Source organism: Natator depressus, chromosome 10, assembly GCF_965152275.1.
Source record: "Natator depressus isolate rNatDep1 chromosome 10, rNatDep2.hap1, whole genome shotgun sequence".
NCBI classification, from domain to species: Eukaryota; Metazoa; Chordata; order Testudines; family Cheloniidae; genus Natator; species Natator depressus.
In genome coordinates this window covers 9,312,290-9,434,185 of record NC_134243.1, presented here as the reverse complement: position 1 = coordinate 9,434,185, position 121,896 = coordinate 9,312,290, and the positions used below count along the sequence as shown (strand labels likewise).

Sequence of the window (121,896 nt, the reverse complement as noted above, 5' to 3'; positions counted from 1 at the left end):
GTATAGCGCAGTCCTGTCGAGTCACTCCCAGTGACTGCCCTTGGGGCCAAGGCTGGATGGCTCTGAAGCCTTAGCAGGGAAAATACTAACATTCCTGATCATGGAAATTAAAGGTTGCAAGACTGTAGGGTTGTAACAGGTTGTAAAAACAAACAAGCACTTTTTCCCTGTCTGTAGGCTGGGGTCTTTTCCAGATACTGAAACAGCTACATGCTGACACAAGTGGTGCTTACATTAGAGGCCTGAAACCCGCTAATCAGATTTCGGCAGTGAATTAATAAGTGTGCGTACATGTTACTGGGTTTGCCAACCCTCCACCCTGGGTATCAGAAAAGCACAGTGCAGGGGCACAGCCACAGCTTGTTTTAGGCACAGAGGGGTTGATTCAACCCCCAGTGAAATCAAGGGCCGGGGGTGGGGGGGTGTCTTTCCATTTCACTAGGAGTTGGATCAGGCCCTGAAAAACAGAACAGAAAAAAAAACAGGCAACTTTGAGCACAAGGTCCGAAAGCTGGGCTTGTGGCTCACTTCCCTTCCCCCGCCCCCCATCATTTTTGACACTGCTTCCTTCCAGTGTGCTGGAGCCAAAGGGTAAAACCAGAGGAGCCCGGCCCCCTCCCTGAGGACGGCAGTGCTGCTTTCGAACCAGGTTCTACTCTTTCCTGGCTCCCAGTTGAGAATGCTGCTCCTTTGGAGCCATCTTTCGGTAATGTTTAGGGTCAAATTTGTATTTTTTAAATGATTAACAACTTCCTGAAGCCAGCATGATTGTCTCCAACTCACACCTGCTGTTCAGACATGGCGCAAAGGTTTCAACATTGTTTCTGGGTGCTGGCACCTGTGATTATCCCCAAGTAATCCCACTTGAAGGACTGAGCCCCGGGCCCCTTCTGATAAGGGGAGTCAGTGGCTTGGTGGTGCTCTGTTGAACAGGCAGAAGAGTGTTACCAAGACTTTGCCGTGTCCTCAGGAAGAAAGAGGAGCTGAAAAATTGTATTCAGCATTAAGGGAGAGAATGATCAAATGGGGTGGGGGGGGGGAGTTGTTTATCTAGAGCTGATTTTGATTTTCTTCTTTCAAATATCAGCAGGATGCTGAGCCCAGCCTCATTATGCAAATAGAAGCAATTAGAGCTCACCCAGGCTCTTGCCATGTGATGTAGTTTATGGTGCTCTCAGAAATTCTTCCTGCTACATGAGAAGAATAACAACGGGGCTTGTGTTGCTATGTTCTGTCTCTCTCTCTGACTCAGACTAGGGTGGATGTTGCCATTTGGGAAAGTAAACAATTTTTTATTTTATTTTTGTTACAGAAAGAAATTCTCAGATCTCCGAAAGTCTCTTTAATCTCCATCCCCTGGGATCATCCTTTTAACGGGCTTTGGGTAACACAACAGTCCAAGGAAAGCAGTGCTCTGGGGAGACAACAACCTTGCATGGAACTAGGGCCATGTCTACGCAATGGGCGCAGCAATGGTACGGTATGCCACCAGAGCCCCTAGCGAAGACGCTGCCTACAGCAACGGAAGGGGTATTTCTGTCACTGCACGTAATCCACCTCCCTCAGTAGCTAGGTCGAAGGAGCATTCTTCTGCCAACGCAGCTGTGTATACACCAGGAGCTAGCCCTGAGCGACGCAGCTATGTCAATCTAAATGTTAAGTTTAGACCAGGGCTCAATTCCCCCTCGTTCTGGTACTGGAGAGGGGTGAAAATTTTTACAGTGAAACAGAAAAGGGCACCACAAACAACTCAGAAACAGACCAATTTTCAGAAAAATACATCGCTGAGCTATGGCATTTTTCAGAGTGCAAGCAGATTTGCACCGAAAATGTGCCAAAATGGGTGGGTGTTGCATAAAAGAGGAAACAACCATTTTGTCTTTGAAATGATGTGAAACTAATTGAATTTGGGTAAGAAACAGAAATTCACATGAAATGCCACAAAAAGAAAAAGATTAATTTCGCACCTGCTGGAGAGTCCTATTTAGGCCTTGTCTACACACAAAAGCTGCACCGGTTTAAAAACCGGTTTAGCTAAACAGGTGCAAACCCTTGTGAGGACACTCTGATTTGGGTGGTGTTTATCACATTAAGAATATTGACACATGGGGTTTGCACCAGTTTAACTCAAACAATTTAAAAACACACCTCTACTTAAACTGGTGCAACTCTGCATTTAGAGGAGGCCTCAGCTGTTTGATCATGGAATGCCAATAAAGGCACATAATGTCCTCCTCTAAAGACCACTTCACTCTTCCATCGGCCCCTAAGAAACCAAGAATTTTACACATTGGGCTAGATTCTGATCTCAGTTATGATGGGGCGTAAATCCAGAGCAACTTCACTGACCTCTTTGGCTTTCTCCTCGTTCACACCAGTGCGACAGATCAGAATTAGACTCATTATCTTGTTCTCTTTTTCTGTGGATTTCTCTCTCTCACACATACAAAAGAAAGAAAAAGAAAAAAGAAAAAGGCAGGCTTGCAGTACTGTTGGTACAGAAAGTATGTCATGCATGTTAATGATGCTTTTTTAATTTTGATCTCTCTCCTGAGTCCCCTTTCAATGCAACTGGAGGTTAGTGAGTTAGCTAGGATCTGCCATACCAAGCAAACTTTGCAGCCTGTAAGAAGAGGTCGGGGGGTTCTTTACTTTGCCTTTGAGGGTAATTAACTATGTGCATTCACTGGGTATAGAGTCAACACATAAGATCTACAGTCGACAAATCTGCGTCGAGGTGGAAAGTTCTCATGCATTTCACTCAAGCCCAAGACATTTAGGGGAAAGTATGCTGAGATTCTTTGAGAGATGAAGCAAGTAAGGTAATATCTTTCTCAAACCCCCTCTTCTGGCCTTCAAACAACTCCCCAACATCACCACGCTCATTATCAGAAGCAAGCTCCCCACAGACCAGGACACCACAGAAAGCACCACCAGACCCTGCCAGAACAGATGCAAAACCTACACACATATCTCCACTGCTATAGTTATTCATATTCCCCACAGCACGCCTTTCAAGATCCATGGGATCCACGCCATCCAAGATCCACGCCTATCACAACATGTGGTGTACCTCATCCAGTGTACTAAATGCCCCAATAACAGCTACTTGGGTGAAAAAAACACCGCGAGTGACATAAATTATGCTGGCATAAGCGGTCGTGTGCACAGCGCTAGGTCGGCGGGAGAAGGAACAGGCCCTATTGACTCTAGAGGTCAGAACTCACTACTCACATTTAAAAAATCAACTTTCTGTCCACAGTTGAATCCTCCTTTGTTTTAAAGGGAGGGCGTCAGCTTATAAAAATGGTGGAAAATATGTTTCCTTCTCTGCATTAATAACAGATGTGTATGATTAAGACTGAAATAATTTTTTTACGTCTGATTTACTTTGAATCACTCCTGGTGTCCGTCCACCCTGAATGATATGCAAACAGCAATGAAAGACACTAGTTTTAGTTTCTGGTCCTCAAGTACTACGCAAAACTGCAGTGTTTGATCTGTAATCCCAACAGAGGGGGGAAGTTAAATCAAGGCAGATGCTTCTTTTCATTTCCCCCTCCCCTTAAATTCCACAAACACATTCCTATTAGTACCAGGTCTTATAAAAATGTTACACAGAAGCTACATCTTGCCAGTATCCCATTAACAGAAAGAGATCACAGGCTTTAGGACCCTGAAGGCTGTAGAGGAGTTCTGCTCAACCAGTAGGTCATGACCTGGAAATGGGGTTGCACCCCACCAACTGAGAGCAGCAAAACCCCTGTGTCTCTAAGACCCAGCATGAGCCTTTCATGAAAACAGCTGATTCATATTCAGTTAAGTCCTTGTGAGAGACAGACCATTTGGCAGCCAAAGGCTGGGAAGATGCTGTCCTTCAGTAACAGAGCTGAGCGAATAATTCATAGTGAATCAATTATTCACTATGAATTTAGCCTCTCTCTGTTAGTGAACTGTCCATGAGCTGGTTACAATTATCCCATATTTATTTGTTACTCAGAATCATTAGCTAAATAATTCAGACAAATCATTCTTGATTTATAGATCATTAAGGAGATGCTTATGGAAAGCACTCGATACCTGAAATTAAAAAAATAAAGCTGTTTGGTTAGCTTGGATTGGATATACAGTATTGTTATAATTATTATTTAACATTTATATTGTGGTAACACCTATAGACCACAGTCAGGTTGGATCCCATTGTGCTAGTGTAACAATCTGTAATAAATGAGACGGGTTTTTGTTATCTGATTGGCTGACTGTAACACTCAGAATAATCACATTTCTGGTGCAAACATTCCTGATCACACATTCACCCTCCATGAATATTCTTTAATATCTCCTTAAAATTGTCTGCTTCCTGCAAACATTCCTGCCGCTAAATTCGTTCACTGGAAGATTTGCAGAAAGGAACGTGAAAGGGATGAGAGCTCAAGCAAAGCAAATTCAAGTTTTGCTTTGACGGAATATTCACGTAGTTGTTAAAATAAGGTGTTCACCCTGCTCTCTCTAATAACTCACAAAAACACACACAAAAGCTAAATAGAATTCATTCACATTGGAGTCATCTGTTGCTACTAAATCCAATGGGCTAGATTCTGTTTCTACAGTCAAAATAAGGGGCAAAAATATAAACTTGTCTGCATAATGAATTTAAGAAGTTTTGAACAGTTATTTCAAATGGAAGACGCACATTCTTGCTTGACACATAGAACCAATTCACAAATAAAAAGGGTGCGATTGTATATTTGATTACCTGTTACCTGGAGAACTGACATAAATTTGGACTAGTACGAGATAGAATATTGTGGCTGTGGTCCCTTTAAGGATGGGGTTGCTGAACCAGCTCATATTTACAAGAAACTGGAGGCTTTGCTCCGCCCACTCCCACAGCAGAAAAGCCCTTTGTAATAACAAGGGAGCTCTTATTTTGTTTGTGTTTGGCCATAGCAGTTAAGGAGCCCCCGACAGTTCAGTATCCTTTGTAATTTAAGAGGGAAAATATTACTAACTGAGAAGACTTAAAACAAAACCTGGTTTTTAAACATTCAGTGTTGCTGATTCATAATTTTATCACCAATCTCACCAAATTTGGTGCTTTTCTTAAAGCTCCAGCTCCTGGAGTTAGGTGATTATGTGAAAATATCAGCTTTTAATAATTAATAAAAAAAAGTTAGTTTCTAGCCCACCTGGATGCAGAGAAAAGCTTGGAAACATGGCTGCTAAAAGCTCAAAAACTACAAGGCAAATAAAAATAATCTAAAATTTATTATTATTTTCTAAAAATCTCATAACCTTTAAGACAATCTCATGCTTTTGGACCTGACTCATGATTATTGAATGCTTGGGGTTGGCAAAGCTACATCTTCTGACTACAGCAGACTCCTCCTGCAGAGTGAAACTGGAGCCCTTGTAATATCCAGACATGGGAAGCAACTTTACCCAAACTGGTGCCAGCTGAAGCTAGGTACTGCCTGCTATAAGTTTAGAAAGCTGCTGAGCTGGAGCATAAACCGTCCCCGCATGGAGAGTGCGCCTGGTTTTCAGTTGTGTATAATTTTTCTTCACCCTCCTGAACGCTGAATAAATAAACGGTCTCATTTTTATGTGCTGTTGTGATCTACAGCGATTGCTGAACACTGTAATGTGCGGGCTGGTAGGTATGAGCAACACTGCCCTCTACTGAATGGACTCAGAACTGCTCAATTGTGTGGCATTGTTCCTATACTCCTAACCATTAGTAAATATTCTCTTTTAGCCCAAGTGATAGGGGATTGCTTTGTTTTGTTTTGAGTTGAGGTTTGGCATTCTATCCTTGCTACTTTTGAGAGGCCACCGTGCGCAGCAAATTAACAGCCGAGGTGTCCAAGGGTTTTTTCTGATACCATCTGCTGCCCCACAAGACAAGGTGGCACTATTGTTATGAAGTGCTGGTGCAACAACTGTTATCCTGATCAATCTGGGGGTTGAGCCACAGATCTCCTGAACTAAAAGCAGGAACCTGTACAGCTTGAGCTAAAGAACTAAGGCCCCGATCAACCTAACTCCCATTGCCGTCAGTAGAAATTTGAGGCCTAAATACCTTTGAGGATGTGGGCCGAAGCCCCGAACTGGGAGCTGTCACAGACTCATACCCTCCAGGGGCAGAGGGCACATAATATACGCTGAAATGGCATTTCTGAAAGACTGCAGTGACTTTAAGCAGACTGGTTCTTAAATGAGCAGAGTGCTACAGGCTATTGTGGGTTAATATTCACGTAGGATAAACTAAATAGGGAGAAAATAAGAAAAGAATAAGAAATCTTCAAGACTATTTCCTGACAGATGTTGCATTGCACAAAAGGAACATTTCCCCCTCCCCCCCGTATTGATATCCTGAATAATAATAAGCTCTTGTTCAAAATACAGTACGTTCTTTTCCTCCATTTGTCAGTCACACTTAAAAAGTCACAGGGACAATTCTACCAGGAGCATAGTAACATGGCAAACGAGGTCACTAATAGGGTCCAGTTACTAGTGCAGCAAAAGAGGCAACAGCTATTCGCTGTGTAGGGTACCAGAGAAACCTGATCCAAAACCTGATCCAAAACCTTCTAAAGCCAAAGGGTGTTTTCTCCATTGATTTTAATGGGCTTTGTATTGAGCTGTAAATAGACGTGAAGTTTCTGGATGGGGGAAATTTGTGGAGTTTTTGTGTGTGTATTTCAGGGGGGCGGGGTGCAGCTGAGCCTGTGAGCTTGGATTGTGGTACAAAATGTTAATATATATTAAACATGAGTATTGATCCAGGTGGTAACTCTCATCAAGGCTTGTGTGGGGAGTGAGATATCCCAGCTCACGTATCTTGGAGCCTGCAGACTCACGCATGCAGCTGCAAACCCTGCAGGGCCATTTCTTAATTTTCCAGTGCAGCTGAATAATGTTTAAGTGCAGTCTAGTGGCTGGAGCTGGGACTTCACGGCTCTCTGCCACAGATTGCTCTCTCTCTTCTGGCCTGCTGTAGGATCGGGTATGAATCCCAACCTCAAAGGGAGATGGTACGGTGTAAGCTCTAGCTCCTTGGCCGAAAGATGCTATACAAGTGCAAAATAATCATTGTTAAGTGAAACAAAGCTAGATTCAGTGCATGAAATAACAGTACCTTCCCCTTCTATAGCACCTTCCATGAGAGGGTCTCAGAGCTCTATAAAAACACCAGTGAACAAAGGTTCACAACAACGCAATGAGGCAGGTAAGTGTTAACTCCATTTTACAGCTGGGGAAACTGAGGCACAGAGAGGCTAAGTGACTTGCTCAGTCTTATGCCACAAATTAGGATCAGAACCCAGGCGTCCTGACTCCCAATCCTGGACGGTATTAAGCATCCTCTGCTCCTGCTGAGTTCAGTGAGAGAGGAGGGCTCTTTTTATGAGCAACTCAGAAGGAAGAAAGAGTCTTCCTAAGTTTTCATCCAAAAGCCAAGGGCATTTCTTTGTGCCCTCAGCATTGGCCCCTCTGAGTGAGCTGACTTGCTAATGGGGCACTTGTGGGCCTTACAAACCTCTAATGAGTAAAAGCCACTGAATAGTTTCCTGGGGTTGGTCTACACTGGGAGCAAGTCAGGAGCAAGATTTTCTATATTCATCTAGGACAGATCCAGCAGCAACCAACAGTCGTGATCTCAGTGTAATGGTTCACCTCTAAAAGCGCAGCACCCAGTCTTTCATTGTCGGCATTGGCCATGAGCTCACCCAGGATAGGACTCGAACCCAGGGTGACTTTGTGAGAGTCTGGGTGCTACAGACTCCTAGAGATGGGTCCACAATACAAAAATCCAGATGCAGATCTGGCTTTCTAACTTCCCCAATGTTTGGGGGTGAAAGGACTGATCTGTTATGAAGCTCGGGGCCACTTGCAAGATCAGGCTCCATCAGATTCCTACCGCTCTTCCCACCATGTGTACAGGGTACCCACATCTGCAGTTTAGGACTAGGCCCATCTCTTCTGCTCCTTGCACAAACTGGCCTCCCCTGCCACAGCAGTTTGCACCCACAAGCTGTTTCATCTAGCTACAAGAGCTGAAGTAAATGCTAATTTTCATGTCTAATTATGCAGTGCTGGAAGAATCAATACAACTAGCCCCCCTCCATGCCATTGCAATTAGAAGCTGCACATTCTCCCATGAAACAGGCTTTAAAAGAATGTTGAGTGTCAGCACTTACCGGCTAATAAATAAGGAAGGAATGTGACATTCTTGGCCTGCAGGATTTGCCAGTGTCCCCTTTATAGATGTAATAAGAACTCCGCAGACACACACACATGCACCCTACCCCAAACCAGGCCCACATATTATGAAGGCAGGGTCCAGCCAGGAGTTTCTTTCTTGCATGTATTTATCCTCTTAAGGCACAAACAGAGAATTATGGACCTGTGAGGTAGAGACACTGGGGGCTGCGTGGAGACCACGTGTATACTGGTGTCTCAGCTTAAATACAACAGGTCTTTCTGTGAGGCTGGATTACCTAAAGCTAATTGGTTTGTCTGTTTCTGCTGCCTGTACCAGATTCCTCAGGAAACTAAGTTCCCACCCCATTTAATAGCCAGGGTTACTGGAAACTCCAGGGCCTTGACAGGATGGCTCGCTCCCTCTCATTCTTTGAGTTCTACACCTACAGGTGAAGGAAGTCCATGTGGTTTTCACTCTGCTCCTTTCCACATCCAGCTTTGGCATTAGTTGGCCCAATTTCCACTGACATGAAAGGGAGTTGCCTCTGCTTATTGCCAGAGCTTTCATTCCTACGAACCCCTATTGACACCATAAGCCTCCTCCTGCATGCGCCAGGTTTCAAAACCAATAGTTCCCCTCTCTTCCTGCCCCAAGGGGCTCTGTGCAAAAACTCAGACAGAGTGGGGGAGGTGGCATTTAAGGAGCCGTAACTCCTGGGCCCTGCACTGATGCAGGCACTCAGGAGGGCTCGGATGAAACTTCCAGAGAAAAGGACAAACAAAAAGAACATTGTATATGAAATAGGCATTGAAACTGCAATTCAACTTACGTCCAAAAAATAACAGCTGGGACTTCTCGAAACAAGGGGAAAAAAGGAAAAAGACAAGTGTGGTTAAGTTTGGGCCTCCCTTCTCTGATCACAGTTGTTGACTCTTTTCTGGGAGTAGCAAAGGGGTGGAGATTAAAAATCAGCCAGACCTAAAACCAGCCAGAACTATTTCCACATGCCAATAAAATATGGTACGTGAAGGACTTTCTGGAACTGTTTGGGGCCTCATGCTGCATTTAAAACAAAACAGAAGGGTTCGGAAACTCACCCAAGCAGAGGCTGAAGTTTGGAATGAACCATGGTGGCTACGCACGGCCTTTCTTCTCCTCCAAGAGGTATTGGAGAGGTGGGGAAGGCATTCCTACGTTGTGTGGCACTCCCAGACCTGACTCAAATGCGACTCCTAACCAAGTAACTGTGCAGCATAGATTACAGCCTGCTTAGTGTGTGGCTCAGTTTGCTTTGTGGCCTCAATCTTGGGGAGATGGGCCACAATCAGTCCTGAGCCGCAAATTCATCTCACTTGTGTCTCTGACAGGCTCAGAGCCTAGAAGCACTTGAGAGAGGAGGGGAAACCACCAAAGAGTTAAAAAGGTTTGTTGCATCTGTGAAGCCAAACATTCCAGCTGGTCTTGCCAGGATGTATCTTTGGCTTTATTGTTCCCTCCCAGGAACGGGCCTTTTGCTCATTCAACTGTGTTTATTTCACAAAAACAAACTGAAGAGCAGGTGGGTTTATTTCTGAGCCAGGCTGGAGCTTGGTGGTGGAACTTGGCAGGGCTGTGAAGGAGACAGTTGCTGCGACAGCCTGGCCTGGTTTGAAACGTGGTGGGTTATTGAGTCTGTTCAGCATCAGATGTCTAGATGTGGCTCCCCCTGCTCTCTCCCTTTTAGTCACCGTCGAAGAGCTCAGGTCAGAGAACTGAGCAAAAAGGCTTTAAAAGATACACAGTGGGCCCAATTCAACCCTGCTCCCTTTGAAGGCAAGGGGAGGTTTGCTACTGATGTCAATGGGATCAGCCTCAGGCCCTCTCTTTGCAGTGAAGAGTGGCTGCTCAAAGGCTGGGAAAGGCTTTTGCTCTAGGAAGTGCCTAAGACAAACAGATCAGAATGCTTTGCATTTTCAATTGGCATGACTGGGTCTTCAAGCTCTTCCTGGCACTGGCCCCTTCTCCATTGCAGACCTGGTCTTGTGGTCTTGGGCTGGGACTCTGATCTGGGTTCAACTTCCCGCGTCACAGACTCCATGTGTGACCTCGAGCAAGTCACTTTATCTCTCTCTACCTCAGATCCTCGACCTGTAAAATGAGGATATAACGCTACCCTTTGGCCGTCCAATCAGTTTATATTGTAAGCTCCCTGGGGCAGGGATTGTCTCTAACTGTGTGATTTTAGAGTGCCTAGAGAATGGGGCCCTAAGCTACAGGAATATAAATAACAAGGCAGCCTTGCACAGTGACAACGCTTCTCCATCATGATGGGTCCTGCTTGGATGGCAAAAGTCTGCAGATCTGGACCCTACCAAGCATGCTGTATAGGTGAGATAACAAGGTCTGATTCACAGAGACAGACGTTTCTCTGGGGACTGTGGGCCTTCCAGGCCACTGAAGCACATGGTACGGCTTGTATGAAATTATTAAAGGTGACAAAGGGTGGTGAAATTCCCTCCTTCTGCCACCTGGATCCTCACACCTCCAGGCACTCATTGCTGCTTCCAAAGGAACAGATAAGTGCATCCATCAAAGAGTGGAGGGCTCACACTGGGAACAGCTTGACACAGAGGAAGCCGGGTCTAGTGGTTATAGCACAGGATGGGGAATCAGGAGGTTTGCGTTCTATTTCCTGCTCTTCTGCAGTTAAGCTCCTTGACTGCATTGTTAAGCAAGTTGCTTAACTGTTCTGTGCCTCGGTTTCCCTGGGAGGGATTCTCCCTTCTCTGCTCCAGCCCATGTATGCCGCTGTGCAAGGGTGCACTTACTCAGTCTATGTAGCACCAGGAGCCTAACCAGCCCAGAATCCAAGGACACACAGGTGGTTCAAAGCCACCCTCTGGCTTCACTCTAAAACTGCCAGGCCCTGCTATTATTGTTAACTCGCCAGGAGCCCAAGGGCTGCAGCCAGTTTGAATATAAGGGAGCAGAATGGTACCACCCTCATCTATAAAAAAAGAGGTCTTGCCTGCAGCCACTAGCTACAGCTGCAGCCCTGGGAACAGCAGCGGGAAACTTTGGGCCAAAAAGGCCCGGCTCGGATAAAACCTTTAGCTCTTCATTGCATCAGCACAGAAAGGCCGCTGGCTGACTCAGCCCATTACCCAAGTTACCGTGCCCAGCTGCAAGTTATCACATGGGCACTGGAAAGGCAGGTAGAGTAATGGGAACCTGTGTTATCTAGAAAAGGAGTACTTGTGGCACCTTAGAGACTAACCGATTTATTTGAGCATAAGTTTTCGCATCCGATGAAGTGAGCTGTAGCTCACGAAAGCTTATGCTCAAATAAATCGGTTAGTCTCTAAGGTGCCACAAGTCCTCCTTTTCTTTTTGCGAATACAGACTAACACGGCTGTTACTCTGAAACCTGTGTTATCTAGTGCGTTCTGCTAAGGCCCTGGAATCAGAAAGGGCCTCGAGTCACCGGGACCTCAGGCAAGTCATTTAACTTCCTCGTTACTTAGTCAACCCACCTGTAAAATTAGGAAAAAGCAAGGACCTGGCTGGAAAAGGAAACAGATGCTGCCCCTGAGCTGAGCTGCTATAAACTGCCGAAAAGAAAACTAAGGCATCTTCCCCATATCCCCAGAGCAATAAATCTCAGGACACATAAACCAGAGGGATTTTTCGTTAGAGTCCACGTACACACCACACCCTGCGCTTAGCCCTGCCCACTTCACTGTGGTGCGCACATACTGCTGAATTCAGAGAGTTGGTGCGGTGCAAAGCTCTGGGATGTCCCTCTAATGCCTGTGAACGCTGGGCTTTTCAGCACATCTTCAGGAGAAAGAGGATACCCGTTTAACATTAACCATGATCACGCTCATTTCCTTATGAGATCGACACTGGATGCTCAGCATCTGTTAAGTGTCTCACCACCTGTGACACTCAGCTAACACTAATTGTTGCTTTAATAGAGCTTGTAATGGAATGCCCCCTGCCCAGCGGCTGGTGATCTGAGCCTTGGGAAGTGACCGCGCTGTTGCGGGGAAGGAGGGAGTCTCCATGCACTGGCTTTGGGGGACTTAATCCAGATGCTTCTCTGGTCTACACTCATACCACTGCTGTCTCCAGGAGCTAGTTGCCACCTCTCTCTATTGTGCTGGCATTTCATCTCCCCCCCTTCCCTCCCACACATGTATAAACACCTCCATACCTTATACCTTCTACTCCAGCTTTGTCACGTAACAATTAAATGATACATAAGCAAATTCCCTCAGCTTGGAAACGAGCCGTTTGCCGTAACTCCCTTGAAGTCATCAGGGATTAATTTGGATCAATAAATCCAGCCTCATGAGTTTCCCAGGCAACAACCACACTTTAGCCTTCAATTTGAGACTCTCCACACATTTTAGAAACCCTCCCAAGAGCCCAGCTACACAGGTATTGATTATTTTGTACGACTGTAGCACTTTAGAGGCCCCAGCTGAGCTCAGGGCCCCTTTGTGTGAGGCACTGTATAAACATATAGCAATAGCGGGTCCCTGCCCCAAAGAGCTTGCAGTCTAAAGAGATGAGACAGACAATGGGTAGGCAAAAGGAAGTATCAGTATCACCATTTTACAACTGGGAAACAGGCACAGAGAGATTAAGAAATGTGCCCAAGGCCACACAGGAAAATGGTGACAGAGCTGGGAAATGAACCCATATATCCTGAGTCCCAGTCCACTAATACTCACAACACCCTCTTTCCTCTCATTTTAGCATAATTATCCCCACTTTACAGTGGGCAAACAGGCACAGCAAGGTTAACTGACTTGCCGATGGTCTGACAGCCGGACAGTGGCACATCTGGGAACAGCACTTAGCACTCCTGACTCCCTCTTGTACTCTAACAATTAGGTCTTACACTTCTTATGTCTGGACCCCTTGTGTGTGTCCTGGGCATGTTACTACAGGTCTAAAGAACCACAGGCTGCAGCTTAAACAGGTGAGCTGCAGCTAAGCTGTCCTCTGGACCCGCCACGAGGAGCCCTGCTGAGATTGTCTCAGCTGGAAGTTGCTTCTTGCATGTCTTACAGAGTGTAAAGTTATAGTGGATTGTGACAAGGATTGTGCAGTAAGCCATGCTTTGAACAGCCACAATGCGCTGATCGGCCATTAGAACAATGGGCAGTGACTTGCTTTAGGCTAACCGATACTCCAGTTGCATAAGCATTTTCGGAACAGTAGTTTAAAGGGATGCAGTTCAAATGGCAGTACTGAGTCACTGCCATCCCGTTATCTTGACTCAACCAATTATGGCTTTAATCATTCCAAGAATGTCTTCAACTTTGTTCCATTCATTAACATTGTGAAAGAAAAATCTAGCACCAGCCTCCCCTCTGTTCTATTAGTCACTGCTGGAGCGATAGTTTTATCCTCTGCAGCTCCGACCCTCTGGAGCAGCCTTCTGTTTCTCCATCTCAATGATCTTCACGTTTCATCAGAAAACAAGAAAATTAAAATGCTCCCCCCTTGCCTCTACTTTTATTCTCGCTGCCATTATTTCTATTCTATTCAGGTTCTTATACTGCGCTGATCATCATAGTATCTGAGTGCCTTCCAGTAGTGCATTAAGCAACGTGACTAACAGCTGTCATGTGTCTGTTCTCTCCACCTCTCCCCAGAGAGAGAACTGTATGCAGTGGAGAGTTTTGTTTTGAAATTTATTATAATATAGACACGTTAGTTAGAGAAGCCAAGGTCAAAGGATGCATCTGGCATTTGGAGTGGACAGTGGGGAGGTCTGTGATGGTCCTTAGTTCCTGGGGGAGTTAATTCACCAGTCTTGGGCTGACTCCCAAGAACGTTCTGTCTCCTGCACAGACGAGCTTCACCCTTATTGTGCCAGAGGAGCAGAACTGTCAACCACAGCCTTTATCCCAGAGCTTCAGCTGATCTTTTAGATACCCTGAGCCCAGGCCACAGAGCACTTAGATAAGGACTGAGACACTCAAACTTGATTCGCTCTTCTATGAGAAGCCAGCGTAGGGAGCGGAGGACAGATGTGATGTGTTTGTGGTGGCCTGGGTTGTTGAGAAGATGCGCTTTAGCATTTTCGAAGTGTTGAAGATTTAATGCCCAGGTATATTGCATTGCTGTAGTCCAGCTGAGAGGTGAGAATAATTGAGGCGGGGGCATTGTTTGCTGGGACGGAATAGTGTCTCCTAGGTAACTGGAGATGGTAGAAAGCATTACTCACAGATGTTGCAATGTGAAAACAGCATCAGTTAGGAATCTACACTATGGATCAAGTGTGGATGTGTACCTTCAGACAAAGAAGACCCACGCTGTGGCAAAAACTCGTCAAAAAGCTTTCTTCTGCCCACCAGCATCATCTCTGTCTTGCTCAGGTTAAGCTTCAACCAGCTGTTCTTCATCCACGATATCATCCAAGCACTGGGCCAACTTGACTTAGTGGGGTGTTTGTGAAGGATAGGCAGAGCTGTGCATCGTCTGCATATTATTGGCACTTAACTCCATGTCGTCTAACCAGGAAGGATGTTAGATGGCATGTAATGGAAACTACGGTATGGCGGGTACAGCGAGTTTTCAACTGCACAAAAAGAGCCCTCAGTGAAGCAAATAGACTTTGCCTCATAGTGTCTCACCCTGCCACGGCCAGGGCGTTCCCGTGGTGCCTGGCCAAACAGTTCCAGATTACTGATCTTTTTCCCTTTCAAGAAAAACAACTTAAGAAATCCCATTAAAAAAAAATGTTAAAGGAAAGTTAAAGTTGCACAATTAAGTACTTAAGGGATGCAAATTAAACTCTGCTCTCTTGTGCATACACTTCTTCAGTTACATGATCACATGCTCTTTCTCACATAAGGCAATATACCATTTTTTTCTCCTGCTTTGAAAGATGCAGCTTGTAAGACGGAGAGGAATAAAGCAGGCTTCTGCAGGAGTCCCTGGCCTCATTTATGATGCATTTCTGTGAGAGACTTTCATAGTCTCTATTTGTCTGGTATACACAGAGTGATACAAATTAAGAGATGGTGCTTACACATGTATCTAAAGTTGCAGCAAGAACTGTATTATCCTATTTTATTTTTTAAAGTGGTATGTGATTATGTAATTAAAGGCTGCATCTTAATGCCAAGAAAAGGTTGCACGTGTAACTTTCTCCGGCATACCCTGACTTTTGAGTACTTAATTGTGCAACTTTAATGTTCTCTTCGGGTTTTTGATAGAATTGCAAACAGTGCTGGATTCATGGAATTAATTCCATCACTGGGGTCCGGTGCCTCTAGCGCCATCGTTGCAGTTTATACGGTCACTAATAGAGCTCCCCTGAATTAATTAGATTACTGCAGTCTCTGTATGAATCACTGTAATGGGAGGGAAGCTGAATTTGGCCACCAACTTCTGCTGGCCTTTATTATACACATCCCTCACCCTAAGGCACATGCCACTAGCACATGGCAATATCTGGAATCCTAGGACCTGCTGTTCAGGAAAAGGGACACATGTATCTATCTACCTACAGTAATAACCCCTGGTGTGACAGCATGCCATAGAAACCCTCACAGACAGGCTCCTCTGTGAACATCTGGGGAAAGCAGAGAACTCAGAGCAATAACAAAACCCTAGAAAAAACAATGAGCAGCACCTTCTGATTATAACAACCTAGTGTCCTAAGTAAAGCTGGCTGGCCAACATATGCACACAGCCTGCTGAAGCTGAGTCAGACTCACACATAACAGATCTCAGGCCAAGGGTTAGGCGATTGGGAGATTGATACTGGAAAGAGCAAGAAAATCACGTTTAAATCTCAACAGGAACAGTTGTCCTTCCAAGGAAAACTGACCTACAAAAATCAGAGATTTTTACTCCAAAGCACCTAAGTCACTTTTGAAAACAGGACTTAAGCTGTGAAGTCACTTGGGCCCTTTTAAAAATGTTACCCAAGATCGTAAAAGAACAAAGTCCTGGGTGGATAGCCAAGATTCTGTGATATTTTGGAAAGAGCAGTAGGGGCTTAAACTAGTCCCCTGGGCCATAATTTCTGCTCCTGCTGTTTGCTAGTTGGTTGCTGCCCTCCACCCCAGGGGTGGCTGCATTTCAGTGGTGTGCTATATGTATTATGACAGGCTTTGGGAGTCTTCAGGATGGAAGGTTCCAGATACACGTAAGCTATGGTTACAAATATTGCTAGATTTGTAGGTGTGGTTATAACATGTTGTCAATGAAATGTAGGGCTGGCATTGAGATTTAGGGTATGAAGGTTCAGGATCAGAGTTTTGGTTTTAGGGAGACGTCAAGAGCCCAGCAGCCCGTGATGAGCAGGCATCTGGTTTGCCAGGGAGATAAAGTGACCTTTTCTATGTCTGCTATAGTGGCTATTCAGCAGCGACAGGTCCAAATGCCTTCCAAAGTAAAACCCCAAGAACACAGGCACAAAGAGCAGTTCCCTGTTGTTTGGGTGAGATGCCCGAGATACCGTCTAATTCCTGAGGCCCCATCTGTGCATGCTACACCTGTCCATGCTACGTAGACTCTGCTGTGGAGAAAACTCATGCCTTTCTGTGCGAAAGCAGGGCCGAAATTGGCCTTCCTGCCTGGCTACTGCAGGGAATGGAAACCACAGCAGTGTTTTACGACGGCATTAAACTCAAATGTTCCCAGCGTCTCAGGTAGTGGAGGTCCTGCCTGGCCCAGTGCCACAGAGGCCAGCGCTGTCAGGGAGGCTATTTCAGCCTGAAGGGCAATTTACCAGAAATGATACAAAGGGAGAATATACCGCAGAGCTATTAACATTCCTTCCAGTGGAGATCCTGAGGCTTTGGTTTGTAAAGAGGCAATATTTAGCCTTTCCTTCTCTCTTTCCTATAAAATTGAAAAGCCTTCAGCTATATTCTCCCTGGCCAGGAGGTTGGTTTCATTTAGACTCTCCCCCATGTCCGGGGGCTATGGTGCTGGTGTGTGGGATGAATAAAGATGGATTTTTAGGCTCATTCTATCCTAAAATTACCCCTAAAATTTTTAGCCTTATTCTTTCCTAAACTGGCCCAGCTTCCCCACCCTGAATTGGCTGACCAGGATAAACTTCCATTTCCAGTGCATAATTCTTGCCCCGGCACCATTAGGGTTGGCAGTTCATAGCCCTGGCATCTCTGGGCTCAAGGCCAGCAGCGCAGAGGTAAGGGTGGCAATACATCCTCCCATGCCACCCTTACTTCTGTGCTGCTGTTGGCAGTGGCTCCGCCTTTAGAGCTGGGCACCTGGCCTGCAACCGCCACTCTCCAGCTAAACAGCTGGAGCCCTGGCACCTTTTTCATTACAAGTTAAGCACTGCCTATTCCGATCCATATAAGCTAGGCAATCTCTCCTACGATGTTTCCTATTTAAAGGTGGCACAGTCAGTGTCTAGCTAATTAGGTTCTAGCTAGACTCCAGGGTGGTTATGCCAGGCCTTATTCCTTATAAAAAGAGGTCACAGTGACCATTTACATTAATATGGTATTCTTATGGCTATCCTAGGGGTACCTGAAGCTAAAGAATGGCCCTTTGGCAGTGAAGACTGATCCTTCATTCACACTGTATACATGAAGCTAAAAACAAAACATACTGTGCTTATGTCACAGATGCCATTTGAAGCTCTTTGCTTCCAAGTATTATTTCCATTTTACAGATGCGCCAACAGAGGTGACTTACCTAAGATCACCAAGCTGGTCATGGGCAGAGCTCAGAAGAAAACCCAGATCTCCTGCCACCCAGCCTTGTGCCTTACCCCTAGGCCACATTACAGGGGCCTTAACTGATCCGTGGTGAATGGTGGTCCTTGGTTTTCTTATGGCTACGCCCAGCCGATGAAATGACTTCAGTTACCAGAGCAAAGGTCTCTCTCTTCAGCTGAGTGGAAGCAGAGATGGCTCCAGGGTGGCGTGCACGCATGCTGCATGCCCCATGCTGAAGGGTAGGCCTGAGCAAGTGTGTGGTGTGATGGAAGATCAGGCTGCAGCATCACAAACGCCAGGACATTATGGCACCTGCCACTTCTGAATGTGTATTTTGAAAATATCTGCCATGACGTGCAAGGTCACGTCTTTGCCCCTGAGCCCTGCATCACCTCCCATTTGCTGCGACCTGCTGCCTGTGGCTACACAGCACATCATGTAGCAGCAGAGGCGAGAAAGTGACCTCGACACTTATGGACATAATGGGCCAAGTCTATCCCTGCTGTAACTCTGACAACTCCTGTACGTTCCAGCACAGAATCTCCCATCCCCTAATTGAGGAACAGGGACCCGCAAGAGGCCCAGACACAAAGCTGGAGCTATGCCAGAGGCCAAGCCATCTCCCTCTTCAAATACCATCCTTATTCATTGAAACACAGTGTCAGACATTTAGCCAGTTTACAGTACTTCAAAACAGTCCCCTGATTTCCAATTCACGGATTGCCAGCACTACATACCCTAGGATACCTGGCACCACACAGCTCACTTTAAAACCCTCAAAAAAAAAAAAAAAAATTTTTTTTTTGGTTAAAAAAAAAAAAAAAAGAGGGCCATAAAATCTCTTATATTTATACTTCAAAACAGCTTATTTGTGTAACTGCCAAAAAAAATTGGTACAATGACTAATTAGTGAGCTCCTGCTTCGTACCCTGTAAACAAATGTATTTGTAACCAATTTGCAAGCACTTTGCATAAGGAGCCCAGAACACTCGTGCCTGTTTGATGCATTTTGACATTAATTTGATAACAGTGGCTTAACAAGGAATCCAGGCTCCCTGGCTATAAATATGCCGCTTTTCCGTTTCCTTTTATCTGCACAGTGAAATAATGTTTTTCCCCCTGCTGCAATAACAACCATCCAGCCCTTTCATGAATGCCCTTTATGTCCTTTAGCATTTTCAAGGTATTTGTTCTGCAGACAGCAAAAGGGTTTTTTTATATATTTTAATTCTTATATATTTAGGGGAAAGTAGTGCTGGTTCTGTGATAATGGGGTTTCTGGGAAGTGCTGCTGAGAGCCTTGTTTGTCCAAAGGGAAATACGTCTCCATCCATTAATAAGTTCTGTGCTTGCGCGATCAATCTCATCTTCCTATCCCGCATCTTCAGGGCATTGGCCTGCCTTCCTCGTTTCAGGCTTTACCCGGAAAGCAAACAAAACAGGAACTGGAGGCCACTGGAACAAGAAAACCAGCATGAAACAGGGTATGGAATGATAATTGTCAGAGCACTTTGCACCTGGCCTTTTGATCTCAGGTCACTAGTGTCCCTGGAGGCTAGGGATTGAGTCCATCCAATGGATGAATAGGAAGAGCCAAAAGGATATGGCATGAAGATAGCCAAGTACAGCACTGCAGGCAGATAGTCAAAATCTCCAGTAGGATCTTCATTTTTCAGCCAAAGGTGGGGAGTGGATGTGTGGTAGGAGATCGGGGGTGGGGGAGCATGGGACTACTGAGAGCAAGGTTGCTGTCCTTCTAATTCTACTACTAAAACCCTTTTCACGCTTTGGCCATTGCTTGTGCCAACCACGACAACCACCTTCTCCTGCTCCTCTCTGGCCTCCCCCCATTCATCCCATTTCATCCTCTTCCAACCTACCTAAACTGCAGTTGTTGAAACAGTCTCCCATTCCTGATGCTGGGAGCACATCACTCTCCTCTTCAGAGCCCTTCACAGGCTTCCCCTCTCCCTCAGTATCCAAGTCAGGCTCTGCAGGGCTCTGTGTTGTCTACATCTCTGCATCCAATTCTTCCTACTTCCTCCCAGCCAGCTCCTCCCATGTCTCCTGCCCACCTGAGCCCTTTGCATTCTTTTCCAATGCTATTCTTTGTACTATCTTCATGCTGCCTGTGTAACAGCATGAAGATAGTACAAAGAATAGCATTGGAAAAGAATAACAGAGTTCACACAACCTGTGTGAACTCTATGTTAATCTGCATAAAACCACCATAGCACCTAAAGATCCTAACCAATATCTCCTCTTCAGATGCTAACACATATGCATAGTAGGACACAGTCCCTGCCTCAAAGAACTTACAATCTAAATAGACAAGACAGACAAAGAGTGGCAAAAAAGGCAGCATCATTGTTGATAAATGCAAAGTAATGCACATTGGAAAACATAATCCCAACTATACATATAAAATGATGGGATCTAAATTAGCTGTTACTACTCAAGAGAGAAATCTTGAAGTCATTGTGGATAGTTCTCTGAAAACATCCACGCAATGTGCAGCAGTCATCAAAAAAGCAAACAGAATGTTGGGCATAATGAAGAAAGGGATAGAGAATATGATAGAAAATATCATATTGCCTCTATAGAAGTCCATGGTATGCCCACTTCTTGAATACTGCGTGCAGATGTGATCGCCCCATCTCAAAAAAAGATATATTGGACTTGGAAAAGGTTCAGAAAAGGGCAACTAAAATGATTAGGGGTATAGAACAGCTGCCATATGAGGAGAGATTAATAAGACTGGGACTTTTCAGCTTGGAAAGAGACAACTAAGGGGAGATATGATAAAATCATGACTGGTGCGGAGAAAGTAAATAAGGAAGTGTAGCGGGGTGGGTGGTCACCCGCTCCGGCCCTGAGGGGCTTAAAACAGCCCAGGAGAGGGCTGTGCCTGGGGGCAAGTAGCTCCCAGGCTGATTGGGGAAGTAGGCACAGCTGGGGCCACGCCCCAAACAGACCACAGCTGGCCCTTATCAAAGGGCTGTGAGCCAGATGCTCAGACAGAGTCTCCTCTAGCCATGGAGCGAGACGGGCCTGGCTGCTGGGGAGCGTACCGGGGTGGAGCAGGGCTGGGGGAAGGCCAGAGGAGCTCCGGCCTGGAAACCCCACAGGCTGGAGGCCTAGAGTAAGGCCAAATAGGTACTGGGGTTGCAGGGGGCAGCCAAACGTAGGCAGAGGCAGCAGGTCCAAACCCCCCTTGCCTGTGATGAGTGGTCCTTACACTGAAGTCGGCCCCAGGAAATGGGGGCTAGGTGATGACTGGCAGTGGCCATAGACTGAGGAGAGGTGGGCGTAGAGGATTGGGGGATACCCTGGGGAGGGGAGACCCAGATATTTGGGGGTACTGCCAGGGGGCAGCACCCTGGGTAAACGGGGCACCAGGGTCTGGAAGGGACACGGGGGCAAGCAGGACACAGGCCTGCAGAGGGTGCTCCGGAGGCTGGAAAATGAGTTAATTCCCAGACGACCAGCAGGAGGCGCCGCAGGGGTGAGGCGCCACACCACTACAGGAAGTGTTATTTACTCCTCCTTCTCATAACATAAGAACTAGGGGCCACCAAATGAAATTAGTAGACAGCAGGTTTAAAACAAACAGAAGGAAGTATTTTTTCACACAATGCAGTCAACCTGTAGAACTCCTTGCCAGAGGATGTTGAAAGCCAAGACTATAACAGGGTTCAAAAAAGAACTAGATAAATGCATGGAGGATAGGTCCACCAGTGGCTATTAGCCAGGATGGGCAGGGATGGTGTCCCTAGCCTCTGTTTGCCAGAAGCTGGGAATGGGCGACAGGGGACGGATCACTTGATGATTACCTGCTCTGTTCATTCCCTCTGGGGCACCTAGCATCGGGCACTGTCGGAAGACAGGATACTGGGCTAGATGGACCTTTGGTCTGACCCCGTATGGCCGTTATGTTATGTTCATTAGCCCCATTTTACAGATGCAGAACTGAGGCAGACAGAGATTGACAAATGCACAAGTGTTTGGCTAACCCGTTCGTAAAAACCTCCAATGCCACAACCTCCCCAGGTAATCTGTTCTGGCGCTCAACTATCCTGAGAGCTAGAATTCTTTTTCCTAATATCTAATCTAAAACTCCCTTGCTGCAAACTAAGCCGATTGTTTCTTATCCTGCCCTCAGTGGACACGGAGAACAATTGATCACTGTCCTCTTTATAACAACCTTTTACATATTTGAAGACTTACGTCCCCCTGAGCCTTCTCTTCAGTAGACTAAACGTGCTCAATATTTTTTCAGCCTTTCCTCCTAGATCATGGTTTAACTCATTCAGTTTGGGATCCACTCTGACTTCCAGATCCTTGTCTGCAGTACTGCTGCCCAGCCAGTTATTCCCCAGTTTGTTTGTACATTTGATTTTTTTCCATCTTTATTGAGTTTCATCTTGATGATTTCAGACCAATTCTCTAATTTATTAAGAGGAGGTTCCTCGTTTAAACATCTTGGGTCAAATTCAGCCCTGGTGTAACTCCACTGATTGCACTGACCTCCATCTATGGCAGGGAGTCCCAAAACTTTTACCTGCACCAGCCCATTTAAATGAAGTATTTCCTGCGGGGACTCCAGCTAGCACGGAGTATGCCATTTAGAAGAGCCAAATTGCACCCTCCGCACTGTGTGACCTCATACATATGGTGCATGCGAGGTCATACTGTGCGGAGGACCCCATGTTGTAGAGCAAAATGGCATCCTCCCTGCATTGTGACCTCACACACATTGTACATGCAAGGTCGTGGTGTGCGGAGCAAAATGGTGTCCTCCGCACACTAAGGATTGCCATGACCCCATGTGCTGGTGGTGTGACCTCATTTGGGATTGTGAGCCCCAGTTTGGGAACCATTGAACTATCAAATATGGGCGCTCTTAGCCAAAGAATCCTGTCTTAGAAATTCACTGTCTTTGAGGGTCCACCAGAGCCCATGTCTTCCAGTCTTCAAGCCAAGATGCAAGACATTTGTTTCAGTAGTTCTAAATTCTAGTTTTGTTGCCTCCTTAATTTTCTGTTTGAAAACCTGTTTTGAATCTGCCATGGTGGGTAACCAGGGCTACACAAATTGAAACAACAGGAAGGTAACACACCCAGTCTACAGGACCCATTCCCTGCATCAATGCAAGCCCCACAGCCTCACTGCACTCTTGAGAGAGCAGGTCTGTTTCTCAGAGTGCATGACAACACGAGAAGCCAATTCAACAGTATGGAGACAGGGAGATGATCTCACGGAAGACAGGGATGGAAGAGATTTAGTTCATCTCCTCCATCTTCTCACCCATGAGGGATTGTTCCCTACCTTGCACAGCCATTGATAAGAAGCTGAGTTTCTTTGTGCATAGTCCAGGCTGCTTTCATTGCCAGGTGATTTCTTTTCGATACTTAGATTCATTATCTTGTCCGCAGATGACTTTCTGAATGTTCAGGTCTCCTTCCAAACAAAGCTCTGTCAGTAAATATTTGTGCAGGCCCATTCCTTGCGCCTGACACCCTGACTTTCCCTTGGCCTGAGAATGCTGGCCCTAATCTATCATCTTGCTAGGGACAGTGCCTATTTCTGAGCCAACCAATGGTCCCAGTCCAGTGAGACCGAACAAACAAGACAGACCTCCACATCTGGAAATGTTTACACTTCACACAAAGGAGTGATTACAAAGAAAAGTGGAGGGGTGGGGGAGGAGCATGCGGACAGGCTGCTGTTAATCTGAATGGGCAGAGGCACATCAGCCTCAGATTATTTAAAAAAAAAATAATAATAATTAAGGTGAGCCCCTGCCTGGCAGGCACAACAACTTTTCCTGTCTGGAAATTTTATGAAAGAGGCACAACCATCTTCTCCCACTCTACCCTACAGCTTGCAACATACCAACCTGTCCTCCTGCTACTTCATTTGGAGAGCGATGAGAGATCTTGGAGGCTTCACTCCGAGTAGCTGTACCTAGAGACTCACACATTCCTTCTCTATCATTCGCAAAGGGAGCTTTCTTTGACACGCTTCTTAGGGCGGATAGGTGGGCAGTGAACCAGTTACAGGATGATCTTTACCTAGTGCTGGAATCTAGTGCAGAGTTCACCTTTCACCCGGCCTTCACTTGGCATCAGACTCAAGGGGTGAATCGGTAGCCTTCCGGAATATTATTCCGTGTCCTAAACAGCTGGATGATTGATGAGGGCTGTTATACAACTACCACGTTCCCCTCTTCTCCAAAAGTAGCTGCAGAGCCTCTTTATCTCCCTTGCCCAAGTTACGGGACGGCTAAGAAACTTAGTAGCACAGAAGTGACTGGATAGAGTGGAAAGATAGTCAAAGGTTAGAACAGTTCAGCTCCCAGGTGGGCCTCTCTCATACTAGGCAAGTCCCTTAATTTCTGTGCATGTTTCTCTATCTGGAAAATGGGAATACCACCCCATCTTGGTAACAGGTTACAGAGTAGCAGCCGTGTTAGTCTATAGCCACAAAAAGAAAAGGAGGACTTGTGGCACCTTAGAGACTAACAAATTTATTTGAGCATAAGCTTTCATGAGCTACAGCTCACTTCATCGGATGGCATCAGCGGAAAATACAGGGGGGAGATTTATATACACAGAGAACATGAAACAATGGGTGTTACCATACACACTGTAAGGAGAGTGATCAGGTAAGGTGAGCTATTATCAGCAGGAGAGCGGGGGGGGGGGGGGAATCTTTTGTAGTGATAATCAAGGTGGGCCATTTCCAGCCAGCAGTTGACAAGAACGTCGGGGGGGGGGGGGGGAGGAATAGCTTATGCTCAAATAAATTTGTTAGTCTCTAAGGTGCCACAAGTACTCCTTTTCTTTTTGCCATCTTGGTAAAGCACTCCTAGATAGTCTGCTGAAAGGCACTATTACCAGTAAAAGATTTGAAGGCTAGTTGTCTCTAGGCATATGTTTCCTTTACATTCCATCCTAGTGGGACTCCCCCCTCATCTGCCAATACATCTGATGCTAGAGTTGCAGGCTAAAACGTTTGTCATTTTTCCCCAATTCCTCCTCTCAGATTATTAATGCTGAAACAATGCAGCAAACCTCAGCAATAACATTTGGCATTCTATAATAGACTCAGACAGCACATTCCTTCCTCAGCCTCCTCCTCTCTTATCTCTTTCCTCTCCCCTAAAAGCACATTTAGATAACAGTTATTGGAATGATAAAACAAAACCATAACTTAAGCATTTGTGAGTGAAATGTAGAGGAGGCTCCTCACGGGTTGCACCTTAGGTCAAACCTGCCAAAGCAGCAAAGGAAAAGATATGCTCTAGTTCAAGCAAGTTATTTTGGGGAAGTTCTATGGCCGGTGTTATGCAGGAGGTCAGACTAAATTATCACATGTTCCTTTTGTCCTTAGATTCTATGAAAAAGGTCACTGAAACCATGAGCCATTTTCAGGAGACTTGCCTGTGTCACTCCCTAGTGCTATTCCACCAGATGCAAGATGCTCAATATTCTATGAGCTTGTTTACACACAAATTTACATCGGTTTAGTTAAACTGGTGAAATACCAGTTTTAAACAAGTGTCCACACTGGGTTATGTTTCAGTTTAGCTTGCCCCGGAACATTTAAATTCAAGTAAGCCAGATACACTTCTGCTCCCAGCTGGGCCTCTCTCATGCTAGCAAGTCACTTAATTTCAATGATTTAAGCATGTGCAAACATGTAGCTACATCATTTTCAAATTTAAAAATCACACCTTTAGTGAAACAGGCACAACTCTGATTGTGGACCAGGCCTCAGACATCTGCTCTAGCAAACTGCATAGCCGTAGGTCATTAATGGAGAAACAATGATGGAAGCTGTAGTACAGAGAGGATGCAAGAATTTTTACCACCATGGTTAGAGCCTATTTGTTCTACTGTAGACAGAGGCTGCCGCCACTCCAGCTGTTACTATGTATGAGGAGGACTTGGTACAGAACTCCAAAAATACCCCTCCATCAGCCTTAGACAGTTGATGGCACAAACATACACCATCAACAACCTACACAGGCTCCTCATGAAACCAGACATCAGGATTCTATCTGAGGTGGCAAAGAGGTTATGGACCCATAGGTGCTGATCCAGGTTAATCCTCATCCAGTTGGGAGGTCACAGAAAAAGGTTTGATTAGTCGCAATTCAGACAGTTGATTATTTTTAATGCTTTCACCATTTCATTGTATTTCCTGGTTTTATTTACTAAATTTTAGATTCCCTTCTCTCTCACTCCGTTACTGCAATGATCTCAGGTCAAATGAGTCTCTGAAATAAAGATGGCGTAATTTCACTCAGCTACACAAATTGACTCCTAATACCCCCTGGGTCACATTTTGCTGCAGTCAGATTAGTCAGCTCCTTCCTGTACTGGTGAGGATGCTTGCTGGGGCACTACATTAATAAGCAGATCTTTTCAAAGAGGTTCTCCCCTCCAGCTATGGTAACAAGCACATAGGTCTCTGAAAGTTCACATTATTTAGCTTGGCTAAGGCATGGGGACTAGCTGGCTGCAATGCATTACTTAATCTACCTTGAGAACCTGGGCTCAAATTTAGGGTGGCAAAGTTCATATGTAAGTTACAGTCTCAGCCTGGTGCCAGACAGACACAAGGGGGAGGATTTTCAAGACCGGGCATGTGATGTCACCATTGTTCTCCCTGCAATAGTGCACACATCAGTTAGCAGTTACAGGTTTAACTGGTCATTTTGTGCACAAAGTTACCGTGATTAGGTGCATTTTTGCATAGGTAATTCTGAAAATCCAGGCTTGTGCCATAAGACTAAAGGTCTGGGAGTCAGGAGCTCTGGTTCTACTCCAGACTCTGCCATAGACTGAGTGAACTTGGGCAAGTCATTTCACCTCTGTATGCCTCCGTTTACTCATCTGTAAACTGGAGAGTAGTCCCTACCTCAGGCAGCATTGTGAGGCTTAGTTCATTTAGTCAAGTGCTTTGTGATCCAGGGAGGAAAGGTGCTATATAAATACAAGCCAACATCAGTCTCCATTAAATACATAACTGAGCCCCTAACTGCAAACAGTAGGCGTGTTCCAAGTCAAAACTGAAGTGGGTTAGCACAGCTGTGTCCGAACGCTTAGAACATTCCTACCCACAACATGCTTGGCTGTAGCTAGTACCAAGGTGGTCCTAAACATAACCATATAGCTTCTGTTAACTTTAAACACAGTGTGCTTCTTAGCAACACATTTCTTTCCCCGCTCTCATTGTTGTTGAAGACAATAAGGCAGGAGGCAATGAACTGGACCTGTTTTAAAATCAGTTTCACTCTTTATTTGAAATCTTTTACATGCCACAAATGCACATGAAAAATTGCACATTGATAATGTGGTTCACTATTATGAACAAAGAGCGAGCTGTAAATACAAGTGTAAAACCAGTGCACAGATGGAGCTGTTAAAACTGAGTTTGTCAGTCATTTGCAAACCGGCTGCTTGGGTTCCTGGTGTCACTTAGCACATCACAGGCTAAATCTTGATTTTGGGAGCGGCTGCCTCCTCTAGCTTTCATGTTATTGGTGTAACATACGTCTTCACTCTCATTGTAATACAATTCTCTTACAGCAAGCTGAAACAACGGTTTCGGTAACAGTTACACCAAAAAAGTGGGTGTTACTTAGAGACCAACTGTTCCTTACATGTCCCTTTTTTTTTTTTAATTTAACATTATGACAACAAAGTTTCACCCTCTGTTTATATAGGAGTGAATACAGGAGATTCAACAGAACAGGGACTTTACACTGACATTTTTCAAATAAAATTCTGACCAAAACAACATTTCCCTAGCAGCCTTGGGCAGAGTTGCAGCTTCCACTTCAAAGGACAAACTTCAAAAACAAATCCGACGTCCTAATGGTTTTGTGCTACATTACTTAATTGTCATACAGCTAATTAGCAATGCCCGATTTCACATTCTCAGTACGGAGAAGTTGTTCACATAAGAGGGGCTACTTACAAAAATAAATAAAACAAGGCACCAAGCATCCAGACTCGGATGACAGTAACATAAAACGCTACACTTGAGCATTTACAAAGCTAAAATAAAAAACATTTAGTAATTAAACCTAAATTGATTGGCCTTCTTTCAGATCTAGGAGTTTTGAATTTCCATGAGGGGTGGGGTGGGGGGGATGTACACATGTATGTATGTGTGTGTGTGTATATATATATATATATATATAGATTATATATAGATATATAGATAGTTCTCGTACATTGTAGATCTTTTACAATTCTAATTATTTCCCTATCACCAAGTAAGATCAGGATCAATAGATGGTACAAACTGACCCCTCTCCCCAAGTGTCAGGGGGAAATAAAAGACCGAGGGAGAAGGAGAAGTGAGTGTCAGAGGTCAATGCCACTGAAAACAATAGATATTGATGTCTCCATTCATTTCAAAACAGCAGAAAGGTCAATGTCTCCCTTGCTTCATGTTTTATGGCTGAGATCCTGCTGCTAACAGCAACCATGTTAATAGCCAGGCCTCATCCATCCTTTTATCATTATTTCTAACCAGGTTAGCCATTTTGAAAATTCAAAGGAAGCTGGAAAGCAGCCGCCGAGGGAGGGAGAAGAGGGGAGCTGCCCTGGAAATTAATGGAAGAGATGTTTTTCATTAGTGACTGCATCTCCCCCTACCTGGGCTCTGCTTCATTCTGGTTTGTCCCTCGCTGCCCCCGAAAAAATGAAAAAGGCCTGAGGCAACGTCCCTTCACTATTAATCATTATTCCCTCTACAACATCCCAATCGGTTTCTATGGAAATGATTCTCCTGCTAGAGAGCCCTGGCTGCCTATGCATGTAATCGAACAGGGAGGCAGCCTACAGACCCTGCAACGGAGAGAGATTTTCCTCTGCAATAGCCAAGTCATGTAAACGTTGCTCCTTTTACAGACTTATTCTCCTCCAGGTAAGAGTGAAAGGCTTTGGCTGTACATGGCATCAGCCAGGATCAGCGCTGGATTTAGTCTCCCATGAGCAGATCAGACAAACTACCGCATGACCTGGAGTATTAATTTTTTGGTAAATTAAGTATCGGGATTTTGTTTCTGAAGTGAGGAGACCCCACTGCAAAAGGTGAAAGGCTGGACCTACAAGGTGCTGAGCACCCGCAATTCTCACTGGGATAAACAAGAGTTGAGGGCTCTTGCCAAGCCCTATAATAGCATTCATCTGCAAGACTTTCATCCCTTCCTCTCAATACGAGGAGAGCAATGGAGAATTCTTTTAGCCCATAGTCACTGGCAGTCACGGGGCAGCCCGTTGCCAGCAGCAGGATAAGTCCAGTAACAGACAGTTACAGAAGATGACCGCCAACGGGAGTGTTAGTAGTATATGGTTCATGTGGTCTTTCAAGGGGAATGGATATGTTCAACAGCAGTTTCCATTGTTGGGAAGCTCCCCAATGCCCTTTTTATTCTGTGTTTTTAACTCTGTCACCTGAGACAATCAGGATATTGATACTGGGATTGCAGCTGGCTGCACCAGGGATCTGCTCCACATTGGGCCACATAAGCAAACTCAAGACAGCTGCTATAATTCATCCCATTTCCCCCCTCCTCAGTTGTTTGTCCTCCAAGACAGACAACACTTTAGAGCTTTACAATAGCCTAGTGTGAGCTGGGAGCCAGATGGGGGACTTGAGGCACAGAGAGGTTGAACAACTTGCCCAAGGTCACACAATGAGCAAGTGGCAGAGAGGAAACTGAAAACCAGCTCCCAGTCTGATTCTCCAGCCAACAGATCAAGCTGTCTCAATTCTCTTTAATCTCTTTCCTTACCGCTGATGTGCCATGCTGCACGGTGACAGGTTAACATCACTCCCTGCACTCGGGAAACCTGATGATGTGACGTATTGTTGCTGTACCGTGGGTGGGTGGGAGGGTTTTAAACAAGGTGCCAAAAGAGAGCCCAAACTGAGCTTTGCCAAAAGGCAGAGGAAGAGACCCTAACAGGATTACATCCTCTTTAAGGTGCCTTTTTTCGACTCAGGTGATATTTGGTCCAGTCAGCTTCTCCTTACCAAAAAATAAAGCCACTTTAAAAAAAGCCTAGAACCCACCAGGCAGCAGGAATGGAAAGCCACTTTGTTAAACAGGTTTTGGCATCAATGATCCTGTGACTGTAACTCTTAATTTAACTTTAGCATCCGATCCAGTTAGCGTCAAAATGCATCCATCCAAATACGTGCAAAGAACGGGAGTTTTTGGCCAGCCCAGTGTGTTTGCTAGCACTGGAGCCCACTGCCAGAGGAGCGGTCAGAGTTCTGATCTAAAAACTGGTGCTCCTTCCCTGGCCAGCTGCGGCAGCCAGTGGGAAGCGCACCTGGTGTAGTTCAGGGTGCTCAAGAGAACGGGGTCAGTCAGAAGATCGTCCCATCCAGACTTCCACAGATGGCAGGGAAGGATTTTTGGAGTGGAGGGGATGGAGAGGAAAATAAAAAAGGGCATTTTGTATCAAAGAAAAACTGAGAACAAGGATGACAAAAAGTCCTCCCCAAAAACTGCACATGGAACCTTAATGCTGACTATGCTTTGAATCCTTTATACTTCTCTGCTCAGAACATATGGTGCTACGTTTAATAGCCCAGCACTGCCAATTGGGGACTATTAGGGTGGGTTCTTTTCCCAGTGTAAACGTTGCAGAATATAAATTGTAATTAACACCGATGCCAAAATAGCACTTAGAGAAAATAAGCACATTATTAACATCTGGTGACTCCTGCCTGGAGTGCAGAAGCAGTGGAAATTCTCACTCGCAGTCAGGAGGATCTGTAGTAGGGATGCAGAGCACGGTTCCACTGTTTGGGGATGGGGATTCTTTTCAGTCCCTTTAGCACGATCTGAGGTGCGAGTGGCTGGCCTTTCCAAGCCCTTATTGTGAACGTTACGGTTCACATTAAGAACACAGAGCTGCTCACGTGAATACAGATGTCTAAGCATCATGCCAAAGGCAATACAATAATGGTTGTATACATACTCGATAAAGGGATCCACTCCCGTTTTACCTAGAGGTAAGAAAGAATACAGCATCTCTTTACAAAGGAAGGGACCCACATGAAGCATATCTTATCACACCGACACAGCCTTTAAAAGAAAGGACTAGGAAAAGCATTGACCTACTAGAACACACCTTTTTGAACAACAGAGCCGGATCTGAATCGATTTTTTTCAGCAGATATCACAGAAATCAGATCCTTCCGCCAGGGAGAAAATGGGAGCTGGAAGTTTCCTTGTGACTAGAATCCATTGAGCCATTTCTTAACGGCGCCCCATTGCTTGTTAGAAAGAGAAATCCCTGCTCAAGTGCAAAAGCGTTCTTACCTATAGCACTCAGGCACCACACTATGCACTACTTGAGGACGTTGTTTATTGGCTAGGATAGTTCCCATTATGGACTGAATAGCAGAGGACTGTCTCCAGACCTGTAACCACTCAACTTTCCCTCTGCTCCATGCTGAAGTTGCTAGGATTCAGGAGGAAAAGAAATGCAGCTTTAGTGATGCTTCAATATCTCCTCATTGCCTAACCCCCATAATCTGTGTTGGAGAAGGGATCTACTCAGCAACTGCACAGAGTGGCATCACCTGGACAAAGCAGTAACTTATTTTCCTGCCCCGCCCCCCGCCAAAAAAAAGTACATCTGATTTGTGAGGGAGAAAGGAGCCCAGCCTGACAAAGAAAAGGGCTCGACGAAGCCACAGATACAAGAAGAGGTTGGAAGAGAGAGACAGGATTCTGGAGAGAACTAGATAGAAAACAGAGGTAGGACCCCAGTGAAGGGGTAACAGCTACCTATCGACCCACCCATGCTTAATGGAAACCTCCCACAAGTCAGGGATATTTTGGAAACCTAGTTTAGTTCTGGAGCACCTCCTCCAGTGGCCCAGCTGTGAGGGCTCTGGCTAAAGCTGCTGAAATGCTACAGGGCACCTGCTTCACGTAAAAGCATAAAACACATCTGCTTATTTATTTAATAGCTACAAGACTAGCAGCTCGCACTCCCACAGCCTTGCTAGCCAATCCGTCCCGTGGGAAGGGAAGGGAAAGGAAAAGAGAGCTTCGATCTGGAAGTCCCACTCAGTGAAGGGGCTGCTGAAAAGTAAGTGTACAGAAAGATAAGGCAAAAATTAACAACTTGATGCTCTTAAAGGTAAGGGTGAGCTCTAAAGCAAAGCAGAGTACAAATGTGCTCATATGGATTAATCTGGTAATATGCAGTCTCACTCTTAATAAATGGCTAATGCTGAGAAAGCATCAATGAGCACACATGTAGTTATGTCCTATTTGTACACCTATGGGTTGCATCAGGCTGGCCCATGATTTAACGTGTCAGACAGGATAAACAAGTCTGGAAATTCTTAAGCAGTGGGAAGGGGACTAGAGAATAGTGTCTGAAGCCTGCATAAAGATGTATTCTGCGATCCAATCCGCCCTTTGAAACCAGGATGTTTTTGACACCGTTCCCAATAACCTCTGCTTATGAAACTATGGCACTGCTGTAGGAAACACTGACTAGCTGATTCTGTGATGTCACCCACAGAAGTACTGAGTTCCCAAGCAGTGATGTCACAGCACAGCTGTTTAGCATACCACTGGATAGAAACTGTTCAGACTCAAATGGATAACCTCTAAGGAAAAGATTAGCCCCACATTTGACCATGGAATATTCCACTTCAAGGGAAATCCTACCACCACCCAGAACGTTTGTACTAAATACGTGCACTTTGGCTTTTGGCACTGCGATTTGACACTTTAGAAAGTGCTAGATCAATAAGGCACTCTGAAAAGTGATCCAGCCCACTACAAATTCCTAAGGACATTCAGTAGAGCAGGCAAGGCTTATGAAGTTACCCTTTGAAAATGCTCCATATAATCTCTGAAATTAGTGTGTGCTCATCCACATGATTTAGGGATAGAGCTGGTCCACTAGGCTCCCACCTACACTGAAAGTTGGAACAGTGTTCTAACGTCTCTAGACCACTGCTGATTTATTTATTATTTTTAGGGTAGATGGGATTCAGGCTGGAGATTTGGTAACACGGAGTTTGTGAAATCTAGAGGGGAAACTCAAGACGCAAATGAGGAATTCTTCCCCACAAGCCAAACGGCCCAAACACTAACAGCAAGAAGAATGTAGCAATGGGCTTGAAAGGTTAACAATCATGATTTGCTACTGGGGTGGGGGGAACAAACCTGAGGTACTTCTCTCAAAAGATAATACCCTGAAATACTTCTCATCACACGTGCGTAACTATGTACACACATCTATAATAAGAGCTATGATGCATTTCATTTGAGCAATACACCTTTGTGCCCATTGTAACTGAGGGACACTAACTCACACAGAATCAGGCCCCCTACTTTGCCATTAATAACAGACTCAAGCAAAGAATGATCACTGAGGAAACAACAGCGCATACCACCAAAAGTACACAGGACCCCTACAGAAATATAACAGGCAACAAGGGGTGAAGGGTAAGAAAGGGAGCATTCTTTAAGTTGGTTTCTCTTACCTTTAACTAATATAAAGTAAAAGAGGAATTCATTATTAACCACAAGGAAATCCCAATATGGTTCCAAAAGGCTTTGATATTGTATATTCTTGTGCAAGGTCTGTTTGCCCACCACAATGTTTGCCCAGGCTCTTTTGCTTTTCAATTGCACGGATTTAAAGTGATTGTACAGCATCCCATAAGGCGGCCATAAGCTCAAGAAGGGGGATCCAGGCCAATAAGAAGCTGTTGCGCACGTTCATCCCAACTGTTCTACATGGGCTATGGCATAATCACCACCACAGGTTTGGAGGTTCCTCAGCCACTCTGCTTTTAAACAAGGTAATTTCATCCAAGTGCATCATGGGGACATCTCTGATGACCTCCGTCAAGTCCTCATGTAGTAGAGGGAAAATGATGACATTTAATGCAGGGCGGTCTGCCTGGAAACTAAACCAGATACAAGTTATTAGCCAAGGAGAAATGCTAGTTCTGCAACAAGAGAAAAAACTTGCACGGGTAGAGTAGGAGGCGGCAGAGGGGAAAGGGGAGTCTTGCTGAGACAGGAAATCAAGTTTTCCCACCTGTGTGGGACTTTATTACCTTGCAGTGGGTCCATGTGGCTAATTTAGGAGGCATCTGAAAGGAGTCCTGATCCAAAATGGAGATTGGGAACCACAACATGGAGCTCTTACAAGAGGAGGAAAGGATCCTCAGAACTTTGCATGAGACATTCCTTAGCTGAGTAAGATGCTGGTGGGTAGCCACTTAAGCTCTCACTAACAATGGCAAGTTGTACAGCCTGCAAAATCCAGACTAAATTGTCTGGGATTTGCCCTAGGACTGGGCCTGGGATTATCACTGAAGGGTCAGTTGTACAGCACATGGAGGACAAACGCTGCGGTCAGAGAAAAAGGAAAGCTCTACTATTGCAGATACTCAATGTTTATCCACGTTAGCAACAGTGTCATTTTTAATAAAAGTCACAACAGCCTGTGACAGATACACACAGTTCCAGTCTTGAGGAAACCCAAAAGCAAACAGCCACATTTGCCACTAGAATTTTGGTTTACTACCTTTTAAAATCTATTAGCCCTTTACCTCCACTCCTTTCTACACCAATCTTTTTAGCCCCAGCCCCTTCTGCTCCTAATTTTTTTGCCACCTCGTTCAGCAGACGTTGAGCATCACAGACCTTTCGATGGAGAGCAGACTGGTGTGACAACAGGAGACAGGAGCAGCAGGGTTGTAATTACAGAGCAGGAGAAAAAAAAACAGCAGAAGTTAAATCCATATGCAATATTTTTGAAATGAAAGCAGGCCCAGATAGCAAGTATATGCATGAGAGCAACCCAGAGAAGTAACAGAAGAACACAGGTATTGGGGGGAAAGGGAGGACAGATTACAGGGTAAGAGAAGACCATCAGAATGAGGACAGGTAAGTCTTTTAGCATTGATTGGCTGATTGGGCAGAGCCATGTCTAGGTTGCTGTTATTAGAATAGACATGCAACCATATCTTAAACACATGGGTTATTGCTATAACCCTGCTAGCAATCTCCCTGAGCAGTGCGTCTAGAGTTTATTCCTTAACTGTTATAGGGTAGGCTGGATCCATGTTAGAACATAAACCCACTAAGGCAGAGCCTAGTTTGACATTCAGCCTGTGAATCATGTGTCTGAACTGTAGTGGTGTCCGCTGTAGACCAAGATTATTGTCTACACAATTCTGAGCACACCCATCACGCTAAAATAATTATCCATATCATGGTGTTACAGGGCTGCAGGAGTGATCGTAAGTTCAGGTGCTAGAATCCCACATGAAACTTCAGAGTAATTGTTCCTGATTAAAGATTAATGCTGGCAGATATATCATGCTGCAGTTCGATCCACAAGAGGCTCGCATTTCTCTCTGGGTGACGGACCTAAGGAGCACCTCCCACAAACGCATTAGTGCTTCCTTCCATGCCAACTCTTATGCGCGGAAACTTGTCCCGAAACAAATCCATAAACCCGTCACTCTTGCCTCCAATTCCCATCTCAGGACCTATTTCTGCAGCAATGCTTGCAAGAAATTATCCAACAAATAATGGCTAGGCGAAAGACAATTGGGTAAAGTTGGTATTTATGTAATTTGAACACTAGAATATAGCAAACATATTGGATATTCTCTCCCCACCTCAGCTCTTCATACGGTACTCATTTAAGGCCCACAATCCTGCTGAAGAAGGAACCATGTTAATAACGTCACTCCCTCCCCCCCCCATCACAAGTTCACTGGGGCTCAGTGCAGGGGTCCACCCACCCAGGCAGATCTCTTTTTAGAACTGGTGCCTTAGATTGTAAGCTCTTCATGGCAAAAAAAAAAAAAATCTCCTATTTCTGTGTTTGTACAGCATCCAGCATAGCAAAGCCCCAATCTCAGCTGAGGTCTCTGGATGCTACCGTACCACCACACAAACGACAAACTATATTTATACATTCGTTAAAAAGTGGGACTCTAACCAAGTTTACACAATTTGCCTCAGAGTACTGGAAAAATACACATTAAATATGCCTTCCAAGAAGCCGGATTTATGGAAATATTTTTTGAAGAGCTTTGAACTTGATCTGCAGCAAAAAAAGCCAAAATATGCCTTTGAATTTTGTGATTTGTATTTTTTTAAAACTGGAAACTGTATGTTGCTCTGAAACTTATAAATTGCCTACCACAGCCAGTTTATGCCTGCAAATTCTTTCCATGTTCGATTCGCACAATTTAAAATGAAACGCACATGGTTTACCATTATTCTCAGCAATGTGTGCGTGCAAAGCCGCTGCTTTAGCTGCACATTTCAAAACAACTTTTAACGAGCTGCTGTCATAATGCTCAAATGGGATTAGCATTTCCCAAAAGCAGACTCCTCTACAGATGCTGTATGTATGTTCCTTCAGTCCTCTGCCGGAAGGCAATTCCATTCTTCATACACCTGTCCAGGTGGGCTAGATTAAGTGAACAGCACTTAGTACTAGCACTAAAAGACCCCAGGCATGGGGTGGAGAAGGGGAAGAGATTGAGTTAATGAGTTGCAGCATAGCTGCTGTAATCTTCTTGAAGATTCTTCCCTCATTCCACACTTGGATGAATTTCAAACTGGATCTACCTCTGAAAGTCTATGGTGTGGTTAGTGAAAACCTGTCAGATGGAGGGAGATGTGGATTTGGGGAGACAAAAGAATTGCAGCTCCAGACTTGAATCCCTGTTCTATTCCAAGGAAAACAAGCCAAAAATTGTGAATGTTGCTTGCTTTCTCCTACAAATCAATCTCCAAACTAGACTCATCATGATTAATTACATGAAAGTAAGTTTTCTATGCAATTGACTAGCTGGCTCTTTAATATTTATCCTTGGGGGGGGGGGGGGGAAATCTCTGAGATAACAAAGAAAAGGACAAGCTTTCCATAGCAGCCTCTGATCCAGTATACTTAGCCTCAAACCAACAAGAGCCCAGTAGTGCTTTATGCAAAAGCACGTTTCTGAAGATTATGTAAATTTGGATGTGAACATCTGCAATTGGCTATAGTCATCCCTGGAGCTCGAAAATGGACACACCGATTGTGATGCAGGGCACACGTAAAATTCATTCTGGCATTAGAAAAAGCAGGACCCTTGCCTTCCTATCCCGTCCTTTAATTACACCTAATGTACTGCAAAAGGCTGTTAGCAAAAAAGGGTTAATGGAGCTTTGTTGCCTGCCCCAAAATTATGTCAGAGCGAGTGTGGACTGGGCACAGTAAGAATATTTTCAAAGGAACAGTCTGGTAAATAACCTACACTACAATCTCAATTATTTCCAACTGGCACGGCAGGATCCAATATGTAGGTCATGGACAAAGTCAAAAAGGAAGGAAAAGTTGAAAGCAAATCTGTACTTCAATCAGATTTCCTTGATTTTCTGCAGGACAAAAGAGTCACTAGGCTGAATTCATTATCTCATGGCAAACACCCATATATGTGTTGTCAGATGTACTTTTAAAGTGGAAACAGAATGAGCCCCTTAAACTCCACCTACTAAAGTTGCATAGAAAGGACAGCTGAGAACAAGCGAAGTTTAGCAAAGATTATGCAACGCTAGGGCACAGATTATTAAAACCTCAATTTAGTTATTTGCATTGCAGTAGCTCCCAGAGACTGTCATTAGAAAAAAGGCCCCAATGCGGGAGGCACTGTACCAACTTATTTTCTCTTGGTTACAAGGAGGAACTTTGAAGGGACTTGGTGACATCCTGCATTGAAACAAATCTCCCAGAGACCTCCAGAGGAATATAACAAAGGTTCTGTATGTTACACATCTTCTGAATTTGGCACATCACTTCACACATACCAGTAAGTAGGTGTAAGGGCAGCTAAGCTGGTATAACTTACACAACGAGGGGATGGAGGAGAGGTGTGTAGCACGAAAAGCAGCTAAAGGACTCCTCCTCTAGCTCCTCTGCTAAAAGATTACGGCAGGATCCATGAATCCACAAATTCAGGACCTGGGCTAGGAGGGTCACGAAGACACCAAATTTAAATCCACGGGTGGGGGTGGGGGGACAGAGGATACCATCTAGGAGTTTTGGGACCCTACATGGAGACTAGGGAGGAAGAAGTACTGGTAGGGAGCCAGGAATGCCATGATTTGGGGGGAGCAGGGTACCCTTTAGTTGAACTGGATTCAGTCTCCATTTAGAATTAATCCACTATTCTTCCAATCCTACCATGCTCTGGTTTACCTTCTGCCAGCCTCTCAGCGCGTAAATTATACAATCTTAGACTCCTTTACACCCACTTACCATTTTGTAACAGCACTTACACATCACTTCGAACTTTGGAGCATTACTTCAGAAAGCAGCTAATTAACCAGGAAAGGGGAATTCAGTACAACTCAAATTTTGCCCTATATCTGGTCATATCAATTTGTTTCAGCCACATGTGTACATATGTGCACGCTGTTTCATCTTAAACCAGAAACTCCAGCAGTTTTGTTTTCACTGGAAGAGACACTTGTGATTTAAATGTCGGGCTGAAGCCTATAAGCGATGCCAGGGCTTGAAATCCCCTTTCCTGAAGCGCGGCATGGCAGAAGCTACAAAGAAAACATGAGCAGCAGGGCACACAGTTCATAGTGGATTAATTTAGTATTAAAAAAGATTGCGAGCCAGAGTGGCAGACAGGTCATCTTAAGTGGCATGATATATATGCATTTTTCTCCTCCTTCCAATCACACCAAGCATACATACCATTAGGGTCTGCTGCTTGGGTCCTTTCCAGCACATTACACTGGCACTAGGAAATGTCAATCGTCATATCCTGCTATGACAGTCTCCAAAACAAACATGCACGCATGCGCACACACATCTCCCTACCCCAATAATTTCTATGGGGCTAATTTCCATCCGTACCAAAGCTCTGGCTCCTTGGAATGTGCTGGTATAATTATCCCCAAGGTGCCTTCTTTCATGAGACAGAGAGCTCCATTTACATCTACCTGTCCTTCACTGAGTCTCCCGAGAGGGGTACAAAGCTGGTTTGTAGCCACTGTAAAGTGGGCCAATTCCCCCGTGCCATTCTTGCTGTGGACCCCTTTGGTATATCAATGATTAGCAGACTCCAGTTCATAATCCCAGAGCAGGAGTTGCAGTCAAGAGCTTCACAGGAAAGCAAGATTCTTGGGTTCATTAAAATACCCACAATTTGTTCATATTCAGCAAAACCAGCCACATTTACAGAACAGCTCTGTTTTGAGAGCGCTTTCCGGTAGCTGGGTCTCTTCATCCCCACATCTGCTATGACCGAGCTGTCCCCAATAGCATCCTAAGGAACCCCATAATTTCCCTCATTTTAAGACTCAACTACAGCCTCCAAACTCTGACCAATGGGTGTGGACAGGACTCTTTGGAAGCCAGTCAAGTAATGACAAGCCAGATTATCCTGCTGCTTGTCCCTAGGTTTCAGTGACACAATGTCATTTCCCAGCAGGGAAAGGATAGTGTTGTGGGTAGGAAACGTGAACAGGGAGTGAGATCTGTCACACTCACTGTCTGAGCATGGGCAAATTACTTCATCTCTCTGTGCCTAGGTTTCTCCATCTGTTAAATGGGAATGATACATCACTAACTCCACATGGGTGCCATGAGGCTTAACAATAGAGTGCTTTGAGATTCTGGGGTATTGAAGAAGTGGAAGTTACTATGCCCACTGAGCTGCAGACCAAGCAGTCAAACATGAGTGGGCAGTGGAGATTAAGAGACGAGAACCAAAGGAAAGATGCCAGCGCACCCCGCACAAGTCCTAGAGCTGCACTCTGCCAGAACAAGCTGAAACACATTGGGAAGTTTTTTCTTAACATCTTCCGCAGATTAAGATGTTATTGCAATAGCTGCTCAATTAAGTGCATTTCCTACTTTGGAAACACATTAAAGCTACGTTTATGTTCAAACCTCTTCATACCCACGTTCATGTACGCAAAGAGGCACCAGGGCAGAGATTCCACTAGGACTGCATAGCCAGGAGAAAGCAAGAGATCATGCTGCACAGGCCACAGGGCTATAGATCTATTTGCGGAAGACTGTGTCCAGACCACGCAATCCTCTAACACTTCCCCAACTGAGTACCCACCACAGCATGCATACAAGTAATTAGGAGGAGTGGTGCAGGCTAACAACAGGAATGCAGCCAGAAAGGGGATAGATGGGTGGCCCCAAAAAGAAAATATTAAAATGCCATCAGGGATGCACCTACAAATCAGATCAGCTTGCCCATAGAGGTGTATCCGTATCTGGCCCATGTCGAAGCTAGGCAGTACTCATGATGGTTGCAATACCATGCCCAGAATACAGTCAAATTTCACCAAGCACTCCAACAGGTAATGTAAGCGGACAAGGATGCAGTTTATTATTAATTCAGTCTGAGACAGGATGATTCAGGGGTTTCTAAGAGCAGGAAACAAACAGATAATGAAAGCTGGAACAAGGTTTGAATGATTCACTATGCCAGTCTAGCGATACATTAAGCCTTCTTGCAATCAGAGGCAGAGACTGAGTCCACAATATGCTTAGGCTAGTGAAGTGGGTTTGGCAGCTAACGTGCCAACACTGGGTTCACAAAGAACAGCAGTGTACTAGGGGGTCGTTTTTCAAGGTCAGAAAGAAGTGGAGAGAAGAGAAGGCAAAGACTCAGCTTTCAATCTAGCATAAGCCATAGGCAGTAATACCCGCTCTTTGCAATGTCAAGGTAATCGCAACACCCAGGTGGGCAGCATAGAAGAGAATGGTGGAGAATTCTGCAGAATACACAAGGAAGATTTGTAATTTTGCACTAGCTTCTCACCCTCACAGGATTTCAACACCCCCCCCCCCCGAGCTTTAGCTCTGCAAGTCAGAGGTAACATCCATAGGAGCCATTCAGAGTTTGAACCAAAATCGGAACTGAGCATCATGCGGAATAAGAATCCACTGGGTCAAAAAAGTGCATTCACTAGAAAGAGATTGACCAATTGGGACTTTCAGAGACCAGCTACAATGATTAATGGGGTGGAGGGACTGACATCTGAGGAAAGTGAGAATTAAATAGTCATAAGCTAGACTAAATGACAACTAAAGAGAGTCAGGGAGAGGGGAATTAGGTAAACATTTTAAGGGTGTAACCGTCAACACAGGAGAAAGTATTTAGGAGGATCCAAGAGTTTAGAAAAGGATGAAAGTGAGCAGAGGAAGACTTAGGCTAAATACTAGGAAGTCTCCTAACAGGGAGGTCTAATCAGACTGTGGAATAGCCATGCCAGGGAAGTGGTAGGAGTCCTATTGCCGAAGGCCATTCAAACTAGACACGGCACTCCATTTACAATGCTGGGAAGAACCCTACACTGGCATGGGGTTGGAAAAGATGACTTGGTAATTCTTTTCCTCCCCTCTCCCCAGTCTCCAGTTCCTAGGATTCACAATTGGGGCTGGGAACAGTGGTGGCTAGAGGAATAGAATTGTGGAGTCAGTCACTTTGCAGCATTGGTGTACTACTAAACACAACATTTTAAATGCACAAAGCACTGCATAAACAATCTTCAGCACCTCTATGGAGACAGGTAACCAATACAGATGGAAAAACAGAGGGAGAGAGGCTGACTTGTCCCAGGCCAACAGCAAGACAGTTATATAGCCAGGATTGGAAAACAGGAGCGTCTGGCTCCCAATTCTGCATCAGTCCCCCGGACCACCTTGTAACTAATGCTGCTAGAGTAGCTGGCCACTCCCTCGCTAGCCAGCAGACTTCAATAGTCGCAGCAAGTATAGGGTACTACAGTAATGCATTCTCGAGACAAATAACTGTACCAGGCAGTGCAATCACCACCCTTCATCACATACCTCTTCAAAACACTGCAGTTAGTCTGAAACCACAAGCTGTCCAGCTCTAATCTGACATCTCAGTCTTAACTTAATGATCCCATTACTATAAATATCATAACTCTAATGTATTCCTTGATGTTTTAGCTTTATATTCCAAAAATCCTCAATGATACTTCTCTCTGATAAAGGCCTTTTTAATCGCTGAGATATAGTTGCCTTTCCATTCTATTTCTATGGTGTCTTGTCAGGGACTTTTCAGAGATTTCTGCTATTTACTATTGAAGCGTGGCTGAAAATTGCTGCAGTGATAGGTGCTATAGGTGTAATATTCTAAAGACTGAGTATTACCAGTTGCAAATGATTAAAAATAAACTGGGGGAGGGGGAAGTCTCTGGAGCCAGTAAGACATTTGCCAAACATTTAATACCACACCTCTTTCTGCAGTCCATTCTTTCGCTGGTAAACTCTGCAGGAAAAGGAACTTCTCTTCCGCATTTGTGAAGTACCATGCCCACTAATGGTGCCATGTAGAAGTACTATGCAAAAGTGATTTGAATTCCATCCTTTTCTGCAAGATTTCTGGGGTGAAGAACTACATGGCCCCCAACACACAAAAAAGTCAACATTGGTGGTAGATCTACTATATACCACAGCTCTATCTAGTGGAGCTTTATGAGAACTACAATTCAAAAATCTACTCTGGGAAAGCAGCTTGGAGAAGAAAGCAATGTCCTAACGCTATGGAAGTGTCTGGCTGTAATAGGATCTGACACACTGGCTATGTACAACTATTTTTAAAATCTACAACAAGAGTTAGTAAAACAAATCCCAGAAGGAAGCATTTAATTTTGCCACCTGAGGAAACTTTCTTGCTCAATAGAATTAGTCAGACTGGAATCTAAAACCGTCATGCTCCATATTCATGAAACATAATATTTACAGTACGGTTCTAGAATTAACACGTGGAGCAGTGTTAATGGAACGCCTACTTAAGTAAATGTAATGCCCACCTGGAGTGAAATATTTCAAAAGTGTATTTCTGGTCGTGGTAATGTGCAAATCTAAAAAGGAAACAGCAGTATTCTCATTCGCTCCATTTTTAGCTAGGTACTCAGATGATCGCCATCACCAAAGAATCTGGGCCTCCCACAATCTTTTTATACATTTATTCTCACAACATTCCATGAGGTAAGGCAAAGCCACGATCCCGGTTTCACAGATGGGGAATGGAGACACAGAGATACTAAGTGATTTATCCAAGCACACATAGGAAGTCTGTGGCAGCACAGGGAACCGAACCTGGGTTTCCCAAGTCCCAAATTAATGCTCTAATTAATCCCTTCCTTTCCTAAGAGGGACTCGTGTGTGCTTGGACAACATGAGAAGTGAATGATACAACACCCCTCTTCCCCCATCCCACCCCAAATGCCAAGAAACATATTTGCTTACAGTGATGTAGTTAGTCTCCTCTGCAGTTCAGAGGAGAATGTGGCCTTGTCATCCTGTTTGCTGAACTATCGGGGGGGGGGGGGGGGGAGGGGGGCTCCATATCAGTTCTACGACCTCTACTGTGTGCCAATGCAGTGGACACAAAATTATATCAGAGGCATCTGGAGGAAAAAGGTGACCACCACAGCCAACACATGGATAGCAAACAGGTGAGGGAAGCTAGAACCGAATACCATAAACATACCAATGTTTAAAAGCTCACAAATATGCATCTACATTAGAGACTGAAATAAACTACATGCACAGAGACCATTAATACTCAGCTACCAACTGGGACAACTATATTTCTGAAGCTGGCTACCCGCCAACATTTACACAAAACCTTCCAGTTATAAAGTTGTCAAGAGTCAGGACCCAATATATTCCACAGCCATGGAAGGCACCCCCTACCACAGAGCTGTGCTCCAAAATTTAAGTTTTCGTTTAAAATAAAAATGATTTCTACCCCTTATGATGGGAAGAAAACCTTGAAAACATGAACCAAACGTAAACTGAGGTAGCAATCTCTTTTTGACTCTGTAGACAGCCTGACACAATAGCTCTGAGAGGTGTGAACTGTCCAAATCTTATGATTGACAATAATTTAAGTTTCAACATTGTTAGCTATTTCACTAATCATTATAGCATAAGCATCCAATCACTGTAATACCTCTTCCTCACTAATGACAAAAACCCCAACTATCCCCCGTCAACTGCCAGTAAACCCAGCTTCACCCCTGCAACTTTTATGTTACAACTGTTCTGTTCATCTGAACATCTCTAGTGCAACAAAGATGTTGGGACATAAAATAGAATTGAATACCAATGCATTCAGAGAGGGTACTGCACTGATTTAAATATGAAAATTCATTTGTTAAAAGCCTACACTTAAGACAATGAGATGATCCTGCTGTAGAACTCCCAGCTCACGTCATAGTGCTGCAGAATCCAGGAACCTTACCACAGAACGAATTCCATGAAAAGCTGGGCCTACACACCTTCTTGTCTATAGTAGCCACAAGACTGAAAGGACACAATTATCAACCTCTTCATCTCTACCAACAGGAGCTAAACTTCTGGTCCTCCCACTAGTCAATCAGCAAGTTAGGCACAAATATGATCCCCATTGTACAGATGAGGAGAAAGTTGAAGAGAATTAACTGAGGACTTAAAGCAAGGCCATACCAAGCTGGTATTGAAACACCAGAGTTCCTGGCTCCACTCCCCCTGCAGTCCATCTACCAGACAAGGATTCTCAAACTTTGGACATTTGAACAGTGTCTCCTAAACACCAACATTCCTCTTTATGATTATGGGCCACCTCCCCTCCTGCTGACAGTCAATCAACATCCCTGTGAAGGCTGCAGCAATTACCTACACAGAAAAATAGTATTAGAAAAATAATGTATTTTCAGCTTCTTCTAAATGCAACTCAGCAGCTGGAGAGAGAAACAGCACCACACGACCAGTCCGCTCGCCCCGGATCACCAGCATGCGACCATGGACCAGTGTCCAAATATCACTGCTCTAGACCATGTTTTTGAGCACTCCAAACTCTAAAGGCTCCAGCAAGAGCACCTCTGCAGCTTTAACAGTAAGCTTTTCCAGAGTCGCCCTTCAAGTCTCCAAATCCCTTTAAAACAGGGATGGGCAAACTATGGCCTGCGGACTGCATCCGGCCCATCAGAACTTTTAATCTGGCCCTCGAGGTCCCACCAGGGAGCAAGGTCGGGGGGTTGTCCCGCTCCGGTGCTCCAGCCGGCGAGCGGAGTCGGGGGCTTTCCGCACGGCTCCCAGAAGCAGCGGCATGTCCCCACTCCGGCTCCTACATGTAGGGGCAGCCAGGGGGCTGTGCAAGCTGCCTCTGCCCCAAACGCTGCCCCACACAGTTCCCATTGGCCGGGAACTGGGGCCAATGGGAGCTGCAGAGGCGGTGCCTGCAGATGAGCCGTGCCTCCACATAGGAGCTGGACAGGGGAAACATGCTGCTGCTTCCGGGAGCTGCTTGAGGTAAGCACTGCCCAGAGCCTGCAGCTGAGCCGTCCCGACCCAGCCCCTTGCCCCAGCCTTGATCCCCCTCCTGCCCTCCAAACCCCTTGGTCCCAGCCTGGAGCACCTTCCTGTACCCCAAACCTCTCATCCCCAGCCCCAGCCCCACCCCAAAGCCTTCACCTCCAGCCGTAGCCCTCAACCCCCCCGGTGCCTCAGCCCTGATTCCCCTCCCACCCTCCAAACCCCTCAGTCCCAGCCCAGAGCAGCCTTCTGCACCCCAATTCCCTCATCCCCAGCCCCACCCCAGAGCCCACTCCCCTAGCCGGAGCCCTCACTCCCCTCCCCTCCTACCTCAAATCTTTTGAGCATTCATGGCCCGCCATACAATTTCTATACCCAGATGTGGCCCTTGGGCCAAAAAGTTTGCCCACCCCTGCTTTAAAACGACAATTAATCTCACTTAAGGTGCACCTCCCCATTCAAAACTAGCCATCCCCAGGACCCTCCAGAATCCAAACCAAATCATCTAGTCCATAGCAGTGACAGAGAAAGTCCCGATGTACTCCCACATGGCTCAGAGGGAGGGAAGAAAAAGAAACATTCAGCTTTGAGAGTCCGCGCCCTGTCCCCACACACACTAGCCCTTCATGTTTTCTGCCCTTACAGAGCCCATATAAATCATTTCCAAAGCAAAATCACTATTTTCTTACTCTGGAATAAAGATATTTTAATGTCATACTTGCTGGGTGTTTTCTGTAGTATTAGATTGTTGGATTTGGGGGTACAATACCAGCATACTAAAGAGCTACACTGGGCAAGCTACAATCATCATCCGAAGACCTAGCAATGAACTAGCTAGCAAAAATAAGCTCATCTCAATTTTACTGTATATCTTTTTACCCTCGCAGCTGCGGATAAACCACAGTCAAGAGAGTCAATTATTGACCCCATTTGAAGGCATATTTGTACAAGGACTAAAATGGTAACACTGGAGAAGTCACATGGTTAAAGACTCGCTGATGTGGCATGGAAGCTTTCGTGTTCTGCTTACACATCATTTTCTGTATTTCTTTACTTGTATTTTATTACTAGAGACAGTTGCACGAGAACAGAATCTTTGTTGCTTAGGAGAGCATCTGCTCCTGCTGCTTATCCTCTTCCTGAAGTCATAATCTTACGTGACATCAAAATAGTTTCCAGAGCCACCAATTACAGTGTCAGAGGATTATGACTTCAGGTGGGGAATTAACAGCAGGAGCAGATGCTCTCTTTAAAAAAAACCCCAAAGATCCTGTTTTCATATAAACATCCCTATTAATAAAACACAAGGGAAGTATAATAATATGACAGGCAGAATTGTTTCTAAATATAAGACAGTTTTCAGCATTTTCCGCAAGGCATCAGCTGCTCTTTGGAAAATTACTGGGTGTTAAAATATAAAGAGACACAGAATTTACAAAAGTGATATGGAGCACAGAAAAGAGGAGGAGAAGGAGATCTGCAATACGGGTGAGGAATAGCATAGTTCTGCATAATAAAACGATATTAAAATTCTGGCCAGCATTGCAATGACATCTCAAACAGGCATGTAGGAGAAAAGCGGACAGGGGATTTTTGGATCTTTCTAAAGATCCCCATGGCACACAAATGAATTAGATAAAGAAATGCCTTTACAGACATGACAGCCCAGTAAAAGACAAAAAATGATTGACACATCACAGGGACTTTATTTACTCAGATGTTGGTATGTTTTCCAATAGCTACTATCCCAAAGGAACAGGCATGCTCCTAGAGGCAGTAATAAGCAGTCTCATACATAGTTTGCTAGGTAGATAACACAGTCAGAGCCTCTGCTGGATTTAATCCTAGAAAACAAGCCTGAAGCTGAGGAAGGGCTGGGGTAGAGCTACCATCTAGGATGCAATAATAAATAATAATAATAATGCCATTTGATTTGAAATTTTTATTAAAATGTAATAGAGGAAAGCCACAGTAGCTGACTAAGAAAACACACCAAATGCCTTAAGAAAAAGGAGGGGGGAAAATAGCGTGAAGTCTCTGTTGAATGGGAAATATTTTGTGAGCTGGCTGCCACCATGCCAAGTGTAATTAAAAGCTTTATTCTCAAAAGGAGTTCACGGTTCATACACAAACGCTTCCCACCATGTGAGCTTCAGAACACTGCAAGGGGCTAGGCAAGACTTATTTAAGAACTGCCAAAGATGCAAGGGCTACACCAAAAAGAACCCCCCTTAGCCAATCAGAAGGCTTTGAACTGCTCTACTGGGACACTATCAGAAAGCGACATTCACAAGGGATTAGCGGTCTGTGAATGAGCTGTAGCTACTTGTGGGGAAGGAGGAAAGGCTCAAAGTCGGACATCTTCAGTACTTAAAATGCTGCCAGATAGGTTTTTTTTTTTTGTTTACATGATGTTGTCACTTGATCATGTAACTGTATGACTGAAGCTTCAAATCAATCATGATGGGACAAGCGGATTAAAAAAACCGTACAGAATACTTACAAGTAGCTCATTGACTGGCTCTTATTAAAATGAGAGGCCACCCTTTGTGCCAAGGAGTTAAATTTCACCTGTCAGCTTCTTAGCATGCTAAAAGGCCAGGAGAACATTACACAGTGCTCCCACACTTGACCCATATAAAAGCTGGAGAGAAAGGCAATGGGGATAAATCCTGAACAGCCCCAGAAATCCCACCTCAGCCCCTTTCTCACTCACCTCCGTACAATGGACTGCTGAAGATTTTTGCAAACTGTGAGAGATTCTCCCATAAACATGTGGCACATGATGACCTCAAGGCAGTTGGCCATGAATGACATCACTGCATCAGACTGCAGAGTCCCACTCCGGGAGATGATACAAAGGCGCTGGAGAGAAGAACAATGACTCAGTGCCTGGAAGAACTGGGTGTTAGCAATGAAGTACGGCTGCTCTAGCCTGCAAGAAAACACACAAACAAGTCAGAGGATGAATTTTAATTCTGCTTTAAAACAAGTGGGGGATGCAGCATTCATATGGGGCTGTGAATGGTGCAATAAGTGTCTCCAATTTAGCCATGTGTTGCTCCCACTTGAAAACAGCTGGTGGATTCAGAGATCAGGAGTGGCCTGGCACTATCTATATACACAGTACACATGGTAATCTCATATCTGAGTGGGAGCGCCATAGCAAAGGTGATATTCCAATCTCAGCCCTCTTGCTTACAGAGCGCTACCCTTCAGCAATGAGCTGTTTACATGACAGCAGCAGAGACTGAGGCAGGCCCAGACTTGGCTACGTGGCATCTGGTCAGAAGGCTAATAGCTGGCATGGACCACAGGGCCTTGCTGCTCCAGAGGACCAAATGCTGAGCAAGCTAGTCACCATCCTCTAGGCAACAACCTCAACGTAAGACTCCAGGCAGAGCGAACCAAGTATGAAAAACTGATTCACGACGGACACTGATGGAGACCTAGTGCTTTTGAGCCACGCGGCTGAACATCTTCAAGCCCTGAGAGGTCAGCAGAGAGGAGCTGGAGAAAGAAGAGGGGTCAGAGAAGAATCTGTCAGCACAAGCTTCTATGTGACCTCTTCTATATTTCACATGAGCCGAAGAGTTGGTCTGGATTTGATTAAGTAAAGGAATCTGACAGTCAGTCTGCAGCACATGGACTATTTCAGAAAGAAATGTGTCAATTTGAAAATACACAGTGGAAAGTACTAAATACCTCCCCCTCCCTTTCGGAAGTTTCTGGAAGCTATCAGTTTCCATGCTGTAACTTGCAGCCTAACCAGATTCTGCATGTACAAAATAATAATTTTACAGAAAGTATCTCCACTGCAAAAGGTCAGTGTCACCTGGAAGATATGGCTGCTCAGTCCAGGTTTGCTAGAAGGATCTCAAAGCCGTTATGAGACTCAGTCATTGGGTCAGCAGAGCCAGGAGCTTGGAGATGTGTAATCCATTAGATGATAACTAGCAGGCAATCCCACCCTGAACTGGATAATCTCTATCCAGCCTTTTGTGGAATGGGGGCGTATCTGAGCAACTCTTCGTCCTGATAATTGTTAAGTCATGTTTTGCGAGTCCAGAACTTTCTGGCAGTAAGAACGCTTGTGGAATGGTGTTTTTATTTGATAGCTACCCAGCAATTCACCATAGAGGTGAGCAATACCTGGCTGTCACTGAAGATCCTGCATTATACTCATTTCTCCAGTTGTGTTAACTGAAAATCAGAAACCTGCCTGATTTATCCACAATATGTCATCATCCTAATGTGAATCTGACACAAAGACACACTGGCTCCCATTTTCTGGGTTAATAACTTCCAAACATGGGTAGGGAAAGTGGCAGAAAAATGCATACCAGTAATACTCTATTTTATTCACTAGGTGACACTGCTGCTTTGTAACATCACCTGAAATTAATTTCTAGGCTTACAGAAAATTCTTGATGGTGGCAGAATTAGCCAAATGACACCCAATCCGGTTTTCAACAGTCTTTATTGCCAGGTTTTAAATGTTGAGCAGCTCCTCCAGATAAAACCTTCCCCAACTCTATTTGGAAAGTTATGACACCTTAAGTAGCGTTTCAGAGTAGCAGCCGTGTTAGTCTGTATCTGCAAAAAGAACAGGAGTACTTGCGGCACCTTAGAGACTAACAAATTTATTAGAGCATAAGCTTTCGTGGGCTACAGCCCACTTCATCGGATGTATAGAATGGAACATATAGTAAGAAGATTATACACACACACACACACGTTGGAAGTTACCATACAAACTGTGAAAGGCTAATTAGTTAAGATGAGCTTATTATCAGCAGGAGAAAAAAAAACTTTTCTAGTGATAGTCAAGATGGTCCATTTAGACAGTTGACAAGAAGGCGTGAGGATACTTAACATAGGGAAATAGATTTAATATGTGTAATGACCCAGCTGGGAGTGGCTGGGTCATTACACATATTGAATCAATTTCCCTAAAGTTAAGTATCCTCACATCTTCTTGTCAATTGTCTAAATGGGCCATCTTGATTATCACTAGAAAAGTTTTTTTTCTCCTGCTGATAATAAGCTCATCATAACTAATTAGCCTCTCACAGTTTGTATGGCAACTTCCAACTTATCTGTGTATATATATATCTTCTTACTATATGTTCCATTCTATGCATCCGATGAAGTGGGCTCTAGCCCACGAAAGCTTATGCTCTAATAAATTTGTTAGTCTCTAAGGTGCCACAAGTACTCCTGTTCTTTTTTCTTAAGTAGACTGTTCTTATGGCACTGCCATGGGAGACATGCAGGCTTTTCCTTTGTTGGAAGCTGTACAAACCCTCTCCGCCATAGACTGGCCACTCCTGAGGACAGGCATACCATAGTCCCTGGATGCAAAGTTCTCTGGGCCTGGCCAAATGGAAGCGACCAGTGCATGTCAAATTGTTTTCTCCAAAGATTAGTTTTGCGATGCAACTAGCTCTTTTTGGAGATGCTTAGCCTCTCAAAGGCTAGCTCTACATTAGAAGCCCTTTACCAGTATAGGGATACCAGTATATTAGACTGGCAAAACACTCGTACTGTGGACATAGCTACAATGACAAAATTGTGCTTTGTACTGGCATAAAAACGACCCCCAAATGAAATAAGCTATATCTGTAGTTTTGCCAGTATAGTTGCATCTGCGCTAGGGATTTTGCTGACATAGCTATGTCGGCCAGCAATCACGCCACTGTCTTTTGTGCCAGCAAAAGCCCCTCGTGTAGACAAAGCCACAGGCTAAGCTGCTCTCCTGTCTTCTACTGCATGCTGCACCTGCTACAGACAGAAGGTGTCAGTCAGAGCTCTGAATCCAGCAGCTTTCACCAACACAAAGATGTTTTTAAAAAGAAACAGTTCTATTGACCTAAGTGCCTTCTGCAGAGCTCATGAAGAAACCTGTTGTGAGAATGTTGACAGAATTTACACCAGGTCATTTTCATCACTGTTATTTAGCTATAGCTGAGGTTTCTTTATGTATCTGGATGAGACTTGCTACCTTTGTTTGGGAGAGTTAAAGCATTCAGACTCTATGGAGAAAGGCCAATTCAGAAGCAGCAATGAAGACAGTTTTTGGAGGGTAAATGTTCTGTGATGCTGGGCAGCATAGAGCAAACACCAGCTAAGAGAGCTAACCAGAGGTTCGACAAGAGAGCTCTTTGTAGACCAACATGTTAACTTGTAATGCTCTGCACTGCCAAGACACAGTCTTAGGAATATGTCCTCCTTGGAGCCCACAGGGGCTTGAGGGTATACTGACCAGCTCTGCTTCTCAAGGACAATACAGGACACACCATCCACTCCCATCTCAACAATCCTGCTATTCAGGAGGAAAACCCTCTAATTTTCAAGCCAACACAGCTACCTTCCTTGGGACCTAGAAGCTAGTATACTCTCCTCCTTACGTTGGTCCAATAAGATCCCCCTCTTCTCCACATACACACCTTTCTAGACACGTATGAATGAAAATGGAGATCAATAACAGGCCCTCACCTGAGATCCCTCAAGCACTTGCAGTGCTTCAGCATGTCCATGAGGGCAGACATATAGACCACTTTTCCCATCATGCCCAGATTGGCTAACGAGAGAGTCCGCAGATGCTGGCACTGCAATCCAATGCTAACCAGCCCAGAACCAGTCAGGATATTAGGCATCTGTGCTAAAGTGAGGTTCTGCAAAAAGTTCAACTGGCCAATGGCAGCCACCTCTGAATCCCCAACACTCTGTGCCCGGCTGCAAGGGGGCAGCGAGTTCCGAATTGCTGGCTCATTCCGGGGCATGGCAGAGGAAAAGCTGGACCCAATTAACTCCAAGTTTTTCAAAAACGGGAGGTTCTCCAATAGAGTCCAAAACACAGAGGATTGAGACTTCTGATTTGACTGCTCCAAAAAGTTCTTGGCATATGTTGGCACCCCGATCCGGATTTTCTTTCCAAGGCCTGGGGGCACCACATTAGTCACAGACTGCACAGGTGGCTTGTGTGTGTTTGTAGGAACATCTGTGATGGAGCAAACTGGCAGCGCCAAAGACAGCAGGTGCCTTAGCCGTGCCAGGAGCTGGCACAAATGCTTCCCTAGGCTTTCCGAGCTGTGATGGTGGGCAGCAGAAAGATTCAGATGTCTCAGATTGCAGCAGGAAACAACCAGACTCTCCAGAATGCTGCTGTCAATATCATCTTCTGCCTTCCGAAACAAGGAGTCAGAAGACAGACAGTGAATGCAGCCACTGAGATTCAAACTGGTCAAGCTTTTGAGATCCTTCCCACCATTAATAACCCGCAGGATCAGGTGGCCACCAGATAAGGTGCAGCGGCTGAAGCTGAAGTAGAAAGGGTTGTTGAACTTCAAGTGCTGAAGGAGGCCAGATCCATTAATCCAGGATTTGGGCAATTGCAAAGCATCCAAACATACATTTCGAGCCATGGAGTCCAAAAGGTTTTTAGTGGTTCCACTCTCTGCAAAACTGCCAGGGGCAGAAATGAGGAAGGCATGAAGATTCTCTGGGGTCCGGTCACTTAGCACTGCCAGATACAGTCTCACCACCTCCTGATTGACATAGCCAGGAGCCAACCTAGCATAAAAGACACGAAGGTTCTGGTAGTGGGGGACGTTACTTTCACCCACCATTAGCTGGCCAGACAAAATGAAGCCTTCTCGGGATCGGTCTAGGATCTCAAAATAGAGCAGCAGTTTCTCAAGGCTGGTGCAGCATGGAACCACCCCATATGACGGTGTGTAAAGGGTCTGCTTGAGCTCCAGTACACGACTAAGTGTGGCTTTACATTCACTGCTCAACTGGCTGGCATCAAAACCAGGGTTTACATCAATTGCCAGTGAGCGCAAGTGCTGGAGAGCAGAGAGCATCTTGGAGAGGCGGAGGGAGGTGAGATGGCAGCCAGACAAGTTCAGCTTCACCAGGTTCTTGCATCGTATTACATAGTCAATGGTGGAACTGGGCAGCCAGTAGCAGCCAGCCATGTTCAGCTGGTGGATCTCTTTTCCAATCCCCCTCATTAGCTGCTTCACTTTGTCCTTGTTGACCTGTATTTAAACACAAACTGCTTCAGTAACATTGAAGAGGATGATTATACTGCCTCACTTCTCTGTGCCTCAGTTTCCCATCTGACAATGGGGATAATGACACACACCCCCTCTACTAGAGTGTTTTGAGACCCTTGGATGAAATATACAATATAAGTACTAAGTATTATATTGTTGTAACTGCTGGTAGTTTGTTTTACCCTTCAGACTTAGGATCTTGAAGATTACATTTCATTTAGTTTCTAGTTTGAGTCTGCATTACTGACTGACCCTAACAGGTGCTAAGTGACAATGACGGACAGGAATTGAGGGCATTCACCACTTCTCAGCTTCAGGCCCTATGTCTGCAGAATTATGCATCTGTGGAACAGCTCAAGTTGACAGAGGAACAACTGCTGCTTCTCTCTGCTTCATCCACTTTCCAGCCCATTCCACATTAGATGAAATATGCTCTCTCCCTTTCCTACACTTAGAGAGACAGTCAACTTAAAAGTCACACTTCTACCTGGAAGTTTTTTACTACCTACTATCATTACAACACTTAATATTTTCTATAACCAAGAGACAGAAAAATACATTTGTCGGTTTTAGTTTACTTTGTGTATTTGACAGCACTTTGTGTGGTCATTTCCCCCTGTTCATGTGGGTGCTTCACTAACACGAAGAGAAACAAATTCTAAAGAAATAAGAAACATTGTAATGACATCTTAACATCATCATCCTGGGAAGACAGAAATGATCAAAGCTACATTTAACTTTTTTTAAAGCTACTTGTTTTCAATTTGTTACTATCCCTTTAGTTTATCACCTGTGGGCTATTACATACAATTTAAGGTTTTTTACAATATAGTTAAGTGATTTGGAATACAACTGACATTCTGAAATAGTTCTACTGTACATTCTAGTTAAGAATTTTTTTTAAAACAGCACTATGGAAAACCAGAAGTGGTTGTAACATTGGCTTTCTGGACTACATCCTAAACCAAGTGATACTAGGTCTCTGGAGTAGCCATACTAACTGTTCTAATTCTTAAGAAATCCTCCCCTTCCCCCCAAGTCAGGGCTAGAAGGATATAACTATGTTTATGATTTGTTTTGTACTTGGAGAAATCAATCTGTCTTCATACTCTCAGAAGCAGCCCCCTCTGGCAGCCTGCCACAATCTCCATGCCCCATCTGGGCATAAAACCAGCTTCTCCCCACCTGATATTCTTTATGAAGTAGCACCGTGTGGGTTAAACTCTTGTCAAGACAAAGAGTTGCCAGCTTCCTGCAGGTTCTCCTCACATTCAGAACAAGGTCTGTGCAAGGAACATAGCTCAGGATGTGCAAAAGGATCTCATCTGAGAACTCCATCAGGTTGATGCCATTACTGTCCTCCCCAATCTCTGCACTCAGCATCTCCTGAAAGGAAAGAGCAGCAAATCAGCTCAGAAGCCTCATGGAGTTAATGAGAGACAGAGGAGAAAAAACAGACCTGGGAAGAACAGGATTTATAAAATAAGCCAAGGTGGAAATGGATGAAGCCTCACGTATTGAGCCATTGGCTACTACTGTCTACAGAGCCAAACTTTCCTCTGGATCAGATTTTGCACTCTTGCCTTGCCAATACTGCAGTGTCTTCTCCCTGTTTTGCCAATTCATCAGCCTCCTTCTAAGTGCTGATTTAGAAACAGAATAAAACCCCTTTATGCTTATTCTGCTTTTGTAGTTTATTGCTATGGTGTTGTTACTAAACTAGTTAATTCCCAGTACTGCCCAAGACCTGCTTTGGAATTGGGAAAGTGATTTCCCCCTACTTCAGAAATGCAAGCTATCACCTCTATTCCCCCCACCCTCAAGACATGTGACCTAAGTAAGAATCTCTTATTTTGTCTCATCTTTTATACCACCATCTGCCTTCAGTTTATTTGTACATTTTATGTCAGATGTTTACATCATTTGAAACTACAGAAATTGCAGAGCCATATTCCCTCTACGGTCAGTACAAAGCCATATTTCACCTCTGTTTTTCCTTTTTATCCTCTCCCTTGAGATCATATGTCATGGCAAGAATTCCCAGGTAACAGACTATTAATCCCAGACCTCATCTACACTGCAGCAGCCACTGGGAATGATTCTGTAGCAAAGTGATACTGCATTCTCCCTCTCCACCCAGGCCTGAGTGCATGGCTTTTACAGCATGCCTACACAGAGATAAGAACCAAACTAGATTATTAAAGACCCTCACGGAAATCCTGTCCCATTGAAATCAATGGGAGTTTTGCCACTGATTTTGATGAGGGCCAGGATTTCTCCTCCTGTCTTTAAAAGAGCTCAATCTGAGTTTGCTGAACTGACTGAAAGCCATGCAGTATCCTAAATATATATGATATATGAGTTTGGCCCTATGGTCAGACTCCGTTTTAAGAGTAGGAGTACCAGTGGCACCTTAGAGACTAACCAATTTATCCGAGCATAAGCTTTCGTGAGCTACAGCCCACTTCATCGGATGCATCAGACACTGTAGCTCATGAAAGCTTATGCTCAAATAAATTGATTAGTCTCTAAGGTGCCACTAGTACTCCTTTTCTTTTTGCGAATACAGACTAACACGGCTGCTACTCTGAAACCTGTTTTAAGAGTCTAGACGTACATTTTCTAAACTACAGAGAAAACATTTTAAGCCAATACAGAAAATAAATACCCAGCACAGACATGGCCAAATATCCCACCAACACACTGCACTACAGCTAGAGCACTGAAACAGCTGAACCACTCCTTTAACTATCATTTCAGAAACCGTGATTAAGCAGTTCTCATGGATAATGAAAGATGCATGAAGCAAAGACCACAATTTATACATTCCTGCTAACTCACAGGAAGAATTCATCCACGAGTAAGATCCTAGACGATTCCCCTTCCAGTTTAACTAAACAACTCACAGCCGGGCACTGATCACCAAACATGGAAGTGAAAGGATCACCTAGCAGGCCCCAGAATTAGCCTACTTTGATCTAAGGTTCCTTTCCATTCATTTTGACATTCTAATCCCTTCCATGGTGCTTTCATTTGTTCTAATCAAGAACAAGCACGACAACAGTCCTTGGGTCTCAAAAGAAAACGAAGCCAAACCAACACCAATAAGATCAAAACAACTGGGGAGCAGGGGAGCGTGAGGTGAGACTCATAGAAACGTAGAGCTGCAAGGGACCGCAAGAGAAGAGTCCAGCCCCCTGCCCTGAGACAGGCCCAAATAAACCTAGAGCATCCCTGACAGATCTTTGTTCAGCCGATTCTGAAAAGTCTGCAAGGAAGGGGATTCCACGAAGTGACACGCGGGGAATGGGGATTGTCCCGCTGGGAAAGGCGCCAGCCTGCCCTCGAGGGCCCCCGCCAGAGCAAGGGGGCATCAGTGCGGCGGCCCCACCCCCACCCGAGAGTGGGGGCTAGGAGAGCTCAGTCTCCCTGGCCCACTCAGGACAGGGCCTTGCGGCGAGGGAGCGGAAGGGGGAGGAGGAATACACGGGGAAGCGAGGGGGGGGAAGCGGGGCCGCAGGGCCCCTAGGGAAGAGGCTTTGTGGGGAGCGATGCAGGCAGGAGGGGGCGGAGTCGGATAGAGAGGGAGGGGCGGGGGTTGCTATGGAGCCGCTGCCCCTCTCCCCCAGCGTTACCTGTCCCGGGTCGAACATGGTCCCCCAGCACCGCCTCCAGAGCCCGGCCCGCCCTGCCGAGCCGCTTAAACAAGCCGCTTCTCCGGCTTCAGGATCACCCCCACACTTCCGGCGCACCTCTGACCTCACTTCCGCGCTATCTCCTGGGCCAGCCACCTCCCCCTCGCCTTCATCTTGGGAGTGGCGCCGTCCTTTTGCCGCCATATTGGGAGTGGCACGGCCGCTCATTCGTGCCGCCATCTTGAGTGTGGCAGGGGCTCTCGCCCCCCCTTCCTAGCCGTCATGTTGGGAGTGGCACTGGGCAATCCCTGATCCCTTATGGCAATTTTCCCAAACGTTCTTTGAGCCATGGTAGGAGATTACACGGAGAATCGTCTCTAGACTCTCTGCCATAGGTCCTGATAGCCTGGGCCAGCAAAAGCTCCAAAACCTAGAAAAGATCTCATCATTCCATACAACAGTTATAGGGTTTTCACTGTTGCCAACCCCAAGCAACATGAGTCAGGTGCCAAAAAAACCCCATAAACTTGGTTTAGAAAGCAAGATATGTTATTAAAATAATACCTGGGGGAGGGGATCTTTTAACTTCCCTTCCAGTTTTTGAGCCATTAGGGAATCACGTTTTCAAGCATTTATCACAGCTAATAATTTACTCTTTTTTTTAAATGAAAGCCAGGGTTGTTGCATAATCCCATGACTCCAAGAGCTGGGACTTTAGGACAAGCAGCAAATATGGTGAGATTCGTGATAAACTCATAAGAGTTGGTAACGCTGGTTTCAGCTTCGTGTCTATAGAACCCTGTGAAATTTCTGCAGCTTCATATTGGATTCAGCCCTATTAAATTGTATAGGACTTTGCCTGAAGGCCTGTCTATCTGCTATCACAGGCTACTCCCTCATTGAAAGCATTTATTGTACCCTGTTGCAAACAGAGGACAACACTTCAGGCATTTATTAATTAATTAAGCCTCAATCCTGCAGTCGGATCGTGCAGTTTGTGTGGATCAAGCAGCAGGGTTGTGGCCTTACATTGTGAGATGCCAAGCCACAATGAGGCCCGGATCCCATCAGTGGCCTCTATGTGCTATCACATTACACAAAAACAATAGTATTATGAATGGGAATGCATTCAATCAATATCAAGTGAAATAAAAATAGACATATAGGAAACATTAAACTGATCTGTTTAGTCAAGTTTTGCTCAATGACCTGAAAATGGGATATACAGACTGCATACAGCTGATTGTAGGGTTACGTTTCTTTAGATTTAATTTGACTTCAGTTAGTTACCTCTATATTGTTTAAAACAATTTTTGAGCAGTAAAACCTAGACAAGAATCCATCCTCATGGGTCAATGCATGTAAGAGAACCTTCTTATTGTGTATTTAGCTAAATGTATTATTATTATTAAACATGTATGTTGTGATACCGCTAAGAGGCAGTCACTTCATTGCCTCATTGAGTTAGGCACTGTGCAAATATATAGTGAATGACCATGACAAAACCACAAATTTCACTGTATCTGTGCCCAGAAACATTGCAAGGGGGGCAGTGAAATTTTTTTAAAATATATCTTAATTGGTGTCAGGTAACAGCGCCTGGGCTACTGAAAAGCGAGCCCCAAAGCCCATGTCTCCCATCCACAGCAACGGATCCGTTCTGATGTGGTTTGCTTTGAGCAAGGCAGCAACTCACTCTACTTTGTTCCACAAGTGATACTCCATCTTAGACTTTAGCTCCAAACAGACCGAGAGGTTGCTCACAAACTCCTAGCATAATTCAAAACCACGACTCAGCATTGCAAATGTCAATCAACCCCCTGAGAAGCCATCGAAAATGACCCTTGGCAGCAGTTACGATCCCTCCAGCACAATTCCGGCTCCGCCTATGAGTCACTGGGTGGCCCTTGCTTCCTGTTCTGATTGGTGTATTCAAATGAAGTTTGACTATTAACACATCTAGCTTTGCAGGGCATTGCAGTTTTGTTTTCCCAAATGAATTTGTTCATTCGATGGCTTCCATCAGGATCCATTTTCAGGAGGGAATGCAAAGGCCTTGCCAATATTTGGAATTATCCCTGATCCAGCAAGCGTAGCAGCTGCACTGAGGCAAATCTCAAGTGTAAACAAAGAAAGCTAAGGTAGAGCTCACCCTACTTTTGTAACCCACGCCCACTTGGTGTGGCATTTTGTCCCCTTCTTGTGGTGACTGGGCCACGTGCAGAGGTTGATAAGTCTTGAATACCGTGTGCTGTTGTGGTTGCCCCATCTCAAAAAAGATATATTAGAATTGGAAACGGTACAGAGAAGGGCAACAAAAATGATTAAGGGTATGGAACAGCTTTCATATGAGGAGAGATTAAAAAGACTGGAGCTGTTCAGTTTAGAAAACAGATGACTAAGGGGGAGAGGAATATGATGGAGGTCTATAAAATCATGAATGGTGTGGAGAAAGTGAATAGGGAACTGCTATTTACCTTGTCACATAACACAAGAACTAGGGGTCACCCAGTGAAATCAATAGGCAGCAGGTTTAAAACAACCATAAGGAAGCATTTCTTCACACAGTGCACCGTCAACCTGTGGAACTCATTGCCAGGGGATGTTGTGAAGGCCAAAGTATAACTGGATTCAGAAAAGAATTAGATAAGCTCATTTCTATCACCAGCTATTAGCCAAAATGATCAGGGACGCAAGCCCATGTTCAAGGTGTTCCTAAACTTCCAACTGCTAGAATCTGGAATTGGATGATAGGGGATAAAGCACTCAGAATTGCCTTATTCTGTTGATTCTCTCTGAGCCACCTGGCATTGGCACTGTCAGAAGGCAGGATACTGGGCTAGATGGACCATTGGTCTGACCCAGTACGGCTCTTCTTATATTCTATAGCATCAGCTAACAGAAACACCTCTTTAGCACAAGGTGCAGCAGCTGACCCTTTAAGATTCAGAGTTATAGGGTTCAATCCCCACTGCTGATAACTCACCCAGGAATGTTATATTACAGTTTCAAACAGACGGAGCATGCAAGTTACCTCATTTGCATTGCTGGGTACTGATGGCAGAATCTCAAGTACAGAAGCCACCAAAATGATGGATTTTCTGTAGCTACATGTATGATTTTAGATTTTGTTTTCATATAAAGGGGTCCTTAAAGATGACCTAGAAAGGACAAAAATGAGTAGTTGCTCAGTTTCTCTCTGAAGTCATGAACAAGGCATTAAAAGACTGGGGGGTGCACCTATTTTTAAACTTAGAAATATCAGGAGCCTTAAGTCTTGTCATACCTGTTTTGCTAGCAGTGTCCCTTGGAAGGCCCAGAGCGATGGAGTGAGAGCTCTTTCAACCCTTGATTGTTTGATGGTAGAGAGCGTAGCATCTTTTACAAGTCATGTTTTATGTTCACTGTTTGGCAGGTGCTGGAGTTAAATAGAAGTTATCAAAACCAAACCAAAAGGATATTTTAAAATCTAAATAACAATCACACAGGCCCCTCAATCAGGATTGACTTGCTTAGTATGGGTGAGATCACTAACCTGCCCATTCTCTAGTCATCCATATAATTTTTCAGGAAAAAAGAGTAGACAAGACCTGAATTTCCAATGTAAAATACAGGCAAAATAAACAGCTAAAACAACAGGGCCAGCATGATAGGCATAAAACGCCTGGAGGGCAGCGCCTGTTCTGTGCCTCCAGAAGGTGTAGTACAGAAGGTGAAGATGGAGGGAATGTAAATGTGGCTGCTATAGGGACCATTAAGGCTCCCAGTGTAATTTAGGCACGCTGGGTGTGGCTGTAAAATACAGCAATCTCCCCGGTGATGGCCATGCATTGCAATGAAAGTCAGAATAGCTATAATAGCATATGATATGGCCCCATTCCTCTCAGCACCAGTTTGCCACCTACTTGGGAATTATGGGCGGTAGGGGGCCAGCCAGAGCACAATGCCATGTCTAGCAACTACATAATGTAGTTTAGCAGCCACTCTGGAAAAAAACAGACACACCACTTGCTTCAGAACATGGAACTCTTCCTCTGAGCACAAAGAATATTTACAACCCATTTCAATGACAAAATCCCAGTCAAAACTTTCTTTATCTGCTGCTTGACAATAGACTTTTCCCAAAGGGGGCATGTAATGCATTGACACCATATGATAGCTTAGTTTGTTTGCATGAGTTTAATCTGTAGCCAACAGCTCTGCACCTTCACTGGTGCTACACACAGCTGCTAAAAAGAATTGCACTACCACTAAGGATAAGCATTTCTCTGCAGTATAACTAGCTATACTTTCTGTTAACTAGAGCTTGTAAGGCCGTCTGTAACAGCGCCATCTGGTGACACCCAATAATATTCCAGGCGGTTGGGAAACATTGAAAAGTAAGGAGGCTGATGATCAATTAATGCAGGAGCTAAATCCCAAAAGAAGAAACAATCTCCTTTACCAAGGACATCACTAATCTGTTTTGATAGCTTGCATCCATAAGCTGATCGGTGAGGGGACTTCCTTGTTCCCAAGCTGATTACATCTTGCTGCTGGTGTCTGTCTAGATCACTAGTGAAAGTTGGTTTCAGAGTAACAGCCGTGTTAGACTGTATTCGCAAAAAGAAAAGGAGGACTTGTGGCACCTTAGAGACTAACCAATTTATTTGAGCATGAGCTTTCGTGAGCTACAGCTCACTTCATCGGATGCATACTGTGGAAGCTGCAGAAGACATTATATACACACAGAGACCATGAAACAATACCTCCTCCCACCCCACTCTCCTGCTGGTAATAACTTATCTAAAATGATCATCAAGTTGGGCCATTTCCAGCACAAATCCAGGTTGAGCACTCTTCGTGGAGAAGGACGAAAAATCAGGTAAGTCTGGGCCCAATTAGCCTTCTTCTCCCAATCAAATGAAGTGTGGCATTGACTGGGAAGTTGAGTTAAGGCTAGATGGCTGAGGATTAAACCCATGACATGGTGTCTCAAAGACAGTTGAGGAAGGTGAAGCTAAGACAAATGGGAATTCTTGGGCCTTCCAGAAGGATATGGCAAAATCCCCTAAAAAATCCAAATGAGGGTGGATCCTAGTCACTGGCACCCACAATACTGACACACATACCAGGTATGGCTGAGAAATCGACTTACCCAATGGCCAAAGAAAAAAGGAATTCACTTGGATTCTGTATTGTGTGTATGCTGAGGAAGTCCCACCAGCATTACGTGAGGAGCACCTGTTCACCGATCAGTGACCAGGGTCAGAAGGCCCAGCTAGGTATAAAGTGAGAGAGCAGAGACTGGAACAAGAGGGACTCCCCCATCTGGGAAGCTGAGGGCCTTATTTGAAATGCAAATATATTTGATGAATAAATATACTATATGTAGCACTGAATCCATGTCGTGGTTCACTGACAGACTCACGCAATGATGGAAATAACACATTGCCCTTCCATAGCCTCTTTCTTCTAAGGAGCTCACGGCCACTCTACCACGGTGGGTATCGTTCTCTCTAATCTACAGCCGAGAGACGCAGGACAGCGATTGTGAACTTGTGCCTGGTCACAGTGAGTCAGTGGGAACAGAGGGTACAGCGTCAACATCTCCTGACTCCCAGGCCTCTGCCACAACCAGTGCACGGTGCAGGACTACTTTTGATTAAGGACACGCATTTTTCCAGTGGCCAGTGATTCAGTGGGGCTAGAGTCAGTGGAAAGATATATTACCCCCAAACCTATGAAATGGCTAGAAATAAATTCCCAGATCTAGCTCAACACTAATTAGCGTTAGGAAGAGATGACTATGTATAAAAAACATCCCCTTGCTCACTAAAGGAAAACACCCCAGGAGTTCAGAGTCCTGAGTAGTGAGTAATGTTTTCCCCAGGGTGACACAAAATTCTTTTCTTCAGCATGTAATCACTAAGAGACACAATTACCAAGCCTTATCCAAGGAACCTAATAAGAATCTATACAGCATTGGCCTGCTAAACCCAGGGTTGTGAGTTCAATCCTTGAGGGGGCCATTGAGGGATCTGGGGCAAAAATTGGGGATTGGTCCTGCTTTGAGCAGGGGGTTGGACTAGATGACCTCCTGAGGTCCCTTCCAACCTGATATTCTATGGTTCTATGTTGCTTCGACATGGCATAACGCATGAAGTTCTTGGGTAGCCAAGGCGATACGCCATACCAGAAGAACTTTGTACGAAGCATGTGCACTTCACTGGTCGGTTGACTGTAGCTGCAAGGGAAAGGAATCAGAGAAGCCCTTGCAAAAGCATTTCCCAAACCACTTTGCTAACCCTGACCTCACTGACCAGCCCTCGGAAGCAGGAAACACAAGCGCTGCCACCTTATAAAAAACATCCTCTAGTGAAACAATTCCCCTGTTTCGTTACATCACTATATGTATATATGCTCTTCCTGCGTCTGTTACTGCTGAGGATAGTTGCCTGGCCACTTAGATCTTCATAAATAAGCTGCCTCCTTCTGCTTCTTTCCCCTGCACCTCTTATGTCACAATCTTCCATTTGTATCACAACCACCATTTCAACAGCAACTTCTTCAGTCAGAAAGGAAAGCAGGAGCTCAACTTTTATACACGAGCTCTGTGGCATCACCACGCTTTAAGGACAAGCTAAGAGACATGGGTTTAGCTCATCCTCTATCCCCCGAACACGTTTGGAAACGGAGTTTCTGTAAGTAAGTATATATTAATAGGGTGACGGACCAAGACCAGCAGACCCAAAAGTAAGCTGAGCTCCCATCATTAATACACTGCCATTCATGGAGACAGAACGCATAGGTCTGCAAGCTGAGAGATGGTTTATATTGTAGGCAGCTTGATAGCTAGGCAAAACAGGACAAGGCTGAAAGAGCAGATAAAGAAAGCTTATGCTCAAATAAATTTGTTAGTCTCTAAGGTGCCACAAGTCCTCCTTTTCTTTTTGTGGATACAGACTAACAAGGCTGCTACTCTGAAACCAGATAAAGATTGAATTTTAGCCTCAAACTGGTTCCTGCCTTCATTCTGTTTTAAAGGGTGATCAACTGGCAGTCCTTTATTGTTGGTAGGCTATAAAAGCCTTGGAAAATCATTACAGAGACTAGATCAGCCTCAGTTTCTAGTCAGCTACTCTCAACTGGATGAGAGAGGTGAGGGCCTGACCCCACAGAGCTGTGCTGTTGTTCATGCTGGAACGTCCTCCTTTGAATCCCTCAAGGCTACCTATAGTGTAAAAAAAAAAAGTTAATACAGACCTCACAGTGTATGTAGTGGAGAGGCTGCAGTGTCTAAAGAAACCCTGGGTAAGCCAATTCACCCTCTGTGCCTGTCTTGTTTGTTTAGGCAAGTTCTTTGGCGCAGGGGTTGTTTGCACAATACCCAAAATAACTGGGGCTTGATCTCTGTTGGGGTCTCTATTACAATTACATGGCCTGTATATCTCTCCCTTGTCTCAATGCCATCCTTTTAAATGGATGGCTCTTTATAGCAGGGCTATGCCTAGCCCAGTTTGGTTGCTCTATAAATAAAACCCCTACTTCCCTGAGAGTTTTGCTATTGACTTCCTTAGAAGTGGTTACATCAGACAAAAGGGAAACTAGCGTTTGCCAGCATGGACAGTCACTAAAGCTAGGATTAAGCATGAAGGGGCTTCATGTATATACTCTTACATTGCCAAGAGGTATGCAGCAGATTAATGCCTCTGCTAACTGCCTTTTGCAGTCTTGGAAGAGAGGCTGGAGGAGGAAGGGAGTCTAAAGCTTTACATGGTTTAAGAAGGGGAGGGAAGTGGTGGGTTTGGTGCACCACTCTTGCTGCCCAAAAGAGGGGCTGGGGCGTGTGCCTCTCAGCCCCTTTTTCTCCCCAGGATTTGTCCAACCCCCTTTGAAAAGGGAGATCTGTTCGCTGCCCCATAGAGCTGGTAGGGTGTGACTCCAGAGCTGCTGCTTCCGGTGGCAGAAAGCCGGTACTCCTATTGTATCAGCTCAGCACATGCTGGGTGAGGGTGAGAAAAGGAGGACTTGTGGCACCTTAGAGACTAACCAATTTATTTGAGCATGAGCTTTCGTGAGCTACAGCTCACTTCAATCAGTTTTGCTTATAAACAATGAGGGTTTAATTATGCTAGGTACCAGATTCCTGGGTAGTTTTAGCATGGATAGGAGCATGTAATTGATTGATGGGATTTTTAATCTTACAAGTGCATTGTGACAGACTTCAGTTCTGCTCGGGGCACATCACTGCACCCCCTGGCAGTACTCACCCCACACAAGATCAGAGTCAGAGTTCCCAGGGTTACATCTTATTACTATAGTGTAGGGCAAGCAGAGAGCTACTGCAGCAACTCTTCTTCCAACCTCCCCCCTCTTCTGGCATGACCTTCCTGGGGAGCCTGCTCATGTCATTACCTCCATGCTTGATTTTCAGAGCGGTTCAGTGACCTGCAGTTGGAGGTGTGGGTGCTCAGTTCTGCACTACACCGTCATCTGTGTCCTAGGGCAACTAGGGAGTTGCAAGTGGAGAGAAGTGTAGTGAACAGAAGGGAAATGAAGTCAGATCTGGTCCATTCCTGGCTGCTGGGTTTAAGCAGCCCTTTAACCCCACAAGGAAACTATTTTGCCCCTTACAGATCTGAGTGCACAATAGGAGAAATTCAGTGTGACCAACATGCCTCTACTGCTTTTTGGCTGTAGCAGACCTACCCACACCCTTCTTCCTCCTCCCCACAATGTGCCAGGAGGAGGCTTGCTTTAATTTTACTGTAACAGTAGTATTGGCCATCTCTGCTTGAATTCTTCTAGGAGCAAGCACATGGAAGTGGAAGCAGAACAGGAGATGCATACACAGTTTAAGGACAAACTGGTCACCCCTGGTGAAGTCTGCCTGCTTTAGCCCAGTGGCACCTAATGGCTCAGGACTGGCCTTTGGTAGGATCCAAGGAATGAAACGGAGAAGGTTCCAGGAGAGACTTGCTCTTGCTGTAGGCTCTGGAGTAGGTGCAGCCAGCGTTTGAGCTCTGCACCACATCTTGAGCTTGCCTTCCCACCCAACCTCACCCCAGCTGGGAATGGGTGTTCTCCCCAAACCCAGTAGCTGGACATGATCCATGTGTGCAGTGAAGTGAGAAAAGAGTCAACACCAGCCAAGCTTCTATTGTGTGCACTTTTATTTGAACTGGTCTTAAGTCAGTGTACAGGTAGCCCCTCCCCTCCCCCACATACTGGCACCACTTCTCATTGGACTCTCAAGGGGCACTGTAAAGCCTTCATTCACATCTAGAATTGGGGAACACAGCCCATTTGCTTGACAAAAATCAAAGAAGGATCAAGTGTGTTTTGTTTTAAGGCGGCAGATACAAAAAGACACTTGTTGGGTTACATAATTTACCGACAAGCATTACTCTAACACCAGTTATGGTTATTAGTTCCTTCAAGCTGGGCTGCTGCCTCCACAGAGGCAAGTAACTTCCTGTAACAATGCATTATGCAATATTTGGAATGACTATTAAAAAACAAATGTACAATCAAAGTCCTGATGCATTGTAGAACTTTGGGGACGTTCGCGCCAACACGTTAAGACTGCTGCTGTCACCTTCACCATTCCAGTTTTTAAATCCTGAGTCAAGCGCCAAAAAAAACAAATAAAGCCATGCCAATCTCATCTTGTTTTATGCGCAATTATGGGTTTTTATCAAAGGTGGGATGTGGTAACAGTCCGGTTTAAAAGCATTTGCGGTGGACAATGGATGGTCCGGATTCGTCGTACTCCTGCTTGCTGATCCACATCTGCTGGAAGGTGGACAGAGAGGCAAGGATGGAGCCACCAATCCAGACAGAGTACTTGCGCTCAGGGGGGGCAATGATCTGTAGGAGACAAGAAAGTTAAATGCTTGTATCAGTTGCCAACCACCACCACCACCGATGCTATTTGAGCTGGATCAGTTTGGGTGATATCCAACAGGGCACACCCCTTCCTAAGTGCTTCTGCAACTTAATGAAAACCTTTGGTTCACTAAATAACGATTAAGACCAGGCCTGTTGCAAGCCACTACATTTGCCACATTAAAAGACCAACAGTAGCCTGAATTCACTTTGCCACCATATGGCATTAATGGTGAACAATGTTTGAGTGGCAACATCCCACATATGTTCAAGTTAGGAACAGTATTCTTTGTCAGCCCATTCATACCAGTGCTTCTGGCCAAGGAAGACTATTCACATGGTGGTACTAACATCACCTGCCCTAGAAACTGTGGTACCACTGTCAACAAAATACCATTTAAGATATCTATGATTTGAACTCTTGTGGCTTTTCATCCCAGGGACTTAACTCTTAATTAGGACAACCCCACCCACTGCTGGAACATGAGCAGAGAGCATAAGTTCTGGGGTCTCCAACATACCTTAATTTTCATTGTGCTAGGTGCCAGGGCTGTGATCTCCTTCTGCATTCTGTCAGCAATGCCTGGGTACATGGTGGTACCACCAGACAGCACAGTGTTGGCGTACAGGTCTTTACGGATATCCACATCGCATTTCATGATGGAGTTGAAGGTAGTTTCATGGATGCCACAGGATTCCATACCTAGGAGGAAGGAGGCAGTACTAAGGTCAGTAAGATACCAACTAGCAAATCACAACCTAAAATAGTGTAATTTAGCATGCACTAAGACTGCCTCAAGCATACATCATGCAGAATCCAGCACTGGATAGAGGCAAGTGCTCCTTTCAGCCAAGAAGAGATCTCTTGCTTGGCTTCACAACACTTACAATTATTCTAGACCCATTGTGTGGTAAGCTATGGGCCATTCAGAGTCACTTCAGGGGGAGGAGAGACTTCACCACTAAAGCTTGGTGGGTACAATTTGCCCATCCCACCATCTCCTACATGATGGAGACTTACCCAAGAAAGATGGCTGGAAGAGGGCTTCTGGGCACCTGAACCTCTCGTTGCCAATGGTGATCACCTGACCATCAGGGAGTTCATAGCTCTTCTCCAGGGAAGAGCTAGACGCAGCGGTGGCCATCTCCTGTTCGAAGTCCAGAGCAACGTAGCACAGCTTTTCCTTGATGTCACGCACGATTTCCCTTTCGGCTGTGGTGGTGAAACTGTAGCCTCTCTCTGTCAGGATCTTCATGAGGTAGTCCGTCAGATCACGGCCAGCCAGATCCAGACGGAGGATGGCGTGGGGGAGGGCATAACCTTCATAGATGGGCACAGTGTGGGTGACACCATCACCAGAGTCCATCACAATACCAGTGGTACGACCAGAGGCGTACAGGGACAACACAGCCTGAATGGCTACGTACATGGCTGGGGTGTTGAAGGTCTCAAACATGATCTGTGGACATAAGAAAAGAGGTTAAGTTGACAGGATGTGACCAAGAGGCTCACTCAGCACTCACAAGAAACAGTTTGCAGCAAGTCATGCAAATGTCCTTATGCTGCAGAGTGTGGCACCTGCAGACTCAGGATTTGGTCTTCTGGAATGGGAGACCGTACCAATCAGCTCTGAGCTCACAGCAAACCCACCAACCCAAGCTCAAACCTTGGAAAGAGGAATGGAAAATATGGACTAATGCAGCTGCAACACAGCAACTGTTGCTATCCACATCTTAGCTTTCTCACAAGCTCTAGAAAGCTATATAACAGAAGTCACTCAGAGCAGGTGAATGGGTTAGTGTCACGTTAGAAACAGCAGTTAAATGAGTTGCTAGTTTAAAGTCAGCAAGAGGAAAAACCAGCTTAGGAAGAGCAAATAAAACCTGTCAAGATCCAGCAAAGAGAAGACTCAGGTCAGGAAAGGAAAACCCTGTAGAGAATGGCAAAGGAAAAAAGATGAAAGCACGCAAGGGAGGAATGCTGGCCAGCGGCTCTCAAGTCAGCTGGAGCCAAATGATGGAGACGAGGGACCAAAGCCATCTTACACACCTGTGTCATCTTCTCTCTGTTGGCCTTGGGGTTCAGGGGAGCCTCTGTGAGCAGCACAGGGTGCTCCTCAGGGGCAACTCTGAGTTCATTGTAGAAGGTGTGGTGCCAGATCTTCTCCATATCATCCCAGTTGGTGACAATACCGTGTTCGATGGGGTATTTCAGGGTCAGGATACCTCTTTTACTTTGGGCTTCATCACCAACGTAGCTGTCTTTCTGGCCCATACCAACCATCACACCCTGGAGAGAGAAAAGTCAGAGCCGATTAGTCAAACTTGATCCACCAACTCTGAAGACAATCCACTGGCTGACTAAACCCCAGGCCTGTTCCTCAGCCATGGCAGCTAGCGTTCTCTTTAGGTTACAGGACCTAGAAAGCCAGGCCATAGGTACAGAACTTCCCCATCCCAGAAGAGAGGGGAAGTTTTACTGGCTGACAGTAAGATGAATCAAGCTAGGTCATTTCTTTTTGCTCATACACAGCCATGCATCTGTGTGTACAGAGAGAGGATAGAGATCATAGACACTATGCAGTGTTTTCTTCTGAGCTTTAGGATTCATTGCACAAGACAGACAAGGTGCTACTCCATTACATACCTGATGTCTGGGGCGACCAACGATGGATGGAAAGACAGCGCGAGGGGCATCATCCCCAGCAAAACCGGCTTTGCACATACCGGAGCCGTTGTCAACAACGAGCGCAGCAATATCATCGTCCATGGCGAACTGTAAAGTAATGGAGACAACATCAGTAAGCTTGATTAGCTGGGTAACAGACGTTGCCCTTTAGTTTATTGAAGTCTCCCTATGCTCCAGGGTTTCTGGAAAAAAATACTTGTAATAGCAGCAAGTGTCTCATGGTTTGGGAGGAAAACCCCATGCAGTAAGATTAAGCCATTTGCTTCTGTGCCACCCATTTCCTTTCTCGCTTCCTGTTTGCAAGCTGCTGGACTCTCCCTTTCAGCCACTAGAGGGTGCAAAGCACTGCATATTTTGCCTTTGCACAGATTTGGGACAAAGGAAGTCCCTGCTCTAGTCTCACATTATTACCATAAAAGGCAATGGTTAGAGCAAGCTTTGCAAGAAGCCAGCAGTGCAGCATGGAGCCAGCTTTTGGTGGACTGATTAAGGAGACAAGCCACTCCCCTCCCTTTTCAAATGAGGCATATGGCTGTGGCCACTCCCTGCAAGAGGGAGTGTGCCTGGTACCAGCACTAGGGGTGTCTGAAGCACAGGGTTAAGAGGACAACCGAAACAGTTTAAAAAGGGGAAGTTACCCACACCCTGCTTCAGAGAAGCAGCATGTCCCTGGATCCCACCCTGTTGGGCACACTGGCTCTATGACTAGTTAGACCAGTCATGCAAACAATTGCATTAGCTTTCACAAATACATTTTGAAATAGTCTCCCACTGACCTAACCCTAAGAAAGAAGCCTGCTTTATATACATTTAATTAGCTGGCCAAGTTTAATTGCAGGTTCCCCACCAGCCTCAAAACCCTTTACACTTCAGAGACTGATGAAGATGCCAATGCCACAGAGGATTAAGACAATGCTATTATGCAATTCACACACACTCTGGCAAGGAGAACTCAGTAAGCACTGAGACTAAAGTGCCAGGTTTAGAGCAGCAGCTCCACCAGTTAACTGAAGAGTCAGATTCTCCCCACCTGTGCCTGCCCCCACCCCTTGTACCAACCTAACAAGGTTGCTCTGGGAACCTATTTCCTTCACCCCACTGTCTGAGGAGGGAAGCAAGGCTTGGCAGGGATGAGTCCCTCGTTTTTTTAAAAATGCATTTTAAACCAAACTAGCAATAAAAATCCACATCTCTTCCCCCTATTCTCAGGCAGAATAACCCTTGATTTGCACCCCAAGGCCAGAGACACTAGCCATCTAGACCCACCAGGACCCCACACCTTCCCAGACACTAGGGACAATGCCCTCAGCAGAATCAGGTTTCAGATCAGTTTTCCTAGATCCACCCACCCCTTAGAGCCCCTTAAGAAAAAGGAGTCTCCAGTGTAACCACCGCATAGGATGGATGGGTGGTGCAAGGCAGGGGGAGAGAGAAGAGGCAGCCACCTCTCAGAAAGAGCCAGTGTGCCTTCAACAAGACAAAGAGACCCCCTCCTCCCCGCCTCTGGGCCGGGAGACTGATTCATGGCTTTCCCCCCTCCCCATCCTGTGCAGGGAGGATCCTCCCTCTGCCTCCCCCACCCTCACCCAGCATGTGCTGAGCTGATACAATAGGAGTACCGGCTTTCTGCCACCGGAAGCAGCAGCTCTGGAGTCACACCCTACCAGCTCTATGGGGCAGCGAACAGATCTCCCTTTTCAAAGGGGGTTGGACGAATCCTGGGGAGAAAAAGGGGCTGAGAAGCACACGCCCCAGCCCCTCTTTTGGGCAGCAAGAGTGGTGCACCAAACCCACCACTTCCCTCCCCTTCTTAAACCATGTAAAGCTTTAGACTCCCTTCCTCCTCCAGCCTCTCTTCCAACACCAAATCCCTCTTAGGCACCGAAGGAAGCAAACCAGATTACAGCCCCAGAGCCGTCTCAGCGACACTGCAAGCCAAGAGACACTCTACACTCACGAACTCAGATTAACTGGAGGCAAACTCCACCGCACCCCCCCCCCTTCAAACCTCCCCTGGTCACAGCCATGCAAAAGAATCCGTGGATCCATCCCCCTTTGTGCAAGCTCACCATGCAGTCCATCCCCACTTCCAGCTATGGCCGTGGACAAGGAAGATCGCGCCCCTCCATGCTCAGCCCTTCCCATTTTGGTTTGTGCACTTTAGCTTTGCACACCAAGAGCGAGCCTCTCCCCAGAAGAGGAGCAGCCCCTACATAAGTCTTGCAAGAAAAATAAGCAACCCCACAACAGCATTCCAAGGGCTTTCCCTTGGGGGGGGGGGGCAGCATTAGACAGCCGCAGCGTTCAGCTGGAAGCCATCCGCATTCAGCCCCTCTTTGGGGGCTTTTCGATGGGGCAGGAGTAGTGAAATCGAGTCCCCCCTCGCCTCTAGCTAAGAAGGGGGCCCTCAGAGACCCAGCCCGTCCTCTGCGCACCCCCCAAGGAAAGCGGCTCTGAGGAGGGCTCCTGCCCCCCTTCCCTTACCTGGAGGAAGTTGCAAGTTTAAACCCTAGGCGAAGAGAGGCGGCTCAGCCGGCTGGGGGGGAATGTGGCGCGTGCAGAGGGAGCTCACAGCGACTCCAGCCCGCGTTGCGAGCCGGGTTTTATGTGACCAGAGCGGTAGCGCCCTAGCCATAAAAGGCAACTTTCGGAGCTAGCCCTTCTGATTGGCCGGGCCGCTGCCTCTCCCGAGCCGCTTTGCACATTGCAGCAGGGGTTTTTTTTTTTTTTTTCCCCCCTCTTGAAAAAAAAAAAAAAGAGAGAGAAGCAGGAGGGATGGGGGAGGGCTGCTCCTGGCTGCCTGTGGGTGCAGTACCCAGGCTGCTCCTTTCCAGGCTTGAGCCCACGCTCAGTGCCATAGCAATGCAGGGTGGATTCATAACGAAACGTGCAGGCAGAGGCTGCCTTGCTGTCCTGCCCGTGCATCAGCCTCTTTCCTGGGGGGGAAGGGTTCTGGTGACCCAGGCCACTGTGGCTCGCCAGGGCCTGGGGGGTCTCCCTGTCTCCCACCCCACCCGCCTGCTACCGAATCCTGGCCGCCCTCGACAGAGCGTGGCGTGCTTGGTCGTGTGGTGCCCGGTGCCCCACAGGTGTCCCCTTCAAATAACCTCCCCGCCTCGGCACTCCAGAGAAAAAGAGGTTATCTAGAGCCTGAGCCTGCGAACGCTGCAGGGGGCTGGCTACTGGAAGAAATGCCTGGCCTTCACTGGGGCCACACGCCACTCGGCTGCGAATGGGCCCTGAGACTGCAAGGTCTTCTGGACAGGAACCTTAGAGCCACTTCTCTGGCCTAGCTGAGGTCTCCCTCAGTGCAGGAAGGGGTTAAAGGCCAAGGCGGCTTACTCTGGGGGTGTCCAATGGGCCTTCCTGGTCCCCCAGGCTAAATTAGAGTAGCTTCAGGCAGCAGCAGAGTTCCTGTCCCCAACTGTACCCCTGGAATATCCCCTACACCCCAGGCTGTGAAAAGGCATGGCCTACAGCTGGGGGTGTAGGGGTACTCCTAGTGTGCAGAGCTGCTGACTTTGTGGCCCATTTATGCTGGGAAAGCAGCACCAAGAGGTCATAGGGCAAAGGAAAATTGGACCCTATTGTCCATATGCTGGAGTGTTAACGTGTCTTTGGCACCAGGCAAGTAATAATCATCCAGAACAGATTCCAATTTAAAATTGAATTTAAGGGGCAAATTCACCCCCACAAGGCAGTGGACATAATGGAGCTGCTCTTGCTGCCATCATTGGTAAAGGTGGCCCTTTAACTCACCCACCCAAGGAGTATTACGGTAACTTACAAAAACTGTGAAAGGTCTTTGTATTAAGATTGAATTTGCTGCAAATGTGCGATATGGTACCAGCACCTGATCTGCTTGCTCCCTGTGTCACAGTGGGAGTTAGGCACCTAAATACCTTTCAGAGTAGCAGCCGTGTTAGTCTGTATTCGCAAAAAGAAAAGGAGGACTTGTGGCACCTTAGAGACTAACCAATTTATTTGAGCATAAGCTTTCGTGAGCTACAGCTCACTTCATCGGATGCCACAAGTACTCCTTTTCTTTTTTCTAAATACCTTTGTGAATCCCACCCACTGGGGGCAGGTCTACACTTAAAAATCTGCACCGGTGAGGCTGTGCCATTGGAGTGCTTCAGTGAATGTGATACTATGTCGACAAGAGAGCTTCTCCAGTCTGTGTAATGAATCCACCTCTGCGAGAGACAGTCGCTTATGTCAACGGGAGAAGCCCCCCCATCGGCATACCAGTGTCTACACTGGGGATAGGTTGGTATGATTGTCGCTCAGGGCGTGCACAGTGCAGGCCTGGCCTGAGTAGTGCTTAGTGATTGTTGTCTTAGGCCTTGATCCTGGCCTGAGCTCTCTGCAGATGGAGGCCTGCAGCCACTCATCTGCACACAGGTCATTGTAGGATCAGACTTAGCTGTATCTTGGGAGTTCTTGTTCCTTTTCCATTTAGCTGTTTGGTGCCGAGCTAAACGTGTCTTTGTGTGAACCGTTCCTCACTGCATTGTATTTCTGCAGTTCTGGGTTTCATTATTATAATAAAACATCATTTCAAAATACAGGTTAGGCCATCATAACAGTAACAATACCCAGCAATTACATAGCACTTTGCATCTTCAAAGCACTGTACAAACTTTAAGTAATTAATCAAGTTAATTAAACAGTAGCGTAAGTAAAGTGTCAGCCTCAACTCACAATCTGTTGCAGTTGGCAGCACAGACTTACTGTTACTTAAATGTAGGTCCTTTCAGATTTAATCCCAGTGGTTTAAAACACAAAATCCCCTGGAAAATGCTAACAATGTGTGCTATTTATCAGACACCTCCAACTGGTACCTTTAAGCCGGGATGCCCCAAAGGAGCTTGGCCCTGATCATATGGTTAGGTGAGGCTCAGGTGCAGAGGGACAATGGGGTGATGGGGTACCACGTCATGGGAAGGGCTGCTGGGACAGTTTTACAGCCTGTTACTTGAAAGCCCTTTGTCACAGGAAAGTCAAGGAGACTACTCAGGTGAATAAAGACTACCTGAGTAGAGGTGTGCAGGACTGGGCCTTCATTCAATTAACAGGATGCCTGAAGGGAATTGCTGTTCCGGCCATTTAATGTTGATCCTGCATGCTGAGGGTTTTGTTTTGTTTTTTTTGGTGGGGGAGGGGTAAGTACATTATCTCCCCAGGTAAGATGTATCATGGCATCTGTGCTCTGTGGAACAAACAAGGGAAGAAAGCAGCAGGGAAAGCTGTGTAAACAGCTTCAAAACAGAGCTCTGTAGTTACCTGGGGAAGGAGGATACCATAGAATATGACAACTGTATCAACCCATTTATGGATTGGGCCAGGATCTTGTTCCCATCATATCATTTCTTATGTTGCTTTCCTATGTTCTATTTCTTTGAATTCACCCCTGTGCAGAGGGTCTGTGCAAAGCAGTAGCCCTGTATGGGGCCAGAATCCAGAATCCTGCAGGATTCTCAGAGGAGTTGGGAAGGGCTGGTGGCATCAGGCCTTAGTTCCTTTCTTCTTCCTGTGGCTTAGTGCTGAGGTGCCCAGAGAACAGCCTGTGGGGCCAATGGCTTCCTAAGAGGGGGGAAAACACACTGATCCACTGCAGGATTGTATTGCTGGTGAACTCAAGCCACAAGCGATTTCTAGTCATGTGTCAAGGGCATGATAGCCAGGAGAAAATATTAAGCAAGCTCAGGTTCCTGGTAAATGGGCAGTGTGCCCCCCAGACTCACAGTGCGTGGAGCCCCTTGTTTCGAGCGAGCTCTTTTCTTAAGACAGGGGTGGAAAGGGCTGCGTCCGCCCCAGGTAACACCAGGAGAACTGCTGCTGCTGCCATCAGCAGCCATCGTGGGTAGGAGGAAGGTGGGGGCTGAGAGGAGGGTATCTTTGTCTCATAGCTGTGAAAGGACCATCCTGCTCCACCACACGGTGGATGCTCTGTTCCAAACTCTGTGCTGGCTTCGGTCACATTGCCATGTAGAAAGGTTGGACCATGCCCTCGGCTTCACTGGTGCAAATCCAGAGTAATTCCAGGGCAGTCAGTGGAGCGCCTCCAGATTTACGCGGGTGTCATTGAGAGCAGAATGTGGCCCTTTGTGTTATTACTGTGGTCTTAGCAATGAGGGGGTTCCCCTGGGTCCGTACTAGCTTTGTTAGGCTCTGAAGATACACACAGTGTGCACCCTATCCAGGAGAACCCATATGGTATCAAGAACCTGTCTAAAGGAACATGAGTATGCCACATGAACCTGACAACCACATTCCATGCATATTGCACCATGAATGTGCTCTGTTAATTACGCTATGCAGGGAAACCCATAAGCCACAATAGGCCACTGGTGTATGCACTATGGATGGGCTCTTAAATGATACTGTCATCATATACACGTGCAAAGAGGCACTCCGCTTACACTGATAATGTTCTTACAAACCTACCCTAGATCTCCTCTTATGAACATACAGAATACAGCCTGGTGAGTGCAAAAGCACCTTGCCAAAAATGTCCAGCTATAAGAAATGAAATAAAGGTTACTTAAAAACCTCAGGGTTTTCCTTAAGGAGGGGTGGAGAGGGGAAAGAGGGGGCTGAGCATAGGAATTTAAGGACCAGGCACTCCTGAGCTCAAATGCTGACTCTGCCATTGACTTTCTCTGTGACCTTAGGCAAGTCCCTTAATCTGTCTGTGTCTCAGCTTCCTCATCAGTAAAATGGGGCTAATTGGTTAATTCCCTACCTCCTAGGGGAATAATTAATGCACTGCTTTGAAAAGACTGCTTGGTGAGCACTATCTGTCAAATAGGAGATGTTCCATGGCCTGGATGAATGATGGCTGCCAAGGAGTAAATGAGGCAAGGGGAAAGGTTACACGGGAGAGTTGATAAGGGACCAGAAAAAGCACTACCATTTGTTGGGGGAAGGGAACAGAGAACTCCCATAATAGGGACTGTGAAGGAGGCTGACATGGTCAACATCTGCTTTGTTCCAGTTCTCAGCAACAAAGGATGAAAGGAGCAGGGGGCTCAGGCAGATAAATGTTAATGAGGCACTAGAAACATCAGGATTCATAAGAGGCAAGTGAAAGACTCCTGAGATAAGAAGTGTATCAGTCAGCAGGCCAGATGCGATTCATCAGCCCTGCAGAGGGATTGAGCAGAGGAGTCACCAAGTTCCCCTGTATTTGGGGAGTCATGCTGAGAGGGCGAGGTGTGATGGGGGATGGCAGATGTAGGTTGGATCATTTAGAAGGAAGGGGAAATACCTGCCAGATAGAATCACCTAACGTCCAGGAATATTGGAGCAAATCATAAAGCAATTTGGAAACACTGGAAAAACAATCACAAAACCCCTGAACCTTAAATCCTTTTCATGCAATGGGAATTCTACCTGCACAAGGAGTGGGCCCATAATAAGTAGTTAGCAGCATGGCTTCGGTCATTTCCTTTGAGGTAGAGAAAAGCCAGGGTTCAAGTCTCCTGAATACAAAGTGGATTCTTTACTGAGGCTGCTGATCACAGACAGATAGCAAGGTCCTCTCCACACCAGACTGACTAGTACCACGTGTACTGCCAAGGAAGGGACTGGCGAGAGACTCCAGGTTAATATCAGCTAGCACATAAACGAACCCAATAGCTTTTGGTGGCGTGTGTAAGGCACTCATCTACCATGGCGATGGGGGTGGCACAGGAACCTAAACAGAAGAGACCAGGCAAACGGAATGCGATGGGCACAGCAGGTCAGAGCAGAGTCGTAGGGCCTGGGTCTCCATTGCATCATCATTTACACCTGGGCCAGGCGAGTAGATAGTGGGTGTCAAAGGCTCCCATTCTGATCTGAACCTCACACCCACCTCCATGCTGGCTTGAGGCAAAGCTCCATGGATGGCTCGGATTGCACCTGGACTACATTGCCCATCCCTATCTGCACCTGCAAGGAAGTAAGGGGCGAGGTGGGAACGTTTTCAAGGGTGAGTTTAGGGATATAGCAGAGAGCAAGCCACAATTTGAAATTGGACGTGGGGCAACAGAAAAGGCTGGATCTTGTCCTGAAAATGCAACGGAGGGTCAGTTTCCTACTCAGATTCACTTTGGGATTTTGTTATTCTTCGGGATAGGGGACCAACCTGTCTATGTCCACCCAGGCCCTTGACATCTGAGATGTGCTGCTGTGAGAAGCCAAGAAAGATACAGGTTAAATACCAGAACAGGCTTTACAATGAGGTCTGTCAAAGCCAATGGCAGTTGAAGGCACAAGTTCCTCCCATGAGTAGGCATTGTGAAACCGTCAATGTAGGCTTTAGGAGTTTTCTTTGTTTCAGTTCACTTTTCCTTGACTTCCCCTTGGCCTGCTCTGCGGCGTTGGATCTCCCTGGCTCGTGGTGAACTCATTCGTAGGAGGATGCTCTGTGCCCTGCTGTGGTTGATACAGCTGGGGCCTAGTTCTCAGGAACTATATTCTACGGCTCTGCCTTCATCTCCATCTCTTGCTCTTTTTAAAAGAAATGTCACACCCGGGCAGCCTCACTCATAGGACACTGCATCCACTTTGTTTTCAGCTTGTCCCTTCCATTCCCATAATCGGAGCTTGCTTTCCCTCATCATGTGCTCTGGCCATTAGCCTTCTCAAAACCTCCAGATCGCGCTCTCTCCCTCCTCCCCGCCAGGCAGTGCCTCCATGGAACATTCCGGTTTATTATGTGAAAGAAAGACCCTTGAGGGCGAGCTCCGACACCTCCCCCCATGCCCAATAGAAGAACCTCGGAGCAGGAACCCAAACGAAGCTGTGTCTCATGCAAGGATTCCTTCAGACTCTTCCTTTCCCAAACTGTTGCAGGGGGTTCCTGACAGGGGGTGACATGAGACGGACTTGTTCTAGCCCACCCCTGCCCCTTCTGAGGAGATGCATTCTGGAGTCCTCTCCTCCGCCCCTTCCCTACACGGACGCTCATTCGCTCTCTCACTTTCCACCCTCTAGCCACAATGAGGAAGAGAGATGGTGACACTGAGCCAAAAGATGCTAAGAAACCCCTGGAAACTTTTGAAATGAGCAAGTGGGGTTTTTAATAAAATCCCCTCAAAGAGCTTTTTTTCTAGCACTGGCTTTTCCCTCCTCTTGTGCTCGTGGGGCGGAAGGGAAGGCCCAACCCATGACATCTTAGTTCATAGATTTGCAGGCCCAGATCCTGAGTTCCTTACTTTACTTTTAGTAGTCCTCAGTCCCGCAAAACTTCCATCATCTTCAATGGGCATCTCAGCAAGGACCTCCGGGTTTGGTCCATAGGCATTAGAGATGGGAGAGATTTGGTCACTCCAGCTAGTCCTTCCTCTTGTCAAGCCAGCATGGGATTGTTCCCGACAATGTATCTCTGACAGGGTCGTCCCACCTATTTGAAATGTCCCAGGCAGTGGGGCTTCCATCGCACCCGCAGGTGTTAAGAAGTCTCTCTAGCCTGAAGCTTTGTAGGGACAGTCACATTTTTTCCTTATTAATTTAAGTGTCTCCCCTGTGCCACCGCAGACAACTCCTCCCCTTCTAGTATTTGTAGACTATTATCTTTGCCCTGAGGTATATGGCTTTATATATTCAAACATCAGTGCCTCAGTATGATCCTCTGAGAAGTCGCTCCAATTGATCAGTGCCTTTGTGGTAATGAGTTGTATGCAGCTACCTTTGCAGAGCTGTATGCAGCGGGGACCATCCCCTCTGTGACCTGATGCTTCTGCATGGGTAGGTTTAAAATTGCATCAGGCGTATACTCAATCTACAGCCCAAAATTGTTTGGCCTTTTGGCTTCAATACCACATTTGAAAGCTCATGTCTAACTCACTATCCTCCGTCCTGTGTTTCTTTCGCAGTAAGGCATCATTGGTTTCTTTTTCCCATAGAAGAGATGGGCCTGACTCTTCTTTCACTTAAATCGGTTTCACACCAGTGAAATACTCTTGACTCCAGTGGAGTCACTCCTGATTTGCACCAATATGAGAGCAGATCCTCTGCATTTGTGTTAACCCCCCCTAGATGTAATAGCTTGTATTTTCCCGAGCTAAATCTCATTTTGCCTCTTGCTGCCCCCATTTCAAATCTCTCTAGGCCCCTTTGCACAGCTTCTCTGTCCCCTCTGGGGTTTGTAGCTCCTCTCAGGTTAGTTCCATCTGTGAATTTCATCACTGCGCTGTTTACCCCTTATTTCCAGCTCATTAATAAAGACGGGGAACAACAAATGTTTGGTCAAGTGTGACAGCCATTCACTCAATTCAGGAGAGCAGCATTCTCACAGGAGAGGAGTCCCCGTCGCATGCATGTTTTTATCTGTATCCCTTTTTGGAAAAAAGGAAGGGTTTTAAATGTATGTATGTTTTGCTTACAGAGTTTCTCCTCCTAACACAGTTAGAACTTGGGGATACCATTATTTGCTCTTTCCCCCCCATTCCAACCAATATAAAGCCAGGGCTGGTGTTAAGGGGTCGGAAGCAGGGCAGTTGCCCAGGGCCCCATGCCACAAGGGGCACCGCAAAGCTAAGTGCTCAGGCTTCAGCGTCAGCCCCGGATTCTGTAGCTCAGGGCCCCAGGCAGCAGTCCTGCACAGCTGGGCTTTGGCTTTCTGCCTTGGGCCCTAGTGAGTCTAATAGCGGCCATGCTTGGCGAACCCCCTGAAACCTGCTCACGGCCCTCCAGGGGGCCACGGACCCCTGGTTGAGAACCACTGAGCTAGATCAGAAAAAGGCCCTCCTAGTCCAGTATAATTATGCTGGTAAATTTCCCCTCACACTAGCCTGAGTCTGAGTTTCAGGGGACATCCCTCCATCTAGAAATAGGGGGAATGAGAGAACAAGAGGGTAATGCTAAATAGCAGGCACCCCGGCTTCTTTTGAAATGTGTCAGCTCCCTGGAACCATTCATCACCCCAGTGATTCAGCCTGAAACTCAAACCCTGCATCTCCCCAGTCAGGATTAAACAACAATCTGCCACAGCAGTGTCGTAGTTGCTTGGAAACTTTCTCACACAGTATGTTCTCCATGGATTTGTTACGTGGCCCATAAAACGTATCACAAAGATGTGAATGTGACGCACTCTATATGATTTTATAAAAGTATGTTGAGAGTGTGAATATAATGTAACTAAAATATGCTTCATGCAAAAGGCCTCTTGTAAGGTATCATTACAAAGCTTTTAATCTACTGAGTGTGGTCATCCTATTTGTATAAATGTATCACTCTTGTATCTGAAACTAGAAATATGATATATAACTCTGAGGGCCTATTGTAATTATGCAAAGTGTGGGCCACTAATGGTGCTTTGGAATCTTGATGGTTCCCACTAACAAGGACAACTGGCTGTGGATGGCTCTGTTTGTAGGCCGGACTTCCTGTGAGTCAGGCTGGGAAGAATGAAGGCTTGGGGTCTCACAGGAAATGTGACCATGTCACCGGGTACTGAAATCCATCTTAAACCTGGTGCTTTTCCATTTGCGGGGGGACCCAGAGAGACAAAAGATTCCCGCCTTGTGCCAAAGCCATATAAGGGGGTGGAACAGAACAAGGGAGGGAGCCATCATGAGGAATCCCCTAGCTACCACCTGAGCTGGAACAAGGGCTGTACCAGGGGAAAGGATTGTGCCCAGACTAGGAAGGCATCTAGTCTGTGAAAGAAACTTATTGAAACATCTCTAATGGTGAGATTTTATCTGTATTCAGTTTTATTACTGTACTAGACTTAGACTTGCATGTTTTATTTTGCTTGGTAATTCACTTTGTTCTGTCTGTTACTACTTGGAACCACTTAAATCCTACTTTCTGTATTTAATAAAATCACTTTTTACTTAGTTATTAACCCAGAGTATGTATTAATACCGGGGGGGGGGGGGGAAGGGGAGGGGACAAACAGCTGTGCATATCTCTCTATCAGTGTTATAGAGGGTGAACAATTTATGAGTTTACCCTGTATAAGCTTTATACAGGGTAAAACTGATTTATTTAGGGTTTTGACTCCATTGGGAGTTGGGCATCTGAGTGTTAAAGACAGGAACACTTCTGTAAGCTGCTTTCAGTTAAGCCTACAGCTGTTAGGGGACATGGTTCAGACCTGGGTCTGGGTTTGCAGTAGACTAGTGGGTCTGGCTCAAACCAGGCAGGACACTGATGTCCTAAGCTGCCAGGGCAGGAAAGCAGGAGCAGAAGTAGTCTTGGCACATCAGGTGGCAGCTCCCAGGGTGTTTCTGTGATCCAACCCGTCACAGTGAAAGTGGCCCAGCTTGATTATCATACACATTGTAAGGAGAGTGATCACTTTAGATAAGCTATTACCAGCAGGAGAGTGGGGTGGGGGGAGAGAAAACCTTTTGTAGTGGTAAACACCCATTTTTTCATGCTTTGTGTATATAAAAGATCTTCTATACTTTCCACAGTATGCATCCGATGAAGTGAGCTGTAGCTCACGAAAGCTTATGCTCAAATAAATTGGTTAGTCTCTAAGGTGCCACAAGTACTCCTTTTCTTTTTGCAAAAACAGACTAATACGGCTGTTACTCTGAAACAGTGAAAATTGATTCTTTCATCCCATACAGTATCTTTTACATCTTTTTTTTTCTAATTACTTTGCAAATTGTGTTGTAAAAAGCATTATAATGCTCTATGGAATTCTCTGCTGGCTATCAGTGTACATGGGAAATGAAACAGATATTGGAATATTCAAAATGGGATTCAGTCTAATCTCCTCTCAACTTGCTGACAATAACCAGGGTTTTAGCACTTTCCCTCCAAGGATCTTAAAGCACCTTGCAAAGATGACAAGATGACCTCACAGGACTGTTGGCAGGCTTAGGGACAGAGCATTATCTTCATTTTACAGATGGGGAAATGGAGGTGCAGAGGGGTTGAAGCCAGCATTTGAAAACGTACATCTCCAGGTGTTCTGAGAGTTGTGAAGTGCCCTGAAAATACACAAGGCTGTATAACTGCTAAGCACTATTGTGATTTTGATGTGGTGGTTTTAATCTCAAATTAACTCGGGCTAGGGGAGGGAAGGATGGCTTAGTGGTTTGTACAAAAGACAGGGACTCGGGATAGCTGGGCTCTCTTCCTGGCCCTGCCATTGTCTTTGGGCAAGTGACTACTACCCACCTTTTCAAATCCGAGTGCCCACAGCTAGGCATCTCAATCTATACTGAGGCGCCTGACTACGCAGTGTGATTTCCAGAGGTGCTGAACACAGTGGAGCTGCAAGTACTCAACTGCCATGAAAACCTATTCACTTAGTCACAGCCCTGTGGAGCAGGGCATTGTTGTTATCCCCATTTTACAGATGGGGAAATCAAGGCACAGAGGGGTTAAAGAGGGGAGGATAACAAAGGTACAAAGGGCAGGCAGGTTCCCAACTCGCACTTAACAGTCAATGGGAGTTACGTGTCTAACTCCCCTTGTGCCTTTGAAAATTCCCCCCAAGTGACTTGCCTGAGGCCACAGAGTCAGTGGCAGAGGAATGGAATGGAAGTGTTGTGTCCCAGTCCTGCATTCAGTCCCCTATTGAAAGAAATCATTTGGGACAATTCAGTGTGCACCAACTAGTCTCTTTACTGGAACCAATGACACTGAACTCCACCTAACACCCTTTAATGCCAGTAACTTGTTTCCTATAAGCAGTACACACACTATGACTCACTCTAGGAGAGCAGTGGGACCTTCACCCAATGCCAGGTACGGGGGCATTTTTCTTAAACCAGTGTACATCAGGTGTAACTCACTGAAATCAGTGGAGCTACACTAGTGAGAAGAGAATCAGGCCTGATCTCTCTCTAGGCAACACTGCACCAAAGAAGAGCCCAATGCTGCTCCAATTGAAGTCAACTGCAAAACTCCCATGGACTTCAATGGGAGCATGGTGGGCCTGCTGTGTATTTGAATGCCGTCCAAGACAATCTAATGGTCCATTTAGCAAACAAATTCTAGGATTAAATAAATCTGTCCTATTACAGATTGTGTGTGTCTAGACATCAATATTGGGTTGCTAAACCAAAACAACTGCATTTTATTATCATTCATCCCAGATCATGGCCCCAGAAGTTCCTATCTTCCACTTTGTTTAGACCCCACTTTGGCTTATTCCATGCATTCTTTCTGGCAGAAGATAAGATCTTAGTAGAAAGCTAAACAAAACCAGTTAACATCTTGAGTTAATCAACACTCCCTTGATCCATTAGCATATTATGCCCTGTTCTCCACCAGATATGAGTCTAATTTTTTCATTTTGGGATTAGTAAAGAGGCCCTCATACTCAGATAACAAACAGTTATAAATAAGAGTCTTTATATATATACACACTCATACATACACACACGCGCACACACAGAAGGAGAAAGCACAAGCTTTCCCAACAAATTCACCACTTGATTTTAAATTGTAGAGGTTCAGATAAACGTATCTAGTGAGTTTTAGAGTCACTCTGCCCTAAGATAGGGCCTTGACCCAGCCTCCATTTGTGCAAAGGCAACTTTGCACAACCGCACTACGGTGCACAGTTTTCTGCACCAATACCTGCGTGCACAGATGCTATAATCTGTACACACAGGGGATGAGGTCAGTGTGTGTCAATTATGCCCCCTGCACAGATGTGTGATAAAGTCCTATCATTTGTGGGCCAGGAGAGAATGATCCAAAGATATGCCTTGTGTGTGTACACAGGGTGAACTTTACCACCGGGGAGAGGGCCAGCAGCAGTTAAGTTCTACTTAAGCCCGGGGGGCTTCAATCTCCAGAGCTGTTTGCCTAAACTCATCTGAGGGTGTCTCTACACTGCAGTAAAACACCATCTCACTGTAGCTTACTGCCATGTAGATATACCCAGAGAGGCATGGGAGCACCTCCATGGTATCAGAGCGGCTTGCTTTCGCATCTGGCAGATGCTGCTTTCAATGTGGAGCTAGGTAACCCTCTGGGCATTGACCTTGTGCTGGCTTTCTGCACAGGGAGGGCTCCTTTTGAAAACTGGAGCCCCAAACTGCCAGCTTGACAGCAGTGGAGAGAGAGGCCGCCTTATGCACAGCATGGACAGCAGTCGTGCAAGCTTCCCCCATGCTGCCCTGCTAATGGGACTCAGTCCTGACCTGGAAAGGAGAGTTCAGTCACCCCCGGGCATTTAGCCCTCGACCCTTTCTGCCCAGACCACCAGCAAGAGGCACTTGTGAGTGTCAATAGCCACTCAGAATGGGACTGAGATCACCAGCTCTCGGAGACGCGCTCCTTTCAGACCTGGGCTAGAGCTGAACTAATACCCTGGAGCCAGGGGAGCTGGGGAGGGGAGAAATGCAGCTTAGATGTGCCTGGTGGGGTTGCACCTTTGATTTTCATGTTGAATGTCGGCGACAAAAGAACCCAGCCCCAATGGGCACGCTCCGAGATTAACTGCACAACGGCGTGAACCTGTCCAGGCTGGCATACTGTCCTGCACCTGCCTCCTGGCTCTGCCCTCATCTCCCCGCCCCTGCCCATTGCTCCTCCTGTCTAAAAGTGCCAGTTCTTTCTCCTCCCCTTTGCAGTCCCTCCTCTCCAGTGGCCGGGGCTGTGACTCTCCAAGGATGGGTGCTGTTTTCTAGTTATTTCACGCTGGCACATACATGTCACAGTGCGGAGTATTGAGTGTCTGGATGGCTAATGCAGCCACTTCCCCAGCAGGACTCAGAGACCCAGAGAAAGTGAAGAGGAGGCATTTGTGTGCTCAGATGATACTCCCTCCCCTTGGCGCCCTATCGGCGCTCCAGGCCTCTTCCTTTGTTCTGCAGCTAGGGTCCGTATTGCTGAAGTCAGCAACACAGCCCCGGTAGTTGAGGAAGCTGTGCAGCTCCAGAAGGCCAAACATCATGTAGATAATAATTGGGCAGGATCTGAGCACAGAAGGGAAACCTACTGGTCAGAATCCTTCAGTCCCATTGACATTACAGCCGCCATCCTAGGGTAGTAACAGCTAGTGATTCCAGCTACTGGGCACCTGCGCACGTGTGTGTCTGCCCAGTCAAGTTCAACAAAAAGCCCTTGGCAAAACCGGCAGCTGTTGTCTGCATGGTGTGGTCCCAGTGCACCGTCCACTGTTGAGGACAGTACGCGCACTCACTGTAAATGCTTTTCCCTTGACTTGTTCAGTACGAAGGGAAAAAAACCTACTTAGTTCTCAGCAGGACTGAGGAGGAGGAAGACACGGAGCAGTCACACTCGATGGTGCTGTGAGTGAGCAGGTCCTTGGAGGCCCTGGCTAGGGAGTTCCTAAGCTATTGCCCTAGGGAGTCTGCTGCGAGCTGGGGCGGTCACGCCCCATGTCTCTACAATGGACTCTGGCTCTCACACGTCCTGCCTGTTCTGTGGAACAAACACTGCATTGCTGATGGATGAAGGTTCAAGGTGACTTGGGGTAGCACATTCACAACCCCCAGGTGCACACTCTGTGGTCCCTGCATAGCTTCACCTGCCTTCCAGTTATCCCACATACCTGCAGTGGCTTTTGCGGCAGCTGTTAACCCTCCTCCGTTCCACCTTGTGCGTTAGGGCTCCCACGCTCAGTATGTCCTCCCTACGGACGAGGGCCCTGAGCCATAACTTCCATGGGTTGGTTAGCTAACCCCATGTTAGAGGCGGTATCTAACAGAAAGAGGTGGCCACAGGCCACTGTGATGGCCTCAGCCAGTATTAAGGCCAAGACAGAGAGACAGCTCTAGAAAACGACAGGTAGGAGAAGGAGCAAGAGAGAGGCCAGATCCCCTCAACTGGAGGGCGTGAAGAGAAGCACTGGGCCACAGGACCATCCGCCCAGAGGTTTTGGTGCCTCTGAGGCTTCCCAACGGTTTGTAAAGGCAACACAGGGTGTGACCAAGGGGTAAACAAGACAAGCCGGCTCTTGTCTGTCTATTTTTAAAGTCCAGCCCAGTTCCTTATTCTCAATGGACCACAGCAGCCTAGTTACTGCCTGGAATATTAGTGTAACTAGACCTGGCCCAGTCCCATCAGAAGGGTAGGGAATAGAGCCACAGCACGTGCCTTGGCCTTACTTTGATGGTGGTTCCCAGAGATAATCCTGCTGCTTCCTCTCCCTCCTCCTTCCCAACCTTAGCCATGCCTACCTCAGCAGCAGCCAATTACCCAGGCCTAATTCAGACCCAGCTACTTAATATTTGCCAGGGATTAAGTGCAAAGGCAACTGACAAGAGCTACAAGAAGAGCCTCAGAGCTTCACCTTTTTGGGCCGGTGGCTCGACTCTGCCACCCCCAGCTTGTATCACAGCTCTGTGCCTGGATTCGGGAATGTTTAGGCAGAGCAAAGCTTTCTTCTGTTGTGTTTTGGCAGGCTGTGGAAAAGTGTCTCAGGTCCATTCCTGCACGGGTGGGCAGCCCATCACAAGAGAAAATAAATTCCACCCCTCCCCCGCTTTTTTAAAACCATGGCTGTCGCCAGAGGAATCAGGTAGCAATTCCTCCATTTTAATGTATTGCAGACAGCATTCAGGAGTGTTTAACGGAGATCAGGGGTCCCTTTGCTTTGACCTACAGTTGCATCATTATGAGCATGAGTCTAAATTGATGCGAGCTGCCACCAATTGACAAACCAAACCAGCAGCTCTGTCAGCACAGCCAGGAGCCTGTTTCCTAACTGGTCCGGGAAATAAGCCTTAAATGGCAAAACCTGGTTACAGCCCTGCTTGGCCAATAGGGTCTGACGCTGAGCTTCTCTCAGCGAATGGGTTAACGGAAACCGGAAACCAGAGAGCGGCTGAAGCTTCCCCTCCCTTGCTTGCTTGACAAGCCTGTACATTTGCCAAGAATCGACATTAAAAATACACCTCTTCCTCCTTTTCCCCTCTCAGAATTGGCTGGTGGATTCCCCCCGCCCCTCACTTTGTTGCATGAACTGCACAATATGAGCTCGTTCCTTCTGCCCTCATGGTTTTACCACGACTCCGGGGGAGATGGCGGAGCGGGGGGCTGGGGCAATTTCTCTCCTACGTTACTCAGTGGATAAACTCTAAGTTTGGTGGAGGAGGAAGGGGACAACAGGAAAATATTGGGTGCTATTGGCTTGGGTGACTGGTTGTCAGGCCAGTTTTCATTTTCAGAGTAACGTTATCTACTCAATAATTAGCACAATTCAGTGCTCCCCAGTCTTTTCCGTATTGTGACCCTACGTTACAATTGAGAACAAGTTTGGGACCATCCCTCTCCAATAGGTTCCTGGGTGCCTCTCCCATAAAGAAAGTGATTGTGAGCTCCTTAAACCTGTTCACAGCTCCCTGCCCTCAGGTTGAGAACCGCCTGGTGTAATCCAAAACCACAACAACAGTCCAAATGTGAGAGCATGAAAATCTAAAGGCTGGGAAACAGCCAGCCAGTAAAACCAATGTCCACCATTTTGCATCCCCCACATCAATATAGCCTAATCCCCTGTCTTCATGAATTGCTACCAGTAACCAGTAATAACTACTCAGAGGTAGGGAGGAGCCAGGTGTGGTAGGGTCTTTTAGGAGGGGACAGGATGCTCAGTTTTTCTAGCCTGAGCCCAGTTCATATGGGCACAAAAAGGATTCTGCTTATAACAGTGTCTGAGAAGCATAGGGCTCCCGCAGTCTGATACTCAACTGGAGTAAGGAGAAGCTGAAAGAGAGGACTCCATGGAAGGAGAAGACCTAGATCTGGATTTCCCAGGGGCCTTAGCATCCAGCCATAATGGAGCTCTTATAGCGATAAGTTGAGGATCCAAACTAGGGGTGGGTGAACTAATCACAAAGGGTCATTTCCTTGTCATCTTCGGTCTCTTTTTCTGTACACAAATTTCTTGCACTTCCTCATTATTCAAAACTAAGTGGATAGTGTCACCGAATAATTATTGGTCTATAGATGGTACGCAAGCTGATCACTACAAGTATTGGATATTTAGAAATTAATCTCTTCTGACTGGATACATAGATCAGACTGTATTTCTTCTGGTGCCTGACTGGATTAATATAACTCTCAGAATCAGCTGTCCAGTGCGAATACCTGTGATCCCAAAGTTGAAATTTGCATTTTGTGACCATTCTCCAATATTGTCTTAAAATGTGTCGTTTCTGTGGACATTCTTGCAGTAAACTCATTCTCTGGGACACATGAGTAAAGCAAACATACAAGGGAGCATGAAAATGATCAAAGTCAACCTCTTTGCCAAATATTTTTGGATTTTTGGATTTAGTTAGTTTTTGCACTGTACTGGATCAAATGCTGGGGTAGGATAGACAGATATTGAAGGAAGTGACTGAAAATTGATTGGACAGGATCTGCCTACTTAGGGCTACAAATACAATTATTCCCCTTGCTAGAGGGAGAAAAGGAAAACCAGGATAAAAAAGGAAACAAGAGATGAAAAATCACAATAAAGCTGAGATTATTTTTAAAACACTCAACTAAACGGCCTGTGGCAGACAGATGCCTCCCTTTAGAACTAATTAAATCTGTCATGATAATGGACATGAAAATGACTGTACTCCAAACAGCAGCCCCGGGAAGAGGACTTTCCAGTCAACTTCATTCTGTATTCTGGGGACCCTACCTGGTCTAGGAAATGAAAGGTGAATCTTAAATAGAACATCTCATTGCATGGAAGTGGGAGCATTTTATCACTGAAGATCAATACAAAAATGACTCAGCTCTCCTCCCCACTCTGTCTTATTTCTAGCTACTAGACCGTGCTCTCTCTCCCATCAAGAAATGCTCCCTCCCATGCCAGCCTTTCTGGAGGTATTTGGGCACCTCCAGTTCAGTGAGGCAGAAAACTGAAAAGTAAGCATGAAATAAACATTGCACAAACTTTTTCCACCATCAAAAAAAAAAAAGTTCAACCCAGGTTCAGTTTGAGCTTTGGGTGAAGGTTCAGACCACCTCTTATTTCATCTGAACTGTTTCACCCATTTGTATGAAAAGCTACTGTACCATGGCTTTCAATTACAATAAATCTCCAGTCAAAGAAACTGAACCATTCTCTCAACATTCCTTTCCAGGACCTATTTTTCTCAGCAAGATATTTCACACAATGGGACAGATGAGATCGCCGTTGATAGACCCAAATGAGCGTCATCAGTGCTCTGGTTAATACACCAGACTTGGCTCCATCGATATATCTGAGAGAATTGATATGCCGGTGTTAGCTCCATTTATACACCAGAGCGATGGCTATGGAGACACCAGAATGAGGACTAGCAATAGTCCTGAACAGATCATTGCACTACTATTAATATACCAGAGCTGTGCGCCAGCACATTGCAATGAGTGTAACCACCATCATCCTGCCCATCAGTGGGAACTGAACTCAGGACCTCCAGAGTTAAAGGCATGAACTTTCACATCTTGAGCCAAACGACTAACTCCCCTCATTGACAGCTGTGGGAGACAAATCTCCTCTGTGGATCAGGCACAGCGAGGGACCATATATACTGAAAAACAGATCTTTGATCAACCTGACATCAACAGTATCAGGACTGCAGCGATCTTTCCATTACAAAAAGGGTGCAACAGCCAATCTTGGTGACATGAAACCAAAGCCTTGGACCCTTGCCAAAGTCCTTAATGACGAAGGGCCATCCCTGTGACTTGTAAGTGTTGTGTTAGTTTTCTAGGGACACAGTGTGCCTGGCACTTTTCCTGTCTAGTTTTCACTAGCAAGAAATGCTTGGGAAAGCTGGACTTAGAGGACTGGACAGGAACTACAGGGTCATCAATTCCACTCCCCTGCTATCGCAGGCTACCCTGTCATACAATCCCATTTATAGACTCATTAACCTGCATCTTAAAACTAACGAGGCTGTTTGCCCCCACTCCTCCTACTGGGAGGCTCTAGAACCACATTTTCCAGTTTAGCACTGACATTTGATCATGCCCACAAAAGTGGGCGTGACCCTGTGTTTGCACTTGTAAAGCGGGCAGCTGATGCACATAGGCAGATAAATCTTTGCACCTGCAAAATGAGCATGCGTTTTTGAAGACAAACCAATGGCACGTGAAAGACCAGGGCTGAGGATGTAGTCCACAGACTATCAGTTATGATGGAGCAATGGAAATGCAGGGAGCCACTAATAGGCAAGTTTCATGTGCAAGAACAAAAGAGATCCTTCTCCCCGCCTGAGGAATACAATCATATAGTTGAAAATGACTAATAGCTACTCTGCCTTAGTTTTATTTTTCAATTGGCGGCTCCCAGGAGCCGCTCTGAGGTTTAGAAGGCTGGGTCGTATTATTCCTCTGTCAGTTTCATAAGAGCATCATTTGCTCAGGTTCAGTCTTTCCCTGACTCCCTCTTTCTTTACCTATGGATAACCAAGCCCTGCCCTCAAGCAAAACACTCACATCAGCAGCTGTACAAAGCCATGTGCTAATGAAGGTGCCTAGTGATTGCTTGGTGCCCTTTCTGTAAACATGGTCATGCCTTGCCCATAATCCCCTGTATTGGAAACCTTCACCTTCTTGAAGGAGGAGCAGTGCAGTGTATTATGAAAGGGATATACCCTGATTAAGGACACCCAGTGAATAATTGATTCTCATGAGGCTGGTCTGTAATTAGCACACACTAATTACTGGGATTATTGAACCTTTTCCTTATTTATTTCAGTATCTTGATCTATGGTGTCTAGGGAAGCCTTGGGAATCCAAAGCATCAGAGTCACTCAGCACAGTCCAGCTATGAGAATCTAGTGCAGAGGTTGCTTCTGTAACAGGTATTTATTAAGAGGACTTTGAGTTGAGCATGATTTAGCGAGGGAGGGGCCTGAATCAGAACCCCAGATCGAAGCACCCCCAAACCATGTGAAAGTTAAGGACCAAAGTCTGTGGCTCAGGTTTTATCTCCTCTGGTAGTCTGATTCTTCTCTCACTCACCCCAGTGTAATGTCATTGACTTCAATGGAGTTACCCCCGTCACAGGGTGGGAGCTGGGCAGAGCGCTCATCTGTGACTGACCAGCTGCCTCCCAGATGATGGAGTGAAATGAGGGATCAAGTGATAGCTTGAAGACCCCCCTGGTCCTCATGGTTTTGTCAGAAAAACCTGGTTGTCTGTTTTTAACACGTCTGGTTGATAAAGACAACTGTGTTGATATTAAGGAGGCCTTGTGGCACCTTAGAGACTAACCAATTTATTTGAGCATAAGCTTTCATGAGCTACAGCTCACTTCATCAGATGCATCCGATGAAGTGAGCTGTAGCTCACGAAAGCTTACGCTCAAATAAATTGGTTAGTCTCTAAGGTGCCACAAGGCCTCCTTTTCTTTTTGCGGATACAGACTAACACGGCTGCTACTCTGAAACCTGTGTTGATATTGTTCATCTGGATTTCTCCAAGGCATCTGACTTAGTACCAATGATGGTTTAATTCAAAAACACATGTTATCTGGATTAAAGATGGCTCACTGATAGATCTCAAAATGAAGTTGTTTACAGGGAGGTATCAACGAGTGAGGTGGTTTCTAATGGGGTCCCCCAAGGACTGGTTCTTGGTCCAACACTAATTAATACTTTTATCAGTGATCTACCAGTGGTTCTCAACCTATTTACCATTGTTGGCTACATCCAATACTACCCGTGTGGCCCTGAGGATGTCACATGGGCTGCATGTGCTATGTGCTGACTGGGCCACTTGCCCAGGTTGAGAACCACTGCTTCTTTGCTGGTAAAATGTGTAGATGACAGAAAGGCTGGTGGAGTAGTGAATAATGAAGAGACAGGTTATTGTTACAGAATGATGTGAACCACCTGGTCACACTGTGGAAGGATCCGGGGTGGGGGTGGGGGGGCATAGGTCACTTTAACATGAGCTCTCAGTGCAACACTGGCAAAAAGGGCTAATGAAACTGAAGCACTGAAGGGGACTGAAAGGCCGTGGCTGAAGTGAATGCTCTGGCCAAGCAGCTCCTAGGCTTGTGCTCCCATAGTACAGCCGTGTGAGGGACAGGAGAACCGGGCCCTGGGATTTTCACCACTAGCCAACACCCTTATGTAGCCATCGCTTGCAGCACAGTTCAGAGCCCTGCTGTCAGTCGTGTCTACATGAGGGTTTGCACTGGGGCAGCTGCAACGTGGACAAGGCCTCGGCTAGCCCATTTCGGCTCCCCTCCTCACACACCATGTATTCGAGCATCCATAGATAATTAAACACACTGCAGAGAGCAACGAGGATAAGAATCAGGGGCCAAATTCAGCCCATTGAAGTCATTTCTGAACCATTTTTATCTGCGCATGGTCTACATTACTGGGATTATTTCAGGCCAGCTTCCTTTAGCGATACCCCAGGGTATGTATAAGTCAAGGCAAAATCAGGCCCCCTGAGCAACGGCTGAATCCTCACAAGGGCTGGGTACTACCAGGTGAATCATTTTTATAATGATTCAAATTAATCAGGACCTTTCATCATGGGAAGCCACCTTTGATTCATCTTATCCTGTGCACATCTTCCCTGTGCCCGTGCCAGAGCTGTGGGGTCAAATGTGACCCTCCCTTACACCAGTGCACCGTCTCTCCCCACCCACCCCCAAGTTAATGGGAGCCACTGGAAAATGGTCACTGCTGGGTGTCTGAGCTCCTGCAGATTGCAAACCGTGTGGGCAGGAAGCTACTGCTTCTCTGTGGCTTTGGGGCACTGACCCTACTTGAGCGTTAGAGGAACTGGCTTGGAATGGGTGGGATTAAACTGAATAAAATCCAGAATCCATTTCCTGAGTGGCTGGTTCCCCAGCATTAGCTCAAACGCCACTTTGGGCTAGGCCAGCTAGCATGGGCCCTTCCAGCAGGCACGGGTATTTGATTGTCTTTTAGCACTGTTCTGTTACTAGTCATTAATCTCGTGCTTCTCCAGGCACAAACAGGGTCCCAGAGGAGGTGGGTCATGCTCTCTGTCAGGGGCAGACTGTCTAGCATAGTCCACAGCCAGCTTAGCCTCCATCATTCAAGGAATAGGAAAGCAGAAGCCACAGTGACAGCCTTCTCTAAGGCATTAAGACGGAGGCATTAAGGTGCCCCCTCCCCTCCCGCAAGCTACTGCCTGCCAGGTTTTGTCTACACAAGGCTTTTATTGATGGCAACGGGGGATAGGTGCCTAAACACCTCTGAGGATCTGGACCTCAGCCGGCGTGTTAGCTGCACCTAGTGTAGCCACCCTGTGCACGGGGGTAGCTCACCAGGGCAAGACACACAGCGCGGGTGTAACTCATGTCTACACAAGGGTTTTGCACTGGTGCAGCTACCCCAGCGGCTGGGATCACAGTGCAGGCAAGGCCTGAGCTGGCCCAGTTTTGGGTGGTGCCTGTAGATTTGCATGTGGCATATTCACATGACCTGCAGGCGGGGAGGGGGACTTTGAGCTGGCCTTTGGTTCGACAGCTAATCTGGGCTTTTATTGCTGGTGATAAACTGGCTGGCAAGTCCTGGCTCTGGGTCATCCCCTTGACGTGCCTTGTATTCAAATCACCTGGGGTGGGGGTGGGGGTTCTTGTGTGCCCTTGAGTAGCTAATTGTTTTCCTCCCTCTTCTACCAGTATCCCTCCAGTTTCTCGGTCTTCCCCAGTAAAGCAGCTCCCCACCCCCCTCCTGGCTCCCAACTCCCCTAGGATCCCTGCTCTCCTTTAACCCTGCCCACTTGACCTAACCTCCTGGCCATAAATGGATACATTTGTGAGAGCTTCCCGGGGTGGGGGAAGGAGGAGGGGAGGGGAATGCGAGGAATGCAGGACACAACATGAGGAGCATGGTCCCAACTCACAAGCCTGCAGGGGGGAAAGATAGGGAGGGAAAAGTCCACGCACCACCCCAGAGGCAGGCAAGGGAGAGCAGCATCCTGGGCTGGGGGTGGGGAGGGTTTCAGGTGCCCCGCGAGGCCCAGTGAAACCTTGCACCTTTCATTTCTCTTTCTCTTTCCTTTCTGATCTCCCTGGGACTTTCCAGAGCCGGGCTGCTCTCTCTCCTGTGCTCTCCCTGCGGCGCTATCTCCCCCTGCCAACACATTCAGCTCACGCTGGCTCTCCCCCTGGCTCTGCCTGTCTCTAGCCCCCCTCTTTCCATTTCTGGAATGTTTTCTTTTTTTCTCCCCCCTCCCCTGTCCACTCTCGCTGGGACCCGTGAACCGGGCCAGGGCAACCGGAGAGATTGGGGAACGTTCCCTCCCTCCTGCTAGGTTTGAGAGACGGGATGAAAAGCCAACAAAGAAAAGAGCCCGTCTCCGGAAGGAGGAAAGCCGGGGGCACTGAGATCCAGCGTGAAGGAGCCAGGGGGTGAAATCCCCCTTCCCCACCCCACGCTCAGGCCCAGCACTAGGAGAAGGCAGTTTCATCTTTCCTAGCCCCTCACTCTTCTGGTTCCGTTCATTCTACCTCCTCTCCAGGGCTGCCACCTTTAGAACAGGACAAATCTTCATCGCGGCCTAGAGAAGGAATGACGTGAGCACTGGGCTTGGACCGCAGCGGTCAGATACGGGTCCAAACCTCCCCAAAGGTCAGGGTGGTCGAATCTGGGGGTCTGGGTCAGGCCCGTCTCAGAGTAATAGGTTTTTGGGCCAGGGATCTCCTCTTCTAGCACATTGTGTCTAAACCCGCCACTGACATCAATGACTAAAAGACATTACCTCACCCACCTTGTCTCTCTAATATCCTGGGATCAACACAGCTACAACACCATTGCAAACAAACAATGAGGCTCTAGAGCAGACAATGACTTTGCCACCAAAGTCTCCCAAGCACCCAGGTGAGTTAGGTTACTATGGTGTGACACTCCTTTTAGAGAAGGGGAAACTGAGGCACTGCAGGACACTAGTGATTTTTTGTACACAGCAATGAAAACCTCAGTGAAAAGACACATCATTCAGAAAATATTTCAGAGGAACTTTTAAAGTCCAGTCCCACTTGCCTTTTTCATTTAAGACCTGATCCAGAAATCAATGGAGTTTGAGGCCACTCAGCATCCCCACAGTATCCAGCTTTTATAAATGCAGCGTGCATGGTCAAGGTAGGTGAGACGTGTTACCTGTAGCATTTCTTCCCATGGAATACACATCTGCTCAGGGACAAAAGGTGCACACAAGCACATGAGTAGGTCTACACTGCAATTAAATACCTGCAGCTGGCCTGCGTCAGCTGACTCGGGCTCCTGGGACTCAGGCTGTGGGGCTGGTGAAATGCAGTGTACAGCAGAGGCTCTCAAGCTTCCCAGGTTAGTCCACCCCTGTCAGGAGTCTGATTTGTCTTGTGTATCCCCAAGTTTCAACTCACTTAAAAACTACTTGCTTAGAAAATCAGACATAAGTGTCACTGCCCGCTGTTACTGAAAAATGGCTGACGTTCTCCTTTTTACCATACCATTATAAAATAAATCAATTGGAATATAAATATTTACTTACATTTCAGTGTACAGTACATAGAGCAGTATAAACAAGCCATTGTCAGTATGAAATTTTAGTTTGTACTGACTTTGCTAGTGCTTTTTATGTAGCCTGTTGTACAACTAGGCAAATATCTAGATGAGCTGATGGATCCCTGGAAGACCTCTGCGTACCCCCAGGGGTACACGTACCCCTGGTTGAGACCACTGCTGTAGACGTGCAGGCTAGGGCTGGAGCCTGGACTCTGGGACCCTCCCTCCACGGGTACACACAGTGTGCTAGGGACACCCCCACACGCACATGCTCATTCCAAACTGCACCATTTGCACCCAGAAACACACACTCCACCCCACACTCATCCCGAAATGCACGCACACAAAAGCCACTTCAAACATGTACGCCTAAGTACACCCCCCACACCGCCCCACGGACATGCCCTCGCACACCCACACCCATTTACATTCACACACCAGATCCACACTCACTCAAGACACGTACGCGTGCTTCAAACCCCCACCCCCACAAGCAAACAGGGACACTCAGACGGGGTGCACACATACCCACTCACACGTGCTGTACAATGACAAGTCCTCACACACACAGCCGTCTAGCCTACACACATGGCGATTCATGCAAAGGGAGAACCACACCCCTCCTTGATTCCCCCCCCCCCAACTCCACCCTATGCCTTGAGCACAGAAGCCCATGAAGGCCAGTTCCTGTATCGCAAAGGCAGGGTGGATCCCTACTGATTCTCTAGGAGCCTCTCTCCACTGGGTCTCTCAAATCCTCCATAAAAGGAAAAGCAGCCTGCAGGTAGCACTGCCAAACTTAGTCATCCAAAGTCCACCAGAGCTCTCACAGCTCAGTCAGCAGCAATTTCCTCCCCGAACTTCCCCTTTCGAGGGCGGCTGGGCGGGAGGGCAAAGGATGGAGAGGTGTGGCCCTGCCTCTTTCGAAAGCCTCTGTCCTCGCCTCTCAGTGTTTACGGCCAGTTCATCGCCTCTCTTTGCTTGGGATGCAGCAGCAGCCAGCGATCTCGGGGAGCATGAGAATTATTGCAAGAAGGGGTGAGGTGCCTGCTGTTATGAGTCCAGCTTCAGCTACACGCTTGCTGCTTTGCATGGTTCTGGAGAAGCATGTGTGATAGTTAGAGACGGGCTCAAACCAGTGCCCCAGATGCACACAGGCTCTGGGGAAGCTCAGGGCCCGATCCAGGGGGAAGCACTGCAGCTTGGGGGCATTTCTAATAAACTGATAACAATTCACACTTAGCACTTGCATAGAGCAGTCACTGTTCCCATCACTGTACAGCTCTTTACCGAGCAAGCGCTGGAAAGCTTGATTCCTCATTGCCTTGCATGGGCATTTACAGCTGTGCCAAGGGGTCATAAAACGCTCTGCCAGCTCCGAATCCATTGCTCACTTACATAGCTGGTGGCATTTACACTTTGCAGGGGAGTAACCAACGGCACACGGTGCTGAGCACTGAAGGATCAGGCCCTGTATTGCTGAAGGATGCTGGGCGGGGGTGGGGGGGAATTAGTAGCCATTCTTGACACAAACAAAAAGCACAGAGGCTGACCTAAGCCAACCCACATGTCACCATCCAAATGCAGTGTGCTTTTGCAGCTCTTTCCAGCCAAGTGCTACACAATTGCTTCAGCCCTGGGAGATCAGATAGGGATGACTCCCCTAGGCTGATAACACTTTGCGCTTACATAGCACTTTCTGTCTTCAAAGCCTTCTTTTTTGTCTTTTTAAATGAATATGACTGACTGAATCCTCACACTGCCCCTGTGAGGGAGGGCAGGGATGCAGGGGTTAAGTCAAGTGACTCCCCCAAGGTCACACTGTGAGTCAGTGTTGGAGCTGGGTGTGGAACCCAGGAGTACTGAGATACTGCTTCCTTATATGGGTCCTGGGCTTATTTAACTCCTCCCAGAACATGCAAATATCTTCTCGTGGGTTTCTAGTGACTGAGCAGGATGTGTCACCAGGTACCTCATACCAGGACCTTGTCTACACTAGGGTCGGTGCTAGCCCACTGGGGGCCCTAAGCAGGAATATTTTGCCCCCACCCAGACACAACACATACTAATAATTAATAGGGGCTCCCTTTAAGCTGCTCAGGGACCTAAACAATTCCTTAGTCTGCTTATGCCTGGCACCGGCTCTGGTCTACACTAGGGTTTTTCTGGTGCCTAGGGCCTGACTCATCATTGCCTTATGGCGAGTTTGCACGAGCTAGGCTGGCCCAACAGGGCTGCAGGGCAGGTTTAAACCCCACGCCAGGGGAATATCCCCCTGGTACGATTGCCTCTGCACAGGGAGTATGCCACAGCTAGGCAGGAGTAGGAGGGGAGCTGTGCACCAGCAATTCTGCACCCGTAAAGTGTCCCATAGTGGCAATTGCAAGAGAGGCCAAATTAGCCACCACAGCAGCTGACTAGGAAAAGGACAAACGCCCCATCTGCACCAGTGGGAATCAGGCCCAAGGGGTGGAAGCTGTAGTGCACAGGGGATGAGGCATGCTACCAGCCTGAAGCAGGGGTCGTTCGAGCTGGGCCGCTCTCCAGACCCTGCACAACCCGTTCACAGTCGCCCAGACTCAGCTGAGCTCAGGCAGTTTCACGGGCATGTTGTCTAATTCCCACTAGATGACCCAGCGGTCACGACAACCGAGCCTTGTCTACACTACAGGTCCACCAGAGCTGAGCCTGGCTCTCAGTGACCTTGGGCAAGTCCCTCATACCTCCGTGCCTCAATTTCCCCATGAGTACAATGGGGATAATAGTTAGCTACCTCCCAGGATTAATTAGAGAACGTTTGGAAAGCACTCTGAAAGTGCATTTTGCTAGGTCACAGTACCGCTCCTCACTAGAGCTAGTGTGTGATCATTCCCAAGTGAACCACCTTGCCCGGGATTACGTTACAGGCACAAAGGCCCGAGACGTCACTCATAACAGGACTTCCTAAAGCGTGGAAACTAATTGGGAAAGCCAGGAGGAGGGAGGTGGAGGTGCCATCCACTCCAGGAACAGCCTTGGCTTCCTCATGAACTTTGGCATGGCGTCAGGACTGCTTCCTTCGCTCAAGCCAAGCAGAGAGCCTGCAGTGTGTGTATCCCCTGGTTTGTCACAGGTACTGACGAAAGCACAAGCTCCCTAGACAGATGTCGCAGGGGTATGACGTGAGACACTGGGATAGAGAGAGGCAGAAAAACAAAGCCAGGCAACCACATCTGCTGCTGCTATTGGTCTGAATCTGCAACAGGCCGGAGGAGGAGGAGAAGCCTGGAGGCCCCTCGCTGCCCACAGCCCAGCCTGGGCTCGCATCTTCCAAACAAGGCGCAGGCCCTGAGGCCCCAGGCTGCCGACAGTGACTGATAATCCTGTAACACCAGCAGATGAGCAACCACAGGCACCAGCCATCTGCACTCAGCCCTGCCAGTAATGCTTCCCTGGGTCCTGCTCCTGCTGATTACTTGGCAATTAACACTGGCGTGAACCCAGGGCTGTAACTCCATGATTCTGCATGATCTAGCCCCCAGGGCCCTTTGAAGTCAGCCAGGAATCTGGGACTTTCCCCCTTCTGCTGACTGTCTCTGGGCAGCCCATTTGCTTTGTCAGGAGAGAGAAATGATGGAGATGGAGCGTGTGAGAGAGGGAGGGTTGCCCTGGAACAGGAAACATAGACCCAGCCACTCTACCAGGCTCAGAGGGCAGCATGTTTTAACTGCATCAGGAGCGAGTGGAGCAGGGTCCTGTGGCATGGCAGCTTTCTGGAGCACTGGGCCTGGGACCTATAACTCTGCAGCTGGGGAAATCAAGGGGCCCTATGCCTTAGTGCTCCTCAGTTGTACCCAGCATGCTTGCTATCCATTTGCAACGAGAGGTCTTGTCTTTTGCTGTCTAATCCCAGGGAGGGACGGGACCAGCTGAGTACGGTTACAGGCTCAGAGGCAGGCCTTGGCAGTTGAGAGAACACGAGCAGCCATAAATCCTCCATCGCTGCACAGTATCTGCTGTGTAAACCCCCCCTCCCCCCGTACGTTACCTACCAGCAGTGACTTCTTTGTGGAATTCTTCCCGCGAGGGAGGGGCAAGGAGGCGCAGATTTCGCCACCCCGGGACTATGGAAGCGACGAGAAAACCTCCAGAGAGAGCGCGGGGGAAGCGCATTCTGCGCCCGCAGAATTGCTGCCTGGTTAGAGCCACAGAGCGGATCACTGGGCTCCGGTTGGCTTAAAGAGGGAGGTAAAATTCCTGTGCCTTTCTCCTTACACCCAAATCATTCCCTCGCCTTAGAGTCCCCATCCCCGCTCACCAGGGGAATGGAGGGCCATGGGGGATATCTTCTTCTCTTTCTATTACAATAGCACTCGCAGGCACCTACTGAAGTTGGGGACCCTTGTGCTAGGTGTTGCACACACAGTAAGAGCTTCCAGTCGAAATAGACCTCGCAAGGTGAAGGGTGGGAGGGAAAACGGAGGCAGAGAGGTGTGAAGTGATAGCCAGCAGGTCGGGAATAGAATTTAGGGGGGACATCCTGGCCCCGCTGAAGTCAATGGAAGTTTTGCCATGAGTTTCACCCCAGGTCTCCAGACCGAGTCCAGTGCCCTATTCACTAGCTCAGACCACTTCCCTTAGCAAACAACTCTTCCAGTCTAAGCCTTTTGGCCCAGTCCCATCTTTACATTGACAGATCCCATTTCAGGAACAGGCCTACGTTATAGGTAGGGGCTCCCTGATTATTCTCACCCTGTATCCTCAGCCCCACTTGTGCAACCCACAGCTCTGGGGAGAGACTGTTCAACCACTGCAAACTGCATAACCCTAAAAAGAAAAAAGAAAAGGAGTACTTGTGGCACCTTAGAGACTAACCAGTTTATTTGAGCATGAGCTTTCGTGAGCTACAGCTCACTTCATCGGATGCACCCGATGAAGTGAGCTGTAGCTCACGAAAGCTCATGCTCAAATAAACTGGTTAGTCTCTAAGGTGCCACAAGTACTCCTTTTCTTTTTTCTTTTTACGAATACAGACTAACACGGCTGTTACTCTGAAACCTGCGTAACCCTAGGCACCGTGCAGTATTTAGCTGGATTTCGCAATCACTGCATTTTATTGGGGTTGGTTTTGTAAAAAGACTGCCCAGCCCCAATAAATGACTAAACAGAGTGATAAAAGACCTAGGAAATTGCTCTGATTGCATCTCACAGCATCAAAGGCCTGGATGCTTATGGGAGGTGTGTGGGGGTCAAGCCAGCCCCCCACTTTGTCCAAATCTATTGTGGCCGTTAATTGTCCTCAGTACATTTTCTAAAACGCTGAATGATCACAGGCAAACCTACTTTGTTCCACAAGCTGCCCAGCAGGAGACCATCCCCCTTCATGGGGGCAGGGGGTGGTCCCAGAGCCAGCTTGGGGGGAAGGAGAGAGGAAGGACAGCGAGATGAAGAGAGATCTCCAGTTCTATACCTCAACTTGCCAGTGAGAGGAGCCGCTAGCAGGCTGGGGCCACAGCTGATTTCTTTCAAGATGCTGCCCTTGTTTATAGCCCTGTCATCTCCCTGGGGCTGTGTGGCTGTAGCTGGGTGTTCCCAAATATCCTCACGTTGCTTCTGACCCCCTCGCCCCCAAATCCTTATACCACTTCTGACCCCCTCGCCCCCAAATCCTTATACCGTTTCTCAAGCTGCAGGCTGCTACGCTGAACTCAGTGGTCACTTCCAGATGGACAGCCAACAGCATCCCGCTCTGGACGGACAGACAGACACAGGGATAGAGATTTTTGAATCAATTACTCCAGCCTGACCCCTGCCCACCCAGCCCCAGCTCAAGGGGTTCGATTCAGTGGATCATTAAGACAGAGACTTGTTTGGATCTGGCTTCTCCAAGTGTGGATGTGAACTACCCCAAAGTTCAGAGGGGCCCAGCTCCAGCCGGGGCCAGCCCTAACGGGCATCCCAGCAAACATCTGCTTCAGCGAGGCAGGGGCAGAGGGACGCTGAGGGACGCTCCAGGGAGATCCTGTGACCCTTGGACAACAGATCTCTAGCTGAGATGGGGACTCTGCTCCCGTGCACACAGGGCAGCGTTGGAAGGAAGCCGGACAGCCCGGAGCGTGGTGGTGTCGACTCGCCCGCTGTCTGCCCTTATGTCCACGCAGCTGTAAAAACACTGCACACACGCACTCAGTGCTGCCATGCAGCAGCCGCCCCGGCACCAGGCGAGTCCTCCCAGTCAGGCAGCCAGCCAGCCACTTCTGATGACACGTTGCAGCAGGAATGAGTCGGAAAAGGGCCCGGCCCAGCCTGTGTGTTGTTGCCAGGGCCTGGGGTCGGGGGTGGGGGAGTGGGCGAGGAAACCTAATAAATAAACCAGGTCCCTTTGGGTTTCTTGGCAACCCTGTGATGGGGCAGCCCCGCCCTGTTGCTGCAAGTTTCTTCACAGCTGATGACACAAAAGGACTTTGCCCAAGACTTGGGTGATGGGACTTCTGCTGAGGCTTGGCAGCTCCGGGCCAGAGAATGCTACTTGTAGTGACAGATTTTTTGATGGAACTTGGGCAGTGGAAATTGGACAGGGGATGAGCAACCAGTTACACACAGGCTGTCTGTCAGATGGTCAGAAACGAGTCCAGAACCATGCGATTTGGGCATCTGATCACCATGACTGGGGCTCAGGATGAGTGAACAGGGCACAGATCACAGGGGTGGGTGCTCCCGGCTCCTTCCCCAGTGCAAGGAACCTTGAGAGAACCAGAGCTAGCAGAGCCGTTTGCTGAGCCCCCGTGCAGGCAGACAGCTACATGAACCCCCTCTCCCTACCCCTTCTGGGGGACAACAGACATCAAAAAGGAGCATTCTCCTGACATGGAAGGGAAGGGGGGAGAGAGGAGCTTCCCCTCCCAGAAGCTAGAGAGAGATCCAATTCACCAAGGGGCAGTGTTGTCCAGTGGGTAGAGCACTGGACTGCAAATCAAGTGGTCTGGATTCTACTCTTGACTCTGCCAATGACTGGCTGGGTGACCTTGGGCAAGTCTCAATGTTCCCGTTTCCCCGTCTGTGAAACAGGGGTAAGGAAACCAGCCCATTTATAAAGCACTTAGAGATCTCTGGCTGAGAAGCTCTGGTATTAATCTGTTTATTGCAGGCTGAATAGAAACCTCAGGGCTTTTCTGTTTTGATTGTTTTTTTTTTGGTGGTGAAGGAAATGGTCCCATCTTCAGACATTTTGCATTCCCGACATTGTCTCCCCAAAGGCTGGAATGGGGTGGGGAGCCAAAGGGGCATATAAGCCAATTTGCCATTGTCATCTTAAGAGAACCCCATGGGGAAACTATCTCCTGGAAAACAATAAGAACCATAAAGGTGCAACCTCCTTGCCCCATTTGCTGATTGAGGCACTAATGTGTAAGTCATTTAAATGCTAATATTATTCATCAGGGCTGCCCAACAAAGCTTATCAGAGACAGCTGGAGATTGGAGGGGGAGGATTATTGCCCAAGGTGACAATGCTGTGGTGCAGGAGCAGAGAGCTGCAGATCACATCAATCTTGCTCTGAGCAGCTCTGCTGGCGAGAGGGGGCACGGGGACTCTCTTCTCTCCCTGTGCAACAGCAGGGCAGGATTCTGCCTATTCCTACCTAGTGCTCCAGGGACCTGGGTGAGGTGACTGCTACTGCATCAGCCAGTGCACAATGGCACAAAGGAGATGCCCCCTCCTGCTAGAGGCCTGGCCGAGGGCCCAGGCACTTAGAGCCAAAGGGGCAACCACTGTGCTGAGGGGGAGGGAAGGTACCATGCCTCAACTAGCTTTGCACTCACCCCTGGGTGTCTCCTGAATGCAGCTGTAGACCCCTGCTTCCTCCCCGCTCTGCAGGGCATGCTAAGCTTTGAAGAGCTGCACCCTGCCCCACACTGCAGCTGCCCAGGCTGAGCTGTCACTAATGTCAGCCTCGCAGTGTTCCCTTTTCCCCATTACCCCTATGCAGCTGCTATCAGTAAGGGTAGGATTTCACCCTTAGCTGGGATCTGACTTACAGTTCCAAGGTAACAGGAACTCCTGAGCAAGCATGTCCGGCGGTCGCTGGGGTGAGGAAGCGGAGCAGAGCACCCTGCTTCCTCCAGAGCCTGGAAAATGCCTGGCTGCAAACACCAGGAGAGTCCGACTGCCTCGTTCTTTTCCTGAATCCCCTGCTTGCCAAGCCTGGCTATCCAGAGCAAGGCCTCATCCCCTTTGTTCTCTCTGCTCCCTGATCCAGTGGACACTTCCTTCATCTAGCCCTTTTGGAGGACAAGGCTGGAAAACAAGTAGGGCCTGCCTTATCTGTCCTGTTCCCTGCGACTTCACATCCCCCATTGGAGCCCTGCAAGAGCGCCATGAAAATTCATTAGCTGATGCGCAAGATCTGCTTGCCCACCCTTCCCGCCAGGACGATGCCAAGGATAGAATTAATGCATTTGCTTGGCCATCAACAAAACGAATCAGCCGGGCTGAATGGGATTCTGTGCCACAGCCTGAAGGAATTTGATAAATGTTCTGTATGCTGCTAGTCATGAGACTCCTTCATTGAACTGCTGCTGTGCAAGTCAGGGAGGGCATCTGCCCTCAGCCCTTGGAGACTCCCAATGTAGTGCTGCCTGCTATACCCAGGCCATGGGGTCAAACCCACTCCCTCCAGCGCCAGGTATATTGCTTCTGGAGCGCTTCTGGAGTGCCAAAGATTAGCCCAGCTGAGGGCACTTCCTGCCACTCCACGGTGATGTCCGCACTGCAGCAGCAGATTCCAGCAGTGAAGGGAGGCAAGCGAATGATCTGATGATCTATAGCAACATAGCCCTCATGGGCCACCTGACAACAAACCCTGGTGCACAGCCACCCCCATGGGGCCACCCGACAACAGCAGCCCTGCGCAATGGAGGAAAACAATGGTTAGGGAGGAATCATTTTTAGTTTTCCATTTTCTGAAGTCACTGCAGTTATAGGGGGGAATAACCAGTGATGGAAACTCTCTTCATTGACAGCAGTGAGGGATTATCAACATCTACATTGTGACAGCACCCAGACACCCGGCTCGGCCTTGGGGCCCTGTTGTGTCTGGTGCTGTACAGACACACACAGAAAGACACGGTCCCTTCCCCTGTGAACGTACAGTCTAAGAGGAGCCGCCGCTTAGCAAAGGTGGGGGAAAGGGACAGGATCAAAGCAGCTTCCTGTTCACTTGTACATTGTGAGGTTGCAATCAGGCCCTCTGAGCTGTTCTGGTGTGAGTACCACACCATCCTCTCTAGCGTTACTAACACACACAGGCGGGGATTCTGCTAGAGATGTAGCCCAACCAGGGCAGCCTTGGGGGAGGGGATAGCAAAGGTTTTTTTAAGCCACTTCTGTTCTGGGCTGCTCTAAGGGCTGAAACGGCCCCAGTGTTAATTAGAACCCTGGTCTCAGGCTGCTCCCAAGCTTGCAGAAGCCCAGAATTCCCATGGTGCCCTGTGCAATGGGTCCCACCCATTCCTTGTGTGCTAACTGCACCAGGGGTGGCAGGGTGGGCAATGCAGGGCTGGGAATCCTGCCTTGACTGTTTGCAGACTGAGTACAGCCCCGGCACGCCACAGCAGCAAGGTAAAGTGCTGTATTACAGTGCACAGCCTGCAGCTAAGGAGACTTCATCTGGATCAATGCACACAAAGGGTGAGGTCTGCAAAGCTGCCTAAGGGTCAGCCCCGCAAGCTGGGCAGTCAGTCACACGCCTTACACAGCCTGGAACATCCCCAAGATTCTCGGGACGGCCCCGGCCTTGCACCGTTCAAGTCACTGGGAGCTTTGCTGACTTCAGTGGGCAGAGGATGGGGCCCCAAACGGGTGCTGGGCTATTGGGGCACTATCCGGTCAACTTGCAGCCTTCACTCTGCAGAGAAAATGCCCCCACCGATTAGCTGCAATGCAGAATCACGCTGCTAGGTGGCAGTGTTGAGATGCGCACTGCAGACAACACAGTCCTGCGAAGTGCGCGGGCCACAGAGCTGGGAAGGGAGACCAGTGGGTTCCTGAGGGGTTATTTTTTTGCCCAGGGGAGCAGATAAGCTATGCATCCAGATAAGCTACGCATCCAGTTCATCCCCTGGGTTCTGTGGGGGGAAACCAGGCTCCCTGGCTGCAGTGAAGCCCAGAGGGGATGGTGCTACCCTTGATCCACCAGGGGGCCCGGAGTTGGCTGGGGCGTGGGGCCCAGGGACTCGCAAGGCGCACTGCAGGCTGGCTTTTATAGCTGCTCCCCTCTTGGGGAACACCAGCGAGAGGGTGGCACTATCATTGCCGGGCCTCTCCCGTGAGAAGGCACCTGGGTGAGCCAAGGCCGGCATTTTTAGAGGCAGACCTGAAACAAACGGCAGGCATTGACCATGCCTGAACTATGGTGGGGCTGAAGCCAAGCATCTGTGACACGCCCGGAGAGCCAGAGCAGCAAACAACAGAAAAAAAGACCACGTTTTCCCCTGGAGTGTAAAATATTCCCTGGTATTACATCCTGGGAATCCCAGCAGTGTAACAGGGGAAGAAATAAGCACACAGCAAAACCACAGGGGCCAAATTCTCTGCTGGCCAGTGACTTCAGTGGACTTGTGCCAGCAGAGAACTAAGCCCTTGGTATCTGCACAGCCCACTGAGCTCAGCTGGTAAACCAGAGGGCGGGAAGAGGTGGGCCAACAGCACAGCAGAATGAGCATCAGAGCAGGGACATGCTTTAAAGCAGGGGTTCTCAAACTGGGGGTCGGGACCCCTCAGGGGGTCGCAAGGCTATTACATGGGGGGGTCGCGAGCTGTCAGCCTCCACCCAAACCCCGCTTTGCATCCAACATTTATAATGGTGTTAAATATATTTAAAAATGTTTTTAATTTATAAGGGGGGTCACACTCAGAGGTGTGCTATGTGAAAGAGGTCACCAGAACAAAAGTTTGAGAAGCACTGCTTTAAAGGCTCACCGGTGGGGACTGTTAAGCTTGTAGGGGGAGGGTTCAGAGCTCTGGAGCGGAAGGTTATCTACCAACGGCTAAAGGGCCCTAGATCAATACACTGAGTAGAGAAGAGAGGAGAGCTGGGCTCAGTGGTTATGAGCTGCGTTTGCCCTCCTACCATGGTGCAGCAGGTTCCTGATGCTACATGTTGTTTGCTCAGAGTGGATGGGGCTCAGCCCTTCAGGGATGTTTGGTGCCATCTCCTCACTTTGCCTGGTCCAAAGAGAACATCTCCAGGGGGCAGCTCAGCAGCTGCTGTTAGGTTGGCGCCTGGCCAGCCCGTAGGCAGCCATCCGTCCCATGCGACAGGCCAACGGAAACATCCGCAGTGAGCTGCAGCCCAGGGACACACACAGCCTGGCAGGGCTTTATAGGGTGTCAGCCCTCGAGTACCCGGAACTGCAGGAGGCACCATGGAGCATAGAGACGAGAGGGAAGGAGATGGGTGCACCACAGCAGCTAGGGTGAGGGAGACAACACAACTGGCCACTCCCTGCTGCATTCCCCTTGGGCCTGCCACAAGCTCTGCCATGGTGAGCTCCTACAGGGATGCCCTATTCCAGGGGCCACTTGTCAAGCCAGAGTCCTCAGGTGAGATGAACAGGAGCAATGGGGTTAGAGCTGCCTCAGTCCCCCTCAGCTCCAGTGATTGGAGCCAGGATTCACCTGGAGAGCATATGCCCAGTTCATTCCCTGCCTATGAGCCTGCAGCCCTCACAGCAGGGCTCTTGGGAAGGGGCAGGCCGGTTATTTGCTCCAGGATGCTCATTGCACCTCACTGGAGTCAGGAGAACCAGGCCAGGTGCCCAGTGTGCTGAAGAATGGAAGTCAGGGTTGGCTGCCCTTGCCAAAGGGCTGAAATTCCCAACCTAGGTGCCGCTGGTCCAGCCATCAGCTACTAAGGGGAACAAGCCCCCGCCTCCTTCCTCCCCCCTTCAAAACACCAGGCTGGTCTTTTTGGACACTCAGCCTGGTGCAGAGCATGTGCTAGGGCCTCCCACAGCTGCAGCAGACTCCTGAGCCGGATGCCGAGACTCAGGGCCTCTCCAAGCTGGGTTTCGGTTTCAGCAGCCACCTCACCTTTCACACATTCTTTCTATCCCCGGGGGCCCACCTCGGTCCCAACCCCGGCTGCACCGCCCCCAAATTATGCCGCATACGCTCGCAGAGAAACAGGCCCCTGGCCATTGTTTCTTTCAATAGCCAGTTGCCCAGAGGTACAGCCTGGTTGCCAGCCCCTATAGTGAAAAGCCAAACCAGCACAGAGGGGCTGGGGGAGGGGAGAGACACCCCCCAGCTCAAGTTATGGCTGATTTCAGAGCGCCTGTAACTCCGCTTTTATGAGCTGGAGGCTTGTGCCAAGCCTCGCCCAGGGCTTGAACTGAGAATGTGGAGCAAGGGAAACTCCCCTTTCCATTCAGTCCTGGCCTCAGCACCCTGCATGAGGGGAGGGACTCTACAGCTCCTCTTTCCCCCTCCCTGGCCATGGTCCCTCCTCCCCCCCTCTTCCCATTTCTTTCCTACCCCACCAGCTTTCAGGCTTCCCCTTGACTTTAACTGATGCACACCAGTTGATGTTGGGGCTGGTGCTATCCCCTGATACCACTGCCAGGCATTGCTGGGTCTCCCGTGTAGGGGCCAGTTCATCCCAGTGTAGCACCAACCCAGAAGAGCCTGCAACAGGATTCAGTAGAGCTCAGCCCCAGGGTACAGCCAGGGTAGGATTCCACATCTAGGGAGAGCAGCATCTCCTCTCCTTTGCAATGGGGCGAGTCTGGAGTAACTCCCAACTTCACTGGAGTTCCACCAGATTGGCTTTAGTGCATATCAGCAGAATTTGGGCCAGGAGGGTGAATTTAAGTGCGGGTTTGAGCGTCTTAAAGACTTCTACTATCTCCCCATCAAACTGGCCAGAGAACAACAAGCTTTCCCAACCCCACACTGCCACTGTGCCTCAGGCCTGAGCTGACAAGCCTTCCTCTAAGTGCCCAGGCAGTCCTGCTGAGAGTGCCAGTAACTGTGGTAATTAGTGCCGGCTGTGCTTTCTATGATACGGGTATTCGCCCTCTAAGAATTGAGACCTCTCAAGTCATTCCATGTAGGCTACCAAATAGCTGCAATGGCTTCTGCTCCCTACCAGTCTGGCTCAGATTTGAGCCAGCCACGTAGAAGTGACTGGTTCTATCCTGAGACAGAGGATCCTTCAGAGGAAGAAAGCTGCCTGTTTGTGACAACTGACCATCCTTCCCTCCCCTCCTTGGTGCTCTCCGTCAGCCTGGCCTCTCCCAGGCAATTCTGGTTCAACACCATCCCTTATTTTATGGCCAATTTGGTCCCACACCAACCTCAGTCTATGGCCGTAAGGTCACGGATAGAAAACAGAAGAGTGGCCGCGAGAGAAAATTTTAGGCCCAGGTAGTCAAATGCTGGCCTCCATTTTGCCCTTGAAATTTGCAGATACAATTTTACACCTACGATTGTCTGTGGGCAGCTTTTAAACCACTTAAGTTGTTTAAGTACAAACACCTGATTGGCAGGTGTAAAAAGTTATTGAAGTGGCCTGGATTGAGCCAGGCAATTTTTGTGTGTCCCCAAAACAGCAGGCACAAAAACAGAGGCCCTCATGTCACAAGTAGGTTTTGTTAGCAAGCTAAGACAATACACATGTTCCCCAGACATACTGCAGCAATGGCTTTCGCAATACACGAAGCCCGTCAATGGGGATTTGTCAGCCTGAGGTTTGCTGGAATCTGGGTTTCCTCTAGTCCTGGCTCAGGTTCACCAAAACATTGGCCAACATGAGAACGTGCCAGGAATTCTGCCTCAGCTGGTTCTTAGAGAGATAAGGTGGGTGAGGTAATATTTTTGACTGGGCCAATTTTTGTGGAGAGAGAGAGAACCTTTGGAGCCTGCACAGAGCTGCTCTTCCTGAAAGCTTGTCTCTCTCTCACCAAAAGAAGTTGGTCCAATAAAAGATATTACCTCACGCACCTGGTCTCTCTACTATCCTGGGACCGACACAGGTACACCACCACTGCACATCACCAGATTCTGCCAGATGGTACTAAAAGCCCCACTTCACATGGCTGTGCTGGAACTGGGGAAGAGGGGACAAGAAAAAACTGTTCTTCTAAACATAATTCTTCGGAGAAGCTTTCAAAACAAGTGGTGCTACCGAGTCACGGGCTGCGCCCTGTTACACAAGGGGGTGTCAGGCAGGGAGAGCTGCATGACTCAGAGGAGCTGACAGACCCAGCCTGTTCATCCTTTGTTTACATTTTTCTCTTCCAGCTTCCCACAGTTCATTCAGCAGCAAAACGCAGGAGGGCAACGTACCATCTCTCAGGAGCCAGTGAGAGCCCAGAGTGCCAGGACATCAGGCAGAGCGGCCTGTGCACTCACGCTACTGCCGTGTGTACCCCCAGAGGGTGCAATGCAGCATTAATAGGGACAGGTTGGGCCTGTCCCTCCCCACCTCTGAGTGGAAAGAAGAACTCAAGCTGTCATGGCAGACATGCTGGTGTCAGCAACGTGAAAGCCGCTCCTTCCCGGGATGTGAGCCATTATCTGGGACCAGCTGAAGCAGAGTTACTGGGCTCTCCCTGAGATCTGACACTTACCCAAGAGTTTCATGCTCAGGGCTCTTCACTGCTATAAATGGAAGGACCCAGCTTCTGCAGCTAATACTGAGCACTTCACGTAGACATGGGACGTCAGCCTCTCTAGCACTTCAGAAGCTAAAGCAGACCAGAGATGGAAGGAAACTGCCTATGGACCCATCCGCGCTACCCAGGTGTTTACAAATTACTGTCACTAGAAATGGTGCCAAACCACATCTGCCATTTGAACCCCTTTGGGCAGGGATTTTGGATGCGAAGCCCCAGACTTTTTGGACCAAGTTTGACTGGGGCTGCAACCTCAGGAGCTTGGCTGGAGATGATGGAAGTCTCACAAGACAAGCTGAACTTGTGAGGTTGCCAGAACTCAAGAGAGTGGAAGTCTCAAGAGAGTTGCAGGTTCCCCCCCACCCCGCACTATTTCATGAGAACGGCTGGCTGCATCTTAGCCACATCAAAGCTGAACTCAAACCCCAGCGCTGAAGTGGCCTTGAACCTCACCCCTGAACTGATCCTTATCAGGATCCCAACACAGCCACTTGGTCCATCTCTGGTTGTTCCCCATCCTCACTGGGGGCCTCTCCCTGAGCATCCTCCCTTCCTGGTTAAATCAGTAGGGTAGGTGGGAGCATTCAGGAGCTCTTTGCAGGTGCAGGCTCTTCCTTTGCATGGGGGGCATGTCTAGGCAAGCTGATGCAGGATGACCACACCCCACTCCTTCAGGGACAGCTTGAGGGGCCTGTAGCAATTCAGAAAGCCACTCCCACTGAGCTGCCTCCCACAGAAACAACCCCATCCAGTACCCCTAGCAAAACAATTCCCCGTTCGCCTCCTGGTCACTGGGAGAGCAACCACCAGGCCCTACCTTTTATGGCCAACCTTGCTCACATGATCAGTCATATGACCACAGACCCTAGAAGTGCCAGCTTTAAAGGACGGAAGCCCTATACCAGCTGTGATGAGCCACACCTGCGCTTCCCAGACTAGTGCCCTATCACAGGTGGTTAGTCTCGTGGGATCACGGAGCTGGTTTGCTTTTGTTCTTTAGGACAACCATTGAATATCATAAAATGATTACAAAACCCCACAACGATGGGTGATTTCCTGCCTCTCCTCTCTGTAATTCAGCCACTGCTGGCTCGCAAACACCAGCTGCGAGAACCCAGACTCCAGGGAGTCCCAGCTGTCTGGCTGCCGGAGTTTCATAGCTGCACATGTGACCTGCTGGCTATGCCATAGGCCAGCTACTCCAACTAGGGATGGGTTAAGTGTGAGCATCTAGGGCAGAGACAGGGTGTTGAGGTGTTTTTTTCCTATTGCTCTTCCATCCCCCACTGACTCATGTAACAAAAAAACCCCTGCTGTATAGGACTCCTGTAGAAGACATGCTCCTGGGAGGTGCTGAGAGCTATTGATGGCAATGGGCAGGGAGGATGCTCAGCACACCAGAGGATTAGCCCTCAGGTGTCATGCAACCCAACTCTGGTCCTCATGTGAATGATGCTGTCCTCCTTAGGGGCTGGAAGGGAAGGACTGCAGCTCTTGGAGATCATACTTGGGTGCGCCAAAGCTAAAAAGAGCGGGAGCAGAGCCAGATGAGGTGGGACAATGACCCCGAATGGAAGGGGGGGGTGCTGTATCCCATCCTCATGCCCCCCCAATACATGAGCGACTGCTTCAGAGAGCTGAGATTGGCCCTGATATGCCCCCCTCCCTCTGCTTGTAGGGGCTGGGAGAGGCTGAAATGCTGTGGAGGTCTCCATCCCCTGCTGACGGCCTGGGGTTGATTTGGATAATGAATGCCAGATGCTGTCAGACTGGAGGGGGAGAGATTCTCTTTGACAAGCAGCAGCGAGGAGCCAGTGGAGCATGAAATTGGCCGGTCTTAGCATTTCTCCAGGCTTCTTAATTGCCCGGCATCTCGCAAGAGGTGTGGGAGGAGTGCGGGCCCTGAATTTAGACCCTGCTCTGAGCAGTGCAGTCCCCACTAGGCCACTAGCATGAGAAGGGGGGGAATAGAACCCAGCTGCGTTCCCTTCCACCAGACATCGCTGATTACCGCAGCTCTCCCCAAAATGATGCAGCTCCTGCTGGAGGCTTCTCCTGCCCTCCCCTTCACACAGGGGGCCGTCGCTGCAGCATTCATTGGTCCCAGGGTCCAGGGCTCGGGCTTTGGTTGGTGGAGAGGGGTGTCTGTCTCTTCAGAAGGATCCGCATTGTTTGTAACAAAGAGGAGCCCAAGCACATAGCTGGGGGGGGGGGGGAGAGCAAACATGCAAACCCACAGACGGCCATGCACACATCACCGAGAAACGTACCCAGCCACGGGAGACACAAAGACATGCACACGGTGATTTGACATGTGCACACAGAGACGGGCAGACAAGCAAGACTTCACACTTGCACACACAAACCCAAGCGGACACCTAGAAAAGGCACCCATACACACACGCGCGTGCACAGACACACCAGATAGACCTTTTGTTGCACACAGTCAGTGCTAGACGTCTGGCTCTGTTTGCATACCTTGGCCCCGGACATTTTTGACATGGTACGCACAATGTATGGTGCCATTGCGGGCTCCAGCCCAAAGTTTCTTCTCCAACAAAACTCCTGCCTGGAGCAAGGGAACAAAACGGAGTCACGCTCCCAGAGTGGAGTGATTCCCAGGCTCGGCATCCACTGAGCCCAGCACGCTGCCGGGGAGATCCCTGGGGTCACCGCCATTCCCTGTGGAGTCATCCCATCTGCAGCCGCTGGCCCAGTGCCTCACCCACCAAGCCTGTGCCGTGCTCAGCCCCAGCCTTCCAGCCCAGCGTCCCCTGCAGCGCTGCCCTCTTGAGCTCTGCCCCGCCAATGGGACGCACCGTGCATATGGCTGTGGGTGCCACTCTTCGGACAGGAGGTATGAATCCTCATTGAAGATTTACTGCCCCACCTGGCTTGAGTGTCTAAGCAGCCGCTTCAGGCTCAGAGGATTTGGTGCGTTACGAGCACAGGCCATTCATGCCCCGCATGAGAAGGAGTCAGCGAAAGAAAGCAGGAGAAGTCAGGGCAATTCAGCAGCAGAACAAACACTTTGGTCCCGCCACGTGGTGTTCTGGGCACAAAAGCCTCTGTGGGGAGCGGGTGGGTTGGAGGAATTTCCCCCTGCTGAGTGCAGTGGAAAATGGAGCCATCACACTCTCGGCCTCCCTCTCTTTCTCTCTATTCACAGTCCGTTTCAATAACGTTATTGGCCTGACAAGCAAAGAACATGTTGCCAAAGTTAATTCTTCAAGTGCTTGTGTCTGGGATCCGTTTGCATGAGGGAAATGGGGGCTGTCTAGTCATTCAGTGCATTTCTGGGATGCAGAATCAGGCCCTCAGCGTGTCTGTCTGCCTTTGGAGTTTCCTTCTATCGGCCATTCTTTCCCTGAAGCTCTGGAGAGGGTGGGCCATGACCCCTACCTCTTAGTTTTGGCATGAGGAATGCTGACTCCTTTCCGGTCTTTGGAGGAGCTGAGACACCACAAAGCAAATCACCAATGCTTAACAGTGAATGTCAACTTGTTTCCTGCGGCATGAGTGGGTCGCCCTGGGAGAAGGGAGGCAAGATCCTGGCATGGGAAGCAAAGGGGGAAAGACAGGTATGCGTCGGTCGCATGTTCTCTTCTCTAAATGGGATTGCTTTAACAGGAGGAAGGGCTGTCTAGTGGTGAGAGCAGCCTGGGAGTCAGGCCTCACAGGTTCTGATCCTGCACCTCTGGCATAAGCTTCCTATTTGACCTTGAGCAAGTCACTGAAACAATCCGTGCCTCAGTTTCTCCACATGTTAAATGGGAGTCAGGGCACCTGCTTCACAGAACCTGTTCTACGATGCAGAGTAGGATGGAAAATGCTTTTGATGCAGGACCAGACCAACCTCATGAACCATGGATCGGTCTGTTCAAATATGCACAAATGGTCTCTTGGCCATACTGAATCTTTCACCCAAAAGCCTGGATTGAGACAGATGCTATTGATGTTGTGCCCAGGGCATCTCATGTAACACCCTGTTTTGCTCCTCACAGTTCCTAGCAGAACAGCTACACCCCAGAGGTACTTCCATGGTGAAACCGTATCAGGTGTCGAGTAGGATTACCCTTTTGCATGGAGCAACAGAGGATCCTGCGCTAGGCCTGGGAGTAGAGTCCTGTTGACCGCCATTGGCTTACAAGCCAAGGGAGGAAAGGAGGAAGGTAGGAGAAGCAGCAGATATGAGGTAATGGGGTGCCCACTACTAAGCACTTGATCTAATCTCCACTGAAATCAATAGGACTCTTTCCATTGACTTCCAAGAGCTTTGGATCCAGCCCTAAGGCCCAGATTGATTCCAGTGGAAGTTTGGAGCCTAAATACCTTTGTGGATCAGGCCCTGAATGTCCCTGGCTCCATCCCAGCCAATATCTCTAGCTGCCCCAGAACAGGAGAACGTGCTTTTTTAATCAGCCCCCAAAGAGGCTATTTTCACACACTGGGGCTGTCCCTCAGGATCACCAGCTAGCTACTTAACGCAGCCAGGGGAGCAGAACAGGCAGATGGGCTAGACCCTGCGGTGACTCCTGGTTTTAAGGTTGATGTGAGCAAGGCCCATCAGGAATGACCTTGTCCACAAAGGATCCCAGGCGGGTGGCAGAAAGTGATGGATTATCCTAAATAACCCAGCGGCTGGTAATGGACCATATGTCACCCTAGCCCAGAAGGCAAAGCGGATGGGGGAAAGAGGAGGTTAGCAGGGTCACGGGCCTCACTCAAATGGTGTTCACTGTTCATGGTTTGTGAGTCACTCACGATCTGGAAGCACGAAGCAGACGCTGGTGTCTCTGGTTTCTTTGGGGGAGCAGCTGGTGGGGAATCTTCTGGTCATCTTCTGGTTCCAACGGTGCCCCAGTCCTCCTTCGCTTCATCCGTGGCCCACTCCTGCCTGGGACAAGGACACAAAAAACAAGTCTGGCCCAAGCAGGAGTGGTAGCATCCCCCTTCCTTCTGGGCTGCCATGCCCATCTTCCTCCTTAGCCCAGCCCCCGTGGCAGAGCCGAGTTTGATGCTTCTCCTCCTGCTGGGTGGATTCCCCACTGGCCACCAGTGAGCTGGCCAGCCCGGGGAGCGTTTTGTGTTGTGCTGCCACCGACCCTTGGAGGACAATTACAGCATGTTACTGTTTATCATGGAATTCTGCAGCCTGGCAAACCACCTTCCTCCCCTGTGAGCTGCCCAGCTTTGATCTCTCTCCCCTGAGATCAGATTAGGTAGGAAGGCTCAGGCCTAGACCCCCTACCCCAGGGGTGGGGACGCATTGCCCATCCTTGCTCACAAGTATGGTTCTGTCTAACCCGGGTTGCTCACTCCATGGCAGAGAAAGGCCTAAGCAAACACCTAGAGCTTTGGGAAGTTTGGGTCTGGATCCAAATGGTGGAGCTGTAGTTAGGAGACCCACTTCTTGGGCTTCCAGATCTTCTCCAAGGCAAGGGAAGGTGGACTGTTGATATCCTGGCTATTTCCAACAGATTTTCCACTACTGTTACTTTTACCTGCTGCCTTACACCCGGCATCTCAGGGGCAAATAAAAGAAGATCTTAGGTAATCAACAAGCCTCAGCAAAGAGGAAATAAAATACCCTTCGGAGTGCCAGATTACATAGAAGGAAATAGGTTTACTTTGTATTTTCCTGATCCAATAACTAATTCCCTTTCACTCTCCAATATGTTCTGGATCCCTGGTCATAAAGGTGACCAGCAAAGCTAATAAATACACACACACCCTTTACACATCACACTAAGAAAGCCTCCTGCAGCCAATTCACACGGTTTTTCCTCCTTGTTCTTTACATTAGAAATAGCAGGTCCTGATGACTCCCTCTTGCCTCAGAGACTTTGGCAGTCCTTGGAGGTGGGAATGGGACAGCTAAGGAGAGTGACTCTTGAGCTGTAGCTCTCTGGGTCCCCAGCTGATGAGGGAGAGGATATTCCATGGGGGCGATAGCGCCACCGTCTTCAGATTGAGATTAGTTGACTGTTTTATGGCTGATTTTTCTAAGTGCTCCGTAGATACAGAGATCAAGATACAGAGAGCTACAGCCACACACATTTCCTAGATCTTGCAGTACACCGCATGAATCATCCTCAACCAGCAGAGACATTCTACAGCCCGGTTTCTTCCTACGTGTGAAGACTGCCACCTCTGCAAAGAAAGGTGCAGCAAAGGGGGTGTGTGACTCAGCCTAGAGCTCTGCTCACCTCATATTCCTGCCTGTGGGTTAAGGAGCATCCGCCCCTCAAGCTCATTAACAGTCATCTAACTGACTAACAGGTAACAGAGAACAGTGCTGGAAAACTACTGTGTTCAGGTGGGAGGCCTGGCAAAGCCACAGTGCTCGAGCAGGCGTGTTTTTCTTGGTACCCATTGCCCACGGGGCCGGTTCGGTGCTAGAGGTGAGTTGTTCAGATACTGTCAGCCCAGTGGGACCTGGGGAGACCCCTGTGTGGCACAGCTGCAGGGCCAGGGCAGCTGTCACTGCCCTTTGAAAAAAGCAAACGTGGCATGCTTAGTGACTAAATATGGCTTTAGATACCTGTGACCCAGGGACACGTTGGTGCCAACCGCCAGAGGTGCATGGGGATATATAGGCATCCCCTGGGTCTGACGTCTCCATAACGGCATGCTAAAGGGTGGGTGTGAGGTCTCTACCAACAGCCAATAATGCACTCCTCATCCTAATCATTGCGAAGTGTACGTACAGATGATATCTAAGGAGTTATGTATCCCCATCCCCACTAAAAACTATGTTCTTAAGGTAGGTAAGTTAAGACGGGTCACCAGAAGGGGATCAACAGGTTCTGTTCAGGCAGGGGGTAGGAGACACTTATCTCCCTGGCTAACCATTGTGTATTGTGAGTCTTACCATCAAATCTTTTTGCACAGGGAGCCACCAGCTAATCAAGATGGCGAAGTCCACAAGAGATCACAAAAATCTACAGGAAGGAACCCACAGCAGCGGGGAGGGGATGTATCGTTTACGACTAGGATCGAAGAATTAGTCTGGTATAGCAGGAGCATGCCAGCGAACACAGAGTCTCCTTCACCTAGGGCAGGGGGTTCTCAACCTTTTCCTTCCTGAGACCCCCCTTTCCGCCCCCCCCCCCCCCAACAGGCTATAAAAATCCCACAGCCCGTCGTGCTGCAACCACTGGTTTTCTGCGTATAAAAGCCAGGGTCAGCGTTGGTGGGGGGAGCAAGCAGGGCAAGTGCCTGGGCCCCACACCACAGGGGCCCTGTGAAGTTAAGTTGCTCAGGCTTCAGCTTCAACCCTGTGTGGAGGGGCCCGGAGCCCCGGGCTTCAGTCCCATGTGGTGGGGCTTCAGCTTCCTGCCCTGGGCCCCAGCAAGTCTAATGCCAGCCCTGCTTGGCAGCCCCCCCGAACCTGCTCGCAGCTCCCCAGGGGGCCCCGGACCCCTGGTTGAGAATTACTGACCTAGGGGACAGGCAACTGGCATGCTTGTCTTATGACTGGAGGAGCAATGCCAATCTGCTTGTTAAACTCTAGGAGAAAGACGTTGGGTGAGCTAATCTTTATGGGACAAGGAGCATCTTGCCAGTTAAGCCTAGACTCTAGAAGCCACGTTATGATTTTGTGGCAGACATAACTCATTGGTTCCGCCTACTTGCTCTTATTTGAATCTCTGCTCTTGTTTTCACTCTAACCAAATCTAAGTGAGGAGTGCTGCGCGGAGCAGGGAGCCTGAGGAGTAACTGGTAAGCTATGGCACACGGTTCTTTTGGGAATGGCAGAGCTGGGGATGGTGAAACAGGGGCTGGACATGCCCTGGTTGGACGCTTGGACAGGAGCCTGTTGCTTACCTGCAGACACACAGCAGGGCCTCAGACTGAGAGGGGAGCGCTTGCGGGGCCCGTGGTTGGTGGAGCCAGGGAGCTGGCCCCCCGCAGGCACAGACAAGGCCTCTTCGCACTAAGGGCAGGTGGTAGCGAGGTGCCTCCCAGCGCTGGGTACCTGGGAAGCCTAGCACCGCCTAACTTTAGACACCCACTTTGGAAAATTTTGGCCTTGGATTTTAAGGTTCATCCAAAAGACCCAAACCCAATAAACTGCCTGATAGTCAAGTGATGACTCCTATCTGCTCTCTTTCCTTCTTTGTGCTTCCATCCATAGACCTCATCAGGCTTCATGAGAGCGTGCAGCCTCAGCCCTTTTGACAGAGGGCAAAACTGAGTCCCGGAGAGGTTAAATCACTTACCTAAGGTTACACAGTGATGCAGTGAGAGAGCCGAGACCAGAACCCAACTCTCCTAACTCCTAGCCACCAGACCACACTGCCCCCATGTATTTCTGAGATCCTAGTGGAGAAAAAACCCTGTAGAAATATAGATTGCTACATTACTTACACAACAGTTCTACAAGCAACTGATTGATGCTCAGACCAGACCCTCCAGCTAGGGTCTTAGGACATGCACATGGCTGTTTTTGCATGGGATGGAGCAGCACATCAGTGACTGCACTGAAAGGTCTGTCTGCCGGCTAGGCACTGAAGCAAGGCGGGGGCTGTGCGTGCAGAGGAAATGCAGTGTTAGTGGAAGCACTGGAGCATCCTGTGGGAGAGGCAGCCCCATTTCCTTTGACACCACTCTCTAAAGATGTGCTGCGTTCCCAGCATGGCCTGAGGCAACCAAGAGCAGTCCTGACACAGCTGGTCCTTGGAAAGGCTGTTTCTGCTGCCAGTGAGTTTTACAGGCTTACAAGAAAATACCACTGCACAGTAACAGCCAGAAATTCTTTGGGGGATATCAAGTCACTTCAGGACATAATTCACCTCTCTTCGTGTTTGACTATAAAAGCCCTTTGTTATATGGCAGCAGCTGGGCTTGCATTGCAGCGAACACTGTATTTATCATAGAAATCCTCTCCCAGTATCCAGCCCATCCTATCTGCTTATGGCCAGAATTCACATAACATACCGGCTCTAGTTCAGCTGGGGAAGACGAGACACAGAGTCGTTCAGTGATTGAGCAGGACTATCTACAGCAGAGCCAGGAACAGAACCAAGAGCTCCTGGCTCCGAGTCCTGTGCTTTGTGAGACCAACCTTCCTCTCCCCAAAAGCACCTCTTGGTGGGTGTTTATCTGTGTGTGCACTTGTACGGCAGCCTGTGTGCGTATGGCTGGAGTCTCTGCCTCGGCTGGCTGCGTTTTCAATAGAAATAAATAACCACATCTGTGTCTGAGCAGGCGTGTGCACCTGTGTATACCTGGATATGTATTTTGATCTGTCTGCCCACATTTATCGCTGAAGAAGTACGTGCACTGTTTTGGTTTGGAAGTACCTATCTAAAAAAGAGTGACATCTCTCTCTCTCTCTTTAGCCTCAGTATGCAACCAGTAGAGTATAAGCAAGATCTGTGTATGTGGCATGTGTGTGTACACACGTTCTCTGTAGGGGGTCTGTGTCTATGTACGTGTGTGTGTTCTCTGGTATGTGCTGGATGCATACACGCTTTCACATCCAGAAACATGCCACTGCAACAAAGCTACAGGGAGAGAAAATCAAAAAGGAAGGAGAAATGAACCAGAGTCTCATCTGTCCCGCCCAGCCTGGCTATTGACATGGCTTAGCAGAGTTGTGATTCTGTGCTGGAAGCGAGTCCAGAGGGCTGGTTGGGAATAAGGAAGGGGAGAGAGAGGTGGGGAGGGGGGACAGTAACCGGAGAGGACCTGTTTTGAATGCTGACAAATGGACTCTTTTCACTGGTGACAATGGAGCCATCCATGTGGAACCTGAGATAAGGGGGAGCCAGGTACTGCAGGGATCTGCATGCCAATGAAGGGGGAAATCTCCCTTCGTTGCCAGCATTCTGGAATCAGACACAGGCATGAAAATAATGGGTGCCGGCCCCTTGGGCAGAGTTTGGGGGGGCGGGCAGGGTTCATGGTGACAGATGGACACACCCTCTGCAGCCATGGGATGCGGGGTCTAGGTTATGGAGGACAGGGCTCTTCCGCACTCCTAGTAACACCTGGCTGTGTTTCTCTAGCTGGCTGCACAGTGCATGGCATAGTGGGCCCACCTGCTGGGATCAGGAAGTTGCTGTGGGTTGCAGAGAGGATGCCTTCTCCAGCATGTGGATAAATTAGGAGCTGCAGCCCCTGACGTTCCCCTTTTGATGAAGCAAGTCAACTTTCAGCTCCAAGGCGCTCATAAAATAACAGCCCAGGAACGAATAGGCACGGAGCTTGATTTCTCCTGCCTTCCATCACCTTAGTATCTGGCTACCTCCCATCTAAACTAGATCAGCAACAGTGAAGTCTCTACTGGACTTCATGGAGTCTCTGGCTCCTCTCCTTTTGGCCCAATCCTGTCTACCCCTCCCCCAGGCAGAGGAACTAATGCAGGGGTGCCAGACACAGGATGGGAGCAGGATTCCACGTGTCTTCCCGAGGCTTGCACACGCCCTGCAGCAGTGCTCTTTGTGAGTTCCCGGAACCCTGCTGGGCCTGCGTGCAGGGGGATTGCGTGGGCCAGGCAGGCTGGGGAGGCATCGGTGGATCAATCATGGATTCCCCCATCCTTTCTGCGGCTTGTGGAGAAAGCATGGTGCAGCCTCGGGGGCTATACCAACTGCTAGAGCAGCTTTGGAGCAAAGGGCCTTTTCCCTCTCCAGGGCAGAGTCCAGAGTCTAGTTAGCTCTTAAAGGGACATTTTTCAAATGGGCGGAGAAGCTGCTGGTCATACTGAAATCCACTCCCTAGTTACTACCCTATCCAATCTCGTAGTGGCTGGGGCTTAGCCATGCTTTCCCTTCAGATGTCTGCTCTGTTTGTCCCACTCAGCCAGGCCTGTCTCCTTATCCCATTTGGGGTCCAAGAGCAACTCAGCCAGGCTCACTGTACCCAGCTGGAACATCAGCGGGCACTCTGCCTGGGCCAGGGGGACTGAGCAAGGACTTTGGCGCACTGACAGATACTGCAATCAAATACACATGACGGTGCTTTCCGCCCAGGAGCGCCTGCCCCTGTTACCCAAGCCAGCTCCTGGGATCAGACACCAGCAGTGTGACTGAGGAGGGCGTTAGAGCTGCATGATTATTATGGAGGGGAGGGGCCCTGAAGTGGTGGTGGGACTTGGCAGGTGCAGCAGCCACAGGCTCCTAGGCCCACGTGTGCGGTTGTCTGTGCTCTGAGGATGCGGCACCTGGAAGGCCCTGTGGTGGCTGGAGCAGCAGTGCTGTTTACTTAGCTTGCAAGGCTGCTGCCATGCATCTGGAGAAGAGCTGAATAGGGCATTGTTTGGGG

The 121,896-nt window shown here is 47.6% G+C and overlaps 2 protein-coding genes and 1 long non-coding RNA gene across 5 annotated transcripts; 1 reads left to right on the top strand and 2 right to left on the bottom strand.

The window, feature by feature from the left end:
* Window positions 1-19,170: 19,170 nt before the first annotated feature.
* FBXL18 (F-box and leucine rich repeat protein 18) lies at window positions 19,171-57,093 on the bottom strand. 3 transcript variants are annotated; one of them, XM_074965152.1, is made up of 6 exons: window positions 57,004-57,093; window positions 54,554-54,754; window positions 51,804-53,350; window positions 48,022-48,240; window positions 34,637-34,654; window positions 27,327-33,891 (listed from the first exon to the last, which is right to left on the bottom strand). In XM_074965152.1, the coding sequence occupies exons 1-6, from the start codon at window positions 57,019-57,021 to the stop codon at window positions 33,735-33,737; spliced, it is 2,160 nt and encodes a 719-aa protein (XP_074821253.1). In that variant the 5' UTR covers window positions 57,022-57,093; the 3' UTR covers window positions 27,327-33,734. The 3 variants fall into 3 exon arrangements, with proteins under 3 accessions (XP_074821255.1, XP_074821253.1, XP_074821254.1); XM_074965154.1 differs by lacking the exons at window positions 27,327-33,891; window positions 34,637-34,654 and adding an exon at window positions 19,171-19,365; XM_074965153.1 differs by lacking the exon at window positions 34,637-34,654.
* A 9,047-nt stretch (window positions 57,094-66,140) lies between these two features.
* On the bottom strand, window positions 66,141-72,204 carry ACTB (actin beta). The gene is made up of 6 exons (XM_074965151.1): window positions 72,047-72,204; window positions 69,521-69,649; window positions 68,924-69,163; window positions 67,895-68,333; window positions 67,395-67,576; window positions 66,141-66,855 (listed from the first exon to the last, which is right to left on the bottom strand). The coding sequence occupies exons 2-6, from the start codon at window positions 69,641-69,643 to the stop codon at window positions 66,712-66,714; spliced, it is 1,128 nt and encodes a 375-aa protein (XP_074821252.1). The 5' UTR covers window positions 69,644-69,649; window positions 72,047-72,204; the 3' UTR covers window positions 66,141-66,711.
* A 40,648-nt stretch (window positions 72,205-112,852) lies between these two features.
* On the top strand, window positions 112,853-117,618 carry LOC141994360 (uncharacterized). Its single transcript, XR_012641108.1, has 3 exons — window positions 112,853-113,479; window positions 114,627-114,794; window positions 117,517-117,618. It is a non-coding gene; the product is annotated as an uncharacterized LOC141994360 (long non-coding RNA).
* Window positions 117,619-121,896: the final 4,278 nt, after the last annotated feature.

Excerpts from the sequence above, each read along its gene's own strand:
- ACTB (XM_074965151.1), bottom strand. The coding sequence starts at position 69,643 with ATGGACGATGATATTGCTGCGCTCGTTGTTGACAACGGCTCCGGTATG. Across the intron at positions 69,164-69,520 it reads TTGGTCGCCCCAGACATCAG|GGTGTGATGGTTGGTATGGG; the intron begins GTATGTAATGGA and ends TTCTCTCTCCAG. Across the intron at positions 66,856-67,394 it reads CTAGCACAATGAAAATTAAG|ATCATTGCCCCCCCTGAGCG; the intron begins GTATGTTGGAGA and ends TGTCTCCTACAG.
- FBXL18 (XM_074965152.1), bottom strand. Across the intron at positions 53,351-54,553 it reads TACTTCATAAAGAATATCAG|GTCAACAAGGACAAAGTGAA; the intron begins GTGGGGAGAAGC and ends GTTTAAATACAG. Across the intron at positions 48,241-51,803 it reads AAGTGCTTGAGGGATCTCAG|GCTAGAGCAGCCGTACTTCA; the intron begins GTGAGGGCCTGT and ends GTTTTCTTGCAG.